Source organism: Perca flavescens, chromosome 12, assembly GCF_004354835.1.
Source record: "Perca flavescens isolate YP-PL-M2 chromosome 12, PFLA_1.0, whole genome shotgun sequence".
NCBI lineage: Eukaryota > Metazoa > Chordata > Actinopteri > Perciformes > Percidae > Perca > Perca flavescens.
The window spans coordinates 13,025,463-13,146,166 of NC_041342.1; the positions used below are offsets into that span (position 1 = coordinate 13,025,463).

Here is a 120,704-nt window from a genome sequence, read left to right on the forward strand (position 1 = left end):
TTCTGTAAAGCACTTTAGATTGCCTTGTTGCTGAAATGTGCTATACAAATAAAGTTGCCTTGCCTTGCTGGCCTCGATGTGTTTCCTTACACAGGAAATAATTTTAGACTTGGTGGTGGGTGGGTGACCTCACCATAAAAACATGATGTCATATAACATGGTAGCATCTTGTAACACCTTGTAAATGAAAGGTATGACAACAACATATTTCACAGTTAACATTGGAATAAAAGGTTAATTTGAGAATGCTGTGTAAATGCTCTCCCACAAGCGTATTGAGAGGACTCTCTGTGACGTCTGCTGACAGACTCTTCACCTTCCCTCATACTGTCGGTACACCTATTTCAACATTTCAACAAATTTCCCTTCATGAGTTTTTTTTTAACATTAACAGTTATATTATAACAGTTCATTTCTGTCTTCAACACTGAAACTTTCCTCACTATCTCTCTCTCTCTCTCGCTCTCTCTCTCTAACATGGGCACAAATCAACACATCTGTTTTTGTATCTGCATGTCTCTCTGTGACGTAACGTTACTGTTTGCCCATTTGTGTAAGCATATCGCTAAAATGAAAACAGTCATACCTAGATTTGCAGTGCTGAAAGGCATACCGTGTGGAGTATAATAGCATATAATTCAGAAAGAATTTAACAATAGAGATTCTCATTTACACCTCTGAGGTAAGTGAACAATTAAAGACGTGAAATCAGCACATTTTGGCCTCAGAGTCACATCAAAGGAGTCTTGTGATTTCTTGCTGCTGCTCCAGTTTCCAGCATGCAATCCGAAAGGGATGTTTGATGATGCTTTTCTCTCTCCCTCCCTAGCTGCCAAGTGAGTCTTGACTATCTTGAGGCTGTTTTCTTTTGTATACACCTTATACAGTCTATGGTATACACACAAACACACTCACACAACGCAGTAAATCAGCTAACAGTGTGGCAGGGAGCCAGGCTGTGTGTGTGTGTGTGTGTGTGTGTGTGTGTGTGCGCATGTGTGATTTCTATGCATTTGTACTGTGTGTATAAGTCAATTTTGTTTATGTTTATGTGCGTTTGCGTCCAAATGCAAAACACATGTTTATGAACACGTGTGAAATCACAGGTCTACAGTATGTCCATATCCATATTTTGGTATTCCAGGTGCTTGTTTTCTCATATTTCAACCTTCTCACTATCCCAAAATTCTGCCTGCAAAGAAAATCAATGATAGGAAGCATTTCTGGTTTGTAATAAAAACCTACAATTGCCTTTTGAAGGTATTCATGTCTATGGAAACTGTTACTGAGAACATAGCAGAAATAAATGTGTCCCTTTCTTGCACAGATAATATCACTTGTTCAACAAGTTTGAAACAGCGACGCAAGACTCTTTGGCTACAGCCACACTACTACTTTTTCCTTTTTGAACCAAAAACAATTTCCATCCACACAAGCGTTAAGGCTCTGCAAACAGGAAGCAGATTGTCCAACTTTACTCTGAAGTTGAAAATCATGGATGTATAAGTTGAAAATACAGAAAATACATTGGAGAAAGAACAATGGTGAAAAGTAAGACCAGGGATTTATTTGCTTGAACCAACAATGAGGTGGAACTGTTACTAAAGGGTATGTAAGCCTAGCTAACCGATAAGACTGACTGACATGGGATGTTGAGTAGATCTAGTACATTATGTTTCATCGCAGTTAAGCGTTAAGTTACTTGCCAAGATGTCCATACTAAAAGCAGGATAGTAGAGGATACAGAAGTTGGGGGGGAGGGGAGGGGATAACTTCAATGCAAACCAGGGACAGATCATGCCAGCTTTCTTAAAACAAAAGAATGTCATCTGCATAGTGTCCTATAACTTTAAACATGGCTGTAGAGCTTTGGATAGCCTGTGCAGTACATCTGTAAACCAAGAAAGGCATATACCACTGACCTATTTTAGGTTCTTAATTAAAAACTAATTTTACCAAATAGGATAACATGCACATCATTGTGATTTTTATCTTGACATAAGATAATTGACACTTGTCACCAACCACAATTTTTTAAAACTGAGATTTAAGAAAAAGAGGTAGTTTGTTTCAAAGAGAAATTGTGCACCAAAGGTTATATAGCAAGAGGGTAGCATGATACAGTATTTGGTGTGCATACTTCAAATCATGATCATCTGGTAAAAGCAAGATGCTAATTTTGAAAAAAAAAAAAAAAAAAAAAAAATAAAATGTTCCTCATCTCCAGTCAACTGAGAAATCAAAGGTTTCAATGAACAAGTGCATAAGATCATTTTTAATAAACTTTATTGTCCCATTTTCCCACCCCAAATATGTTACATACAAAAAGGTGATTGGAATTAAACATCTTGTGTCAAGACCATTACATTTACACAATAAATAAAAAACATGTATAAATAAAAAATAAATAAACAGGACATTAGGTCCCAAAAAAATAAAGACTCTTCTGAATTGGCAGATGGCTTTCACAATGTTGGGTATTTTGAAAAGACTTACATAATACTTGCATTCCAGGTCACAGTTTAGGATACAACTCTGGGTCGAGAAAGCAATGTAAACCAATAAGGATTACAGAACAGAGTACGTTTTTTCCCCCCCCATAGTAGATATTACTGTGATATATACTTATGATACCAGTTGTTCTAAAAGCTTATACCAGGTATTAAGAGTGTAGTGCTATTTGACTTACTTTTAAACTTTGCTCATAGTACAAATGTAAATCCCACCTGTAAAACCCATCTCTCGAATCTTGTTTGTATCCAGCTTGACATTCAATGGTTGTTATTGCACAGACATCCCTCAGAAAGGCACTTTTATCCCCCCTCCCCACCCTAATTCTCCAACCAAACAAACAGTTTACCAGCATGTGTGGCACACTCATTCACCTACTGCATTGTGAATTTAAAACTTTTTTTTGTTTTAAAACTAAAGAAAATGCCTTTTGGTATCTGGTTAAAAACAAATAAAATATGACAAGTTGTGGTAAAAAAGGTTTTTGCTTTCCAGATGAATCCTACTACAAAAAAAAAAAAAAAAAAAAAAAAAAGCAGAGTGCAAAATTGTGTTGCTCCCATAGCCCCTTAATATGCTGTGTACCACATCAGTGAAATTAATTTAACATAAACGACCAAAGTGATGTTGGATCAGAAGAAGCAAATTATCCTTCTCCAAACCTTAGTATCACCATCATCAAATAAGGCCAGGAATGTTATTTGTGCATGTGAGGTCAAAATCGTAGTGTGAGCCAATAGTTGGCTCAACTTTTTCTTTTGTTTTTAAAAAAAAAAAAATAAATAGATGTGCGCACCATAGGCCAAACAGGCCAGAAACCAACCGAGGTTAGGATGGTCTCACCCTCTCCAATCATACCACACTTCTTCCCAAAAGCATCTGTTGCAAGATCATGGTTCCACTGCAAGTCAGCGTAAATTACCTTGCTGCTAAAATACTTCAGAAAACCGAGCCGAAAAGAATTCCAGCGGCAAGATTATCCTTGTTTTGTTGCAAGCAAATGAGACAATTTTAGTGTTAGGATACCTTTGAGAAACCATGCCTGGATTATTGGCCATCAGGGGGAAGCTGAAAGCTGCAGGGTTGGTTGGTGGCTTTGAAAGATCCAGCCAAGAAGCAGTGGGTGAGTGAGGAAAGGTAATTGGGAGTTTAGGAGTTCCATTTAGGCATCTGCCTGTGAGGGATCCATCATTTCAGGACAGGTAGGAGTCTTATTTTAGGCATCAATACCTTCCAGGTGGATACCTTTGAGGCATAAGCTGGACAGGCACAAACCCTTGAGACAGATGCTGCATTTGGGCAACCGCTCGATATTTATCAACGTCAATCTATTTGATAATCAGCTGCCTAAGCACCAGTTTAGACAAGAATATTTACTCTTCTGAGCAGCCTTCCATCTGTCAACTCGTCCCAGCGCTGCCTTGAGAAATTCTATCAACCAGTCAGGTTGCCTTAGAAGAGATGTAAACCAGTCGGGTCACCTCCATCGCATCTGCCAATCAGGCAGCCTGGGAGGCATGGAGCTGTGCTCTCAGGCGTCAGCATGGTGTTGGAGCAGCTGGACCACGTATCGCAGTCGGTGTCTCAGTTCTGAGGTGCAGCCCATCTCATTCAGCATGCTGAGGAGGTAAGTGTACGAGACGCGCTCCCGGCTGATGTAGGTAAGCAGGTAGGAGTCATCTGATGACTTGCACAGGATGATCTTGGTGTGGTCTGCGTAGAAGTTAACCTGGAAGGGATTAAGAACAGCGTGAATTAAGAAGAGGTTCATAATCCCAAAAAAAACAAAGTGTTACCAAAGAGGGTAAATGGATTCTCTTGAAGTGTACACTACTTGTTTTCTAAGTGGGTATCTATGACTCAAAATCTAAAATTAATGAGCTTTTTCAAACCTGTAGAGTGCCATTGTTGAAGAGCATGACAAGAGCATGGTCAGTCTTCACCCACTGGAGCAGAAGAGGAGGACAACCAGATACTTGATCCTCACAATGCAGATCTCCACCCTGAAGAGGACCGACAACATTTAGTTCAGATCACAGGTTGTCACGTTAAAATAGTCCAATTGTTCTTAGACCGCTTTAAACTCCACAAAACTCAAGTTACAAAAAGGGCCTCATCTCCTCTCAGTATATACAAACAACTTGTTATGAAATCTAATGCATAAAGTCATTTAATTATTCAAAATTGAACTAATGCCTTCTTCTAGCTAAAAACTCAAAATAGCTAACTGCTCATACCTCCATAAGGTTCTGCTCCATGTAGTTGGCCATGAGCTCTACAATTTGTTTCTGGCTGCGAAGCTGCTCAGGTAGAGAGTCGGCAGGGAAAGTGAAATGTTTGTTGTCAGGCAAGCAGTAGTGGACTGTCCTGGTAAGAGGGAAAGAATAAAGTAAAAAATAAAAATAAAAGTTAAGTAGTTTAATTTTAATTAATGATCAAAAGAAATTTTATAAGGATGTCTAGTTTGGTTATGTGGACACGCTATGCAAATATAGTTTGAATGCATACTCAACCCAATTCAGTTACTTGAAGTTGTAAGCCCAATGTAAATGTTTACACGACACCTTAACTAAATACTGTGGCTCTTAAGGTACTTACTTGCGTTGGTCACAAAGACTGAGACGTGTTCCTTCGTTGAAGAGCACACCGATGCTTTGGTTCGAGAGCTGGTAGCCAAAACCATATTTGTTTGAGTAGTCGACCCATTTAGTCACCCACAGGAAGGACTGGGGCCTGGACAAACACGGTGGGTTTCTAGTGGCTGGAGAGATAAGGGGAAAAAAAAATAAAAAATCAATGTTAGGGATTATGGAATAATTTCACAGCATATTATCAACAATGAGTAGATTGAGAACACAAATAGTAATGTTTATATTTCCAAAGTCCATAAGTTGGCAATTTCCAAAAAGAGAAAGCTATAAAAACTTTATATAAAAAAAAAAAAAAAAAAAAAAAAGTACTCTGGGCGAGTCAGCAGATATTCAGGATGTGAAGAAATGGCTGAGGCACGGAAAAGATCAAGTTGATTACAACTAAAGTGATTCTGCATTATTTGTTATTTAATGCAACAGAAAGAAAGATTGTCCATGTTGAAGAAAGCAGCCCATTTCTTTGAGGTGCAGTTTTAGTGCCCTTTGGCCAAATCTCACCGACTGCAGGTTTAAAGATGCTACTCAGCATTTCCATTTATTGTCTTGTGATTTGACATGTCATCTGACTTGCTAAACATAAGTCATCATCATTATGCTGTAGGCCAGTCTATAGCTTTGCCTGCTTTGTGCTCCATTACCTGCAGGCATGGTGGCCAGGCAGTTGTTGAGAACTTTCACAGCTGATTCAGACACAGCTGCAGGCGTCAGGGCTTCATCACATGCTGGAGAGAAAACCAAGAATTACATGAAACATTGATCACAGAAGACAGAGGGAATTAAAAATAAAATATATATGCACTTAAAAAAAAAAAAAAAAAAAAAAAAAGAATTGGGGCCTACGTTCAGTGCTGCTGGCCGTGGTGCCCTTGAAGGAGCGAGAGATCGACTTCCTGGACTCCTCCTCAGCTGGAGTCGGTTCCAGAGGCACAGAGCCGACTACCTGACTGATAGGACAGGGCACCTGGGCATGACACAAAAGATATGATTAACCCACAAAAAAAAAAAAAAAAAAAAAAAAAAAGAACAAAATTCTAGTAAGAACAGAGGATGGAAAACATGACATTTCAAAAAGGTGACCACAGAGATAAGAACTGCATGAGACGGTCAACAAGAAAGAGAGAGAGAGAGAGAAAGAGAAAGAGAAAGAAAGATCTATATCTATAGATATATACTTGCGGGTCTAAAATTAATGCTGTTAACAGTGTTAAGGGTTCATTGCTGCTGAACATGTTCATCTTGTGCTTCTTACTGCCATTGCGCTGGGGTGAAACTACTTATAGCACCACAGTTTCCTTATGTGCGCTTTGCAAGCATGCTGCAAGTTTGACATGTAGTTTCTGATGCCATGTTGTTGCAAAAAGGGGTTTTTGAAATAATCTGGTGTCACGTTTGTTAGCATGTCACGTTTTTCTGCGAACATGCGCATTGAAAAACAAAAAAGTAAACCTGTTCTTTTGACGACTACTTTGTGCAGTCAGCGTATGCTTCTCGACTACAACCTGGTTTCTCAGCACATGCTCATTATCAAGCGGACAAAGAAACATAACACCAAAGAGAAGACAATGTTGTTCCTATTGGGCTCTATAAATAGCAACTAGACCAGTCTGCATTAGAGATTGGCCAACAGCTTCCTGCTGTTGCGGTATTTGGTCTCAGCTCTGGTTCTCATCTTTTCAAAATGAATACATCCATAGGGTTAAATGTATGCAGGCGAGACTTTTGCCAAGTAGGTTTTCTCAGATACTAGAAAAAGCTGGCCTCAATACGTCTAATGCACAGTTTCTCACTAAATAAACACATTAAAATTTTCCATGAAAACGACTTCCAGCACAATACAGAATCTTACACACTGCAATGTCATGAAAAAGCTTAATAGCCAAAAAAAAAAAAAAAAATCTAAATCCTTAAGGATGATTCCTTTGAAATGTCTGTATAATCAGAAGCATAACTCGGATTTCTGCCCCATATTCAGTCAGTCTAAGCTGGTCTTTAAAGCTGGTATTTGCAATGCTATATTGAGGGGTAGTCCCCTCATAAAAACATTTACCCAATTTCCAGCAGTGCCATTTATTTGGATGCAAAGCAATCATCTGCCATGGAAATGTGTACTTCTGTACTACTTAGGGACTTTTATCACCGTATTAGTACCTGAATCTATCCTATTTAAGTAAACAAGGCCAACATTTTTCTTCCAGACATGGAAAAAAAAAAAAAAAATACAAAAATAAATAATGAATATGTACCTCATTGGGTCCCACGGTCTTGTAGCTGATCTGCCTGCTGATGGAACATTTAACGATGCCAGACACCAGCTTGGAAATGTCTTTGTCATCTTTTTCCTCGCATGGAATTTTCTCCACTGTAAACAAAAAGGTTTTTGCATTGTAGTCACAACAAATATGTTTAACCACGGGAGTGATACCTACAGAAACTGAATACAGGCCAGTTCTTAAGTTTAAAACATTTTTAAACTTCAGTTCCATGAACCAAACCAGATTAACGAGATGACTTACAAGAGAGATGACCTAGTTTTTATTTGATCAGTTACTTGACTCTTGCTGCCCTACCTTTTGCTTTCTTCTTGCCAAAGAAGCTTTTTGCCATTTTAGTGAAGAATTTCTTGGCAGGGCTGGGGGGGTGGAGCTCTGGCACCATCACACAGCTGCTGGGGGGAAGCTTATCAGGGGTGAAACCCTAGAGGAAGAAAAAAAAAAAAAAAAAAAAAAAAAAAAAAAAAAAGCAGACAGGGTGAGGAGGATGTAAGAGGGACAACATGATACATCAAGCACTGACATGCAAAATGTTCTAGTTCAAAGCACCATTGTCCCCCATCTGCCCCCACCCCCCAAAAGGAAAAAAAAGAAAAAACCAAAAAACCCACACATGACCATTAATGGATGAAAGCATTAAACCCCTTAGTTTCTTTAAACTGACTAAATTAGCAAGACTTTTCCGTACTTTGGTGAAGAATTCGTGGTTGAGGATTTGATCCAGCGCGAGTCTGTCGCTGGGGTTTTTCTGCAGGATGCCTGAGATGAGTTTCTGTGCAGCGGGGGAAAGGGAGGATGGCAAGTTGTACCTAACGTCCTTTATACACTTGTAGGTCTCCTTCAGGTCAAGAGTCTCAAAAGGAGGGTTGCCGCACATCAGTGTGTACCTGAATGGGATTAAGCAAGGCAACCGTTAATCAACTCAAGATACACAAACAAGGATTCAGACTACAAAACACACGATCTTAGTGGTAGGGTACAATGTCCTCACTTCCAATTTGAGATAGGCTTAAGCTAAGATAAACAAAAGATACAAAAGAACATACCAACGTTACTTCACACGACTGGACAAAGCGAATAACTCACATGACACATCCGAGGGACCAAACGTCCGACTCCGTGCCATGGCCCTGTCTGTTAAGCACCTCAGGGGCCAAGTAGTTAGGAGTCCCACAGATTGTTCTGAGAAAAAAAAAAAAAAAAAAAGTACAGGATAAACTACAAACCACTTTCAGTCCTGTAGATGCATCATCGCAGAGAAGGAAGTAGTGGTTGAAGCATATTTTCTTTCTGCTGCCGTCATTCTTCTGGTATTCCACAGGAAGGTGTGAAACTGTATTGAAACTATGCTCTTAGCGCTACATTCAACTGCCACTTGGAAACCGGTTTAGTCAGGTACTTTTATTTTTTTTGGGGGGGGGGGAGAAGAGTAGTGGGAGGAGGAATGTGCTTAGTAACTGACGTGATGTTTTAGGTCATTGTGCATTATGCAAGCCTGGACTGATGTTCAGGTTCTTAGAGGTTATGTTTGTTTATGTACATTAGCCACATCTAGATTAGCCAGGTTTTTATTTTATCAAAAAAGTGTATGCATTTTTAACAAAAACTACTGCTCGCTCAACAAGTATTTAAAAATAGTAAGAAAATTGATTTTTTTTAAAAAGCGTACTTTTTCCTCTGCTCGACCGTCTCCAGCTTGGCAGCGAGGCCAAAGTCTCCCAGCCGCAGCTCCATGTTCTCGTTGACAAAGAAGTTGCCTGAAAGAGACAAAAACATCAGTCCAGTCAGCATTCCACGGATAACATATGCGTGCCCCAGAGTCACAGCAGATTCCTGGGATGCTTGTTGAGTGTGAAAGCCACGTTTCGGTCACATGCTCACATACCTAGTTTGAGATCTCTGTGCAGGATCCCTCTGCTGTGGAGGTATTTGAGGCCAGAAATGATCTGTTTGAGGTAATATCGCACTTCTGGCTCTGTGAGCGTGTGTCTCGCCTTCCAAATGTGTGCCAGGGACTGCAGAGAGAGAGAGAAGAGAGAGAGAGAAGAGAGAGAGAGCAATGACTGAACTGTCAACCCTGCATCCATCACTGGGACAGCACAACACGTATCACACACACAGCCGCATAGAAGTTACATGCTGCTGTAAGTCATGTGGATGCCTCATTATTAATGATGAATGGTGTGTATATTCTCTACTGTACCACTGCGGAGCAATACATGGCAAGCTGCATATAAGCAAGCAAAACACATGCAGACTGTACAAACCGTTCTAGAGATTTCTGAAGTCTCACCTTCCGACTGCAGAGCTCGAGGAATATGTAGATGTTCTCTTGATCTTCAAAATGATGAGAGAATTTCACCACATGCTTGTGGTGAAGGGTTTTGTGGAGCTCGATCTCATTGGTTATCTGTAAAAACAATGTGGCAGTCAATCAGTTTGTGTGCATATTCCAATCCTAACACAATTCAGATGTTGAAATCCAGTTAGGCATGGGCCTCTCTGTGAGACATACTGGGATAATAAACATGCTTGATCATGTACCTTGTCTCTCTGGTGTGGTTTGGACACCCTGCTCTGTGGAATCACCTTCACGGCATACATTTTGTTGCTGGAGAGGTCTGTCATCTCGTAGCATCGAGCAAAGCCACCCTTAGGGGAGACAAACAGGATGATCAGTTATAAAAAAGCAGCAGGTTGAAACCCTACAATGGCCATAAATTATCTTGGGAGAAGAAAAGAAAAAAGGGATTAATAGCTGTACAGCAATCCCAATGATTCAACAGTCATGTTAGGCCAATTCTGAAAGGCTGCCCAAGGTAATCAATTAGAGAGGAAATAACCAATCCAGGATTAAATCTATGTAGATGAATCATTTTATAAATCAAGATAATGACATGAGCATATTTTGTTGCCTCGGATGCTCATGCGTCTAACTACCGACAATCAACCCCTAATATGTCCACTGCTGTTTATTATTCACGCCTGTTTCTAGAGGCTTTAAGGCTACATATGTTCGAGGACATGAAGGCTGAGGCAGACAGAGCTGCTGCATTCATTAACCGTGAATTTGACAGACGTTTCCAGCGCTGCGGCAGGAAGCGGAGGAAAAAAAAAAGAAATTGGCCGGCTTCCCGACGCAGCGTATCGAAGACGAGCAACATGTTGTTACAGCCGCTCCATTCACACATGCACATACGGTGTCAAAAAGCATTCCGCCGGCGATATTGTAAAAAGGAAGGGAGGCATGATGGCATAGTCGGGCAGACAAATCATGGGAGTTAACAGTCATCAGAGGTCATTAAAATCAGAGGATTCTTGTCTAGGCTATAATAATTCTTCAGTTTTCATAAAAAGGTGTTGCCAATCATGTGTGAGCACATGAGCTGGGCACACCTTGCGCCCGATTCATTCAGGGATGACGCGCACAGCAGGGGGGAAATTTGCCACATCCACCACGAGGTCATTCCCTATTCCCGCATAAGTGTCACACGTGGAAAATGGCTAATAATTAATTTTAATCATACACAGCTTCCGTATAGAATTAAAAACAGCAATTCGTAAGCTTCTGTATCCATCTTTCGCCTCAAAAAAAGAAAGATCCCTGTATGTGGTGAAGCGAGACAAGCACATGTAGAGTTAAAAATCTTCGTACCTTTCCCAAAAGCTTCCCTTTACTGTAGGATCTTCCCGTTTTGGAGTCTGTCACCACCTGGGCCAGTTCTGGTTTGATTTGTTCGGGTTTATTCCTGCTGGTTTTCACCGGGGCAGAGGACTGTTGGAGTCCACGCTCCGGAGCAGGCTTAAATAAATCCGCATTCATGGCGTGGCACGAAAGACGCTGCGCCGCGGTGAAACAACCTGTATCCATTTAACGCGGCGGTATAAACATATAATAATAATCAGTTCGTGTAGATAGCCCTTTCGCTCGTTTTCTCAGTAGTTTGTCTAGTGCGTAACGGTGCGTCCGCCTCGTCCAACTGTATCCATCTGGCGTGTCTGAGGACGGCGCTCTCAGCTATATAGCGAGCAGCGACGTCACGGAGCGAGGGGGGGGGGGAAAGTGGTGCACTGGTGGAGGAAGTTCAGACGGTTTGCTCAGACCAAATCTCAATAACGCAACAAAAACACATCTGGAATGTAAGAAAATATGAATCAAACAGCTCATGAAAAAAATAATCGGTTTAAGTCACGTTGGTGTCAGTGCTGCTATGAGGCCAATGCCACGCTGTAACCCAAACCGTTTTTCTTTTTTTCAATGTTTGTCATCTTTACGCTCATTGTTTATGAATGGGTCCGTGGGACTGATGTGATGACGTAGGGCGTGACCCATCTTCTTTCTAATGCTAAATTCTCAGTGATATAGGCCTACTGTTAGGCTTTCAACCTGGGCTCTCTACTGATTGGTCTTTCATTATTTAAGGGAGATTGTAATGAGAAAAAGCGTTCAAGAAATAATATCTTAAAGAGTCCATGAAATGAATTGTGAATGATGAGTTCCAGTTTACCTCATTCACTCATGCATTGGAAGGTGTAGCCTATACATGATGCAAATGAATTAAACATATTAATTAAACAGGTCTAATGTAGACAATGCACAACACGTTCCAATCAGTCATGAGGCCATACTACCATGGAGGGTAGGAATGGTAGGTCCAAAATAATCATATGGCTCATAAATTATTTAGGATCTACAAATCGTAAATATATTTTTCTTCAGAATCCTACATCGTAAAAGCACAATCAAAAAATGTTTAAAAAAAATCTTGGTTCTGTGTGTAGGCTGTGTGAAATCCCCAAAGAAACACATGTGAACTACTCATCACTGCTGCCACCTGGTGGACAAAACGTCACGTTGCTATCTGTAAAAGCAAGATGGGGCCACGAACCATTGAAAGATGTACTGCATCACAAAAACATCTAATTGTTTGGACCACTGATCATTTTACTATGTATACTATTCAGTGTCCTTTAAAAAAAAGGGGGGGGGGGTAAACTCTGAACATAGGAATAAATTCAGGTAAGCATGGTCTTGAAATAAAATACCAACTTTTCTATGAGCATGCAGGCCTCTGTGAAGGCATATCTAAATCATGACTACACAAAAATGTAGCTCTTTAAGACATGACAGCATGCGTAGTGGGGACAGCAAGTCTAATGCATGGCTAGTTAAAACAGTAAAATATTCAGACCTCAAAACCAGACAACAAACACAGGCAAAGCAACATCAGTTCAAGATCTATATTTGTGAGAACTTCATGTTTGAGGGCAGACAACAATACATGTAAGACAATGACAAAAGCCAGGGTAAAAAAAGAAACATAATTAAACATACATTTTAGATATTCCCAAAAGCTGGAGGGAAATGGGCAACTTCAACAGTGCTGTAAATAGAAATTGGAAACTGTCCAACACTATGAAAATCCAACAGTCATATTAAAGAATTACAAAGAAAGTGTTTCAGAGCATTACGCTATGCAACAGGAATGGGTAAAATACATTAAATCTGTCAAACACAGACCTATGCAGTAATGTGAATTATTACACTGGACTGATGTGTGAGCAGTACTGTCTTTGCAGCTATCATTTGAGCTATTTATGGAATGACAAAGAAAAACAAAAACAGCCGATATGAAGACGCCAGAAGAGAAGCCAGAAGATCCCTTTGGTTCTCTTCATTAAAGGAATATGAGCATGACTTTGGCAAATGTACACTTGGAAACAGCTTAAATATCAGCTAAGTTTAGCTGCACTGAATTCTGCAAAGGAACAATATTAACATGTGACTTTACAGAACATGTCTCACATATTTAATTTATCCAGGTCCAATTTGAACTATGAATTACTAACGGACATTAATCTCAAGAAAAAACAACTGCATTGTGGTCCTTTAACCCATCAAATCTGACATTACAAAAAAAGAAAAAAAAAAAAAAAAAAAGGTGATGAAATGTGTATATATTTTGCTGTTAGGTTGCCATCTGCTGGACACTGCCATTATGCTTGTACACATAATTTTCGAGCCTTCATGGTCTATGACCATCAGGACATCGGCAGCCTGATTTTCAAAGCAGGGTCAAAACGAGGCCTTCCGGGGCTTAGACATTAATCCTGAACCTTTATATATGAGCTGTACACTGAATTTATAGATTTTGTGGAAATGTCGACGTAACATTTCATATTCAAGTCATGTCAGGTGGACACGCAGCGAGGGCATTTCAGATGTCCATCATGTCTTCTCCCCCTCCTCGAATTTTCTTCTCTTGGGACTCTGACCAGGCTTTGTTGATGGTTCTCTTCATCTCGTCGTCTCCCTCCGAGTAAATCTTCTTCAGCATGGTCATCAGTCCATCGCTGGGGTCTGCACTCTCATCAATATTGGGCTTACTGTTGAGGTACAAAGAAAACAATTTGTATGAGTTTATCGGCTGAGATTATAGCTGGTATTCTCATTCTGTAGCATGCACCCCGGCTGTATTATATACAGTGACACCTGGCTCACAGATATGGTACTGCACTGCAATGTCTCAGGAGCGTTGTTTGGAGTGATTGGCCAGATGTGTATGAGAAACTGGCAAGACGGTCATTATGGTATTTTTACACAACTGTTCACACCGGTTGTGTCCTTAGCTACTGACAACACATTGGCATCAGTATTAACAATGGTACTAATTATACTTGTCATCATATACATTGCACAATACCTTGTATAAATAAATTCACAGGAAGCATGCAGTGGCCTTATGTCACTTAAAATCCCTGCGTTGTGCAAATTACTTGAATTAAAATGAATGAATGAGTCTTTTGCTTTTAACTTACTCTTTCTCTTTTGACTGCTTTTCCACTGTTGTTAGGCAATCCCACTTCTTTGTTGCCTGTTTCTTGCACATGACCAGGACCATGTCTGTTTTTATCTGTTGAAGGGAGAAAAGACAGTCAAAGGCCTTTGAAAAGTCAACAAGAATCAGTTGCTCTATTTTCTCCCAGAAGTAAGCAGACTGAACCAAGGGTACAATGCAAATCAACACTGAGCCTGAATTCAGCAGTGGGCAAGAAAAGGGACTACGAGATGCTCACATTTCTCGAATTTCACATCTTTGCCTTATTCGTGTAGTGATATTTGCGCCGCTGGCGCAAATTTGCATCTTTGCAATTACTTTGTATGCCGCCGAAATCGCGGGCGGTGTGAATGCGCCTCAAGAAACATTTAGCGATTGTAGTTAGCCATAAGCACTTGATAAATAGATGTAGTAAATCAAGGATTATTACGGCAAGTTTGTTTTGGATTCTACTTTCTGTGTAGTGGTAACAAACTGCTTAATGCACATTTCTGATACAGAAAAAAATAAACAATACCACAACAGGTTCTAGTGTGTGCTCAGGGTTTTCCCTGCCATTATACGACTTATGTGCGCTGCCTAAGCATTTTTTTTGCGCACCACCTAAGCGTATGAACGGAAAAACAATGTGGAGAGCATCTGGATGACAAGCTGACTCACGGGCCGGGCGTCTACTCGTTGTCTTCTGCACATGTGTCGATGACTCGCGCACACAGTGGCACAAACAGTGTCACAGCCACACACAAACACCATGCATGTAGCGCACACACAGTGAAAGCTGCAGCCCATTAGCGAGCGTGCGGTGGAGAGAGAGAGGGAAAAAGACTGTTTGTCACCGAGTATAAAGTTAGCAGTAACGCTATAGCTGTGAATGTACCAATGAATAAATGCTAACACTTCTCAAACCAAAGCCAAGCTCCCATGTCTTGCTTGCTACCTGCTGGTCAAAGTGAAGGGGGTAAGCCATACGGAGCTAGTGACAATTTCAGCACAGGCGCACTAACTTAAGATGGGCTGACTTTTACGATGGACCAACTACACAAAACTGACAAACTGCTCTCTCTCTCTCTCTCTCTCTCTCTCTCTCTCTCTCTCTCTCTCTCTCTCTCTCTCTCTCTCTCTCTCTCTCTCTCTCTCTCTCAAATAATTGCATGATGATGTCACTACAAAATCCTGCTAACAACCTTATTATTTCATTTTATTCATGGCTTAAATATTTTAATTATTCTGGCCCATTTCCTGCTTCCACTTTCTATAAAAAAAAAAAAAAAACTCTCTAGTGTAAACTTTCTAGTCTCAAGTCTATTCCTTTAACTGATGAATAGGCTTTATTCACCTTTTTATAGCTGTCCTTTTCATCGATTGCATATAACAGGTTGAGAATTGTCATCTGATGGTTTTTTCCATCGAGATCCTTCACCAACACAGACAATGACCTGCAAAAGAGAGGATGACCAAATACAATTAATTGTATGGTTTGGTAAATGATGAATAATAAACACTATGTATGTATATGTATATGTATACATATATATATTTTATCACTGTACCTTTCTGTAAAGTTGACCTCCACATTTTCTGATGGAATTTTGTGTACATCCTTCAATGTAAGGTAAATTTTGACAAATTTCTCTGACTGGTCCCACGCTAAAGAGAAGAAGGCAAAAGTGTGAACAATTTTCAAATGCTTTTCAGCTCTTGCACACATCTTAACTGTACTTTCTCACAAATGACAGTGGTTGTCTTACTAAACAACGGCACCATACCATAGCTGTTGATCTTGACTGTGTACGCTGCTTTAGAGGCAAGAGGTCGGTCTGCTTCTTTCATGGCTTGTTTCTCCTTCTGTTGTCGTTTGACTGAAAGCTCCTTCTCCACCTTCTGCTGCTCCTGCTTTAGTACCTCCTGCACTCTTTTCCTCTCTGCCTTCTCCAGGAGTGACCCCAGCTCCAGCAAATCTGCCTCCAACTGGTTGATCTGTATTGGGGAAAGAATTAGACCACTGAGAAATGCAAATTCGACCATTTAAAAGGCAATTGGACAGAACATATTTTTTTAGATAATGTGTCAAAGCCCAAACACATTATTTACTTTATCAGTCTACATTCCAAAACTGAAATTGTTTTGCCATTAGCTGATCAACAAGTCATGTCATATCTCAAGTTAAAAATACTAAGCTTTTGCTTCACAAAGGTTGCACATAGTATTGCATGAATTTCATTTCAGTTACTGGTCAGAGCGATACATTAATTATATGACCCCTGTTTGGGGTAGCCTCTGGAAAGCATTAATTGATAGTTTTTGTATCAGCTAAAAATAATATACCATTTAGCTAGTTAATAAAATAACAGTTAAAAAAAATTTTTTAGTTTCGTCCCCTCTTCTTATAAATTCTATTTTTGTATTTTCCTCTTTCTGCCCAGTCTTATCTAATGCAAATCACCCTGTAACTGGAAATGTAAAAGTATAGCTAGCTACACTCGAGCGTTTTATCACACTGCCATTATTTATAGTGATATTTATGCCTTGTGAAATCAGATTAGCTGAAAGAAGTTCGATTAGCTACATTAACGTTATAACGTTAACTACACAAGAGGGATGCTAAAGTAAATGTTAGTCATAAGATGCCAACTTACTAACTAAACTAGCTAACGTTAACTAACGTGAATAGAGATGGATAGGATATATAGATTGTCCCCTATCCTTAGATAGTTACCCGATGCACTCTGGGCTGTCACTGTATTAAATTTCAGCCAAACATTAGCTAAACGTTAGCTTCTCAGTGAATCTCTCCAAATAATGAGCTTCGACGTTAGCTAACGTTAGTTATGTACGTTACGTTGCTAGAATGTTCTAGAATGCTAGAATCTAGCTACTCCAGTCAATGATAGCTTACTGCTTGCTAACTAACTAGCTAGCTCCTGACACATGCCGCCAGACATGCACTATCTTTGGCAAGTAACGTTACGCGTTTAGGTACGTTCTGATTAAAAATGCGCTATCTTCTTAACGACATAACATTAACATACTTCTTAAAAATAACAGACACCACTTTGTCAGTTTGCGGTTTCTTGCTAATTTGCTAAGTTAACTAACGTTAGCTAACGTAGCACTGCTTAGAGCGTCAGTTGAATCATGTAACATATCGTTAGTTGTAGCTAAATTCAGCCACCTCAACTAACGTTAACATTAGCTAATACCATACAAACCCTAGCTAGTTTTGCCCTGTCGGCGTATAGTAAACTGAATCAAAACATGCTGTGTACCTGTTCGGTAAGATCCATTCAGGCTTTATCAGTTATATTAGCTAGGTTCAGAAATGTGATTATGTCCTCTTCCTGAGTGAGTCTGCACGTAACGTCACTTTCTCCAAAGATGATCTTCCACAGAATAACGTCCTCCTCCTTCTTCTTGTTTTTTTACATGGCGGTTGGCAACCAGCTTTTTGGTGCATTACCGCCACCATCTGGACTGGAGTGTGGATCAAGAGGTCAACCTACACTTTCTTAAATTCTTTTTAATAATCCAGTTATCTTCAAAAAGGAAAACAAAAACAAATTTATATTTAATCCTGTATGTCCTAGCCTCATTCTGGACACCACATCTTCTTCTTGCTTACTTCTGTATGTATTCCTGTTCTTCCCCACTTTTCCTTGAATACTATACAGGTGTCTCCCAAACTGTTCATTATCCCATAAAAACTGCCATTTTCCATTTATTTTAGCTTTAATTATACTTTTGACTTCTTTACAGCTTTACTGTATTTAATATCCACCTCTATATCAGGCTTCTCTGCTGCTTTCTTCGCACATTAATCTGCCAATTCATTACCTCCTACACCTATATGAGCTGGTACCCATATAAATGTAGTACTAATACCAGACTTAATCAGATTGTTAGCTAGTTGCATTATTTCATACACCAGTGTTTTTTTTAGCAGTGGGGGCAGGTCCCCCATGAAACAGAACTGACACTTCGCTGCAACACAAACACATATATTTATTCACCTCTATTCACACACAATGAGGCATATTTTCAGTTGGGATTGAACTGTATTTTTGGAGTTACGATATAGGCCAACTTTGATCTTGACATATAGGCTAAGCATTCTGTAGCAAATAACAATAAACCCACTATTAATTACATTATCTTAATGCGGTGTCACTACTTCAGCATGTAAATAATGCACCTAAAATACAAACGTTCTCCGACTTGCACTCTAACAACGCAGCCCTATTTCTGATACCGTGGGGGGCAGAAATGTTGCCGTGGGGGGGCCGCCACGGTCAAATCAACATAGAGGAAACACTGATACACTATGTCCTGTCTAGACTCAGAGTGGAGATACTTAAAGCTTATCAAAGCTGAGCTGGAGTCTAAAGCAATCACAGCTTGCTTAGGTCTATTGCTCTCTACCCACAGCAAGGCCGTCCATATTGCTATCATTTCTGCTGTGTACAGCTAAATCATCATTAATTCTTTTAGCAGCGTCAATGTTTAATTGTGGGATAATATAAGCAATTCCCATTTTCTTATCTGTCTGCTTAGATGCATCAGTATATAAAAAGACTCCTTCTTTATATTTTCTTGAAATGTAACTCTGAACCCTATAATGATCCACTTCATTAACCTTCTTTTCCTCCAATAAGCCTAAATCAACTGGAACCTCTGACAATAGCCAAGGAGGAACAACTGGATATACCACTGTAGGGCTTATTTTCAGTGCACTGATTCCCATTATTATTACCTTCTGCCTTATTGTCCAACTAAAACTTTTAATTAGGTCATTCTCTCTCTCTTGACATTGCCATAGAAGTGACTGACTCATATGTTTTTCACTATGACCCCTCAAATGTGCCCAGTGCACAAGAGACAGCTGGTCTCTTCTAAGATGGAGAGACATCTCCCCCATCTCTACCTGAACTGCTGCTGATAGCCTCAAACCTTGGTTCTGAATTACATCTGACTTCTTTAATGATTTTTTAGCAGCAGACCCATACACTATACACCCATAATCAAATACCGATCTCATCAGCCCTGTATAAATGGCTTTCAAAGCAGTGTCTACTTTTTCCCCGTTCTACTCCACGCAAACATCTCATCACATTCTACACTTTCTTGCATTTATCTCAAATTTTTTGGAAGTTCATTTTCCAAGTTAATTTTTTGTCAAACCAAATACCCAAATATTCCACTCATTCTAATTCTGTCCCAGATAATTTGAATTTTACATTCAAACCTATTTTCTTCCTACAGAAGAATAAAGTCTTTGTTTTGTCTATAGAGATCCTAAATCCCCATTGAATGGCCCATTCTTGGACTGTGTTTACTGCCTGCTGCATCTTATCCACTACAAAATCTATATTTCTTCCCTTTTTCCACATTGCTCCATCGTCTGCAAACAAGGCTACCCCAACTGAATTTTGTATATCCTTAAAAACATCATCAATCATTATCGTAAATAATAGTGGACTGATAATGCTCCCTTGTGGGACCCCATTTTCCACACTGTAGCTCTTACTTAATTCCCCATTTATTTTAATTTTAATTGTTCTGTCAGATAAAAACCCTTTTATCCACTGGAACATTCTTCCCTTTATTCCCAATATTTTTAGCTTAATCAGCATACCTTTTTTCCACAACATATCGTATACCTTTTCAATATCAAAAAATACTGCCACTACAGATTCTTTATTCACCTGAGCCTTCCTTATTGTGTCTTCTAGGTATACAATGGGATCCATGGTACCTCTACCTTTCCTGAATCCACTTTGATAATTTTGCATTAATCCATTATTTTCTATGCAATATGTAAGCCTGTCATTTATCATCCTCTCCATAGTTTTCCCCATCTGGGACGTTAAAGTAATCGGTGTATAGTTATTCGCTATTTGAGGATGTTTCCCAGGTTTCCTAATAGGAATAATTATAGATTCCTTCCATGTTCTAGGAATGCAACTGTTTACCCATACTTTATTATATAGACTTAACAACACATCCTTCCCCTTATCACTTAAGTTCTCCAACATGGAATAACAGATTTTATCTCTCCCTGGAGATGACTTACCTAATTTCCTCAATGCCTTATTGAGTTCAGACTTAGTAAATAATACATCCAATACACCTCCTTCACTATCCTCATTGTCAAACACATACTGATATTTTTCAACTGTTTTTTCTCTACCTCTCTTTTCTTCATGATTTAAATTTTCTGAGCTGTGCACTTTGGCTAATGGTTTTGCCATAACGTCTGCTTTTTCCTTATTACTAGTGATAATAATTTGCTCCTCAATCCATATTCCCTTCCATTCCCTTTCATTTTTTTAATCATGTTCCAAATTCTCTTCACTGGAGTAGTTCGACCAATAGAGTCACAGAACCTTTTCCAGTGACCTTTTTTAGCTTGCCTTATTGTTTTCCTGACTATTGTCTGAGATCTTTTATATTGAACTAAATTCTGAAAATTATGTGTTCTCTTTAACTCTTTAAATGCTCTATTTCTATCTTGTATTACTTCCTTACATTCTTTCTTGTCTTAGGCTTAGTTTTTGGAATTGCTACTCTGCAACAATTATACCACTGCTCATTTTACAACATAATTTCTCGATATCGTGATTTTTATCAATAGATAGTATTAATTCATCACTAACTTCTCTATACTTATCCCAATCTGCTTTTTCTAAAATCCATCTCTCTTCTCTTACTTCATGTTCATTTCTTAATTCCACTACTATCTTAATTCTAATAGGATAGTGATCACTCCCTACTGTATTTTCCCTCAGTACCTAATATAATATATATAATAGTATCTATTGCTGTCTCTGTACCCCTTGCCACGTCTATTCTGGTACCAGAACCATCATTCAGACATACCAACTCTTTCTCTTTCATAAATTCTTCAATTACATTTCCATTAACATCATCCCTCTCTCCCCATAATGTACTATTTGCATTAAAATTCCCACACCAAATAATTCTCCCTGTCAAATCCTTCCAAATGTCCTCCAAGTGGCCTTATCTCCATTTGTCTGCATGGATTATAAAAGTTTATAATTGTCACCTTATCCTCACTGGACCTTATTTCTGTAACTATGTATTCCAAGTCATTCCCATTCTTTATCTCTCTATACTTTGTATAAAAATTACAACTCCTCCTCCTTTACCTATGTCCCTATCCCTTCTTATAGAATTATACCCCTTTATTACAAAAATCCAACCTAGGCACTAGCCATGTTTCTTGTATACAAATGATATTAGGTTTTTCTTTTAAACTTTCAACATATTTCTTGAATTCTTAACCGTTTGCAATTAAACTCCTAGCATTCCACTGGAGTATAATTAAAACACCCATGTCTGAGATTGTTGTGCTTCATCATTAAGAATGTATCTTACTCTTTCCCAAGGCATTCCCTTTGCATCCAAGTATTTTTCGGCTGACTTAACATTTATTTTAATTCTTTCAGTTCTACTACTGGTCTGTAGAAAACAAATTATTGATTATCTTAGCCATGAATAGCACAAAATCACCTTTACTCACAATCAATGTCTCTTCTTTTAATTTATCACACTTTGCACATTCCCCTACAACATTAGTTCTATCATTTATTGTTTCTACGTCCTCCTCCTCCTCCTCCTCCTCTTCCTCCTCCTCTACTACTACTACTCCTCTACTACTACTACTACTACTACTACTACTACTTCTTCTTCTGTTTCATTGGCGGGCTACAAACATAGATTAAGGTGCATGCATGGATGTATTAAGAGAACACGTCGCCACCTAGTGTACTGTAACATTGTGACATGTTAAACAGTAATACCAAAAACAACATTGTAAATAAGTTATATTCTGGTTATTAAACCTGTTTCAATTAAATAAAATCCCTTTAACCTGTACTTGTTTTCCCCTGTCTCTAAGAGTCCTTTGATGCTCCACTCCCATTCCATAACATGTCCTTCAATCTTCCTCTTTCTACATTGAACTTTCTACAACCTATCAGCACGTTAAACCGTTACAAGTCTCACATTTAGCTGACGCACTTTTTCATCATGTATAAAGTGGCACTGAGTCCTGCATGTCCTTATGTCATTTTTACAGTCTATGGTCCTAATCTTAGCCTAGAAAAACTGCTTCTTCTTTCATACATGTACCTCTACTTCTCACTTTGACAGACTTTTGAATTTTGTAATAATCTCTATCTCTATATTATAGTTATTCATGCATTCATCACCTCTTTAAAGCCTTAAATGGACTACAATATATTATTGACCTGCTCACTGCATATTTTGCCCCCAGGTCACAACAGGTCCTCCTAGTCCTTCACTCACGCTGCAAACCCAAAGGTGACCGACTGGGAACAACCTCCCGTCCCACATTATGGCCTGTTCCACTTTTGAAAAATGTAAATTTAATTTAAAGACCCACTTTTTTTTCACTTACTTTTAGCTGCTTTCTACCGCTTGACTTATCTTTTATTTCTTTATACAGATTTTTCATCTTTTGTTGAATTAATTCCCTCTCCTAACTTCCTTCTTCTCTACTTGACTTTGGTGTCTTAATGTCAGTTGTTTTGTATTACATTCTGTATTGTTGTTTTAATGTACTTTTTTCTATGCAATGTTGTCTATTGGGGCAGATTTCAAACCATCTGCCTTGGTTGCAAAGGACTTTGTGTCAATCTATGTTGTTTTAAATGTGCTATATAAATAAAGTTGACTTGACTTGCCCTTCTGATTATATAGCCTAATGGATACAATTCTTGGAGTCACATTTTGAACACAGTCTTTCCTTTTAGGTGATTCCTTGGTCACTTAACACTTCTAAAGGGGTAACTAACTTCTTTAACCACATTTGTATTAATAAGACTATACAACATAGATAGTCTCTACATTTAACAATAAGTATAATAAATAAATAATAAGACAATTGTAAAAGAAAGGCTCGTAATGTACAATAATATTTATTCATCCATTGACAGTTGCTCCTCTGAGGAGTCCCGTTATCATTGCTCTTTCACTAGTATGTATTATGTTGTTTTTCAGATTTAGAAGAGCCATAACAAAGCAAAAGCAACTTACTTACTGGGACACACATAATCTACAGAACGGATATTTTCATGTCCTTAGCATATACAAAATTCTGAAGATATGCTGCAGTGATCTCAGTGGATTCACTTTACACATTAACACCTTCCTGGCTTTTGAGGGTAGTGGTGGAACTGTTTCATTACAGTCAATACCACTAAAAACTCCAGACAATAAAAGGCCAAAACAAGTCTGTATTGAATGCTGATGTCCTGCTCTTCCCATAATAACCACTGAAACAGCCTGTTTTTCATGATCCAATCCGACTGTAGTGTCCAATGGAGTCCCTGTCACCACCTGGCCCTCAGAATCCCAGACATCTGGTTGTGGTCAGCTAAGTGACGGAAGACAATCCGGCTCAGGCGCCACCTCCGCTTCACTCCCCGAGGTCTGGAAGTCAGAATACACCTGTTGCGTATTCTCACAGGGCAGCTGTCCCTTGGTAACGCTGCAATTTCTTTATCTGCTACCTCCTGCAAAATATTTGTAAACTGTTTAGGAATGCAGTGTTTTTTTAAATATTTGAAATCTTTTGGAATTAGCTTGTTGATGTTGATTTTTTTAATGAAACATCTCCGATAATGATCGCAGAATATTTGACTATGGTGAAATTTAATAAATGATAACATTGCATTTTTTTCTTCAGTTCTACGAACAAAAAAAGGTTGAGTAGAAATTTTGCTTTGTACCAGAAGCTCTTTGGGTAGGATGGTGTTCTTCCGTAGTGCATTGATCCGTAGCCTCTCATCAGCATAGTCAAAAGCCATCTGTCTTCTCTTGACATCCCTCAGCATCCTCCAGTCAACATAGTAACCCCTCACCTGCTCCACCGCCCCCCAGCAGCTCCTCAGGGCCTGCACACAGTGTTATGGCAATTGTTATTGACAGATAATATTAGGCTCCCGGGTACCACACACAGAGTAAATAGCTCGAACTGAGTTTCTTTCAAGATCTGAGCCTAACGTTGCCTGCTATTCTTAAAGCCTTTTAGTATTTAGTAGGCTAGATTGAAATCACTGGCCACTGACAGATATAGATGTAGATTTACATAGAGATAATATGACTGCAGCTGCAACAAACGTACAGGAATACTAAATCCATACCAATGTTTTTCTTGTGATCACAAGGTTAATCATTTGGATTCATTCGCACTGTTGTGCTACGGACAAGTACAAGGTCAGCATGGACTCAACTCTGCATCCCCTCGCTACTCATCCTCATTGTAGCATTAGTTTCATCAAATATACCTTCGTTCACCTTCATAAAACAGACCGACATTACAGAGACTGAGTGGTGTGACGTTAACCTATGGGTGTAACAGAGCAGGAGGTAAGGATGGAGTCAAGAAGAGTCAAGACACCGTTAGCTTCAGAAATGGCTTTAAATAATTTACACTTTTCTGTTTTGTCTGTTGTAAAAAAATTTCCCCTTGCTATTAGTTATTACGCTAAATAGATAATTAAGTTACTTAGCAACGTTTGTCACTAAGTAGGCTAACTAGCATTAGATACTAGATACGAAGCTAACGCCAGAAAGCTAGCTAGACCACTAGCTTAAACTGAAAACGCTGCTTTCTCCATTCTTCTGTCAATGATATGCAATGCAGTCTTAATGAGAAACACTTAAAACACAAAATATCGCGTTATAATAGGTAAAGTACCTGTTTTGGGGCGCAGACAGTGGAATAAAGGGCATTTAACCCTAAACATGCTATCCTGTGGGCTGCCATGTTGAATGATGTTGTGCAAAAGCACCGAAGGAGGGTAATAACACACTGAAACATCGCCACCTATTGACCAGGAGTGTGAAAGGATAAATGGAAACACATCTTCGAGTTTTGTGGATCAATCTATCTATATTTTCCACTCAACGTTGCAATCAGCTTATTATTACGTGATTATGTTTAGCTTTATTGGAGTTTGAAATTTCATATGATGAATAGGCCTAGTCAAGAAACTATAAGCTCCTAATACCTACTGTTGGACAAACTGATTATGTGAGTTCAACACCACTTTTACCGTGCCCTTTTGCAGTTTTGACTGGCAAATGCGAGACTAGTTGACCAGGTGACTGACCAACAGGAGTCCCAGGTTGGGACTTGCAGTTTTAGACCCTTGTAGTGCTACGTAAGAACCAACAGGTGGCAGTGTCGTTGCATGAGTTTAAACTCATACTCTCTCTCTCTCACCAGTCGCCACCCAAAAAGAGTGGGGTCTTTTTGATGCTGAATCTAAACCTTATGTCTGACTGAAATCCTATTCTTCAATCATCTGAAACCCAGACACATCTCTTCTCCCCTGACATCACTACCAATTAAAGTCTTGTGTTTTAAGGAAGTACATATATAAAACAGTACAGGTTGGTCTTCTTTCAACATGTGGTTCAGCGGGGCATTGTCCTAAACAGATTTTATAGAAACAATTTAACAATCGCTACAGACTCCATTAAAGTTTTCTTAAACAATCCCCATTATTTTGGAGCCTTGAGCTGATGCGTTCTTGGCTAAATATTAACATATGACAAACTGCAGGCAGTGTTTCCTCTATAAAGAGCAACATTATTAAGCAGGCTGGAAAATCTGTACAGGCTTAAATTAAATGAAAAATGACAGTAGACAAAGTAGATCTACATAGCATAAATAACAGTGCTGTTTGTAAACCTGATTAAAAAAAAAGAATATATATATATATATATATATATATATATATATATATATATATATATATATATATATATATATATATATATAGCATCAGACTAACACCGCAAAGTATTAAAATACAATTGTTGTTGCATGAAATAACTTCAGAATATTCAACTGTTTTTTATATTCTCAGTTAGTAGGCGACATATATTTTCAAATCCCCTCATTGCGCAACTAGATGGTTGTCAAGCAAAAAAAAAGTTTTTGTTCAGTTTTCGAGCAGCATTGTCATTTGACAGCAGCATATATTTTAACTGCTTTTGGCCCTCAGTTGGTTTTACATTATAGTTCAAACCCCTGGGGTGGCTGTTCCAAGATCACCGGGAAAGCAAAATCATTCCCTCTGTAATTTAATCTACCTCCATAGCAAAGAGATGTCAAAGGCTTGAGAGGTTCTGAAAGGTGACCTTCTACATTTCTATGTATTGTAAAGAAATTATAAATGCCAGGTTGCCAGGTCTTTGTGTTGCTTGGCGGAAATACCTTTCTGCTGGAGGAGTATGTTCAAAACTGACACATTCAGTATGGAGTACCTGTACTTGAGCAAACATATGCATGATAATCATGCTGGTTACCTGCATTAGACAAAACAAAGACAAAATGTGAAAACAATGAGAACATGTGGTTTAAGCAGCTAGCATCAGCAACTGGAACAGTATTTTTAAGTGTCACCAATGCTTCTTTGAACAAGGTATCTATCCCCAGTTAGAAACGATAGAAAAGACACGCACATATCTTGTGTCCACTGGGATTGGTAATCTGCAAGTGCCTTTATCATTTCAAGTGTTACTTGTAAAAAAAAACATTTCTACAGTATAAAAACACAAATAGATACCAGATAGCTCTCATTAGAAGTATTTTAATGCTTTAAAGGTCCCATGGCATGAACATTTCACTTAATGAGGTTTTTTAACATTAATATGCATTCCCCCAGCCTGCCTATGGTCCCCAATTGGCTTAAAATGGTGATAATGGCACATCCTAAGGAAAGCTCATTGTGGGACTGGCTCTAGTGGCTGTAATTCTGCACCAAAGCTGAATTTCGGGAAAGAGACTTCAGATACAGTATTAGGGGAGCACTAAGGTCTATATAAAAGCATCCAAAGAGCACCATGTCATGGGACCTTTAAGTAGTGACATTTTCAAATTCTCGAAGCCTGGTGGCTCTATTTAACTCAATATGAACAGCTCTGCAGTGTTACTTGTTGAGAATGTAAAGAATGTAGTGAGTGAGTGCTTAGTGTTAAGGGACCAATGGAGAAAGAGCATTGCAGGAAATCCTTGATACCCAGACTTTTTACATTTAACGAGTGGATAATACAAATGACAGTAGAACAACTAGTGCAGTCTCGTCAGCTGGCTTTAAAGAAGCAATTGAATATAAAGTTGTCATGTAGACAGGTGTCTTAACAGCAGTGCAGTTTCATACCTTGCAGGGGATCTCAGGCTGGATCATAGCATATACTTGGGAGATTTGGAAACAAAGCCATGCAATAGAAAACTGATCTGATTCTGAGATAGGTTAAGATTACTCAGGGACACAGCAGACAAGACAAGTGGCCTCATCCATAAAAATGACAGCAGTGCAGTGAGCAGTCAAAATGATGTAACTGAGGCTAAGACTATTAAAGAAGAAGACATCCATTATTAATCGGCCAGGGAATTTGAAATGTTTTCACTGTTATTATACAAATTACACACAGGACCTATTCACATTCATCAAATGGAGAGATGTCAAAGCAGTTGGGGGTTCAGTGGCTTGCTCAAGGGCACCTCAGCAGTGCCCATGGACGTGATGTTGCACCTCTCCAGCTACCAGTCCACACTCAACTCTACCTTCTGCTATAATGGTTTAGGCATTCTGGCATCCCATCCTAAACAAGATGAATCCAATACACAAGGGTCTTATGTCTGAACATACCACATGGAGATGAAAATGTGACAGGGCGGTGTGTTTTCTATCCATTTGGTTGTTTGGGAGTGTTTTCAGAGGGAGGGAAAGTGGCATATTTTGATTATTGCTGATGTTCTTATATGACTGCTGCTGAGCAGTGTGAAACAAAGACACACACACATGTCAACAGACTCCAGGGTAAACATGACCGTGTCTGCCACCTCTGTTCAGGATGACATCATTAGAAATACAATTCAACTTGTGAGCAATAAACAAGCTGCTCTGTGGGCTTTCCCTCTCTCGACCTAACGCTGTACAACATGACCATCCTGTGAACATAAATCATGCCCACATAATTACTGTACCAGTCAGGAGCAAAAAAAGTGGTGACATATGTATTAATAAAACTTAACAAAGCTTAACTTTCGCATCTGGGAGGGAATGGGATCTCACTTTTGACGGCTCAAGGCCGGATTATAGCATCACGTCGCAGCATGTATTCCTCATGTATATTTCTATACCATAACATAATATTATATAGGGTCAAAACTTTGGACTACCTCATCTTTGCTGTATAGCCTGGCAACGATCCTGATGTTATAAACTTATATACTCAAGTCATAATTTCTAAGACAAGCAAATGTTTGTATATTTTCATAGGCTAAATGTAAATGGATGACTATCCAGATATCATTCCTACATTAACAAACATGTTTTTCTTACCTTTTTTAATCTGCTGGTTGGGACAAATGAATTAAATGTGTTTTTGTTTAAAGGGTGAACTTCTGACTTGTTGACAGATAAACTATTAAATACTGTAAATGAGCCGATTGTATTCATGTTGGATCAATCTACAAAAACGTGTTTATTCTTTTTCTCACAATATTTCTTTACTTTAGTTCAGCATGTGCCTATTTCTATCTACGCCAAGCATATTACAGTCACTTAATGTCAAGAAAGTGTTATGTCTTGACAGACCAGTCTATACAAATGTGGTGAAGTGATTACAGTCCATTTTAAACATTCCACTCTTTCTATGAGACCATAATCAAATGCATACAGTACCTGGTGCAAAGAGGAAAAAACGTAACAGAGACGTGAGACATTTCCTGTATTTCTCTCGCTGGGTAAAATAAATAACTCTCTCTGTCCTCGAGATGTCGTAAACTTCACAAGCGGAGCCACAGTTTTTCAAGACTTCAACTGGACCATTGTTTTATTACCAACGTTTCTGACAAACTTTTTTGCCAAATGAAAAGAAGCAAGCACATGTTACAGTATTTAAAGGTGATTTAATAAATCATTGACAAAGCAAACCATTCAGACTGGATTTTTTTTAACATGGAAAACTCTTTCAGTAATGCGACCAAATTTAAACCCTGTGTAAGTGTACCTTAAGAGAAACGGAGACAGCAAAATTAGGGGAGAAAAAGATATTGTAGGCACTCCAGCACTTTATAACTAAACACACTATATGCAGTGTTTGACTTTTATGTTACATTTAAATATGTCTTAATGTCTTGATTTTTAAAACTGCATCTTACACATTGACATTAGGTTACAGGCACTGAATGAGCAGCCATTAAGATACCTTAACTGACACGTCAGCATGGGAACTCCTTCTCCTCTTAGTAATCAGTGTCCATTTGAAGCAGATACAGCTCATTTAATGGGAGGCCATGACCTGACTGACTCAGGCGTCTATGCTTTCCAGGCCCGAGGAATGTCTAGCTTCCCAGAGGAGAGAGAGAAAGAAAGGGAAAGAGAGAGCTTGGTCAAATTTATGGCACGCATGCAAGCTCACATCCTTAATGAATTCACACATACATTTTAAGGCAGAGAATCGCACACAAATACAGACCTATCACAGCTTTCAAAGAAAACCCTCTTTAGGTCACTGCATGTTTTTGCAAGTGCAAATGTGCAAAGGTCACAGGGTCTTTCCTAGAGCTAGGACTCTTCTGCCTGATATAAGCAGTTTCCCCGTGAATAAAAATGACATTTGGAATGATATACCAATTGAATAAATGGATACAAATGAATAATATCATCAGGTCAACTGACAATTTGTATTGTGATTTAAGTTAAATAATATGTACTAATTAATACTTAATAATTTTAGAGTAAATTTATTAAATTTAGAACCATAACATATATAATTTCTTAACATGTCATGTCTTAAAATGTACGTTTTATGAGTAAATCATTTACTTACTTATACCAATACATTTACTAATGTCAGGTGGAACTTTAAAGCAGATGAGAAAAACAAAACTGACCATCATGTTTTTTTTTTTTTTTTTTTTTGGTCATGACTAATGCAAAATTTACATATAGTCAAAACTTACAATTACATGTTTCTATTGAGGTTATAAGGGTTTCATACAGCAAAGTTTGTGGGTTGTTTGGATTTAAGAATACCTATTTTCCCAGACTGCAATAATGAAATAATTTGATGAATTAGTCTGACGTTTAAAGCTTTTATTTATGATTTATGACGTTTTCAAAAATGCACAAATACAAACTATATTCATTTTTAACATTTGGGAAATTGTGCCTATCAAACACATTATATTTTAAAGTGAAATAGTGTGGCCATCAGTCGTATGCATGATTGTCTCATAGCATCTGTTTTATCATTTTCTGGCAGATATATATTACCAACATAATGTTATCAATCACAATATTGTAAGACTTGGAACTGAGTCTTTTGGGTCAAGTAAAAATGATGAGTCCCATCTGCAGATATGCTGCATTCACTCATGCCCCACTGAGGGAAGGATTTTATAAAACCAACCACTCTTCCTCCCAGATTCAAGAGCTGCTCCACTTTGTAAATAAAATGTTTGATGCATAACCTCATGAAGAAAAACATTAGCAGGTTTGTGTTTTCACCACCTCTGTTTTTGCCCATTTCAGAGGATATAAAGTATATCAATATAAACATAATGTGTAAAAGCCAAAACGTATTATTCCCTTGATTGTATTGCTAGGTGTTGATGTCATTGTCAAGCAGAAGAACAGAAGTACTTTAAGATGTGATCTGAATTCAAACGAGACCAGTTACTTTGGAGTGTAGCGAAAATAAGAAAGAAACAGAGAGAGAGAGAGAAGGTGGGGGGGGGGGGGGTATAGACACATCTGTGATTATACTTAGTTACAGGACCACCAGTGCTTGAGGAAGTGTAGGCCGCAAGCTTTGAAAACAAATCTCTCCTGACCCAAGAGAATCAGGTGAAGGGTAACTCCTGGTGCCATTTTACAAAGCTGAAATAATTTCCTTTTTGTCAGAGTTTGTGTTAAATCATTTGGCCTCACTTTTTCATATTTGTGTATGAATCATATTAATACAGGAAGAAAATGACTCATTTAAAACTCCCTATAAAAGAACAAGATGAATAGTGTGTTATTTTTCACTGTCACTCTGTCTGTAACCGAGTACCTCGAGTTTCCAGTGGAGACCCTAAAGGTCTTGGCCTATCAGTCAAAGGTTATCTTTGTTTTTACTGTCAGCCGAAATCAGATAGCTCACACAGAGGGGATCATTTTTTGTATGTATTTGTCACAAATGCAGCAGTAATTCTGTGATGAATTATTAGGATTGTGTTTCTTATTTATTTTCATTCGTTTGGAAATCTAAATTCCATGGGTAGTTACTTTTATGGAAGCGGACTATTTGTTCCATTGACGCTGTAAAGCGAGCATCAGCCATAAATTTTGGAAGTGACAGGAAGTTATGCAGCTTTACCTGCCTGAGCTGCTTGTCTCTTTTTAAATTTTCACGTTGTCTCTCTTTTTGGAGGCAAAAATAAACCCTGTTACGTTTCTATGCTTTGTAATTCCATTAATACTATGGTATATTAACCTGACTCCGCCAGATGGATTGCTTCGCATTTGCTCGGCATATCCATCTGGGAACTTTCCGTTGGAGAACTTTTGGGAAGGGGTGGAAATACTGGTTAGCTGATTGGATGAACCATCTGTCTATCACCTATGTTGGTGATAGACGGGCCAAATCAACCAATCAGATCCACGAAGCATATGAAAATACAACCACAAGCCCTCCCCTGCTGCTGCAGGCAAAGCATAGCTCGTTAGCTCAGCAAGCAAGCAACATGTCGGTAAAGGATATTTGCCGTTTGTGTAACAAGAATTTAGGAATAAAAGACACCATTTCAGGTTCCCGGTCCATATTCCAAAAGAAGGATCCAAGAGAAAAAAAGCATTAGCGAGCGGCTAACAGAATTAGGGCTACCGCTGTCTGAAAATACTGGTTAGCTGATTGGATAAACCATCTGTCTATCACCACCTAACCCACCTCAAAACCAACGCTGATTGGCGCGGTCGTTTGGCTAACGGCTCCAAATTTTCTCTGCCTCAAGATGCCAGACTGATCTGCGAGTGGAAAACTGGAGCTCGCGAGATCAGGACGGTCTCACGAGGCTAATGGTATATAGCCCCTAAAATTCAAATAATAAAAAACAAACAAAAAAACATCGGTGAGTCACTGAGATAAAAAAAAAAAAAAAAAAAAAAAAAAAAAAAGCAGTAGGTTTGCTGGGTTATGTAAGCTGGTGGACCGGGGGGGGGTCAGGTCTCCACACGGCGCCAAAGACAGGATGACCCGAGCCTGAGGACTGGTATTCACATCAGCCCAGGCAGGAAGCTCTGTAACAGCTGTTGACACCAGCTCATCCGTCAGACTGCTGCTTGACTTGCCTTGTCTGTTCCAATTAACTCATTTGCTAATTAATGTGCTTGCACAGACTCCATGCACATGAATTGAAGGACTCATTAATTATCATTGTGATGGCAGGTTCATCTCATTTTGTGAATTGTAGTGTATATAAATGCCTAACTAAGTGGCTTAATTCTTCTCTGCAGTTCATTTTTCCGTGTGAAAAATTGAGAGAACAAATGTATATGTACGTTTTTAAAGTTGTGATCTCAAGCAGATGTGTACTGTATTAATGACCCTACAGGTCTGAGTCAAGACCACAGCCGTTGTTTCATATCATTGTCATATTTTTATTTTGGTCTTTACCATATGCTGTCTAACAAAACATAGCCCACATTAAAAGTAATCTTTGGAAGTCTGAAAGCCAGATGTGTTGACTGCTCACAGTAGTTAAACAACATTAGCAGATAATCACGACATAGATGAACAATGTCTGCCTTTTTTTTTATACTGTGTGGTTGACTAACAAACAATGAAAAACTGAACAGTGTTTTGCATTGAACTCAACTGGTGACAGGGCAACAGCGCATAATTTATGAACATGTATATAATCTGTGTGTGTGTGCGTGTGTGTGTGTGTGTGTGTGTGTGTGTGTGTGTGTGTGTGTGTGCGCGAGCGCGCGCTTATGTGGACCCACAACTTTGTTTGTATGTGCACAGTGTAGTAGGCATCAAAGAAAGCCAAACACACACATAAGGGCTTTGAAACACATTCATCAAACCTCCATGTGGCATTAGTTTGTTTTCCCTAAATAACGTAGGCTTTATCTACACTGCAGCCTCTAATCTGATCTGCTTTCCTCCAAGGTCACACACGTTCAGCTTACACCGGTAAAAAATAAAAACAGCCTTCAAGACATTTCACAAGTGTAAACATGCGGAATGTAGCATTGACGGCAGCTTTGGCCCAGTTTCCACTGATCTGATCTTGTCATTTCCTCGTAAACAACGATAAAACACGCTGTCCCTATTTCGAAATGTTTAGACGGGAATGGAAAAAAAATCTACTTTTTACCACAATAATGGAAAAGTGTCAGCTTTGAGTTGTGCTGTGTTAATCTAGCCTAATAACCCCGAGACGAGCCAGACATTTAGTCTTTAAACATATTTCATGTGTTAGATATCTGCGGGTGCTATTTGGATCCGTCTGTCAGTTCCCATTTCGCACAAAGACCCTTATAGTGCAGCTCCCTTTCAAATCACATCAGCCCTCTCAATCAACAGCTTCCAGATCCACAAGGAAACATGCAATCAGTAATGTTCAGTTCCCCTTACCACAGTTAGCCTGAGGGTGATTAAATATACCATATGGTTCAAAGAGTATAGAGTTAATGTGCTTTTTGCATGTTTACTTGAAAGGATTCAATGAAGGTTCGTGTTTAAGTTACTAAAAGTGGTTCTTTGAGAGCACAGGTACTGTAGTCATTCAGTAGTTGCTGTATGTATAGTTGATGCAATCAAAATTGTGTTATAGTACCTTCAAAGAGTTTCCAGTTTTGGTGCTAAGCTAACTGACTGCTGTCCGTAGCTTCTTATCTACCATACAGACATGGGAGACGTATCAATCATCTTATCTAAGCAAAAAAGTGAATGTGTTTTTCTCAAAATGTTGAAGTACTCCTGAGAACTGATACCAGACTCAGAAATATCTCAAAATAGGCTATGACAACACTTTTTTCTAACCCATAATGTCTATTTGAAAATTGTGATAGGTTTTCTAGTTTTCAAATGTATAATTTACATAATAAACTGCAACAATTCAATTTTGTGTGTGACAGATGCTCTACAAATGTAGATATTTGCAAGAAAAAGCTGTAAACTTAATTCTTTAAAGTAGTTTAACAAATGTCTGAAGGAAGGAAACACAATGGTGATTGAGCCTATGGCTCAGTGATCAAAGCCCTTGCATTTGCAGTTTAATGAACTGGGTGTCTGGGGCGGCATTCCCTGGGAAAATCACAAGCGGCGCACAGTTAGTCACGTTTTCCATCACCCAGCAATGGTGGGTCTGCCGAAGAGGGTAGGCGGAGCTAACGCAACAACTCGCAACTAACTGACGTCACACAGACAACATGTTTGGCTCTCTGGCGTAGCTCACCTGGTTGAGCGTGCGCTCCATGTACAAAGGCTCAGCCCTTTGCTGCATGTCTTTACCCTCTCTCTCCCCTTTTAAAAAAAAAGTGAGATCCAAAAACACACCTGCAATTACTGCTTATCGCGATAGGTGCCGCCAAAGAGAACTGAATAGAGAGCTTTGAGATAATGTAACATTAAAGGGGCACTATGCAGTTTTGGCAATTTCGCTTTTTGCTCGCAGGTTTCTCTATAGAGCTCCACCTACAGCTTCGGAATAGATACTTGGCGACACTGTTGTAAAAACTCGTTGGCGACTCTCCCCCCCTCCCATCTTCTCCCTCTGGTCATGTGCATTTGGTTTTCAAAGAAGCCGGCGAACGCACGGAGCCAGGTCCACTGAGGTAGACAGCTAGTAAGCTAGCTAGTAGGCCTGTAACAGACAGTGATCATAATAAAAACCTTTACAGACAATAGCAAACATCCTGAGGTCACAATAACAAGAAATACAAAGATTAAACAAGTGCAACAGCAAGAACGCCAGGTCAGCATCGGATTTGCAGGCTTCTGTTTATCTCAGTTCTCGCCATTCTGAAAACGCAGGTCAGTCTGCCGTTTCCTCTTTCTCTGTTCCTCCGACAATGCTTTCCTAGCTTTCTGCTTCTTTTTTGCTGGCTCAGCCGTGACGATAGTGTGAAAAACTCCATTGCTATCTTGTTCTTATAGCTAGCCGGTTCCTGGATGTGTACAGTGCCGTAAAGTAATTTGTCGCGTGATATCAGGTCTCATCGTGTAATGAATACTTCCTGACGCTGAGGCTGGCAACTCGCCGGCCCAAAGTTGTAAGGGTGGTTTTTCCACTCACAGGCACTAGGGGGAAGTGAGACGACCACCATTCAACCCGAAAAAAAGTCATATAACCATTGCAATGACTCCGAAGCTGTTAAGGTAGGGTGACCAAACCAAATGTCCACTTTTTACCTACTGTCCGGGGCGTCCGGGGGGGTTTTATAAATTCATTAAAATGTCCGGTTTTCACTGTTTTTCATGGGACCATTAAGCGTGTACTTAAATTGACTGGCACTTTGCTCAACACAATACTACGGTAGGCTACTTTGTTGTGTGACGTAATTCCCGAGAGGCTGCCTTGTGAGTAGAGCCCTGCACGGGCCAAAAACTCCAGCCCTAACCCGGCCCTGGCCCGTGGTGTTCAAGCCCTACCCGACTCCAGACCGACAACGCCTGCAATTTTTTCAGCCCGAACCCGGCCCGACCCTAGACCAACATCAATCACTTTAAGCTCTCTCTGACGCGCGCTCTTTGACGCGCTCTCTCTCTCTCTCTCTCTGACGCGCGTTCTCTGATGCGCTCTGTCTCTGCTACACACGCAAACACACACACGTCACACCTTCTCCATAAACAACATGAAATCAAGGAGAGGGACAACTTTTCCTGCTACAGATTCCCCACCGTGGTCAGAAAACACAGGGGAGACACTTTGTTTCTGTCACTATGACTCTAGAGTCACTACTCGCTCCGATCGCCGGCACTCTCTCACTTCTCACTCTACCACACACTCCCCACACACACACACATGCGGCTCGACGCACACACCAGCGCACAAGTATAAACATCAGGCCACTTACATAGGCTACGGCGAGAGCTCTGCGTGGAGCCTCCGCACAACTGTAAAACGGCCTTAAGATGGGCACAATGAGGAGAGAAGCTAAAATAAGAAAAAAAACAAAAAAAAAACGGCCCGAGCCCGGCCCGAATGGGCTTAGCCTGTCGGGCCCCGTCGGGCTTGCAGGGCTCTACTTGTGAGCGGCTCTGCGACGCGCACATACACAGGGACCAGGGCAGACAGACAGGGACCAGGGCAGACAGACAGGGACCAGGGCAGACAGCGGAGCAGCATTACACACAAAATGCCGAAGCGTTTCCTGCTAAAGATTCCCCACCGTGGTCAGAAAACACAGGGGAGACACTTTGTTTCTCTCACTATGACTCTAGAGTCGGTAGGACTCGCTCGCTGTCACTCTCACTTCTCCCCCGCTCTATATCACCCACTCCCCACACACACACACACACACACACACATACACACAGACACACACACACGCCGTCTCGACGCACACACTAGCGCACAAGTATAAACATCAGGCCACTTACAACCATACAACAAGACTAGTGCAGCTTCACAGTTGAACTGCAAAAAAAATGTCCCACATACCGTCCCGGTCGGGACCGGACAAGTGGGAGGCGGAGTGCACCGTGTGCAAAGCTGGCACATATGTTTCAGTGTCTTTATTATTTATGTTATTACATTGAAAAGGTATTAAGAGATATTTTGTTGAAGCTGGATTTTCCAACACAGAAGAGGTCATATTTAGAACATTATTTCATATTATTTATTTATTTTAAAAGAGAGCTATTATTTTGTTACATGTTGTTACAGATTTTCTTTTATTAAATAATAATTATTTTTGCACAATTGAGGCATAATAAAGCATGTTCATTAACCTCTGAGAATCACCACTGTCTGGATTTGTCTCAAGGCCAGGCCGAGTGTCCTCTTTTTTGGAAATCAAAATATGGTCACCCTAGTTAAGGTAAATTAAGCAAAAAAAAACTGCATAGTTCCCCAATAAGGTAAAGTTTGTAATGATAACACACATTTATTATAAATGGCACATAATAAATAATTCAATTTTTAGCTTTGTTAATAACATCTTTGGCGTAGCTGGTAATGCCAAGTACTAAAGTATCATGTTAATAACGGCAGGACATTAGGCAGCTAAAATTCCTTTTGTAAACAATGCTTGCAAGTTCTCACACATGGTTGATCTAACTAGAAATATATGAGCATCAGGAGGGCTGCTATTTATCCTAGCTGGCAGGAAAAACAAGAGGATAGCAACTGCAGCAGGCGAAGAGGAGTGGACAATAAATTACTTCCTTTATTTAGCAAGCATTCAAACTCAAATCCAAAACGTGCTGAAGAAAACATGTCGGGAGGGAAGCTCAAGGTATGTCAGCAATACTCTTCACTTCTATCATAATCACTGCACAGTCATTTGAGAATATTAACATATTAACTTTGTTGAGTTGTTTTTTTTTAAATTAGAACTCATGACAGACAGGAATGCACTGTAAAATGTTATTACACTATTACACTTTTACACAACAAAAATGACAGAGAAGCTATGGAAATAATTTGAAAATAGCATTGCCCTTTTGTAACGAGGTTGTACAGTTAAAGTGAAGCTTTTAGTTATATTGTCACTATTGATGTTGCTCTCCTTGTAGCCTCATAGGAAAGAATGTGGCATGTTGAGGATTTTAACGACGGTTTTCAGCAACCTTGTAACTATTGTTTCCCTACCATAAAGTCTTAACTCAGCGTTGCAGGATGCTTCCTAAACTGTAGCGTAGCAAATGCTATGCAATGCCTGAAGACAACAGCTGTGACAAGCTATCTGCAGTTTACAGGCAACTGAAGGGTTTTGGTGTACATCCAGCATGGCTTTGTATTTACTCAGTTCACTAAAGAACATGAGAAAAATGTAAACCACATGCCACGACCAACCCTGCTAACCAGATCCCAACATAATTGAAAAGTAGACGCTAAAGTGTTGTCTGGGCCAATATTTTCCACTGTCACCAAGAGAACACAAGAACCAATATGTATCATAATAAAGTGTTGTTGTCATTGTCAGCCCACCAGTAATTTTCAGACATTTTCCTGAATTTGTGCATTGCAAATCTGTCAGTATCTATTACCAAAAGTTCTCTTATCGAAAGTGTTACTATGGAGATGTTTTCCATCCAGCATGTAACACCAAGTGCACAATAATAAAATAAGGCAGCCTTACCTTATAGGCTGCTGATGCCAAGTTAAGGTATTTAAAGGTAGAGGAAAGCATCACGGGGGAGAGGAAGCAGATCCAACGCTGTCTCACATGCTGATAGTAATAACTTTGTTTTAATGAGGACTCCAGGCCAGCAAAAGACAGTAAAATAAACTGACAGATGAAGATGGTTGAAATCAACACCCTGCTTATTAGGTACAGGCCAGATCAATGAAAGTAGACCAGATATACAGTAAGTGGGTTGACCTTTAATTAAGTTTGTCATGGTTTGCATTTTCACCTTCTGGTCTGGCAGAAAAAGAACAGCGATAACTTGAAGGAAAATGTAATGTGTGTGGGCACTTCTAATAAGAGTGAGTGAACAGAGTACAGGCATGCATCACTTTAAAGAAATCATAATATAAAATTCAACCGGCTGTGAGTTCTGTGGGAGCTCTGTTACATCTGCTGCTAATGTGGGGTACGTTTCCCGACATGGGCTGAAATCAACAACAATGGGAAACAGTCCCATTTCCCTAAAGGTTTAGTAACATGCATGAGATAGTTTCCCATTGTCCCATGAAGTGCTGTAAATGTCATCACCTCCCACCCAGCATGTTGTTGCAACAGACAAGTGTATGATTGAAGTTCAATGTGCCGATTTGACATTCTGTGTACCCTTTATGTTCACCAAATGATATAATCTTGTTTTTTAGCAATGATCAACACATTTGTTAAGTTGGAATGAGGAAGGAGAGATGAATGGATAGGTATGCCCTAAGCGATGAAGAGGTGGATTGATTTAGCATGAATGAAGTGAGTGAGGATTGAAGACAACCTAAATTCTTAGTTGTATCATTTCATGCAGAGTTACTATTAAACTACAGTCGGTGAAGTTGTAATTCCACAAGAAAGGTGGAAAGAAGGAAGTTGTTCTTTTACAGTTTTTTTCGATCGCTAAACGACAGTGGGCACAACTGGAGTCACATGTGCAAAACTCAAACTCCAGTCTGCACTACCAACAGTCACCTGAGCTAAACAGTTCACATCACCTGCAAAACAGGCTCAGTGCAGCCAAACACTATGCACAAGCCTCACTGAGATAACACACACTGTCACTCAGAACACACTGAGGGTAAAACACTAGCATCAAACACCAATACACAAATTACAAACTTTTTCATCTTTATAGTTTGAACAATTTGAGTGACTTGACACTACTCAATAGTTTATTTAAGGAAAAAATATAGATTGCATAGCATACCAATTTTTACATAAGGTAAAAAAGAAGGAATGGAAATCAGCAGTTTTCTTAGTATTTTGTCTCTAGTAATTTATGGAATTACTGGGGGAAAAAACTAAAGGTACATAACAGTAACAAAGAATAGTGTGACTAATCTTGCCTCTCTCCAGCATCATGTGGCAAGTTTTCTTCATCACATTGGATGTCTGCATCATCTCTAAATAAAAATGAATGTGGTGTTTCTATTGCCTCCATTACTTTCTGAAAAACAGTAAGAACGCAGTTTTACTATTTTAAAGATATAGTTTTTTTATAACTGTGTATATAACCTCAGACATCTTACCTGGACATGTTGGTATCTCTGCTCTTTTACTTGTTTCTCTCAAACGGTATAGTGTATAATTGTTTCATTCTTATTTGGTGTTTGTATACAAAAAAGGCTTTCTGAGCTTTCTCTGTATAAATACCATATATGTTCACTAACTAATCTAAAACAAGACACCTGCTTAGGCTTTCAGCTAAAATTGCAATCAGCAGTGTTTGATAGGCACCAGACTGAAATCTATTCTGTTTTGAATGTGTGGTTAACAGTTTTGACAGCAGTGTGTTAGCATTTGAACAAAGTGCTGTAAATCTACAGTGTTGTGCACGTTGTGGTTAAAGTCATGGGATAAGTGTGTAGAGTTTTGAAAACTGTGTTCAAGCAATGAAAAACCAACTAGAGTTTGGTCCACATGAGCTGCTGCTGTGCAGACTGTAGTTAGAGTTTTGCACATGTGACTCCAGTTGTGCCCACTGTCGTCTAGCAATCGAAAAAAACTGTAAGGTTGTGATTAGTCAATACTTTCTACCAATCCACAAAGGGCCAAAGTAAAAAGATCTTTTGATGTACCTAATGTTCCCAAAATTAGTAAAAACACTTGTGGACAAGTTGTCGGCTGAAATAGAAACGTAATGCTCGTTGACATTTGTGACAAACATGTTGACAACTTTGCTATTTGAGTAATTGGTCTGAGTGTGTGTGTGTGTGTGTGTGTGTGTGTGTGTGTGTGTGTGTGTGTGTGTGTGTGTGCGCGCGTGCGTGCATGTGTGTGTGTGTTATTGCATTCCTCTGTGCTGGTTTGGAATTAGGTTGCCTATGTCCAAATCAAAAAGAGACAGTAATTGGGTCTAAACATTTGAAGCTGATATCAGATAAGCAAGTGACACTCTGCTCACATCTCTACTCTCACACACATACATGAAGGACACAAGTATTGGCAAAAAGACATGCCGACCATGAAACCAACAAACACACATTCCGGACATGCAAACTCTTGCTATCAGTATACCGCCTACTGTTGCATGTAGTGGCATTTATGTAGTAGTAGTAGTAGTAGTAGTAGTAGTAGTAGTAGTAGTAGTAGTAGATGTCATAGTATTGATAAGAAATACTGCATACTGCTGTTAATGTACAATGTGACGCCATTCAAAGTCTCTGTGGGAGGTCTATGGACCTCAGACAGACATGAAAGCAGTTTTCACATAATGCAATGCCATATGACAGTACCCTTCAGTCATTGATTTCCATCCAATTCTGTGAGGGAAAATGTTTTTGAGGCTTAAGCAATGGGGATATCAGATCAGTCGTCTTCCTTTCTTCTTCTCTTTCTTTCATAAAAATCTGATTCCAGGTGATTGTACCCTCCAGTCTGTCAAAGTTAATTAATACAGTTCCACATTCATCTTTCTAATGAGAAAGACCAAAGAGCTTTGTACTTGTTCAAAAGAAGAAGAATCTCTATGAAATGAAAATTCAAGGCAACTTAATTCATCTTTGTAGTCTGTATTCTCTCAGCATAGCATAATTGAAAGTGCCCTAGTTTCATAGCTCTCTGATCATGGACATTTGGATGGGTAGAAAGCTCTGCTGCAGCACCATATCTGAGGCTGAACGTTACATGCACTAATATTCCAAGGTTACATCTTAACTTCTCTAGAGGATGTTTAAACCCTCTGTAATGAGTGTGTCATTATGGAGCATCCGGTGATTCATTCGTATCATTCCTCGGTCCAAGGAGCAGTTTGCTTCTAAAAACACTGCAGACACTTCAGCAGAATGACAGATGTTATCTTTCAGGAGTTATGTTGCCTCTTAGTGCAAACAATATACTCCTTGCTCGTTCTGCTTTTTTTCTAAAATAAACTGGCAAATATACTATTAAAACACAAATGTAATCCATGACTTAACCATCATCACGTCTGCTCAACACCTATAGGCAGACAGACAAAGTTAGCAACTAGTCAAAGTAGTGTAGCATTTAGCTGCTAAGAGGCAATTACTTTGTACTTTCCAAAGGAGTCAAACATTTGGACAGCTTGTTGCCCTGCCTACAAGTGGCCAAAAAATGGATCATTGCAGGTTTAATAACTATCATTGGGAACTGCCATTAGAAAATATCTATCTTACGAGACAGGCAAACAAGAATATTTTCTAAAATGTCCAAGTGCCCCTTGAAGTAAAGCAGTTTGCATTCGTTTGTATTTATGGCCTATTAATTCTGAAAAAAAACACTTTGTCTTCATTGCATGTCCTTTGCTATTATTCTCAAATTGTGTGTCCTTATTATCTGTTATCATTTACAATAACCAGCCTTTCAGCTGCTCTCTGGGTTTTCATGTATTGCTTATTCCCTTCCTGTGCGCTAGTGCCAAGCATCATCATTAGATATTTGGTATAAATGACACATGGACCAACATGTCAAAGTTAAAGCAGCATTTGTTCTGTACATGGCCCCTCAGCTTCAGCTCCAGTTTCACTTCTGTTACCACAGAAATCCGAAACCTTTTATATTTAGAGACAAACAGCCGCTGTCAGCGTAAAGTATTGCCAACCTTGACACCTGGGGTCTTCGGTGATGGTCATGATGGTAGATGCTGATGTGTGTGCTCTGTTTGTATGCACGTAGCCACCTGCATGATTTCAAATTTAAGTGTATAGATGCTTAACAAAAAAAACAAACTGAAACAGAATATTTGTTCTTTGCGTGCTTTAAAGTGACCATAAAATGCAGTCTGAGGGGATTTTTGATCGAGACACATGGAGGTTGGTGGTTTTTCTCTCAGCTTGAAGGACTTAGCCTGCCATGTATCCCCACAGCGGTGGCCTGTACTTTGATATTACGTAAGATAAATTTGGAGAGAATAGTATGCAAATATTAAATCAAATCAAGACTTTTTGGTTTCTCACTGCCATTCATCCGACCAAACAATAAAGGCTTCAAAGGAATCTTATAATTATCACCATTTTCAAAACACCCACACCCCCAGAAGGTTTTAGTCCAGGAAAAAACATGTTGCTAAAGCCATGTCATTTTTATCAAATTTGTCCTTTATTTTAATTTGTGTGTGTTAATGTATTTTGTCAAATATAACTCCCCAATGACTCCCCCTCCAACTCCCCCTTCATCCTAAGCAGACTCTGCGTTTTTCTTGGCTGAAGTCTTGCTCCCATGAATCAAACCTTTATCCAGTGACTGTGTTTAAGACCCTATGCTCCTGCTTAATACATTAATTTCAACCTCCTCTGCTACAGTAACCAAACACAAACAGGGAGGGGAAAACTTGTTATTATTATAAAACAATATTATTAAAAAGTGTTCCAATGAAGAAGCAAGGTAAGAGGCAAAAAGAGTAGTAAATGCTGCTCATTATCTCTCTCCTCCTCTTCTCTAAACTAACCGCCCATTGGCCTATAGGCATTTGGGAGAGAGCAATAGAAGAGGGAGGGAGAGAGCAAAAGTCACTGGCAGTGTGGAAGTCTTTGAATCACTGGCCCGGTCCTGTCAACAGGTGGCAGAAGGAGAGGCTTGGTGACGCTCAGTCCTTCAGAGAAAAGAAAAAGAAAGAGAGCAGAGGAAGAGAATGTTAAAGAAAACCCACAAGGGTAAGGCAACCTTTTCCTTTTGTCTTTCTCAGTAATTTAAGCATGGGACTTCATTTGAACTGTCCTCAATATGTCTTTTAATTGGAGGATTAGTTATTAGTCCAATTAACCTGTTGGTGTGTGACGATTTAAAGTTGTATTGGTAGGTTTTGTTCAGTTTAATGTACAGTTTTAGAGTCATTTATTTGATGACGTTTCTTAACATGCAGTAGACCACATGGAAACAATGACTATGAAGAGAAAATGAAAAAAAAACTTTGCCAACAGTTGTTAATTCAAAGTTGTTCATTTTGTTGTGCTAGGAAAGCGCTCTTGTTTATTTATCCCAAAAGAACCAATCACATTATCACGTTATCTTTTCGGTATTGTTTCTCTCTATTTATCAATTTCTTTCACATTACAAATTCAGTCTCAGCTATTTCTCAGCTTTTCATTCGCTCTCATCTCCATCCATCTATCACTCTCCCGTTTTTTTCTCCATCCCATGTCTCACCTTGTTTTTTTTCATATCTACCGGGCTTTGAACACATGGGCTATAGGACTTGAATGAAACAGTCCACATCTGCAGCCTCTCGCCCCAACTCTGCCGTCAGTTACATGACTAAAGTTGAACTTGACAACTGGAATTTATAAGTGTCCAGGGAAGCAGTTCTTATTCTAGTTTGGGTTGAACTCTTGGTCAATGATAAATATTGATATGTGATGGAGTTTGACACACTGAATGAAATTATGTGAGTGTTACGTTGTGAAGTGTGACATGTTTCTCTGCATTCACAAAATCCATTGAAAGTGCTATATCGTGAGTTTAGAATTATAAGGTTCTATCTCCACTTTTGGCCGAAATTGAGTTTTTGACATAATCTGATCCCTTAGATGTTTATTAATGCTTGTGTGGTGTTATTTTTGTAAAAAAATATTTTCTTAGTTAGTTATTAATAAAATAAAAAGGTTCCATCTCACAAAATAGTTGGGATGTAAAAACTTTGATGCTCAATATCTCAGAACTACCCTAAACGGAGATAGAACCTTATAATTCTAAGCTCACGATATATTGTTCTGCGGTGGATTGGAAAGTAACTAAGTAGATTTACTCAAGTACTGCACTTAAGTATACATTTGAGGTACTTTTACTTGAGATTTTTTGTTTAATGCTACTTTATACTTCTAGTATAACTTCTAATTACTAATTACTTTACAAAACACAAAACTATTTTATAAAATGTTTTGTTGTAGATTAAACAACCCAACAGTGTGAAACACTTTAAATTTGCTCAACCTCAACCAACTACAACAATAAAGCACCACTACCTGTTAATGCATTAGTAATACATTCTACAATAATTAATAATAATAATAATAATAGTTCCTTCACCACTGATGTTGTTTTAATAGTGTGTTTGCTGAATGAGTCATGTAGACTATTCAAATAAGGAAAATACAAATGGGTATTTTAAAAGGTTTCAATTTTATTTAGAAACTCTGAAATGTTTGGAAATTTGGATCAGTTTAAATCTAGTTTGAACTTAATCATAAATGTTCAGGCAATGTTGCGTAAATCAACAGTTATTTTTCCCTTGGGAGCAGCTGTGACAGCTTTTAATTTCTGCAAAAAATGTATTTGAGTTATTTATGATTTGTATATCCAGTTCCACATTGTAGATAATCCTATATTGTCTGTCAACAAAGCTGCCAGCACTAATTTTCCTCTATGATAATAACATAAATATTTATAATAACTATGAGCCGGGGTGATAGATATTCTCACAGGACTGCCGATCCAGTAGATTTACCTTTAATGCTACTGTGCTGGCTCAGGAAATACACAGAAGCCCTTGCAAAATGAGCTACAGATGTGGGCCCTCAGCCATGCAAAATGATAGAGAGAGGGATACAAAGAGAGGGAGAGAGAGAGAGAGAGAGAGAGACTGCTTTCATGGAAATCTCACAACTCCAGTTTTTTCATTTACTTTCACTGATTGAAAATGGCCCCTGGGCACATGAAAGCTACTCTAAACACATTTTTATTATTTCAAAAACATATCTCTGTCTTAGGCTTAGGTTTCATTAATGCTCAGGTTGCGTTGTTTTTCTTTCTTTTATCTGACGGCCCCACTAAGGGGTATGGAGCCGCTATGGTTCTGACGAAGCGAGGGCCTTATCGAGGGCTACTTGTGGTCTGTAAGGCAGCGGGAGGCAGACAGAACTGTGAAGATATGAGCTCTGCTCTCAGACGATAATTGCTTTCAGCTTTGTTTTATTCATTTTAGTTTCCCCGTTCTGTTTGCAAGCTGCTGCAAAGGAAGGAAAAGAGGAAGGGAAAGGAACGTCCACAAGTTTGCAACCGCACATAAAGTCTCGACCTAGCTGCTCCTCATTTTAAAGCCTCCCTTCTTCTCATCCTCAGGCTTGTTGGTTTGGTCCAGTGAGATTTGTCTCGAGTTGAAACCTGGCGAAACAGTCGGCCTTTTGTCTGAGGCTTAATTACTCTCTAGAGAGGATAGGGCAAATGTGACCAGACTGACCAAGTCTTCTTCTTCTGCCTATTTCTCTCTGTGCGTTTCTGTATTCCCAATACACTTCTTTTTTTTCTTTGTTTGACTCATGGTCATCCCCTTCATTCCCTGTTTATCTCAACCTAACGTTAAGTGCATTTACTGTTTCCAGAACTCTGAGAGAATACAGAGATTTTTAGAAACACACACCAACACAATTACAGTTTGTCAAGAAGCCTTCAGTGAAAGGTGTCTGGATCCTGACAGCATTGTCTCTCAGTGATTAAATTGCTGTTGTTACATGTGGAGGCAATCCCCCCTCGTCTGTAAGCTATAAATGACAGGTTTCCCATGAATACTGTACACACATGGGCTTCTTTCTCTCATATAAAATGCTGAACACACATCCTAGGTAGTCAACAAACATTTTACAGGCCCATTGACATAGCTCTGCTTTGACATAGAGGAGTTATTGTCAGGAAGGAATTTTTAAATGTCTTTATGGACATGTTGAATTTTACTTGAGAGGGTTTGGAAGCCAGGTTGAAATGCTATCTGGATGGCCCATGTGCTGAGTGAGAGCATCCTTTGGACTGAAGGAATTCTTTTTTCCTGCTTTAGTCTTTTGCATGTTGACTTGGAGTGACTAATGACAGTCGACTGCTTTTAGATCACGAATGTGCTGGACACTGACGCCAAACCAGAGTTTACCATCTTCATGTTACTGCTCCATCGGAGAACATCCAGTTAATGCCTTCTGTTTTCATAATAATTGAGTGAAAACCCACTGTCCTGCTTTGTCACGACAGCCAATTATTGCTACACAGTGCATACATCCAGTATTTCATTCAGTGGTACCTAATCTTTCATGTCATTTCGCTGTCCAAACACCATCTGCTCCCTTTCATCCTTTAATATATCTCCAAGAAGCCTATAGAATGCATAATATACTAGAGGATATACCTCATTCCATCCACCCATCCACCAGCCATGAACCCATCCATCCATCTTTCCTCTAATCCATCCATCTGTGTCCATCCATCCACCCTTCTGCTAATCCATCAATCCATCAGCCATTAACCCATTGAGCCATGTACCCATCCATACTTCCTCTAATTTATCCATCCATTGATCCCTTAAACTATTAATCCATATATCCATCCCACCATCCATCCATTTATTCATTCAACTCATCCATCTATCTACGTATTCATCAATCAAGCTCTTAATTTATGTATCCATACTGTATATTCATCCATTCAATTAGCCCTCCATTTATCCATCCATTCATTGATTTATTTATCTATCTTTTACACATCATCACTCCATTCATCCATTTATGTATCAATTAATCTATCTATCTATCTATCTATCTATCTATCTATCTATCTATCTATCTATCTATCTATCTATCTATCTATCTATCTATCTATCTATCTATCTATCTATCTATCCACCCACCCACCCATCTATCTATGCATACATTTATCTGCCATCCATTTATCATCCATCATGCCATCATCTATCTCTCTGGCAGCAACTTTCAAATGTGATTGCCCCACTTCCCTCTCTATTCCCCATTTCCTCTCTACATCAATCCCTCCATCTGTCTCTCTTTTCCACACCACGACATACTTAGCACTCAGTAGCGGCCCTTTGCTATGCTTGGAAGGTCACAGTGCTATCGTCTCCAAGAGAAATAAGAAAAGGGCCTGAAAATGGCAAGCATCAAATAAAAACCTTGACAGGGAGCTATAAACATGCTTGTTAAGCATCTCTGTGCGCCAGTGCTCAGTGCCATTTTACATGGCTATAGTATACTGTCTATAATAACTGCTCAACTGTCACTGACTCAAACACAGTCTCTCCATCATTCCCTCTCTCACCTATTCACTCTCTCCCACTTACTTAATCTCTCTCACTTTACAGTTTTTTCATCTCTATTTCCCTTACTTTCCATTTGTCTCTCTCCATCTCCTTCTCTTAATGTCTCTTTTACCTCACACCCACATTAGTTTTGGCCACCACATATAGGGTCAAAAAAGCAATTCCCCAGTGATGTCATAGCTTGGATTTCTTGCACAGGCACCAGTCTCCGACCTCAAGCTTTTGACCAGCAGTAATCAAATAGACAGTTAAAATAACCAAACAAGGTCAGCTGTATTGAGTTTGGACAAGTTAGAAATGGATCATGGTAATTACATGTCTATTTAAAGGACTTAAGACTTTTGAATCACAGAACTACTTCAGTTACAATCTGTGTAATTCATCAGAGAGAGGATTCATAAGCCAAAGATTATTTTACTGAATACAAACTGTGTCCAACTGAGTAAGTGAAGTAGCTTTCCACCTTATGCAGAGAAAAAAACCTTTGCATACTCAAAAGATCAGGTATTTTCACTTCTCTGTTAATCTGATAATGGTATCATTGGAGGATTGGCAGGTTTAGAGCCACTTGTTGACATTTTAATGTTCTGGCAAATGCTACTGTGTCTAGTGGGATTTTGAAAATCTGTGTCTCTCTCTGCACATTACTTTTCCATCTGTTTTAGTCTTTGATGCTCAACGAGCAAATGTTTTGGTTTCCAATTGGTCAATTTCTACTCTTCAAAGTTGCACCTAGGTAGCAAACATCAGAATAATTTTACTTTAATTACAAAACTATTTTATTCAACTTTTGTAGTTCCCACTGAAACATTCTTTGCATACAATAAGAAAGAATGAGCAAATGATTTTGTCTCTCATCACCATGTCATGTTAATAACGTCTGGGATAACACAGTTTCTCTTTCCTGTTTCTGTCTTCTATGGTTATATACAGTGTGTGTGTGATGTATTGTTAGAACTTTGTTGTTTTACAGAGCATGCATACAATTGAATAATCCTGTATGATTTCTAACAAATCCAACATATTTATTTCCGCATGTATGCTACTGTATATTGCTATGCAGTTTCCAGCTGTCAAGCTTAACAACAGGGACCACAACATTTTAGTAGTGAGCTTTCTTCTCAGCCACTCTATTAGGGTTTGTGTTTCCATAGACCACACAAGTTCAGCACACTTAGATCAGAAGTTTTTTCCGCCACAATTCAAACTTTTACACCAGAATGTTAAATTCAGACCAAAGTCCAAAAACAGACCTTCTGAAGGTTTAAAGAGGCCTACTATTTTGAAAGCATGTAATTTAGCTTCTCAGGGAAGCCGCTTACTGCTGAAAGGTTTTAAGTTCACATTACATCACTGTCATTAGACACAATGACATCATCACCGAGGACAAGTTTCTGAAGCTCTGAAACGCCTGACTGAGCACAATTTATGGTTTAGAGAAAAACGATCTCTGGCAAAGTGATGACTGCTCACTTTCTGCTGCCATACTGAGGAATGAGAGTACAACGCGCGCACAGACACACCACAGTGACACAATGGTTCAGGTTTCCTGAGATTAGGTATACAGCAGCGTGCCCCAATGAATGTAATGTAACTTATGCATTGTCCAGACGGTAATTCTGTCCTCAGCGCTAACCCTATAAAACTGACTGGAAAGTACAAACATGACCCTCTTTCAACCCGGAGACTCAGGTCCAGTCAGCCATGACGACAAACATCTACAGTTTCGGTAGTCTGTTACACATAGTTGATGCCAAAGATCCAATCTCTACAAAATGTATGAACTCACATTTAAAAAAACAGATGGGATATTTATTTCATCTCCATATGAGAAGTTGTGAATCTGAAAGTGAATTTGATTTGCCAAACAGTCAGCAGTGAGGAGTTTAGTTTTGTTCCTATTTATGTTTTCTAATGTGTAAGGTAAAAACAACTTTATTTAAATGAATAAGCCTTCTTTTGGGAAATGTGCTTAGGAGGTGAGCAGTTCTTTAGCCAAGCTTAGCTTACCTTCAACCACAATTTTGTTTTCTATCCTGGAATAATAACTGCTGTTGCAACCACAAATTACCCATCTTTCCTTTTTACTATTTAATGGAAACTTATGATACTCTTTTTTTAGTTTGGAAGGGGCCAGTCCCTACTTTCTTTGAGTTATCACAGTTTTAAAAGATTACCTTCCAGTCAGTGCTCTGCATGCTCAGAGATTCTGCCCAAGTAAAAAAAAAAAAAAAAAAAAAAAAAAAAAGACATTACAAAGCGGTTACCTAAATGTTGTTTTTAGACATACATAATTTATTGCATTACATAGTTACACTTGAAAAAAAGCCTTGTGCTTTCTGGTGGCTCAGAAAATAAGTTCGTGTTTTTCAGAAAAATTGACAATTATCTTATCTTTTCCTCTAGCCATGACCACGAGACTCCTGTGGAGGGCCCTGTGCCTGCTGGTCCTACTCTGCACCGTGTCACCCTTCGGCTCCGCCACCAATCACCCGGACGCCTCAGCCCCAGAGCAGGGAGTCACCTTCAGCCACGTCTATAAAATCGACATCCCGGGAAGCTCCAGTTGTAAACTTGAGCGTCTGCCAACCCAGGACGAAACAGGTCAAATACAAAAATGAGAATTTGAGGGAGAGAGAATGCAACTGAGAATAATTAAAGAAGAAAATTGAGTGGTGCATGAGAATGTGTATGCAGAAAGCTCAGAATATTGGATGAAAATCTGAAAAGAACCAGAGTGGCAAAAGTTAACTGTTTTTGTAATTTTCAACACAGAGATATACAATTAAATTTCATGTATTTCATTGGGAAGATTATTATGTTAAATGAATGTAGTTTGGTATTGGCCATACAGTATTTTTACAGGTGCACATTACTGTAAAAGTTATGGTTCACCCTTTTTGTGACCCGTGGCAGTACATCTAGAAATGAAAAGGTTGAATCTTTCTCTAATTTTGTAGGTCTGCAGACAGAGACCACTATGAATGGAGAGAACGACATCATCTTTAGACATAACATCAGGCTGCAGACACCAGTGTGTGACTGTGCGGAATCAGAAAGCTTCAAGTCACTCTTGTACAGAGTCAACGGGCTGGAGGAAGAAGTAAACTACCTAAAGACCCAGTGTACTCAGGGATGCTGTGGAAGTGGTGGGGCTGCAGGTAAGCTGTGCTTAACCCACAATTCATAGGGTAAACAAGTGGAAAGAGGAGTTTGCGGTAGGCTGCAAGCAATCCTATTTTACATCCTGATATCAGCATATTTTATAAGAGTCATTGATGATATCCTGTACTATATAAAATAAATTAGAATTTCCCCTTGCAGGATTAATAAAGTACACCTTATACCTATAAATAGTACCTGCCAACGATTCAAAAAAAACTTTTTCACCCTTCTTTTCCTCAAGGAGTAGACACAAGCTGCAGTGGCCATGGTACCTACCAACCCGACACCTGCAGCTGCCTCTGTAACCCAGGATGGGAAGGCCCAGATTGCTCAGTGTCCTCCTGCCCTGACGAGTGCAATGACAACGGCCGATGTGTGGATGGAAAGTGTGTGTGCCATCAGGGCTACAAAGGAGAGGACTGCAGCCAGCTGATGTGTCCAGACAACTGCAACGACAAGGGACAATGCGTGGATGGAAAATGTGTGTGTTTCCCGCACTTCGCCGGCGAAGATTGCAGCGTCCAGAAGTGTCCCAATGATTGCATTGGTAATGGCCAGTGTGTGGAGGGCCAGTGCATCTGTGAAGAAGGCTTTTATGGCGAAGACTGTTCATTAGGTAAGCTTAATATTAATTATTATATTAATGCTTAATAACACAAACGTCTCTAACTCGTGAAATTTGTGGTTTCGAGGCTTGGTAATGTGTATAGAGTACTGCAGGGCTAGCTAGCTAGCTAGTTGGTGACCAGTTAGGAAGACAGGAACATGCTAACGTTAGCAATAGTCAATCACAATATTTTTAACGTTATCGCTACATCTCCAGTCTGTCAACAACAGTTAGCTTAGCTATATTTTCTCTGTATTGTGCATTTTACTTCCATTTTGTTATCGGGATTGTAAGTAAGTTCACTCAATAAAGAGTTATTAAAGGGGGACAAACAAGTAGGTTAGCTTGCTAACTGAAAGTTAAGTTAGCAAGCGCATTCATGTTAACGTTAGCTTGGTCGCTAATGGGCAATAAGTTCACACTAACTTGGCTATTAACTTAAAAACGTAACATTATGTTTATTATCGAATCCTGTCTTATTACAATCAGCAAAAATTTTTTTGTGGAACAGTTTGGACCCCGACAAAGAGAGTTAGGCAAAATAAAGTGAATGGTGCAACACAGTGAGCTTATTAGATATGATAGCTTGCTCTATTTTGGGCTATATATTCACTCAAAGAACGTGGCGCTTCCAGAAGTTGAACTTGAAATATTCATGCAGATTCACTTCGCCCCTTGTGTGTGAATCAAATTCAAAAAAAAAAAAAAAAAAAGAGGTTTCACCATGCAATTTTGCCGTTTTATATGTTGGTGTGGCCAGGTCTTAAAGTGGACTAAATTTGCATTGCACTTTGGGGAAAAAATCATAAAGAAATAGCATATTTTCTAGCCCATTTGATTGATACATGCAGACATAGTTAGATCAATTAAGATTAATACAGGTTTTGTTCATATCATATCTACCAGCAACATTTATGATGTGTCCCATAGAAAGGAATGGTGTCTGAGTAAGCATATTCCACCATAATCTTTTTATGGGTGGATTATATATCTGGGCTGCAGGCAGCATAATCCTTTTTTTATGACCCATTCTTGCATTTAGTTTGATCTGTGTTTCTCGTGAGAATAAGATTCACATTTCATCGTTTTATTTAGTCACCTCTATGGCTATGCTGACATTAAGCTGTGAATGTTAACTGCCATCTCATGGAAAACACAGATGCTGCAAGGAGCTCTGGGACCATTAACAATATAACACTTGCCCCTAAATTCCAGTTCACCTCCATATGAATATTCTTCCTATATCATTTAGTAAAAACTTTTAGGGAATTAATTCTAAAGACTTACACCAATCAATTCATGCTTGTATCAGCTTATCTGCTATCATTTGTTTGATTCATGCAACAACCTTGGCTCATCAACTGATCGGCAATAGGCTTCTTTTACAGCAGCCATTTACTTTTATAGTAGAAAAGTGTTACTAATAACTTTAATGATGGCTCCGTTCTATTCAAGTGTTCCAGTTAGGCCTGTCGCGATAGTCGATAAATCAATTAATCGCACGATAAAAAAAATGAGCTCGATAATTTTTCCAACCGCGATAATTTCCATTTCCTTTGCATGCTTCTTTGTTTTCCTTGTGTGTGTGTCTCTCTCTCTCTCTCTCTCTCTCTCTCTCTCTCTTTCTCTCTAACAAAGAGACTGGATGACCACTCTCGGTTCCTTAGCGTAACGAGGAGTGAACCCTCTTGTCAGTTGCATGGTCTTTGTGTAGGGAGGCGTGACTCCTGGCGGAGAGAGAGAGAGAGAGAGAGAGACAGAGAAGACGCTAGTTGAGAGTTGGAGCAGGGTTTCCCGCAGCACTTTGCAGTTAGGGCGCTGTCGAAAAAAAAAAAGTTTATGAGCGATATCCGCCGTGTTACTCTGCGTCCTGTTTTCTCCCTTTCATTCCAATGCACACAGTTGACAACCTGCAGGTGGAGGCGGTGGAGACGGGCTCGGACATACACACCGCTGTGGACTTGTCAGTCTCGCAGGCGGCTTCAGGAAAATGGCTGCATTTGTCTGACAATGCACAGAACATTAACCGGTACAAGCCTACAGCTGTCCGCGGACACAGTGTGCGGAAAGTGTGTCAGAGTTGCGCCTGTGTGTGTGTGTGTGTGTGTGTGTGTGTGTGTGTGTGTGTGTGTGTGTGTGTGTGTGTATCTGCCCGCCCCCGTGAAGCTCCGACCTGCAGACAGCAGAGGAGCTGTACCTTCACAAAAATAGACTGAAAAACAGAACTATTTTGGTACAAACATTTATTTGCCATGTGGCAGATAGCCACATAGATATAGATAGATATAATTTATTAATTATATATTATTTAAATTTAATACTTAGTGTTTAAATAATAATAAATAAATAATAATAATAAATAAATGTTAAATTTAGTACAGAGTCTGTAGTCTATCGCACAACACTCAAGGAATGCTGCAAACATTTGACAGCCAGTACGGATTGCCTGGGAGAACATACGTGTCACAAACGGCAATTCCACAACTGTACAACAGCGTGAAAGACGACATACTAAAGGAGATCAAAGACAGATTGTGGATATTTGAAATGTCTTCCAGTTCCGGTGTTAAATATTCTTTAGAAATAAAAGTGTATTGATTTTTGAAAAGGTGTACCTGCATTATTATGCCATTATCATTATATTAGATGACAATGCTCTCTTGGAATGACAATATTATCGTTTATCGCAATAATTTCTGGGACAATTTATCGTCCGGCAAAAAATGTTATTGTGACAGGCCTAGTTCCAGTAAGCCATGACCATGACCCAATGGTCCAGCTTGCGTGATACCATAACCCTGAAACCAAAGCAGCTAACTGAAATTCTATTCAGCTTTTTCCACTTAGGTTTACCTTTTAACATTTGCAAGTATATAAAATATAAATAACTACAATTCTATAATCTGCTTAAACATTACAGTTTTGAGTCTAACAATGGTGTCAACCTGCAACATAAACGAAAGCATAAGATATAAAATGCTAAAACAATGTTTCAGACCTGTATATTGAATTAACAGCTGAAGTCTACTTATTTTTACACCTTAGTTTAATAAGCTATTTGCTCCAAATGCGGGAGGTGCAGCAAAAATGTAAAGAGAAAAACCGAAGATGATAAGCTTAAAATGTTGATATGATTTAGATAAATTAAACTGGGAGTCTCACCTGAAATTGATGTGACACGATCAGCTCGATAATTTCTCTAGAGAAGAGTTGCCCCTCTGTTTGTGTAGTTGAGCTACACTAACTAGCCTAAATGTTTTGTACATTGCTCTTTGCAAGTAAAAAAGATCAAGGAGAGATAAAAGGTTCAATAAAATATCCAAGCTTAGTGGGTATTTTGCCCAGTGGAGCATATTACCAGAATGAACCGCGCTACTGGAACCCTACTGAACCAATAACACTGCTGCTGCTTTCCACCACCCCTATTCTTTCTTATGTTTTGAGGCAAATATATAATGATTATGATAATATAATTACTTTGAGATCTCTCTCAAAGAGCGTTCATAAGTGTCTCTGACTAAACCTAAAGTTATGGCAGTTATGATGGCTATAGTGACCTACTTCTGGGGCATTCAAAGAATCTCTCCAACAGTTATTTCAGATAGAGCAGCTGATGGGGCCTTTTCAGTGGGCGGACCATGACTGCTGACTGCTATGGTCTCTGGGCAACATATGACATCAGGTCACATACAGTAATAGCACAGGAATACAAAAACACCCATTAGTCTTTTGGGGCTCCATCTTGCTTTGAACCCCTAGAAGAATCATCACCTTTCCTGCTAAATGCACTGCTCACCAAACTGCTATTACAGTACTGCCTCAGGAGCAGAGTAGAAAATTGCATTTTATGGCAATTTAAGGCCACGCAAGCAGAAAGGTGAGCAGCAGCAGCCAGGCATGGGCAGTTTAATTCACTGAGTTCATACTGTGACAGTTATTTCTAAGCATATCTTGAAGATTCAGTACAGGTGAATGGCACAAAATTTTACTTTTTCAAAGTGTTTGTCTCTTGGACTGTAGAAGAAACTTTAAAATAATAATCTATATATGGCAACCTCTGGCTATACGTCTATGGCATTTCTTCCTCTACAGTTAACCCAGAGTACAGAGCACATTTTTAAAGCAGGGATTTTTAAACTAAAAAAAGCTGCACAACCAATTTCAGGTCCTTCACAGTAGCAGGTCAGCTATGTCAAACCCTCGATTGTGATTTAGTTTCTTCAAGCTGTGTTTTGCTCTGTACAGGCAGAGCATAGCTGGAGACAGGTCTGTAGCTTTGTGTGTAGGGGCTGTTGAATGGAGTCCAACATCAACAGTGGCACCAAGTCAGAGGAAAAGTCAGGGAGGAAGGAAAAGTGGGAGGTAAGAAAAAAAAATACATAGTGTTGTTTTTAGGTGTTAGTAATAGTAGTGGTAATAAACACCGGGAGAAGAATAGACATTTTTTTGTTTTATGTGGCTACTTGCCATTTTAGCACCTTGATGATGGATGTCAATCTGCTCCCTGGGTGATGACATGACTGTTGAAGTATGGCTTTAGATATACTGTATGTCTAGTGAAGTTTCATTCCATGCCATCAATGTTGAGATAGCTTCAATATTATTTGTATCTCTACTATCAAAGGCAGACGCCACATAGTTGAGAGAATCAGTGAGGCTTTAACAATGAAAATATTGTTATAGCCTGAACTCTAAAAGAAGAAAGTAGAAGCAGAAACGGCATCTAATGAGATAATCTTCATATACAGTGGGTGGGATTAAAATAAGTTTAACTTCTTTAGAGCTCTATCAAGCTCCTTTGACTGTCTCAAAAACCATATTTGGCTCTGTTTTCAAGTTCTGTGTGTAAGTGAATTTTCTCAGAGACTTGATTCACATGTCTAACATTTACAAATGGATGGGATAAATAATAGGACACAGAGGAACAACAAAAATGTTGACTGAATTACTATTCCATCTGTCCATATTAACATTGATACATTCATTGTGCCTACTCACTGCAGATTCAAGAAGTCCAAACATTTTGTTTCAGTCATATTTTTCTCAGAGAAGACACAAATCACTATTAGTTTCTACTTTTTCCAATCTTAATATGTTAATTTATTCACCCCAGCTGTTCTGAGATATTATTTGAGGGTAAAGATTGTTATGTTATAGTTATGCCTAGAGTAGTAACAGGGGGATGTTAACTGCTACTGGATGGAAAGGGATTGCTACATGTAAGAAAAAACATTAAGCTTCCTGACTTTGCCTTGTGGAACGGCATCTTAACCTGATGTGAATTCCTTCCCTGCCAAAGTTATGGTGGCCCCCCCTCACCACCCAGCTCACATTTTCCCCTTGAAATTTGCTTACATTTGTTAGTACTTCTCGAAATTTACCACCATCTACCATTTATTTCCCTTCATAGTACCCACAGAAAGCTCTTCTTGTTTGTGGAAAGCCTCCCTCCCCAACACTGCTGACTTGCTGTCTTCTGTCTTTTGGCTGCTGTTTTGTTATTGTACTCCACCATAGTTTTATACCTTTCGATTTGCCCCCCTGCCATATTTTTTCCATGGTCTCCATTGAAGCCCTTTGGCCTTTTATAACCACTAAAAAGCAATATTATTTTTCCCAAAAGTCTGCACTGCCTTGCCAAATAAAATAACAATATTGATCCAACTGTGACCAGAAACTTAAAGATTGTTTATTAAGATGTATTACCTACAGTATCTCAAGCAGGTTTCAAGTCTATACAAGCTGATTTCCACTAAATTGAAATGAAAAACAGACAAAACAGCATCACCGATCTGTTTTAACTGAATATTTTCTGGTCTAGCTCAGCTAAAATCACCAAATCCGTCAGCGCTGTGGAGATAGGTCTTGCAATGCAAGACGACCGGTGTTATCTTCACTTCACCTGTTCATCTGACTTCAGCAGTTTAGATAACACACTTGACTGTCCGGCTGTTACAGACTAGAACTAACCACAGTTGCCTCATTCAGTGACTCACAGCAGTGCTGTCTCCCCTATTTGTCTTGAATAATCAGTATCTAAACATGTAATAAATTATGTATAGTATGTACATTTCTTATAAAGACTGAGGTTTGTTGTCGTGTAGCTTATCAGGAGAGTTTACAAATTCATCCACAAAAAGAAAAGTTAGCAGGACTTTACCAGTTGACTTCTTATCGTTGAGTTTACAGCAATCAACCCTTTTGAAATTGAAGAATGATATACAATTATGATTTAGAGAACAAGAAAATCTAGATAACTGGTATGTCAGCCTTTGTAAATTGATTAAAGAAGATATAGAGTCTGATATTAAAGATGGAGACAACTATAAGGTTACAAAAAAGCCATTCAATACGAAACCTTATTGGAACAAAGAGTTAAATGAATTGTGTCAATCTATGTGTAAAATAGAAAAAACAAATCTGAAGTGTTTAAATAATAATATAGAAAGGAAATATAGTCTGGAGCCCTGGTATGTGTATATGTATTTGTATTCATGTATTTCTCCGAATGATTTGTATATGCGACAGGAAGATGTTTGTTAAATAAGTAAATTTGTGGTGTCCAAAATGTTTGACATGACACAGAAATAAAACATAACTAACTAACTAACTATAGTAACTATATTGTACCTCTTATTATTGTAATAGTATGTTACTTTACATACTCATCCGTATTTTTTTGTTGTTCTTGTACTGCTACAACAGCCACATTTCCCTGCTGGGGATCAATACAGTTTTACCTTATCTTATAATGTAGTTGCAAGTGGAGCTAAGTGTTTATTGATATATTTGTTAGCAACTCTAACTCCTTCTACGCATGACAGTATAATAAAACAAAGTTGTAATAATATAAAATATAAGATAAGATAGACTTGTATTTATCCTGAGGGGAATTGTAGCCATTTATTACATGTTTACATACTGATTATACATGATTAATAGGGGGACTTAAAGTGTTACAGAGAACATAGGTTGTCTGGGTCTTTAAGTAAATGTATTAAGTGAAAGACATAAAGACTTAGAGAGAAAATGACAGACGGAAGCAGTCAAGAAAGCAATTTAAAATGTCTCTCTGTCCCTTTCTCTGTCTGTGACTACCTCTCTTTCTATCTCAGTCCTCGGCCCTCAGGATCTGCGGTTGGTCCAGCTAACCGACGTCTCTCTTCTGGTTGAGTGGGAGTCAGTCCGTGGGGCAGAGTATTACATTTTGACATATCATCCCAAAGATGATAAGAGTGCCCTGGAGCAGGTAGGTTTTTGTTTTTCCTTTTTATTATATCTGTAGGTGTATTGAATAACGGAAGTAGCATAGAACCATATTTTTCATTTTGAAACACCTTTGTTTCAACCCACTGTATCCTAGGTCCGGGTTCCCAACACAGAGAACTCCTACCTCATCACAGGACTCACTCCTGGGGTCACCTACATTGTCCAGGTGTATGCCGTCATCAAAGAAATTCAAAGTGAAGCAGACATGATCGAAGCTACCACAGGTGAGCACAGACCGCTGTGGGCAGGACTAAAAAACAACAATAAGGCCTTAAAATGTGGACCTCTTTTGACTAAATGAGTATGACGCAGATTAAGATCCATTACTGGTAAAGTGTAATGGGGCTGGGTGCAGCATGTTGCCTTTAAACGTGTCGGTGGGGTCGTTTCAAAAGCAGATGTGGGGGATTTAGTTTGATTATCTGTGGATTAAACAGTCAAATTTGACTGGGCTCGGGGCTCCGCGGAGCTGGCCAGCTGCTGGCATAACTATAGTATATTTACAGTTCGAATTTCGTCACGCCACTTATATTACAGTTACCCCCAAGGTCTTACAAAGCTAACACTTGTGTCTGATTTCAATTTAATGCATATTTGTGAATTTGAGGGGTTTCGTTAGCTGCTAGCGTCTAGAGGTGTGAATCTTCACTGATCTCCCGATTCGATTTGATTACGATTATCATGTCAGCAATTCAATTCGATTTGTTATCTCAATGCATCACGATGCGTCAAATACATTTTTCTATTAAAGCCATGTAGGATATTTAATTCATAGCTTCTCAAGCTTCAAAAACAAAACCTTCTGCAGTGCTCTAATACTAAATAAATTGGATACATCAAACTATACCACTGAGCACATGGCACTTCCTGAATGTGCAAAACATAACAGAATATATAAATATAAATGTTGTTAGGCCTACATTAAATTGTAAACAGAAATAATCGATTATGAGCCTGCCGATTATCGATGCAGCATCGTCCATGTCCACGATTCGATGCATCGATTATTTGATTCGTTTCACACTTCTACTAGTGTCCCTTCAATCCTATGGGTAAAAATTGTGGCTAGCTACTACACTTTTGGCATAACTATATTTACAGTTTGAATTTTGTCATGCCACTTATCTGTTCCACTTATGCTAAATAACTTGCTGTGACTTGTGCAAGATGAAGAGTTTCTTTTCTGTATTTAAATCCACGGTAAATATTTTTTTTACATAAATACAATGCTAAAAAACAAAGAACAAACGGAAGCCCGTCATTACTACTAAGTGTTTCATTAAGTGCTGGTTTGTTAACCATTACATTTAAAGGTAATTGCAAGGAAATGACTTCACAGATGTGGTAGCGGCAGATGTGAAGAGCAAGAGATTAATAGACATCATTGCTGGGCGTGAGCGAGACAGACTGACAGAGGGAGAGATTGAGTTTGACTCTAATGTGTGGTTAGCCTGGTGAGCCATGGAAAACCTCACAGAGCATGGCATTCCCATATGGGCATGAGAAAACACGCCATCATCTGGCTTTTGGTTGTGTGAGTAGTACACAGCATGATGCAGACTGTTACATAGTTAAACTTCAAAAGATGATCTACTTCAAAAGAGGGTTTAAGTGAATGTTTTTCTTTTTCCCTTGGAAAACCCCAATAGCTGGCATAAAACATTGCTAACCCTTTTCATTTGGTACCAATTGCTTTGTTTGATGGTTCTGGTTTTTTTTTCACCATGTACTGAAATTAATCCCTCCTGGCTATGCTATCCTAAATGGTACCTATCTGTTCACACAGTTACATGTATTTCATCAATATTTATCAAATGGCATATGTGTGAAAAAGCCTTTAGTGCGTCTAATCTTTAGAAAAATACCCCAGTATGGTATGGTACAGTATGTATAATAACTCTGACTCACAGTGTCATAGAGATTAGAGGTTAAACCAGTGGTAATGTGTTATACCACATAACTTGTGCTTAGATTATGTGCATATTTTTCACTTCTTTGACTTTAATTTTAGTAACATGGGCCAAAACATGGCAGAAAAACAATAATACAAGTGCATTATTTACACTGTCTATGCTATTAAATTATTTAACAATTTTATTAAACGAGATGGAGTATTTTTAAAATCATGTAAGATGAGCAATTAGAGGTGTGATGAGATCTCGTTCCACGAGCTGCAATATAGTATAATAGCGAAATCACCGTGCAGATTGTTTAACTTTTGAGACAGACAGGTATTCTCTATTGCCTTGGGGACTGTCTGACAGGCACAAGACTAAAGTGTTCATATTGCCCTGGTGACAGACTGACAGGCTGAGGTTGTAGGGCAAGGCAACTTTATTTCTATAGCACCTTTCAGGAACAAGGCAATGTAAAGTGCTTTACATAAAACATTAAACAGCAAATAAAAATGGTCATGAAAATAAAACAGGCTAAAAAAGAATAAGAAACAGAAGAAGATTCATATTTGTTTTGATTAATAGGTTGTAATAGGTTTGGGAGAAGAGAGAGAGGCTGCAGTTATTAGGTCTGAAGAGGTTAGTTATACAGGAGAGAAGCCATTTGAGTTTGTGGCAAAAACTTCCATAGTGTTAATTTTTTCATTTTGTGACTTTCGATTGAATAAAAGAGTATTTGTCATATTTCTTCATTTAACTTTGCTTCAAAATAGTGGTAAAATCTTGTCTCGTTCTTGTGAACCCAATCTCGTGTCTCGTGAGCTGAGTCTCTCCTCACATCCTTACGTGCATTGCTTACATAATTATTCTATATCACAGTGTCTCCGTTACCCTAACATGTTAATAATTGAGAGTCGTTCTGTGCTGGCATTTGTTTTACATACATGCATAAACTTCAGTGTGCAGTTTTCCTGACATTCAAGTAAAGACGTTATCCACAGTATGAGGTAGGACAAGGTGTGATTTATTTATGTTTTACAATTTTCTATAATCACGTTTGGTTATGATATTCTCTTGATGGCCAAAAGGGAAATTCTGTATGATCTCCTCCCCCGGAAGGTCACATTTCAGGGTTAAAGGGAATCATTGTCTAGCCCAAGGACATAGTAGCATAGCAGGGAAGATGCTTGTGATTACAGGGGCTTTAATGCAGGCTTTCCAGTTTAAGGGTCCCGTCTGTAGGTTACTCTCATTTCCACCTTGCTGTCCAACACTTGCATCCTTCCCAGATGTCTCCGCTATTGATGGTATCCAAGTTCTTGGCCAGACAGAAGTCTCTATCGAGGTGGACTGGAAGAACCCATCAACTGAGGTGGATCACTTCAGGCTCAAACATACTGACCCGGAAGGACAGGAGGAGGAGCTGAATGTACAGAGGAGCCAAGAGGCGCGCACCAAACACACTATTGTTGGTAAGTGTTATAATAGACAGAACACAAGTTTGCACAGAAGGGGTTTTAAATACATGCAAAAACCCTGAAGCCCCTGAGTATACTTCTGAATTGTTGCTTATTTTAAAGTCTCTCTCGTTGGCTAACCAATGGCTAGCACTGGATGTTAGAGCTAGGCTTAAAAGTAAGGCAGACTGTGCAAATTCTCTGTTTTTCCCCGTAAATATGCATGATAATAATATAATGCAAATGCATGAACAAGTGGAATACATCTTAATATATTTATGTCACATCATTATATCACAATGCCCAATAAACATTTAAATATAGATGATTGAAGATAACATTCATGTAATAGTATAGTGGTTTCCCACTATTTTCTTGTTAGCCCTTAAAACAAAGCAATGTCTATTGAGAATCTTCATCATAGATTATGTCCTCCGTGTGGACACAAGTTATGATCAGGTTAACCAACAAGTGAATTTCCTTCTCAGATAGTACATTTGATGGATTTTTAGCCCTGACCACATAAAAGTATCCAGTTTTCGCAAAGGAAGAAAAGTAAGGAATGTAAACGTGGCATAATGGTGTAACAGAAATATATATTGGAGATTAAAAATGTGTCTTCCTGCAGGTCTGTTTCCAGGAACAGAGTACCAAATCTCAGTGCAGGCTATCAAAGGAACAACTGAGGGAAAACCTTCGTCTGTCACTGGTGCCACAGGTCAGTGTCAACACATCAGTGTCCATGAACCATTTAACCTAATGTGTTACTCAGTGCATATTCTGTATATTATCAGTAAGCACAAAATTGGCCCAATTTTCCTCAAATGGACTACCGCCGGACAGAAATTGCAGAGACTTGAGTTTGTGCTACCACTGACTGTGTCTGAATTGGACGACACTTAAAATGATCGATTAGCGACTTGTGCAAGTGAAACACTTTAAAGAAACAGCAACGATATTCATATTCCATTTATTTTTGAATTGGGTGCAGCATCAAAGACAGCTCTTAGCTCTTGTCAAGCCACCAGTAATTAACCAGTGGTCAGAAACCTAATAGGAAAAACACATAATCTGTCATACACAATACTGACATGGTATGATACAACCTGGTATTACCTTCCACACACAGCCAATGATAATAGCATAATGAATACAGCCAGCAAGGAGCACGATTATGAGTTAATGATGGAGTGCTTAATGGCTGTAGTGAGCCGGTTCACCAAGAGGAAACATGATATGAATGGTGTAACGACTACAAGATGCTCACTGATGGTTGAGGTGAGAAGGTCCGTGATTTACAGAGTCCATCTGGTAACGTTGGATTTTAGCGGTGTGTCATTGAGTTTGAAGCGTTTGGTCTAACATTTGGTTTTATGATGTGAGGAGGAATTAATTTTACAGTTTCACTTCAACAGCTGGTCATGACATTCTGACAAATGGTCCAAATTGGCACGGCAGGTCTTCCATTTAGTCAGTTTCTTCCATTATTCTCCTCATTTATGCTTTGTTATATATATTTTTTACTTTTCTGCCTTTCATCTCTCTTCCTTTCCTCCTTCATCTTAGCTCTCATCCACCCTCAGCACTTACTCAGCTCAAAAGCAGCCTCCAGGTTGATGGCTCTTCGTTTTTAGACCCTGAGGCAGCCAATATAATGGTTTTTAGTCATCAATGTTAGCTTGGTTTTTTCAAAAGTCACCTCTCTTCTTTTGCAGCCAGTCAGGTATTCAAGGGCCCCTGTCACAGCTTTCTGTGTGTGAGTGTGCCATCTACTTGTGTAGTAATTTTGTGTGTGTGTGTGTGTGTGTGTGTGTGCGTGCGCGCACACGCTAATCTACACCAGACAGACAGTGGGTTGTCTCCACTCCTGTAGCTACAATCCTTAATTTTAGGTAGCAAGCAAAGATGTACTGGATTCATGATGTATGGCATGGCGCAACAGAGACCACCACACACTCCCCTATTATCTCCCCAAACGTGTTTGCATTGGGCAGGAGTGGTTATACGCAATGAGAGATAAAGAAACAGTAAGTGCTATGGTTGCAGCGAGAAATGAGGGCCAAACTAGATGGCAGAAGGGTACTTTAAAACAACATTGAATGCACCATGAGCTTACGAGGTGCAATTGAACACATCAGTAAATTCCATCAGTGATATTTTCAGTGATGTTTGAGTTTTTGAGTTTTTACAACTCGGGACTACGGTAGTATCCATGGTGCAGCTAGTCTGATCTGTGTCTTAAGCTGCAGACTGTCCCAGTGTTGAAATCCTTTTGAGTGAATATTAGCCACACATTAGACCTTTTAGCTGTCAGAATGTCGCTGCAGGATGCTGTGGTAGCCATGCTGGTTCAGTATGCCTTCAATTTTGAATAAATCCCCAACAGTGTCACCAGCAAAGCACCCCCACACCATCACACCTCCTCCTCCATGCTTCACGGTGGGAACCAGGCATGTAGAATCCATCCGTTCACCTTTTCTTCGTCGCACCAAGACACGCCGGTAGGAACCAAAGATCTCAAATTTGGACTCATCAGACCAAAGCACAGATTTCCACTGGTCTAATGTCCATTCCTTGTGTTTCTTGGCCCAAACAAATCTCTTCTGCTTGTTGCCTCTCCTTAGCAGTGGTTTCCTAGCAGTTACTTGACCATGAAGGCCTCGCACAGTCTCCTCTTAACAGTTGTTCTAGAGATGTGTCTGCTGCTAGAACTCTGTGTGGCATTCATCTGGTCTCTAATCTGAGCTGCTGTTAACTTGCGATTTCTGAGGCTGATGAACTTATCCTCAGCAGCAGAGGTGACTCTTGGTCTTCCTTTGCTGGGGCGGTCCTCATGTGAGCCAGTTTCGTTGTAGCGCTTGATGGTTTTTGCGACTGCACTTGGGGACACATTCAAAGTTTTCGCAATTTTCCGGACTGACTGACCTTCATTTGTTAAAGTCATGATGGCCACTCGTTTCTCTTTACTTAGCTGATTGGTTATATGATGATAAAATGAATTCTAACAGTTGTCCAATAGGGCTGTCGGCTGTGTATCAACCTGACTTCTGCACGACACAACTGATGGTCCCAACCCCATTAATAAGGGAAAAAAATTCCACTAATTAACCCTGACAATGCACACCTTTTGAAGTGAAAACCATTTCAGGTGACTACCTCATGAAGCTCATTGAGAGAACACCAAGGGTTTGCAGCGCTATCAAAAAAGCAAAGGGTGGCTACTTTGAGGAATCTAAAATATAATATATAATATAATATAATATATATATATATATATATATATATATATATATATATATATACACTACCGGTCAAAAGTTTGGGGTCACTTAGAAATTTCCATTCCACTCCATTCCATTGTTTTTTTTAACCAGGGCAGCAGTTTTCAGATTACATTATTTGCTTACATAATTGCAAAAGGGTTCTCGACTGTTGCAGAAAGAAGTGGCTGAAGAAACACTTGAAATTCATGCTTTTTGGTCTAAACGTCATACCCAAATTAAAAGTGGTACAGTCCCATATACTTTGACACTCAGGGGTGTGCCTGATATCATTGGAAAGGTGATTGATGTGGGTTTGTTTGTGTATTTGAGAAGTGTTGTATTTTGTAGTTTTTTGGCTTTTTTATTTGCACTTTTCAAATAGAAATAAAAAAACGCACAGACATATTTGTAGAAAAGAATTCATATAAAATCCATTTTTGAGTCTTTTAGCTTCTGAATTTTTTTCTGTAGTAAGCTGAGACGTGGCTAATGCTGTGTTGTCTGTCACCTGTCAGATGTGTTTACAGCAGTGTATTTTAATAATTTTACAGATTTATAACTTGGACAGAAATAAAAATCTCCATTCTAGCCTCTGTAACTCTGTGTCAGTTAGGCCTAGAATCACCCTGACACAACTTGAGTGTTTCCTTTCCAATGATATCAGGCACACCCCTAAGTGTCAAAGTATATGGGAGCTGTACCACTTTTAATTTGGGTATGACGTTTAGACCAAAAAGCATGGAATTTCAAGCATTTCTTCAGCCACTTCTGTCTACAACAGTCGAGAACCATTTTGCAATTATGTAAGCACATAATGTAATCTGAAAACTGCTGCCCTGATTAAAAAAAAACAATGCAACTGATCTCTGCTGGTATTCTGTCTGGAATGGAAATTTCTAAGTGACCCCAAACTTTTGACCGGTAGTGTATATATATATATATATATATATATATATATATATATATATATATATATATATATATATATATATATGTGTGTGTGTGTGTGTATGTATATGTTTGTATGTGTATATATATGTGTGTGTGTGTGTGTGTGTGTGTGTGTGTGTGTGTGTGTGTGTGTGTGTGTGAGATTCTGTGGGTGGCTGGATGGTGTCCTTTAACTGCCAAAGTAAAATGATTTAATGACAGCTAACATTTAGAAAAACAGTCAAATGGATCTTTACTTGGAACAGATGTTTCACAGTCACTCACCTGCCAAAAGATTATAAGGCGTATAAACACAACATACCATAGCTTGCTACTGCTGATTCAGATTCAATAAAGTCACCACCAAGGCCTCTATAACCAAAAGCAGATGGACTTGTCTTTGGTTTTGGAGTTGAATGTTTAGTCTTTATGTTATCTGGACAGACCTTAGCACCTCATGTGGCCCAGTGGGAGTACCCTGTCTGCTCAGATTTGTCCATCAGGGTTTTCCGAGACTAGGTGCCAGAAAGAAATAACAAGTGAAAATTTGAGTAGGGACTTTAAAAAAAAACTAATGATGAGAACTCTAACCCTTCTTTGTCTGTTCATTATATTGGTGTGGTAAGAGACAGCTCTATTGTCCTGTTCTTATGTAGATAGGTACATCCATGTGTATGTAGCAAGGTTCAGGTACAGGAGAGATTATGTTCTCATGTGTGGCATTTGGAGGAGGCTCTGCCATTTTTGCCCTTTTTTATGGATACATGCTGTAACAGCTCTGTCTCATCAAAAGTTAGTTTTTTGAATTGGTTATTTTCAGAGGTAATAATATATTGATTAGGGCTGGGTCTGGCTTATAACCTCAAGATATACAGAGGCCACGATACGTCTCGCAATACACATGAATTTTTTGAAATTACCATGTCCTCCACAGAATTTACTACAATAGCTGTTCGTTATTATTCTCTTAAAATTAAGGCCAACAAAGATTTTAAAAGTACTGTTAAAACAGTTTCTAATCTCAGTTATTAATAACAATAAAATGCAATAAAATATACTTACATTTCTTAAACTTAACATGCTTCAATGAATGTTTGATTTGTGAAAAATTGTGTTTGTGTAATGTGGATTGGCCTTTGTGATTTGACAGCATTACTATGGTTTGATTTGAAGAAAACAAAAAAACTCTGGTCTAATGGTTTGAAATTTGCATGCCTGATAGTACAGTGAATGGATAATGAGCAGATAATTTATGATGGCAACGGGGGCCTTTCATATCATCCATATTGTATGTTACTTCTACTTGTAGATGTGGCAAAATAGACATGTCAGTTGTGTCATAAAGAATTATGAGCTGCTTACGGTACAAATAGATTGTTGGATAAACATAACCAAAAGCCTGTGGCAGCCAGAGGACTCTACAACAAAACATATGTCACACCTGACATAATGGCGTCCATTGACACATATTTTCCTTCGGCTCCATCCACAGACATACTGATTGGCTTCCACTTTACAGTGAGGCTGTAAATGATGAAAGATGGCATGTTGCTGTGCGCCTTGTGGTCAATGCCTCTGCTGAACATGCCACCCATAATGGATAAGCTGTTTTCCAAACGACCAAAGCCACAGCTCGTGTTCTGTAGAACGGTAGCCACTGTCGCTATGCAGCTAGTGGGGTAGAACATTTCGAGAAACTCAATCCATCACACACTGTAACTTCAGAGCAAATGCAAGGCGCCCTCAGAAAGTAGTAGTGCTTGGAAAAAACATCTAATATATAGAATATAACATATAGAATATATCAGACAGCCAAGACAGCAGCTATACTGCCTATAAGAGCCAAAGGAACTGCAGAGGGTAACAACGTAGCACCAAATAAGGAGAGGGAAACAAGGCATACAAGCTTTATTCTGATGGTTATTAACCAAATTTAAAGGTGCCCTGCCATACAAAATCGTTTCTACTTGCATTTTTTGAAATATGTTAGTTCCATATGTGTTTGTTTTATGTCGTGAATGTGAAAATGAACTGCTACCTTCTCTGTCAGCTCTAGCCACTGAAAAAAAAATAAGCAGAAAAATCAGGCCAATTACAAAAGCTGATCAGTCTGACATCATATTGCCTGAACTCATTACTATTCATTAGCTCGCCCAGTTGGGCTGGGTAAAGGATTCTGACAGCTAGGCTCTCATTGGCTAGCTGTTAGCCAATCAGATTCAAACAGCTTAGCTTGTTGAATATTAATGACAACTGGCAGAAATCGAGCTGAGTCTTCCTGTAGGCTTTGTATACGACAATAGAATGGCTTGAAACAAGGTAACCAAGGCATTTCTTCCACAAAAAATGTTAGAACTTCAGACATTACACAACGTAATGAAATATGTGTAGCAGGGCACCTTTAACTTAATTTGCAGTGAGTGATAAAAAGCATTAGCAGACTGTCCTTGAAACTGTCAAAAGGTTTTAACTTTTATAGTTCATTTGGGCTGTCTGACTGTTGCAAATCAATTTACAGCCCACTAATTGAATTTACTTTTATTAAATTAAGAGTAGCCAACATTGCTTTGGGTATAAAATAAAAAAGCAGGGATCATTATCTTCAGACTGACTGTAGCAAAGCAGTATTTGTAGTAAAATGTTAAGATTTATCAATGGTTGTTAAAATGGTCAAGCGTTGCCTTCACTGGGGAGATACAGACGGAAAGCACTGCTGGATGTACTATTTCTGGCTGTATAGAAAAAACAATACCACTTTTGACTGTTATACCATGAAGTGGGCAAGTTTTGCCTTGGCAGCCTTGGCTATTGCACTATTACATGTGCAAGTTTTAAATATAATTTCAAAGCCACTGAAATGAAATACTAGCATGTGTGACAACCACTTCCCAGTTACTGCCAAATTACAAGATGAAAACACAATCAGCCTGGTGGCCAATGCTGCCTGTGTGTCAAGTCATACTCACACAATTCTGGTGTGAAACAATGAAATTATTAGATAGTAAAAAGTAGACCGTCTGTGTGAACAATCAGCATGCCACTAAATATATTAAAACAAAGGTGGCAAAAAAATCGAGTGTGTTATGAACAGACCAAACATAGTACAATGATGTTAGATTGATTTGGTACACATGATATAAACTGCTGTTGATTTTTTGTAAATTGAGAGGTAATGTTGTGTAGATGTCTGACCGATATGGGTTTTCTCAGGCCGATGCCGATGCCGATCTTTTGAAATCAGGGTCGGCCGATGGCCGATATATGCTGCCGATTATTCTTGGCCGATATTTGCTTGTTTTTAACCTCTATTTGAAAGATAAAATTGAACACTAATAAGTACTTAAGATACACAAAATTTCTCAACAAAAACATTTATTGAACACTTGAACACCAGTCTGCACTTGTATACTTACATTAAACATGTATAATGTAAAAACATATATTGTATAAATAAACAGAACGGGTAAGAAGAAAGAAAGAAAGAAAATAAACTTAACTTTGTCAAATAAACTTTTCAATGAAAAGATAAAGTTTAGTGCACTTAGCAGCATTTATCAAACATCTGAGAACAATAAATAAATTAACCATTTTAACAATAGTAGTGCTGACACACAGTAGCAACCAGCACCATTTCTTTGTTTTGGTGTTGGCTGGGTGAAGCGCTGCCATAAGGGGGTGGTTTTCTTTTCAGCCATTAGACTTAATGACTAAAAAAGGGGGAAAATACAAGGTTAAGTTAGTATTTTTGTATAGTATCTTCTTCAAGTCATTTTATAGATAGGTATAGATATTAAATCTAACATTTGTTTTATAAATCAGCTAATAATTCAGTGCATTGTAAGTGATACAAGGCTAAAAATGTTTCTATCATCTTCCCAAAAACTGTCCTGAAACATGTATTTTTGTTTTGTTTTGTTTGTTGACAGACAAAGCCAAATGGACAAAACCTAATTATCGCAAAAGGGGGGAAAACAACTTTAGGCCATATGGTCAAAATTAAATGATTTAATAATAATGTAATAACTATAACTTATAACAATAATGTATTTCACTAGTAAATTGGTGTTGAACGACAAAAACAACCACCATGGCAAAAGGGTATTTTACAACAACTTTGAATGCACCGCGACGCACCGTAGGGCTGGGCGATATATCGATATTAAAAATATATCGATATATTTTTAAATGAGATATGGAATTAGACCATATCGCATATATCGATATAGTTCAAATGTGATCCTTGCTCCCATAGATATATACACAGATGTCGCCTTGAGGTTCTAAACATACGTCAAAACCGCCGCCATCTTGGAACAGGGGTGCGAAGCATTCAGATCAACGCTAAAGATGCCGGACTTTTGTACTGCTTAATTATGTTCGATAGAGGAAATGAAAAGAACAAACAGCAATGAATAACATTTAACAGGTGACAATGTGTTTTATGATTATGTATGCCGCCCGACCAGCATCCTGAGCTCCGGCGGCAGCGGAGGCGGAGAGCTCCGTGGCGGGCCGCAGCGTCTCTTCCCCGGAAAACACAGCTTTGCCTCGCTGCTGCGCGGGTCCCCGCTGATCCAAATCGGACCAGCCAAAGACAGAGTGGTGATCGGTAGGATCTTACACGTAGTCCAGGACGACCTGTATGTCGATATCGGGCGGAAAGTTCCACTAAGTTTGCCGGCGGCAGGCGGACGGAGAGAAGCTACAGCGGGCAGCAGAGACCGCTCTGCGGCTGCAGGATCTGGAGCTCAGTGCCCGTTAAAATGACATGTAACGCATAAATACATACAGAAATAAATAGTGGAGGAATGAGCCTGGACATTTCAGTCTGTTTTAAACTTCACCTTGAAGCAGAAACTCTTAGTTCAGAAGGCTGAAGTTTCCGTTTGGACTCAGATCTGTGAACCGATCATAATAAATATTCTTTGTATTAACACATTAATTAGATTCTTTGTTTTGTAGTCGATAGTTCATCTTTTAGTTTACTTAAGTGGAAGCAGTATCAAGTGGAAGAATGGGACTATAAACCTAGGCTTACAGGCATGAGGCATTACATTTTGAACAAAGTAGATTATATTAATATCAAAAGCTTAATTGACCTTTGGAACGAATCACAAATATGGAGCTTTGATTTCAAAAAAGGTACTCCTGTTATACAGTATTTAGGTTTACATTTTATTGTTATTTGAACAGCTGAGAATTTAATCATGAACCAGGTGAAGAAACCGGTTTATTATTTATTTGATTTTGCAACTGTCTCTATGAAACTACTTGTGACATGTCATATTTGATTTTGGCTTTGACTGAACATTTGCTCTCACTTTGCGGAAAAAAATATCGGGATATATATCGTATATCGATATTCAGCCAAAATATATCGGGATATGACTTTTGGTCCATATCGCCCAGCCCTAACGCACCGTCTGTGTTGTTCTTCAGACAAGTAGACAACGGCAGCTGCACACTGCTTAACATGCTGCTGCAGCATTTTAATTGTGTTTAATCCATCTGCTAGCTAACGGTAGGCTAACATTAGCTGCTGACGAGTGTAATGTTAACTTGCGTCACATGCTGCAATGTTTCTGTTATTCTAACATTTGTTTTCGAGCATCAGAGAGCAACGCAGGCATATCAGTGGCGCCGAAATGACTCACAGAAATCCGCGCTGCTATTCGGTCCGGTAGGTACGGGTCGTTAAGGCACAGGTGCCATATTAGCAGCGGGTCTACTCTGTACCAACCCTAGCAACGACGCTAGCAAAGCAAAGCCAGTCCTTCACTAGCCTATGGTGCGGTGGTCTCTTTTAACTACAACTTCTTTCTCTGCATTGAGTTGACAACCCTCTCAAATATAGACACACAAACAGAACAAATAATAAAAGTCTCAGATCCACTGTCTGTGATTGCAAAATTCTAGCTTAATTATTGTGACATGACAGCATGACATGACAGCTATTAATATCCAAAGTAGCCGAACGTCATGTCGCCTATTCATGTTTTTTTCTCGAAGTTGGCAGTAACATGTCATACGTTTTTCATTAAATATATAGGACTTTAAGAATTTAATCCTTACCGTTTTCTCCGAGGAACAGCTCCTTCCTTAGGCACTGGGTGAGGTCTGCTCACTCTGCTGGTATCTGACTCTAGGGGCAGCATGCGTTGAACACATGTTCCACAACAACAACAACACCAGGCTGCCCGTAGATGTGCTTGCCTATTAATCGGCTTGATATTGGCCGATGCCAATTATGTAAAAAATGCCAAAAAATCGGCCAATTAATCGGCCTACCGATTAATCGGTCGACCTCTAATGTTGTGTTTTATAGTCTCCAGTATAGTATTCAAAGAAACCAAACCTATAGATGGATGATATACAGTATGCTGTGTCATTGTGTATGTGTAGTGATAGACACTTTCTGGGCTCCCTAGTAGCGCTCACTTAAAGGTCCAATGTGTAGGAATTTCTCCCATCTAGCGTTGAGATCATATATCGCAATCAACTCTCTCGCACCACGCAGTTCAAAGTACGTATTAAAGCTACGGTAGCCTTCACGCTTAAAAAATCCGGTCTCTTGGTCTTTTCAATATCCTGTTTCTTTTTCTGGGTGAAGAAGAAGACTCCTGTTCCTGAAATTTGGATTTTGAATACGTGTGGTCCTCCATGTTTCCTTCTTCAGACTTGCCGGGGCTGGGAAGCTACGATACCCATTAGCAGCATTAGCAGCAACTGTGACAGCGAAAACGCGAAAGGCGGAGCAGTATGTCTTGTGTGTCCCTTACCGGCTAACGTATTTCAAGATGGCGCATGAATATGGAGTGTCTGCCCCAGTTCATGCAAATGCAAATGTAAAATTTCAAGCCTATAGGAATGCTTGGAATTGATGGTGGTGGTAAATATTCATGAAAAAGGACAAATTTGTGGAGCGGCGACACAGATTTTGATAATGAACAACTAAACACGTTACACACTGGACCTTTAAGGTACTTAGACCACTGATTGACCTCTCATTTTTAGTCTTCGGAAGAAACACTCAACCGTAATAAAATGCGGCTATTATAAATTCTTTCTGTGGTTTAGCTCATGACAGGCTGTCAAGCTGTGCAACCACAAGGACAGAAAAGTGACAACAGGAAAAGAGAAGAGAGACAGAGAGGGGGTATAGAGTTAGACAGCTGCATGGTTCCTTTCTTCTCCTGGATGCATCATCAATCAGTTTTCATGATGCAGACTGCGCACTGACACAAGACTGACCTCCACTGAACCGCTGCCACAGAGGAATAATCCTAAATGATGATTGCTTTTACATTGCTCCTCACTTCCTCTGTGTATTTTGTACTATGCTTCTGTGACTCTTTTATTTTCTCTCCCTTCCTCTCTTTGTTGCTCTCTCTCTTCGCTTTCATTGAGATTCCCTCGACAAAGACTAACACCCATCCCATGCACATGCACCACCCACTGTTCCGCCTGTGTTCCATATGTCTCCTGTGATTCTTTAAACCCACTGTCTGTACAACATACCTCCAAACTTGTCGCTTTTCGGCGAAAATCGCCGTTTTGAATGGGAAAATGTCATCCACGTGAATCGTGTAGATCCAAAGAGTTTTTATTTTGGGGGAGGGGGGAGCGTCTGAGACCTGGTGCTAATACGGCACCAGTGCCTTAAAGGAACACGCCGACTTATTGGGAATTTAACTTATTCACCGTAACCCCCAGAGTAAGACAAGTCGATACATACCCTTCTCATCTCCGTGCGTGCTGTAACGCTGTCTGACGGTTCCAGCATTAGCTTAGCCTAGCACAGATCCTGCAGGTAACTGGTTCCAACTAGCCTACTGCTCCGAATTGTGACAAAAGTGACAAAATAACGCCAACATGTTCCTATTTACATGTTGTGATTTGTATAGTCACAGCATGTACAAAAAACAACGTAAAATGAGACACAGCCGTCTTCTGACAGTAAACAAACCGGGAACTATATTCTCAGACAGGCTTGCTGCGAGCATATCACTCCGCCCAAGTACTATATTCTTCCGCCTGAGAATATAGTTCCCGGTTTGTTTACAGTTAGAAGACGGCTGTGTCTCATGTTACGTTGTTTTTGTACACGCCAGACTCTATAAATCACAACATGTAAATAGGAACATGTTGGCGTTATTTTGTCACTTATTCGGAGCAGTAGGATTGCTGGAACCATTCACCTGCATGTTCTGTCCTGACCTGATGCCGCTGGAGCCGTCAGACAGCCTTACAGCACGCACGGAGATGAGAAGGGTATGTATCGACTTGTCTAACTCTGGGGGTTACGGTGAATAAGCTAAATTCCCAATAAGTCGGCGTGTTCCTTTAACGACGTTATCTACCAGACCGAATAGCAACTCAGATTTCGGTGCCTTATTTAGATGCCTCCGCTTATCTCTGATGCTCCGAAAAATGACGTTAGAGTCAACTGAAACATCGCTCCACGGGACGCTAGTTACGGTAACACTACACTCGACAGCAGGTAACGTTAGCCTACCTTTAGCTAGCAGCTGGAGTAAACACGGTTAAAATGCTGACAGCGAAACGGTGTAAAAGTGTGTCTGTATTTAACTGTAGAGGATTCCAACAATAGCTGCCGTTGTCTGAAAAACAACACAGATGTTGCGTTGACTTGAAATTCGCCTCGCCAGCCTTGTGCTGCCCTTTTCCCATCCAGTGGTTGTTTTTGTCGTTTAACATGAATTTACTGGTGAAATAAGTTATTGTTATAAGTTATTGTTATTACATTTTTAATAAATCATTTAATTTTGAGCCGACTGTTGTTTTGGGCTCCTTTTTTATTCTTTAGATCAATTATCATATATATATATATATCTCGGCAAACTCAGCCCTTCTGAGTTTGCAGGTATGGTACAAACAGGGGCTCTGTGTTCTCTGCTGTGCTCCTGTGTTCTTGTCCCACTGTCCCACAGCTCATTGACCAGGACCAGACCATGGGTTGGGTGCTAGGGGTGGGAATCACCAGAGGCCTCACGATACGATATTATCCCGATACTTATGTCCCGATACGATATTATTGCGATTTTAAAGATATTGCAATATTCTGCAATATATTGCAATATTTTACCTTTTTTACAACTTCAGATTTTTCCTAATTTCAAATGATGTCCCGAAAGGACAATTTTGTCAACATCTGTTGTATCTAAAAATATACATTTCTCTGTTTGTTCATCACACTTCAGTTTTATTGGTGCAAAATGTGATTGTCAAGCAGACAAACTGACCAACACATATATCATAAAAGATTGATACTTGGCGTCTGTGTATCGATACAGTATTGCCACGAAAAATATCGCGATACTATGCTGTATCGATTTTTTCCCCCACCCCTATTGGGTGCTGGTGATGTTCTTTTGAAGAGCTTCACAGAACTCTTCCTTTGAGATATTGGTTCATTTGTCATCTTCAGTGTCCATACAAAGAAAAATATGGATAATTAACTTGACGCATATGCACTCTGACAGCTGATTGAAAAAAAACAAAACAATCGGTGACATTTCTTCAAAGTTCTCCATAGTTCCTTCATGCCAAACACTGCTGCAGACTACTGCCTACTCTCAACTGCGGTTCTGGTTTTTACTCACCTCACTTGCCTCTTCCAAACACACAAATTCAGTGATGTTGTGTAAGCGAGAGTCCACTCTATCCACACTTTACATTAAACTATTGCTATACTGTGCTCATCCTGCCCTATGCAAACACATTCCTGTTTTGTTGAGACTGTCCTCCCAAGAGAAACAACTGCATCAGTCTTTTTAGCTAACAATGTATGTTTATGTTCAAGTGGCAAAGCCCACGAGTGGCCTTAGTATTATGATGGGAGAAGGGAGTCAGGTGATGGAGGGAGGACGAATGGGTCAACAAATGGTCAGACTTTAACAAGGGAGAGCGCTGTTTTTTATTTTTTTCAAACAATGTTTTTATTTATTTTCCATTGCACTCACAAACCGCACACCCCAACCCAACCCATGATCTTTTCCCAACATTATTAGAAGGATATGTTTCCTAGTTTCTGTTTTCTGTACCGTGGGTGCTGTTAGATTGTGCTTCTTGCTCAACTGAGTTTCTAAAGTCCTCGTTTTTTATTTGTCTGCTTGTCTCATATTCCTTTTTTGATTTCTTCTTCTTCAGACATTGATGCTCCTACCAACCTGGTCACCACTGAAGTAACAGAGGACACTGCCACAGTTTCGTGGGATCGTGTCCAGGCAGAAATAGAGGGCTACATGTTGAGCTACACTTCTGCTGAGGGCTCCAGCACCGACATCCCCGTAGGACGTGACAGCACCTCGTACAGGCTGGTTGGCTTGAAGCCTGGAGTTCTCCACACTGTCTACATCTGGGCCTTCAAGGGAGACAAAGTCAGCAGGAAGAGTTCAACAGAAGCTGAAACAGGTGAACTTTGAATGGGACCCTGAATGGGAATTGTGTGTCTATAATTAAATAAGATAAAGAGATAAATTACACTTTTGTTTAAACACAGTTGTAGATGTAAAAACATTTTAACCTGTGATTATCAGATATCTCAAGTGTTCCTAGGCAGTGTGTTTCTTCTTTACAACCTTAGAGCAAAGGGAAAGACATTTTAAGTGGCTCTTTTTCTTATGCTCCTTTGTGCAAACGCTCTTATGTCAAATAGCCCCTGTGTACAATGCAATCAATCATTTCCCTTTGATATTCTGTGCGTTGGTTTTCTGCACAATTTCTTGGTCTGTTTTGCAGTAGCAAAAAGTAAAATCCACATTTTACACTTAGGCAAAGAGGGGTAAGTGTGCTATCTACCAACATGGAAACTTGAACTCTCACAGAAAAGGCTATTTAACATAATTAGGCACCTCATTTCAAGGTATTTAATTTAGCCTGGGGCTGAATGTCTTAAAGAGGTTTGAGATAAGCCATTTTTGCTGCCAGCGATTTTGCTTCTCCTGTCTCTTTATCTTTGCTGTTGCGAAGGGTAGCAGCTGTTGCTGTCTGCTTGCCTTTATGTCTCTAAAGAGAGGCAGCAGAAGAACACTTTTGAGGACCAACTGGCGCATATCCAAATAGCTTTAGAAACCAAAACCTTTGAGACATTTATATATCAGCAGTAAAAGAAGTGATAGTTCTCACATTTGTATGGATGTGAATGTTAAATACCAATAGTATAAATGTTTGTGTGTGTGTGTGTGTGTGTGTGTGTGTGTGTGTGTGTGTGAGAGAGAGAGAGAGAGAGATGGGTAAAAATGGTTTACTGCTTTGAGTTTCTGTTTGATGAATATACCTGATGTCTTTTTCCATTTTTTTCTTCATGTTTATACACATTTTAAATTAGTTTTTCATTGTTCCTGGTTTCTTTGATGAGGGAAGCAGACATATTAGCTCCAATAACCTCACTCATACATCAACCAGCAGGAGTGCTCCCTGATGCAAATATCTGAAGTGGCTTGAAACTCACTTTGCTAGCTGGTGATGTTAGCAATTGTGATCTCAATTACCTATAACATGAGTGATATGAGGAAGAGTAACTATTGTTGTTAATATTATTATTTTGTCATGATGAGGGACGGATGTGTCAAATTATTGGCTGTATACATGTTGAAATTTTTCATTTTCAGTGTTGAATGGGTTGCACTTTTTTAAGTGGACACTACCTTACCTGTTTTGGGAGAATACAAACATGCAGAGCAGCAAAGACACAAGATACATAGGGGATTCATCTAGTATTTTACAACATCAATGGTTCTGATTTTCCTTGTGTGGTGTCCTGTCACAATCTATTGTTTGCAATAGTAGTTTGCATGTTCTTTAATTACCATAGCTCATAGTATACTCATACTGTAGTAGCCCTGCTTACATAACAGTGTGTTTGATGAGACATCAAACTTGGATTTGTTGGACTTCAACAGGAATAAAAATATCACATAGTAAAAAATTTCAACAGAAAGGGAGAGAAAATTACTCATTTTGATTAAAGGACAAAAAAAAAAAACGTCAAACCCCTCCAACACCTTGATCCAAGTTTGACGTTTCTACCCTCTTACACATTGACCAAAGGTTATGTGTAAGTGGTAACCACATTTTATTGAATTAGATCAGCTGTGTGTAGTTGTTTTTTTGTTTGCACTGGATGTAGTAATGTTCTTTAGTAGTCTATACTAATCATAACTCCCCTGCAGAGCTGGACGCTCCTACTAACCTCTTAGCCCAAGATGAAACAGAGTCCAGCTTCAGTGTGTCCTGGGATCCCACCCAGGCTAAAATTGATGGCTACGCCCTAACCTACAGCTCCTCTGAGGGCTCAAGTGAGGAAATCCCAGTCGGGTCTGACAGTACTTCATACATGCTGACTGGCCTGAGGCCTGGTGTCCCCTACACTGTCTACATGTGGGCCATCAAGGGGAGCAAAGTCAGCAGGAAGATCTCAACAAAAGCTGAGACAGGTCTCAAATCTATGACATTCTGTTCAAATCCAAAGCACTTAATTATCTGACCAGCTAATGCCAAAGATTGGGGTTAAATGCTCATCTACATGCACTAGTATGTTTAGGCACCTTAAAACTATTTTAAAGGAAGGATATGTTTCAATACCTTTTTATTTTCTTAGATGGTAACATGACCAACACCTGGTTATATGTAGCTTTCAACCATTCCAGTCTATTACAAACACCACGCCTCTATATATTTATCCTTGGAATAAGTTGATGGACTGGTCTGTAGTGTGTAGTTTGCATCATTAATGTATTAATATCCTCTACTAACATTTCCCTCTAGACCTGGATGCTCCCGCTAACCTCTTAGCCCGAGACGTGAAAGAGACCAGCTTCAGTGTGTCATGGGATCCAGCCCAGGCCGAAATAGATGGCTACATCGTAACCTACAGCTCCTCTGAGGGCTATAGTGGGGAGATACCAGTAGGGCCTGACAGCACCTCTTTCATGCTGACTAGTTTGAGGCCTGGGGTCCTCTACACTGTCTACATGTGGGCCATCAAAGGAAACAAAGCCAGCGGGAAGATCTCAACGCAAGCTCAGACAGGTCTCAAATCTACCATTGTCTGTTAAACCCAATTGAAGCCATGCCTCGATTGAAATACGCATCTCACATATTCTTTTGTTTGGCAATGTTTATGTTTAGCATCATATCTTGTAGTTATTTTGACAAGACAACTCTTTTGTAAACGCCAAAAGAAAAATGTGTTATTCACTTGTTAGACCAATCAGCTTGTTTGTTTAAAGTAGTTTTCCAATGTATTCATCCCCCACCTCATCCACCTTCTTGCCAACTTCTTATGCGGGTCACAGCGAGCAAAGCAGCCCATCCTTTTCCCCCCAATAGCCCATTTCCAGCTCTTCCCGAGCAGTCCCATGCCAGCTTCGAGGTTTAATCCCTCCGGCAGGTCCTGCGACCTCCATGCAGTCTCCCGTCAGCCTCTTAATAAAATAAAATAAAAATAAGTTGTGCATAAGGAGACACTCAGGGCCATTCTTTCCAAGTCATCAAAACACCTCTACCTGCTACTCTGGAAGAGCAGCTGCTGTATTCATATTTCTCTCAGATCAATAGAGTCTTCACTCTGTCATGCAGACTGAGATCAGCCAACATGTCGGGGAACCTCATCTCAGCCTCTTGTATCCAACAATATGATCAGTTCAGTTTCTTGTTTTTTACCATCCAACCAACGTTTGTAGGCACAGATGAAAGATGGCTTGAAGATTGACTCTTTGGCTCAGCTGTCTGTTCATGAGCTGATATATTGTCTGCATTGCTGCACTCAATTCCCCTAATGTTTTGTTGTTTCCCTACAATCTAACTTGTGTGTAAAATCCCAATTTACCTGGATCCTTAGAGCAACTTCCCAATTATCTGAATATAACAAGACACCTTTTACCAGAAGAGGACAAGTGAAGACTCTTTCCTCATTTTGACAGCCTTCTTCACTCATGCTGTCCACTTCCAGGTTTCTTGGGGTGAGCACTCTTCACCTTGTAACCACAGCTCCTTGCAGCTGCATCCATGATAGGGATTTTACACAGAGTTCATTATGTATAGAACCTATTCATGGATAAAAGAAATTTTGGCTTGGATTTGAGAGTTAAAATTATGCTGGACGGAGATACCAGGCCTTTTTTGCAAACTCAGAATGCCAAGTGTTCTGACCAATTTTAATTTTCCTCCCTGCAACATTCAAGTGCACCAGACTCCATCCACCAGTGGAAACCAGGATAAATAAGATTAGATTTAGCATTAGATTAGGCTCTTTTCGCTCTCTCAGAGTGCACATTATTATTATATATATATTATATTATTATTCACAATGTGCTTAGACCGTAACTGTTGGCCTAACAGGTATTACCCCCAACTTCCAGCATTTCTGGCTGAGTTGCAAGGTTCCCCTGGCCGCAGGGGCTGTCATTCCAGACAGAGTTTTTTTGGCTCTTGCTATAACCGTGACTGCTTATGCAGAACTTGGCGCTCCAAATAAACACTTGGCCCATCATCAGCGTGTCGTGAGACAAAGTGCAGTCAAAAATTAATGGACATAAATTTAGCTACAGTTCTGATGAGAGTTCAAGCACAGAGACATTGGATCCCATGCTGTCTCTTACAAGCTTAATGTCTGAGTCCTTGTGTCCTTTACATCATCTACATTTGGGCAGTGAGGGTGGGCAAGGCTAGTGGGAAGATTTAAACATATTGCATCTCATATACAGTATATATAAGCAGGGTATCTCATTTTTTATGATGTGATATATGAGGGTAAACATCATTCTTCTCCTTGTAATTACCATCATGTTACGAATGTTTTCAGCCAATGCATGCCAAAAGATTTCATTTGTTCGCCTTTAGGTGAGAAATGAAAAAATACATTTTGTAGTTTTCATCAGTAGTTCCTATAGTTTGCATGTGTAGTATATTAACCACCTCCACTAACCTCTTCCTCTAGAACTGGATGCTCCTGCTAACCTCTTAGCCCGAGATGAAACAGAGTCCACCTTCAGCTTATCATGGGATCCAGTCCAGGCAGAAATTGATGGCTACATCCTAACCTACAGCTCCTCTGAGGGCTTTAGTGAGGAAATCCCAGTCGGGTCTGACAGCAGGTCTTACATGCTGACTGGCCTGAGGCCTGGTGTCCTCTACACTGTCTACATCTGGGCCATCAAGGGGAGCAAAGCCAGCAGGAAGATCTCAACAAAAGCTGAGACAGGTCAATACACAACAAATTCAAAACAAACAGGATTCTCTTTCGGTAAAAAATAAAGCTCTCCTCTCTCTGGAAATGGCAATCTAACATCATATAAAAAGGTATTTTTTGACAGTAGCAGTCTAGATGAAATCTTATATAGCATACATACCAAACATAAGTAACAAAAAAGCCATTTGGAAAGATTTTGAATTCATCTTTTTTATTAGGCATCAAAATGCTGTGCATGGCCCATAGGCACCACCATTGTGTTTTAAAAATGCCTTTATCTTAGCCCAAAGCTGTCTGTCAGTAACTAGTTCCAAGATTCTTAATGCTGATAAGAATTTTCTGTCAGTCATGGTCTCATACTGTACATGCGGCCGTAGTTTGGGGGACTATTGGTTCTATAACAGCAGTAACAGGTCACTATCTGGAGCAGTGTTATGTACAGATATAGAAAGGTTGTAGCCTTTCAGATAAAGAAGACAAGAATACAGTTATTTCATCCCTATAGAGTTGTTAAAGAATTCCATTATTTCAGTTAATGCTGATAAACAGCATTGAATTGGGTTGTGGATTTCTGCAATTGTGGGTGTATATTAGCCTACTTTAATATTGTTTCATGTGACAATACTGGATACACTGGTATTCACATAGGTCGAGGGTTAAGTATTAGAGGCCAGGGAATACATCTGGTTTGTTTCGTTGGGACAGAGAGTTACATGTGGTTCTTTTTAATATATCAATATAACCTCCAAAACGGCTGATAGTAATTCAGTCAAATTTAAATAATCTATCACATTTTGTAGACACCTGCTTACTAAGTAAACTTGGAAATTGCTTTTTTTTATTCACTTCATTTATAAATGTTTGCACACAAAACAGCAATCCATTAATTCTTACGTCATATGACCTTTGATTTATTAAACCGTAAATGTCTTACAAAGTCAAAATGAGTTTACTCTGAACTTCAAAAGCACCAAAACTCCTGCTCTGGCAGGAAATGTTACCGGGTATATCTGTTAACTTAGTGTGGGGTAAAAATAGCAGTGTCAGCACATGTTGAACGGGTTACAACAGGGTATCTTTGTGTGAGCCAGATGATCTGTAAAATCACCTGGGAGCTTTAAGTGAAAGCTGGATCTTTTTTAATTAGGCAGCAAATGGCCGAGTTTTGATTTATAAACTTGTCTTGTCGTAACTCATTACAAACGGTGGTAGCTACAGACCAACATGGTGCTCGGTTCACATAGGAAAGCCATTGTGTCAAAAGATATCATCTGGGACACATAAAAGTATGTATTATTACATTTGAAATTTTATTGGACCTAGTAACAAGCACCATTAATGCGTCAGTTAAAACTGTTTACATTAAACATCAGTGTGCTTCACAGACTTTTTCAGCTGCATTGCTTTTCACTAATGATAGCACGATATGCACTAATGTGTCACTGTTCACACTTTACTCCCATTACCTTGTAATTACCAGATAAAGAGGTTTCATTTTTTCAGGCATAGTAAAACTGACAATTGGACGATTCCTGAATATAAACAGAAGGCAGTGTTTTTACCAGAAGTAGACTGAAAGTATGAGTCTGGACTTTAATAAATAGTAAATTGCTTGGGCTGATTTTGTACATCATGGTGACATATGCTTTCTTTAATTTCTTGAGCCATGGGAGGTTAAGGCTCCCACTGTTACAGCAGCCGTCTTTGTGTCAGACAAATTATTTCAGCATGTGTCTCAGGTCAAACCTCTAAAGCATTTAAATATGGCAGAGGAATAACTGCCAGTTTATCTGCAAAGGCAAATTGTAACTTTGCAGGCGGCTGGAAGGTGAAGAGGCTGAAAAGCTAGTGTCAGATACATGAATGTTGGCCTTGTCATTGAGGTAGAGAAAGGGAATAAAGATGGATGAATACTGCACCGCAAAGTTATGTCTGAGAAACACTGCTTTTTCATGTGAGTATGACAACGGTTTGTACTGAAGCACAAATAGTGTTTGATTAAAATGATTTAACAAAAAAATTAAAACATGTTTAATTTAAGAGAATATATTCACTCACAATTGATTATTTGCCGCAGTTTTTGTGAACAAACTCAAGTAAGAGCAGCACCAAAAATTCTCTGCTTACCCAATCTGACCCAAGTTAATAAGATGGATTAATGAACATACAGTATACAACATGTTCTCAAGTAATCTACTTGATTTACACTCCAATCCATAGATATTGATGCCCCTAAGGACCTGAAGGCGACAGATGTGACGCTGGAGTCTGCTTTCTTGACTTGGGTTCCTCCTCTCGCTGACATTGAGGGGTACACCCTCAGCTACAGAGATGAGGATGGGAACATGGAGGTAACTTAGCCATATTTTCTTACCCAAATGTATTCACATATGCCACAACTGAAGTATTAAGCTCTTTGTCTTACAATTTGTTAATACAGAGATAAGCTTTCTGTATCTGGGTATATTTGCATTTATGTTTTATACAACTGTTACATTAAATTATGAAGAACACCATCATATGGAAAACTGAGTTTGACTGTGTAGGAGCAAAACCCTTTTATTCTGTATTGGGTAGAACTGCAGTTCCTTGGAGTATTATATTATTGGAATATTGAACTACACAGTGCAGGATTTTAAGTCCTGTCTTTGTCTTTATAAGCATACAGATATAGATTTTTTAAAATAGATTGAGGTGACAGTAAAGGTGTATGTTCAATTCAAGCTCTGTAGAACAATGACCTCTTGTGGTCAGAATTAAAATGAATCTACTGGAAGTATTTTAAGTACATGGATGATGTGATTGATCTTTTACTGGAAACCTTTTTTTTTAAAGATTTTATAAATAATGAGGAGCACACTTAATGCCTGTCTCTAATTGAAGCTCAAGACGATGTCATCCCTCATGCAGTGTAATTAACTAAAATTGATGTTTATTGGGTTCAGGTGGTTGAAAAGCAGCTTGGAGCCAGCGAGAACAGTTTAACTGTGTCCGGTTTGGAGATGGGGAAGAGATATATTGTCACCATCATCGCTTACAAGGAGAACAAGAGGAGCAAGGTGGTAGAGACTATCTTCAGAACAGGTCTGTGCACTACTCTGCTCTTTCCTGATATGGTCTTTTCTTTTTTTATCATTATTGTGTCACTTTGTCTGACATTTATTAGGTTATGTTATTCTACGCTGTAACATTGCATCAAATGAGTATTCAACAATAATAATGCCGTCACACCTCTTTCTTAGTTGGCCTGATGTACCCCTTCCCCATGGACTGTGTTCAGATCATGAAGAATGGCAATAAGAAGAGTGCTATCTACACCGTCTATATTAACAATGACCGCTCCAAACCAATTGAGGTTTACTGTGACATGGAGACTGATGGAGGCGGCTGGCTGGTACAAATTACTGATAAACTGCACAGACCAAAATATGGAAAACTATCTTTTAAATAAGGTTTCAGGATATTATAAATACTGTTTGTTTTTGTATTATTATTTACAGTAATGTTTATTATGTGGGCAGAATTTATATCAGTTAATAATGAAGGAGCAGTCCACCTGTGAAAACCGTTATTATATAATGTCTTCTTTGGCTTTTCAAAGTCTAAAAGTTTATCCTGATGATGTCCATATACTGTTGGGTTGCTTTATGCTTAATGTAGGATCCAGTTTTGTTTTTGGAGCTAAGAACTAAAAGTCAAGATAACTGGACCTCTGATGCTTCGATTTTGACAATTTTTAAGTCGGAGTCCCCCAACTGTATGGCAATGCAGTGTAATTGCTGGATTATCCAGTTAGTGAAAGTACAAACCCCAATTCCAATGAAGTTGGGACATTGTGTAAAATGTAAATAAAAACAGAATACAGTGATTTGGAAATCCTTTTCAACCTATATTTAATTGAATACACTACAAAGACAAGATGTAATGTTCAAACTGATGAACTTTTTTTTTCTCATTTTGAATTTGATGCCTGCAACACATTCCAAAAAAGCTGGGACAGGGGCATGTTTACCACTGTGTTACATCACCTTTTCATTTAACAACACTCAATAAGCATTTGGGAACTGAGGGCACTTTTGTAGCTTTGTAGGTGGAATTCTTTCCCATTCTTGCTTGATGTACGACTTCAGTTGCTCAACAGTCCGGGATCTCCGTTGTTGTATTTTGCGCTTCATAATGCGCCACACATTTTCAATGGGAGACAGGTCTAGACTGCAGACAGGCCAGTCTTAGCCAAGAAATCTAGTTGCTCCTAGTGGCAGCAAATGTAATTTGCAGCCAGGGTCATCTAGCTTGGCTTGCGAGCTGGAAAAACCAAACTCTAGTCAGGCCAATCACATTGTGTATAGTCTGTCTATGTGTATAGTCGGTGGGCGGGCTTAACATAATGACGGCAGAGTTGCGACGGTTCCATGTGAATTCCTACTACTTGAAAACAAAGAAGATGGCTGCTGCTGCTGGAGACTTGGTTAAGCTTTTCTTTGAGAAAAGAACAAAGAATGGTACTGAAGTCATTCTTAAAAAAAGGAAGATGTGTTCGGAGTTTTGCCGACTGGATACAGCAAAAGTTGAATCTATCAACTAGCGTTGCTCTAGTTGGTCGTAGCGCTATCCTATTGCGGGATTTGAATGACAACCGTTTATCCCGCCCCTCAGATTGAGCCCTGCCAATGGGGAGTTCCCAGACCCAACATCTTGATGTGGGTCTGGCTTGTCAGGCTAGGCCAGTCTAGTACCTGCACTCTTTTACTACGAAGCCACGCTGTTGTAACACGTGCAGAATGTGGCTTAGCATTGTCTTGCTGAAATTAGCAGGGACATCCCTGAAAAAGACAGATGGCAGCATATGTTGCTCCAAAACTTGTATGTACCTTTCAGCATTAATGGTGGTGTGTTAGAAGTTAGCCGTGACATGGGCATTAACAACCCCCCATACCATCACAGATGCTGGCTTTTGAACTTGCGCAATCTGGATGGTCCTTTTCCTCTTTGGCTCGGAGGACATGATCTCCATGATTTCCAAAAACAATTTGAAATGTGGACTCGTCAAACCACAGCACACTTTTCCGCTTTGCGTCAGTCCATCTTAAATGAGCTCTGGCCCAGAGATGCAGGCAGCATTTCTGGGTGTTGTTGATATATGGCTTTCGCTTTGCATGGTAGAGTTTTAACGTGCACTTGTAGATGTAGCAATTAACTGTTAACTGACGATGGTTTTCCTGAAGTGTTCCTGAGCCCACGTGGTAATATCCTTCACATAATGATGTCGGTTTTGAATGCAGTGCCGCCTCAGGGATCGAAGGTCACAGCATTCAATGTTGGTTTTTGGCCTTGCCGCTTACGTGCAGAGATTCTCTGGATCTTTTGATGATATTATGGACTGTAGATGACAAAATCCCTAAATTCCTTGCAATTGTACGTTGAGAACAACAAAGTGGTGAAACACGCCCCATCCTTGCTTGTGAACGACTGAGCCTTTGGGGGAAGCTCCTTTTCATACCCAATCATGACCAATTAACCTCTTCACCTGTGGAATGTTCCAAACAGGTGTTTTTTGAGCATTGCACAACTTTCCCTGTCCTTTGTTGCTCCTTTCCCAGCTTTTTTGGAACGTGTTGCAGGCATCAAATTCAAAATGAGTGAATATTTGCAAAAAACAATACAAGTTTATCAGTTTTAACATTTAATATATTGTCTTTGTAGTGTCTTCAATTGAATATAGGTTGGAAAGGATTTGCAAAGCACTGTTCACTTCTGTTTTTATTTAAGTTTTACATAACGTCCCAACTTCATTGGAATTGGGGTTTGTAGTTGACTGTTATTGCCACTGGAATTTTAGTGATGTAGATGATAACCAACATCCCAAAGCAGCAACATGGCATCATGAATTTGCGTAAACATACACGCCACTTTCCTAAGGCCAAATGGCGTGTTATCTGTACGTATTTTCAGCTATCCGTGTGTATGTCTACGCTGTATACAGCAGATGTAAACATACCCACCACGTGGCGTCGCCACGTTGTGTGTTATCGCGAGAACAACGTCATGCGTGTAAAATTTAAAAGAACATTGCGGATGGCTTAAAAATAAATAACAAAAAAAAAAAAAAAAAGGCAGAAAATCGCCACACGCAAAACGCAATCCCCGCTCTCCTGGGTGAAGTCCTGTGTTTTACCCATCCGCCACCCAAACCAACCTCCTTATGCGGACCTACGTCCCTTTTTGCTACAGCGAAAATTCACTCGTAATGTATGTCAATGGCGGGCGAATTGCGTTGATAAACACGCTAAAAAGCAATTATGCGTCTTGATAACACGCCAAAATGGCATACGAATTGGCGTGTTGTACATACGCCACTTTATGAGATCAGTCTGCAAAGCAGATAGTATGAAACATTTGAGTAACAGCTGTCAGTGAACATCCTGTGTTCGATGCTTGCAGGTGCTCCAGCGACGTACCGCTGGCAAGCTGGACTTTATGAAACGCTGGAAACAGTACATAGTCGGTTTTGGCAACATGACAGACGAGTTCTGGATTGGTGAGCACTGTTTCTCTGCAGACATTGAAACATCCACATATGAACAGTACTAAAGTATTTCTTATTGCTTTTACATTCTCTGTCTGGCTGTTCCCTCAGGTCTGGATAAGATATATGAGCTCACCAACACTCCTACTCAGTATGAGCTGAGGTTTGACCTGGGACTTGGCGCAGAGAGAGCCTATGCTGTATATGACAACTTTAAGATTGCACCGGTCAAGCAGAAGTTCAAACTCACTATCGGCAAATACAGTGGGACAGCAGGTAGGCCTTTTGCCCCTAATATCTTTCCAAACTACCAGCAATACAATAGACAGCATGTGTAGCTTTCATAACTTAAATTTTCTTTACTCAAATAGAAGATGGTATAGAGACAAAAAAAGAGGGCAAGGAGACAGGCTGGGAGTGGGAATGGAGGGGTTTTAAGCACCCAACCCAAAATTCTCAAGGGTGCTGAGAAAGCTAATACACACCAACAGTAAGTGGGATATTTGTTTCAGAAACTTCTGTTCAGTCAGTTATAGACAGGAGCTATATAAGGAAGGTGGTATCTGAAGAAGGCAGGGCTTTAGTTTGCTTTTGAGCCAGATAGATACAGACGCAAAGCAAGTGGGGCGCTGCGTCTACATATACCATGTGCTGTACAACATATACTGTATCTCTCTATTTTTGTTAAATTCCTTCCATCTGGGAACACATGGAAGAAAAAGAAGTGATCAGCAAAATCTAAGAATATATTGTTGATAGAGGAAGGTTGAATTGCATACAGATTATTTAACAGTTAAAGTTCCCATATTGTAAAAAGTTAGATTTCCATGTTTTTTTAAATGATAAAGCAAGTGTAGTTGCCTATAAAGCATGGGTGTCAGAACCATTGTATGTGGGTGGGACAAGACCCATCCACTTTTTGGGACCAATGATATCGGACCCACTCACTTTTCAGCGCATCTGTCCATTATACTTTTCAGAGCGCCATCAGTCAAATCCATTCCACTTGAATGCCCAAATTCATCAAACTCCATTCTGCGTTTTAGCTACAGCCTTGACTTCCACACTACTGCTTCCTCAAATCTATTCCACTTGGCTCATTCAGAGTCCATATAAACTCCATTCCGTGTTTTCACTACTTGCGCCTTCTGCTCTCCCACGACAGAGCAAGGTAAACAAATCATCTTATCATGTCTGCTGCCCAGGTGTCTCTCGCTGTTAGCTTACAAACTAAATCAGGGTTTTTCCTGCATAGAGAAAGTTTTGGTGCCCCCCTTAAAGAGGTTTTAGCCAGCGCCAAAGGAAAATCACCAGCGCCAAAACGTCTGATTTTCAGCAGCCAGCCTCCCTGTCACCCACAGCCACTACTGTATCTACACGTGCGGCTGGCACTTATTTGACTGGATCTGAACGCTACGCTGTATAGAGCTAATGGTATCTCCGTGACCCTGGGTTCATATGCATGCTGAACCTTAGGGGCGGTCCATTACACTACCGTAGGCCTACAGGCTATTCAACATCACTGACAATTTTTTTATCAATATTTCAAAAGAGAAAACATTACACTTCATTATTTTTGTAATCATAACACTATTGTATTATTGTACTAATTAGCAGTAAGAGCAGTTACCTTACCTAAGTCACTCCTAATCTTTTCAACTAAGAAGCAAAACGTGCTGCTTGGGAAAAACATATGGTTATGCCCTGTTCATACTAATCAAAGGAACTGGATATTGTGGTCAATTGTAGAGGTAAAGGTACTTTTATTGTCACATACATGTAGCGAAATACATTCTCTGCATTTAACCCATCCCTCAAGGGAGCAGTGGGTAGCCATTTACAGCGCCCGGGGACCAACTGCAGATCTGAGCCAGTGCCTTGATCAAGGGCACTGACTGGAGAACCTAGTACATGTTTTTTGATGGGGGAAACCCACGCAATCATGGGGAGAACATACAAACTCCACACAGAAAGGCCCGGAACGACCTGGATTCAAACCCAGAACCTTGTTGCTGTGAGGCCACAGTGCTAACCATTGGGCCACCATGCTGTAGTCAAATGCGAAGGCCCCTTCCCTTAATGCATTATATTCCATTAAATATAAAAATTTTAATTGTTACCTGCAGAATTTTTTGTTGTTGTTTTTACATAAATTAAGAAGTTTTCCCCATAAATTTGTGACTGAAAATGTATCAGTCTTTGACGCTCAAAATTTCATGTGGGAGGGCCCCCAGACCTCCCACTTCATTCTGTCTCCCCTAGAGGCCCATTCTGAGCCAGTAAAAACCCTGTAAACATGCTGGTATTTAGGTGAAGGTTCATTATATGTTCGCCTGTTGATTTTAAAGGCATCATATAGTCTTAGGTGCTGAATTGAATTACAGTACACATGTTGTTATTAAAGCTAAAAGTTATCTGACATTTTTCCTATGTACAGTAATGTTAACATCAATCAACCAGTGTCAGCAGCTCTTTGAATCCTGTTCAGTGAGAGAAGCTAGTTGTTGTACCAGTGCTATGTGTTGATTTTAAAGCCAAGATGCTACTGTATGGTAATCTTCACTGACTAGCAAGGGAGGACCCACCCACTTTGTAGGGACTGAAAGTATCAAAAATCCACAGAGAAATTCCACAGCCGCATTCAGAAACTGTGCCTTTAAATGATCTGTCGGGTCTTCCATACGGTTGTGATGTGATGTGATCAGCAGTGATAAGAAAACACACCATATATAGGTAGAAAGTGCCGCTACAGTGGCGTTACAGTCATTCCCCGGCTGCAATGATGGTGCAGAGACGGAAGACCTGGAAACATAAAGAGACCAATCAGAGCAGACTACTGCAGGCTTTTCAAGAGGGGGGCTTAAATAGACAGGCGCTAAAACGGGGCATTTTCAGGGTGAATATAGGGTATATTCAGACAAATATTATAAGAACAATAATGTGCTTTTTGAACAACAAAGCATATAAACATGTTCTAGTAGAAACCAAAAATACAAGTATGAACCTGAAAATGAGAATGATTATTGCTTGTTAATTATTGTTAATGATCCCCAGGTGATGCTATGACCTACCACCAAGGCCGACCCTGGACTACTATTGATAATGATAATGACATCGCCCTGGGTAACTGTGCCCTGACCCACCGCGGTGCCTGGTGGTACAAAAACTGTCACCTGGCCAACCCCAACGGAAAATGGGGAGACAACAGGCACAGTTTGGTGAGTGAGCAGGAAGGCAGTCCTACACTGGATCATACATGATGGTCGTAGGGTGCTATCCTGCCATTATTGTGGATCTGCCAATGTGTTTTTAAAAAAGGGCAGCTAGTAGAGTGGTTCATCCAGTACACAATGAATTATAAGTATTTAAAGTTTAGTATATTTAGTATATAAAGTATTAAGTCATACTGTTCTGTCATTCACAGTAATACTCTTCCTTGGTCTTGATGGTTTAACATCAAGTTAAGTCTTCTGGTGTAGTGTGCCTTCTCACCAATAGGTGGCACTGACAGTATTATGTGATGTCAGATTTATACTAACCCAAGTTACCAGTTAACAGTCTTTGAATCCTTGAGATGGCGATAGGCTGTCAAACATCATGCCTTCACTCCATCATTGCCAGTAAAGGATTTTATTTATTTAATTATTGATTTATTGAATTAATTTAAGGTTTAAATCTGCTTCATTAAGTTTTGCTACCGTGTACTGGAGACTTTGTGTCCGTGAATAATAAGTGGATCCCCTGTGTTTGCCATGCTGAGTCCCCTTCAGCTCAAAATGTCAATGTGGCAAATGAAATTTTCAGTGTTCTTGATTAATTCAGCAGTCATCAGGGGTTTCAAGAAGGAGTTCTGCTGTGTTTTTTCTATTCATTTTTCACTGTGCATACCTCTAGCTGCTAAAGGAAATATAGATGTAGAAATATATAAATACCACTGACAACACATTGCTTCTCCTGTATTCATTTGAAACTGCTAAAATTATCACAGTCAAATAATAATATTCATTATTCTTATTTCTTACAAAACAATAAAAAAAAGAGTGCTGTCCGGGAGACTGTTCCCTGGTCAGCAATCAAAGACAACTTCACCCCAGCCCACTCTTAGTTTTGTTTTGGATTGTTGAGATGGTCGCAGAAATCGCCTGAATCCATCAGCAGTGATAAGAAAACACATTTCTCACACCAGCTATAAACCATAAGTGTTTTTTACCAGGCTGATAGGGTAACAACAACAGTTATTATGTCTGAGAGTGTGATACTAAAGAAAATGCCAGGGGATTTCGCTGCTCTTGTTGAGATTTCATCCATAATATTGCCGCTGCAGATGTCTCCCGCACTGTTTGGTGGCGAAATGCAATAACAGTCAAAACAAGTTTGTACTCGCATGAAATGAAGCCAGAGGCTGGTGTTTATTAGTGTTTGTCATTCTGCCTGTCTGTCATTGCCGCCTGCCTCTTCTGTGACTCTGTCCCTCACCCTTTTCTTGTCTTTCTCATTTCCCCTCTCCCTCCTCTTTCATCACTCCAACGTCTCCTTCTAACCATACTTTGCTTTCCTCTCTTCAATCTCTTTCTCGCTCAATCTGCTGTCCTGCTCTCAGGGAGTGAACTGGGAACCGTGGAAGGGCCACCTGGTGTCCCTCGACTTCACCGAGATGAAGATCCGTCCTGTGGGAGCCTTGTCCAGCAGGAAGAGGCGATCTTTGATGGCCAGAGAGAAGAGCAGAACCACAAACCTCCAAAAGAAATAATGGAGCACCTCCCACAACAGTCGTCATAAGTCCCATTAACCTGCCATCACGCTAGATTTTGGTGTTTCTGTACATATGTATATGTCCCCACTGGTCTACATGCCTCTGTGTCTCAACTCTTGGACAGTATGTACACTTCTTTGGGCAAGGAGAGAAATACTCATAAGCAATGGTAACTTATTATCTGTTTGTATTGTATACAATGAGATTTATCAGAAATTCCTAAGTTTAGTGTGATTGTGGGGAAGTGATGGATAGAAAACTGCCTTGGAGTTGTTTTGAATTGAACATTAACAAGTTTAGTCTTATCAGTTATAATGCAAATATTATTTTTTTAATTCCTGTTTCACTGATTCTGGTAGTAACCTCAATTATTAATTTAGGAAACAGTAGATTTAAGTTCAATTGGAAACCTGCATTCATTTTAACTTTCTTTTTTAAACCTCAGGGCAGCAGCCCAGGTTATTTGTATTATATTTGTTTATTTTATGTCCTATGAAGAATTTGAGTAGCAGCTTTTCTTGTGTATAGTAGTATTGTCATAACAATATAAATGTAAAAATGTCTTGTGTGTTTTGTTTTAAGATCAGTTAGTGTGAGTTTATTGACTATGAAGTTATCTGGCTGTCTCATTCAGCTGTCGCTGCCGCAAACACTGTCACATCAAATTAGTGTGTCAGACAAGCCAGAGAATAACAATGGATGGCCATACTGCTCCTGCTTTACATTCATATTATAGGCACAGCGCATATCAATCAATGTGATGTGCCTATATAACGTCAATAAGGATGAAGTTTACCCCATTCCCAGGGATCTAATGACCAAACTCTTGTTTTCAGTATGGAAAGCTGAAAAAGGTTATTAATACTGCTTGACTTTGACTTTGATTAAATTTTTCTACACTTTTATTACAAACTGCTGGTTTATGAGACAAGTATGGAGCACATCAATCAACATTTCTGCTTATCTGCCAGAATCGATTGGCCCCGCTGCTCATAAATTTTGCGTTCACTAAAATGTCTATTTAAACCTTCATAGCCCATAAGGTTTTATTCCAACAAATCCTCAAAGAGTTTCACAGTCAGAAATGAGGACTGTTGCTAAGGAATTTAAAAACCTGTATATGAGACTTTTGTTTTACTAATTGTATTGTCCTAACATTATAGGTGGTCATTCATATTCGTGCCACACATTTCACACAATAAGAAAATAAAGGTTTTGTTATATGAAGACATTGTCATTTTCTAGAGCCTTAAGGGATGAACAAAATAATTAATAAGCAAATATATTTTTGCAGAGGTGGAAGTTAAACGTTTACCATGGGAATGTCTGGAAGAGGGGGGTTTATATGTGAACTCCAACTGTAGTGCTATATTACTGTATCGCCACATTGATCAATCTTGAGATAACACAAGACTAAGTATATACAGACATGCTAGCAGGTCTGTGAGGCTGCACTAGGCAATCTGAGCTAAAGGCTAACATCCTTTTATTATGACAGCTCTCTTAAAGAATAGAATCACATTTTTCCTTCCTTAAGCAATTTTTATGTAATTGTAGATTGTCGAAAGCCTCACATTAGCTTCCATTGTACTTGACCTGAATTTTGTCCCCAATCATTTACATTGAAACTGCTTTAAGAAGGGATCTCTTTACAGCCAGTCAGGGCCGGAGAACCAATTACAGCGGCCAGCAACCCTTTTGATGTACTGTACATATAAGTCCATCTTTTAATACATCCATGGATGACAATGACAATTATACCATGCTGATTGCAGGCAATGTTTACCATGTTTAGTTTTAGCATCAGCTAAGGCAGATGGATGTCATTAGTTTGCAAGTATTTAATATTATTTGGACTAACTGAAATTTGGACCTGATGATGGCACTAGGTAAAGAGATAAGGGTTCCTCAAAGTTATTCAAGTTATTGTGGGAAGAAACCTGTACCAAATTGCATTGCAATCCGTCAAATAGTTAACAAATTAATTAGAATTCATTCTCTGGGGACCATGATGACATTTGCTGTATATCTGTGTTTGTCCAACTATTTCAGTTTTGACACCAGTGGTAGACTAACAGACTATGCATATCTTAAGTCCAATGATCTAGATGTCAAAGTCTTCTCACAAATTTCAGTTGCATTACTAATTTGACAAAATCATCAATTTATTAGCTTTTTGCCTGAGTTTTCAACAGCATCCCAGTATCTATCAGCAGTTTGCTCAGTTTGAGTTCACATTAATAATCTCTTATGAAACTTGGATGACACCTTACAATAAAACTGCTCGGTGGGTGCTGATTTTCACTATGTAGAACTGCAGTGTCCCCACAGTGCAACACTTTCATTATACTGAATTGAGCAACTGTACTTGCAGGGACTGTTCATCTGATCTCACAACAGTTTCCCAATTCTGTATCTCATAATCTGTAGATGAGCTCACTTGCTGTCTGGACGGGAACCATTTTTAGCTGCTAAAAGTGTATGAAAAAGCAAATTACACAATTTTAACAAAATAAGTTACAAATATAAGATATTATCTATTCAAACACTGCACCACTTCTGAAATTGCCTTCCTTTCTCAAGGGCCAAATAAGGAAGTAAAAATATATATATATTTTTGGAGTGTTTATTCATCAATATCAAGTGAGAGTGTGAGGAGGTTCCACACCTAAAATTTGGCAGCAAATATGTCTAGGATAGCATTTAATTTCAACTTTGAAATGAAATGTTTCACAAAAAGCTAATTAATGCAATGGGCCTTTTTTAGCCACAGTGATGGCACCAGCATAAACAGAGAGGCCACAAAGAGCCTCTCTCTCTTTCTTACTACAGTATACAGGAGTATAAGCTTGCAGACTTACACATCTGTCTGCCAGTGTCACTTTGGTGGACTCTTAGCCTTGGGTTCAGGGTGATGTGTTGTTTCCATGAGAGAACTTGGTAATGTTGTAACAAGGGAGTGTTTGTTTTAAGTGGTGGAGTGTGAGCTGTTCATGGAAAGAGAGAAGTACAGACCAGACAGAAGAGAATAGACTTTAGAATGAACTTCTGTTTGTTAAAGCTACAGTATAGTGCTTAGTTTCTGCCATCCCCATGAAGAATTCTAAGTAATGACAACAAAACTGTCGGCGCGTGCACATGATACAAGCCTTCCGTTATCGGTTATCTAATCGATGTAGCTTAATGATGCTTGTCGCACCCGCCGTGGTGTCCTTAGACTTTTTATTTATTGTTACACATTTTTGTTTAACTGTTTGACTTTTGTCCTCTCTTATGGTTAATTCTAGTGAGTCTATACAGAGGAAGTTGGTTGTGTATTTATAACAGAGATGGGAAGTAACAAAGTACTAATACTTTGTTACTGTACTCAAGTAGATTTTTCAGATATTTTTACTTTACTATTTATTTTTGTGCTGACTTTTTACATTTACTCCTTACATTTTTAACACGAATATTGGTTCTTTCTACTCCTTACATTTTACAAGAATGGCTTGTTACATTAGTTTCAAATAATTTCAGTGGAGTCCATTATTATTTTTCGCATCATCAATACCAAATTCAGTCTAATTGGATGGGAATATACGTTGCACTTCCGCACCACTACAAGACGACTCAAGAGATTTGGAGGCATTCATTCACGGCAAATCATTGCGGCTTGATGGCGGTAACGTTAGCACATAGTAGTATGGACGCCAACACGATTGAAAATGAAGAAAACGGCGATCCCAGAGATTCGGCAGACAAGCAACAAGACATTCCCAATTAATTCCCGGAAGTTCGTCTAGGTTTTCCCAGGCTAAGATGTTTTAGGCCTATTGGCAGACATCCATTTAAAATGGAGCCAATGGCATGTCCACTGAAGTTTATCAGCTTGCACTCTAGAAACATTTCTATGGTCCAGGTAGCTTGTCATTCGCGAGGCTACTTTTACTTTTATACTTTAAGTAAATTTCCAAGCCTGTACTTTGTTACTTTTACTTGAGTAAAGAAGTTAAATCAGTACTTACTACTTTTACTAGAGTATTTTTTAACACAAGTATCTGTACTTAGTTAGTTCTCCTTCCATCCCTTGCAAGTAGCACATCTTCAAGCAGCCTATGCAGTAGCGAAGCAGCCGCATTCGGGGTGTTTTGTTCATGTTTGTGTAGGCCTCTTACCAAGTTGTGCTCTTTCAGCAAATATCAAGAGCCACAGGTGATTGGTCTGCTTAGTAATATTCCATTCAACTGCTGTGTGACTTGAGTGTGGCTATTTATGTACATCATTTATATATGTATAAATGCGGATACTAGTTGATGCCAGCAGAACCATCAGAGGTTGAGTACTCAACAATGGTTGAGAAGCACTCAACTTAAAGTGTTAAAAATGCAGTCAACACATTGATTGTTGTTTACAATTTATCACACCTGGCCTAAGCACATCAGGTCAAGGAGGAGGATACACTTCCTATCGAATGCGAGATGCCATACTCTTCTTTTTTTTTTTTCACGTCAGAGTGAAAAGATGACAAGTTGTGAAAGAACATTTTCCCACCGCAGGCCTTAAAGAATTAAAGAAACACATTTACATGCTGAGATTTAAGTTATGCTAATACTTTGACAAATATCTCACGCAGGTTAAGAATCAGGATCCGTGAGACAAAACCATTTCCCAAAGTACATGTGTGAGCCTTAAAATTGTCAAAGATGAATTGCTCCCCCAGCCAAACTGATTACTTGCATCAAATATTGCTCGGCTACGGTCATCAAAGCGATGATGAAAATGACATGTTCATGAAAATCACTAGAGGCTTATTAATTGCATTGCCTCTGCAGCTTTCAGTTTTGTTTATTAAAACAGTTTATACCATAAGAAACCTTCCTCTGCCTCTTTTATCTACCGGTACTAATTTTCCATAATTCACTGCAGTAAAAGTGGATGTTAGTGAAATAGATTTTTTTTTCATGCTGTATGTGAATGCCCCACAAACAATTGTGTCTCTTTGTTGTTTTTTTCTCTCACATTTCATTGTCAGTCACAGTCCCTGTGGTCTGAATAAGCACAGTGTGTTAGCATTCTGCAAAAATGACTCCTATGTGCATTGGCTGTATAAATTGCATTTTTGTCAGCATGTTGTCTGAGTCTTAGCAGCCACACTGGATGAAGACGCCTGTGCAATAGTATATGGATGATATATTCATACACAAAGATAATAACTTTATGTCAGAAACAGAAAGATGAAATTTCACAACTCTAAAAAAATACTTTATTTCTCTGCCTTTCATCTTCCACATTGTGCTGTTCTTCATCATCCATCCATCCATCCATCTTCGTCCGCTTATCCGGTGTCGGGTCGCGGGGGGAGCAGCTCCAGCAGGGGACCCCAAACTTCCCTTTCCCGAGCAACATTAACCAGCTCCGACTGGGGGATCCCGAGGCGTTCCCAGGCCAGGTTGGAGATATAATCCCTCCACCTAGTCCTGGGTCTTCCCCGAGGCCTCCTCCCAGCTGGACGTGCCTGGAACACCTCCCTAGGGAGGCGCCCAGGGGGCATCCTTACCAGATGCCCGAACCACCTCAACTGGCTCCTTTCGACGCAAAGGAGCAGCGGCTCTACTCCGAGCTCCTCACGGATGACTGAGCTTCTCACCCTATCTCTAAGGGAGACGCCAGCCACCCTCCTGAGGAAACCCATTTCAGCCGCTTGTACCCTGGATCTCGTTCTTTCGGTCATGACCCAGCCTTCATGACTATAGGTGAGGGTAGGAAGCGAAAACTGACCGGTAGATCGAGAGCTTTGCCTTCTGGCTAAGCTCTCTTTTCGCCGTCAACGGTGCGATAGATTGAATGCAATACCGCACCAGCTGCGCCCGATTCTCCGACCAATCTCCCGCTCCATTGTCCCCTCACTCGCGAACACAACCCCAAGGTACTTGAACTCCTTCACTTGGGGTAAGGACTCATTCCCTACCTGGAGAAGGCATTCCATCGGTTTCCTGCTGAGAACCATGGCCTCAGATTTAGAGGTGCTGATCCTCATTCCAACCGCTTCACACTCGGTTGCGAACCGATCCGGTGAGTGCTGAAGGTCGCAGGCCGATGATGCCATCAGGACCACATCATCTGCAAAGAGCAGCGATGAGATCCCCAGCCCACCAAACTGCAACCCCTCCCCACCCCGACTACGCCTCGATATCCTGTCCATAAATACTACAAACAGGATTGGTGACAAAGCGCAGCCCTGGCGGAGGCCAACCCTCACCTGAAACGAGTCCGACTTACTACCGAGAACCCGGACACAGCTCTCGCTTTGGTTGTACAGAGATTGGATGGCCCTGAGAAGAGACCCCCTCACCCCATACTCCCGCCGAACCCTCCTTTCCAGCACCTTGGAGTAGACTTTACCAGGGAGGCTGAGAAGTGTGATACCCCTATAATTGGCACACACCCTCTGGTCCCCCTTTTTAAAAAGGGGAACCACCACCCCAGTCTGCCACTCCTTTGGCACCGTCCCAGACTTCCACGCAATGTTGAAAAGGCGTGTCAACCAGGACAGCCCCTCCACACCCAGAGCCTTGAGCATTTCTGGACGGATCTCATCAATCCCCGGGGCTTTGCCACTGTGTAGTTGTTTGACTACATCAGTGACTTCCGCCTGGGAAATCGACGACAATCCCCCATTATCCTCCAGCTCTGCCTCTAACATAGAAGGCGTATTAGTCGGATTCAGGAGTTCCTCAAAGTGCTCCTTCCACCGCCCTATTACCTCCTCAGTTGAGGTCAACAGTGTCCCATCCTTACTGTACACAGCTTGGATGGTTCCCCCCCCCTCCTGAGGTGGCGAACAGTTTTCCAGAAGCACTTTGGTGCCGACCGAAAGTCCTTCTCCATGTCTTCTCCAAACTTCTCCCACACCCGCTGCTTTGCCTCTTTCACGGCAGAGGCTGCAGCCCTTGGCCCTTCGGTACCCTGCAACTGCCTCCGAGTCCTCCGGGATAACATATCCCGGAAAGACTCCTTCTTCAGTCGGACGGCTTCCCTGACCACCGGTGTCCACCACGGTGTTCGTGGGTTACCGCCCCTTGAGGCACCTAAGACCCTAAGACCACAGCTCCTCGCCGCAGCTTCAGCAATGGAAACTTTGAACATTGTCCACTCGGGTTCAATGCCCCCAGCCTCCACAGGGATGCACGAAAAGCTCCGCCGGAGGTGTGAGTTGAAAGTCTGTTGGACAGGGGCCTCCTCCAGACGTTCCCAATTTACCCGCACTACACGTTTGGGCTTACCAGGTCTGTCCAGAGTCTTCCCCACCCTCTGACCCAACTCACCACCAGATGGTGATCGGTTGACAGCTCTGCCCCTCTCTTCACCCGAGTGTCCAAAACATACGGCCTCAGATCAGATGAAATGACCTTCGGCCTAGGGTGCTCTGGTACCAGGTACACTTATGAGCATCCCTATGTTCGAACATGGTGTTCGTTATAGACAATCCATGACTAGCACAGAAGTCCAACAACAAACAACCACTCTGGTTTAGATCAGGGAGGCCGTTCCTCCCAATCACGCCTCTCCAGGTGTCTCCATCATTGCCCACGTGTGCGTTGAAGTCCCCCAGCAGAACAATGGAGTCCCCCACTGGAGCCCCATGCAGGACTCCAGTCAAGGTCTCCAAGAAGGCCGAATACTCCGAACTCCTGTTTGGTGCATATGCACAAACAACAGTCAGAGTTTTCCCCCACAACCCGCAGGCGTGGGAGGCGACCCTCTCGTCCACGGGGTAAACTCCAACACAGCGGTGCTCAGCCGGGGCTTGTGAGTATCCCCACACCCGCCCGGCGCCGCCACACCCTGGGCAACTCCGGAGAAGAAAAGAGTCCAACCCCTATCCAGGAGTATGGTTCCAGAACCAAGACTGTGCGTAGAGGTAAGCCCCACCAGATCTAACCGGTAGCGCTCCACCTCCCGCACCAGTTCCGGCTCCTTCCCCACAGAGAGGTGGCGTTCCACGCCCCCAGAGCCAGCGTCTGCTGCCCGGGTCTGGTCCGTCGAGGCCCCTGACCTTCACTGCCACCCATGTGGCATCGCACCCGACCCCAACGGTTCCTCCCACAGGTGGTGGGCCCATGGGATGGAGAGGGAGTTGCCACGTAGCTTGTTCGGGCTGTGCCCGGCCGGGCTCCGTGGCAAACCCGGCCACCAGGCGCTCGCCGGACGAGCCCACCGTCGGGCCTGGGCCCAGACGGGGGCCCCGGGCTTCCTCCGGGCAGGGTCACTCCATCTCTGCTTAGCTTTTTCATTGGGGTTTTTGAACCATTCTTTGTCTGGCCCCTCACCTGAGACCACTTTGCCTTGGGAGACCCTACCAGGAGCACAAAGCTCCAGACAACACAGCCCTCAGGTTCACAGAGACACACAAACCTCTCCACCACGATAAGGTGATGGTTCTTCATCATTGTTTATCTATATGTCAGGATAAATTATGCATGCAGAACAAGGCCCAGCCAGGCAGATAATAAAAAAAAAAGAATCAACCTCCGCATTTTTTCAACTTTGGAACAACAGACAACATGCCTAAATATACAATGTCATGCATAATTGGATGGGATCAAAAAAGGGCGGCACATTTGCTGTTCAAACAGATGACAAATCCTCCCACCTCCATTCCCTCTGATCACAGCAAACTGATAAAGGGAAAAAGCAAAACATGTTTTTTTTCATATTCTCTACCCTTTGACCCCTGCAGCGGCTTTACATACTTCCTCTAGAAAATATAAAATAATCTGTTCTAAGTGAGAGAAGTCGAAACATAGCGAGGCTCAACATGTCGAATACTGCCAAACAGGTGTTAAGAGAAAAGTGTGGACGGTGTGAATGTGATTTCTTTAATGCAACCAGCACTTTAGCAGGATACACATTAATAGCACAGGGCTAATGAGTGTCAGTAACTCATGGTCGGCTGGTAAATGATTGCAGCAGGGAGGCAACTGAGATTGAATGAATTAAAAAAATATAAGCAATAGTAATAGCAATAGCAATATTAGTTGAATGTATTTAGTAAAAACAGAAAATCCCATAATCCCATAATCCCATAATATATAATTTAGATTTTCGATTTTCTACGGACTAAACCAGTGGTTCGGGACCCCCAAGGGGGTCGCAAAATAATTTCTGGGGGTCGCCAGATGGTTAGGGAGAAAAAAATGAAATACCATATTCTAGACTGGAGAATAATTTTTTTTTTTTTACATTACTGTGTGAGCTTGGTACATTTCATGTAGAGCTTCACTTGTAAATCAGGAGGTGGAACACAGAAAGTAGTCTAAGGGCGGGTCAGGGGGAGAGTAAAGTCACAAACGCATAAAAAATTGACAGAGCCTGAAGCAGATTGGACAAGGCTTGGTGCTAGCTGCTAAAACTAAACTGTCATTAAACCAAAGCATTATTTGTTTACATCAGAGCATTCACAAAAATCACTCAAAATCAGCAGGGGGGAGGCGTGTAGAAACAGCTATTTGCACCAGATTGCAGCGCTCTTTCTCTCATTGAGGGGGGTGAGGGGGTCGTGAACTCCAGAGAACCACTGGACTAAACAAACAAAAGATGTTACATGGTAATTAATTAAGCTATTCATTATTATTTTGCTTTGGACAGAGCCAGGCAGCTTTTTCTTCCCGTTTCCAGTCTTTGTGCTAAACAAAGCTAACCAATTATATTTACCATACAGACTATGGCGAAGCAATATGTAGAAAATCAAATATAATATTTTTTGACCAAATACCTCAATATCAATATCGTGGGTTGAGTATTGGTGCTTTCGCAAAATATTTACCCAATGAGATTTATGACAAATAATCATCAGTATTATGTGGATATAATGACTGGGTAAAGGCAAATAATAGAACAGCTAGAACAGTTACTGTCACTTTACTGTAATGCAGCCTTTAAAACCAGGAAAAAAACCCACTTTTGTCATATTCCAATATCTAGTCTCATATCACAATTTCGATATAGTATCGATATATTCCCCACACCTAATACAGACACAAGAGTGGTATTAAGCTTCTCATGTGACTCTCGGCAAGAAAGCAAAGAAGAGTATTTCCTAATCTTTCATCTACTCCTTATTTTTATCATTATTGTTATGCTGTTAATAAAGCCTGTCACCGTTGGTAATGATGAATAGAAACTCAAATTTCTCTCTGACACATACAAACCACATTGACATGTTCAGCCAACCCCTGAACATGTTGATGATGTCATTTCTTGGCAAACCTTTCAGCGTGGGTGATACCACTTATTGGTGATACATTGCTACATAAGCTTTTATTTTGCTAGGGAAGCTTTTTCAAAATGAAGCTCAGCAAATACAGTTTCTCTCTCTGAACACGAAGCAGAAGAGACAGACATCAATTTCCACATGGGAATGCATCTGTCTTAGCAGTAATGAAATGTCTTGCAAGCCTGTTTTCCCAGCAGCACTTGAGCAACAAAATCAACTTAGTGCCAGTGTAAGCTGCCTGAATGCCTGAACACGAAGAGGCTTTGAGATGTCACGCACTTAAACACAAAATATGAGCCTTCAGACACAATAATCACAACAATCCACTTGAAGCCCAGTCTTTGATTATTTCAAGGTTTCTCTTTGAATATTTTGAAAATGTTTAGTTGAATAATTGCTTTAAATACTCTATAAATCTATTTTTTTTTGGACCACATAACTTTGAGGAATATTCATTAATAGTTTGATTTAGAGATCAAATTATCATTGTGTTTTTTTTCTCAAATGAACGTAATTACTGTAAATGCTGTTTGTAAAAACATTATTGATATAAACAAACCTGGACCCGTATTAATCAGACTTCTAAAAATTTGCTTAAAAAACGCTCTAGAGACAAGGTAACTCAAGAACTCAAAGACAAGGATCTGTCGAATTGCTTATTCTTTGTTTAAAAAGATCTTTACATTTTACTCAGTGATATGATATATTTAACATCCTTAATATCTCTATTAACAATAAACATGTGGAATGAACAACTCAACAACAATCTTATGATGTATAGGGATGAAATAATAGGCAATGTACATCAGACAATATAGGACCACACTGACACACACACAATGTTAAGAGCATTTAAGTTGTAAGAAATCTGATAATAGCTTTTAATCTTAAGTTTGTTAAAAGTAAAGTGGCAATTATTGCACTTAAATCTAAAACTTTAATAAATACGGGCCCAGAAAACATGACTGACTTCGATATGGTTGCTGTCTAGTGCTAATCAGCGCATTAAAAGTTATGTCAATCAATGTGGGAAGAATAACATATTCCAAGTTTATTTATATTTTGGGGTTTTCCTTCCATTTAGATTAATGCACACTTGACCTGAATAGGCCTACTGCAACACTAGTCCTGTGGCCTAGACTGTATTATATTAAGCAAATAAAGTAAGAAAAGAGGAAAGAAATCAAACTTATAGTTTTCTTTTTAAATGTTTTTTTAGAAAGTGAGAGTGAATCATGAGTCTAGATTGCAACCTGAATGTAAAAAGTGTGTGCAGTTTTACAGCAATCAGAACACTGGGCAGACCTTACATTGGCTCTTTCTCCCAAATACAGACGCAATAAATTTCACATGGGAGCTCTAACACACACACACACACACACACACACACACACACACACACACACACTCTCTCTCTCTCTCTCTCTCTCTCTCTCTCTCTCTCTCTCTCTCTCTCTCTCTCTCTCTCTCTCTCTCTCTCTCTCTCTCTCTCTCTCTCTCTCTCTTTCTCTCTAACGCACTCATCAACAAACACATTTCAGTTAGGTATATATATGCCTCTGCATATTCTTCCTTTATGTACCACACACTAAAAAGCTCATACAAAATGTTGTAAACATTCTCCAGACATAACATCATATGGACACAAAATGACAAGAACACTGAGTGTACACTGTTAATATGTTTCAACCATATCTGTGCCGTCCCATTGGTTTGAACCATAGACTGTATATAAAAACGGTCCATGCATCTCCACTTACTCCACAAAGTGCCTTCTTGTTATTTTGGAGCCAGAATTTGCGCACTAGTTATCCGGCGGTGGAGCCGTGGTATCAAAGTCCCGCCCATAATGTAGCCGGCCACCAGGTGACAATTGAAATGTTGTGGCTTCACTTATACAGTCTATGCATCAACCCCTGGTTTGAACTATGTCTTTTGAGTCCAAGCTGGTTTGAGTTGTACACTCTTGAGACGCTCCATCAGCTCCACTGCACCAACTGACCCAGGATCAGAAATAAAAAAATAAAAATAAAAATAAAAACTACTCCTCCTACTCCATGGCCAGGGCGACCCTGTCAGGTGTCAACGGCCCCGTCTTGACAGAGATCCACAAGTCTTCAGTGGAATTCTTTTTCTTCTTTGTTTCTGACCTTGCGGTTGCCATGGCGTCTTTGCCACAGCAGCAACAGCAGCTGTTGGCATGGCGACAGCAGCAGCAGTGGCAGCACACCACCAAAGTGGTGAGGAGGACCAGCAGGGGAAGAGTTAGGAGGACCACCAGGCAGACTGTGTTGTACGCCCCCTGGTTGTGTTTTTCTGTAGCAAAGCTCCAAAGTTGGTTGAAAAAATCCTGGATGCTGTCTGTTCTTCCATCCATGGCTTTCGGATACGGAGCCGTGAATCCTTTCAGTTGAGTCTGTCTGGCAGTTGTAAAGTTTTAATAAATCCTTCAGAGGGTTGTGAAGTTCGCAAGTCAGTTAATGTGCCTGTTAGGCAGCTGCAGCTAATTAAGATATGGTGTTCATTTAAGTAATTTTACGGAATCTGGTTCCAGCTTTAAAGTTGTAAGTTATGAAGTTTTACTCTTTACGAAAACCTCAAACATCCACGGAGCCAACAGCAGTCCCACGTCAGATATTTTTAGCGACTTGACATTGAACTTTCATGTGCTTCTGTTTTCTACTTCTAAAGATCAGAGTTTACGGCACTATCTGATGAGGCATGTGTATGCGCTCAGGCTTGTGTTGTTTATGTTAAATGGAAACACTGGAAGCATGGAGGGTGACTTCATGCATGCCTCCTTCCTTGAAATGCCCTGTGAGGTGGTTACAAAGCCAAAGCGTTCTTTGAACAAATCCGAAAGACCAAAAGCTTATTTGTTTATAACAAGGTTTTCTTTGAAATCGCCCAGTTGTGATGATCTTGATGCAAGATGAAAAAGCCAAAATCTGCACTCAGCCAAGTTTGTTTATGCTGCTTGGCATTCCTTTAACTCTTTTCTTTCTGGTTGTCTACTTCACTCTTCTCTTGTCCTCTTGCCCTTTGGCTTTCAGTATGATTTTGTAGAGACGTAGTTCAATTTGGGTGTGTCTGTGGAACAAAAGAAAGAGAAAGTGAACATTGGTTTCCAGCAGACAGCTCTTCCTCCCTCCCTCTCTGCTTCCCCTGCCTCCAATCCATCTTTCTGTCTCTGTCTTTAACATCTCTACTCCTGCTCTCTCTCCCTCTTGTCAGTGTCAGCTTCAGATTTTCAGCTTTCCCCTCATTAATATTACATAGGAGTCATTCAGGATTCAGGGCAGATCATTCTAAGAGTCCCCCTGAGGAAGAAAGGGGCAGTGAGAGAGAGAAGAAGAAGAAGAAGAAGAGGAGGAGAGCGAGATTGTGTCTGAGGGAAGGCCAGACCAAGATAGAGGTAACCAATCTTTCTAAAAGTCCCGCTGAGACGGAGAGTGTCAGGAAAAAAAGAGACACGGGAGAGAGGTAGGCTGGGGACAGACCTGCTGTAGGAGATTGATCTGAATATACCTGGCTAATGGCTCCCATTGGAGGAGATATATAGGGTCTGGCTAAAGTTTTCATAAATGTCTGATTGTAACATTTTCCTCTGGCCTTGGATGAAATCTCTTCCTAATAGCTCTCCAGGAGAAGAATACACAAGGCGAGGTGCTTCAATGGGAGAAGTAGGTCTGCAAAAGAAAATTAAGTCATATTGTTCCCTTTTTCTCTGAGACTGTTTGATTAAGTCTGAGCGCTTGAGGCGCCGTCTTTATTTAAACGGTGTTAAACATCTGCAGTTTTTCAAATGATTTCAAACATCATTTGACTCAAGTATGTCCCCTAGATTCTCTGTAGTCACGGCTACAGCTTCTTTGTATTCTAGATGCAGGAGGGAGAAAAGATTTTCATCTCACATTTGGCTGCTTCTTAGGCAGAGAGAGGGGAGAGAGAGAGAGAGAGAGAGAGAGAGAGAGAGAGAGAGAGAGAGAGGAAGATGCACCTGCAAGTGGAGAGCAAATAGATTTGGTGTGGCTGTCGGCGTGCGTTGCGTCTCATGTGTGAAATTGGTTTACCCGCAGACAGCCTGCTAACTCCCCCTCCCCTTCCCCCCCATTCATTTGCTCAACAGGAAGCTGAACGCTTAAAGCTAAGAAGGCAAGAGTCATCTGAAACGTCAGATGCACTTTTAATGCACTCAAATTGAACAGTCGTAGGCATAACAGTAGTGGATGGAAACGGGCATTAATTCATTATCTTTTGCAGGTTTCCGTTAAAATTTGCGCCACATCAGAATCTCTATAATGAAGACTGTGTACGTTGTTGGGAGCCATAATGGCCCTGCCACGTTATTGTTGGTAATTTCCTTTGCTGTAGGTACATCTTGTCGTGATGAGCTTGGCTGAGCAGCAGCGCCTACGTGTACGCTCTGATCTCCCTCACATTAAGGAAACAATGTCAACACGACAAACCACAGCCTCTGAACAGTAAGTCTGTAGGAGAGAGGCAAAGGCCAGGGGCAGCAAAGAGGTGCGATATGACAGAGATGACTAACAATGAATCAGTGGTAAAGTCATTGAATGGAATGGATAACTAACCAAGTGTTGTGATAATTTTAGTCTCTGGCCAGAAAGAATGATCACTGTGAGTTATGTCTAAAACGTTTTCACGCTCACCGGCAGAGAAAATGTGAAACAGGATGTTAGATCATCAATGTCATAATCTCATTTTATCTTTGCTATGTGCTCACATACAAAAGCAAGAAAAAGTTTTTTTATTGTATTAAAATAAAATATGTTCTGGCTCAGGGGGTTTCAAACTATGTTCAAACCTTTCTTCAGGTAAATACTTTGATTGCCAGCCAAGAGTCTCTTTCGCAGCAGGCCTTTTGCAGTAATGTTAGAGTAAAAGAGGGTGTTCACCCCATACACGTTGATGGCAGTCAATATAGCCATGTTAATGCAAGAACATTGACTCTAAATACATTTAAATATTTCCTTGGTTCATATTATCTCACTGAGATGCCATTCTAAGACTCTGACGGGGTACTTCACTTTCTCATGACATTGTGCTGTCCTGGAGCGATCAATATACAGGAAAAGGCCACTCCTGGGGCACACAAAGCCAGGAAGGGGCTGAGAAAAATGTTATGATTGCACTCAGTTAGCCCCTGCTGCTTTTTAAGGAACATGTGCGACCTAAAAGACAATGTTGTGACAGAAGGCAAGGCAGCAATCTTTAATGACTTGCCCCGAGCACACGGTCAGAGCAGACCCTGCTTCATCAGTCAATGTTAATACACAACGCTTGGACACATTCAGCCACCAACAAACTTAAAGCCATACTCGTCTGTTTGTTTTTTGCTGTAAATGTCTTGGATCCTAAGTGCAGCTGTTTTGCTTGAGTAGCTACAGGCCTGCTGATAGTCTGGAGGAGTGCAGTTCTCCACAGTGAGCAAGTGCAAGTGCACAAGCCCATTACAGTTCAGACTTGTGTCAACTCGATCCTGACTTAGTTGAATGAGCAAAGTTGAGGACATTCTTACAGTAAAGAGCATGAGGAGCAAATGTTTAAGGCAAACAAGATCCACGGAACGGAGCAACGGAAAGTTATCCTAAGTGATTGATGCAACAAATGTAGAGATTATGACAAGTGAGAAACTTGTTTGACTTAAAAAAAATTCAAATGGTTTATTTTAAAAAGTCAAGAAAATAACTAGAAGAGTACGTTTTAGTGACACTCTTCAGCATTCACAGGCAGGAAGAAAGTTATTTCCATATCTTTTTAACTTGTCAAACATCCTGTCAAATCAAATCACTGTCAAAACAACACATTTTTAATAGGAGTCTGTCACAGTAGTAGCACCTTTTGCTTCTCTTTTTTCAACTTGTCACACAGCAATAAGCATCAATAGCCTATATGAACCACTCACAACAGTTTCTGAGTATTTCAAGTTACTGGCACTCAAGATCTCTTAACCTATCTTACCTTACTGTGTAGTGGCAGGTCAGCTCGCCCCTCCTGTTTAATCCAGTCGGCTGCTCAAACTTCTGCTGTTTCTGTTTTGACTTCTGGCTTCTGCTCTGATCTGGTCCCCCTCACCCAGACATCTTGACAAGTCTTCACTTTCTGTTCCTGTTTCCCTCTCTACCCTTGTTTCCCCTCCTCCTCTTCTCTCTGAGTGAGTGTGTGTGTGTTTTGGTCACAGCGTCACTGCACCCTGCCCACTTCTGTGTAAGAATGGGCCCTCTGTCTCTGCTTATGTGTTTCCTGCATGGGAAACTGGATTCTTGTGGTTGCTTTACCTCACTCACACAAGCACTGAATGATGTCAGAGAGCGAGGGAACTGGTAAACTGAATATGAAATGAAATCATAAGAAGCCTTTATGAACTGCGTCTCAAAACAAACTCTTTGGCTAGGATATTAATAGAAAGGCTCCTCTAACAGTAGATGCACAGATCTGAAAACCCGGCTGCAACAACAGCCTAAGTTGCAGGCAAGGTTGCAGCATTTTACATAATAACACTAAATTACAGCAAACAACTACTCCACCCATCTCAGAGTCCCAAAATGGGGATAAAAAGGGGAAATGAAAGCTGTTAAAGTGTGTGTGTGTGTGTGTGTGTGTGTGTGTGTGTGTGTGTGTGTGTGTGTGTGTGTGTGTGTGTGTGTGTGTGTGTGTGTGTGTTGAGTACCACCAGGTGTGAGAGTCTAAGATGCAATTGAGATATGAAAGAGTGATGTCATGTAAACTGCACACACACACACACACACACACACACACACACACACACACACACACACACACACACACACACACACACTTACCATGCCTGTGGCAATGTGGTCAGTGTCCTTTCAGTTCAGTCAAGCAAAAGAGGATTTTTATTCAAGTAAGAAAAAAAGAAAAAAAGTGTTCTACTGACATTAAGTAGCAGTCTATTTATTCCCCTCTTCTGAAAAGGGGAAGTTATGAGTGCACTGGCTTGAATACTGTACTCACAAACAATAGGATGTGTCCTTGTGAACATACAGTAATTTAAAAAGTGGTTAATGTGGGCATGCATAACCAGGTCACATAACCACTATGAATTTCCTTCTCTGATGTTTCTTTTAAATCTATTTTGTGCCACCACCACATGATGCTGTGTTAAGCGGTCATGATCATTTGTATTTCTAGGAGGTCAGGTTTTTTCTTTTACAGAGTTGGCCTCCAAATTCAACTATTCAAAAATGTAGTTAGGTTTTTTTTTCATAATAATGAAATTTTATACCCGTTAAGGTATGTATGTATCCTTCATCTGAAATATTATCAGATCACCACTTCTTATTTTATATGAATCTACCGCTACATTTTGTCTGATAATCTTGAAAACATTCCTCAACATCTGACTGGCTGAACATGCAGCGTGTCCTTTCACTGCTACGGGGCACAGTTACATGAAAATTTATGAGACAAGCCTCGCCATGTATGCAGGTGTGTCTGTGCCATCTTAGACACCCACCTACACACACACACACACACACACACACACACACACACACACACACACACACACAAACACAGACAGACTGGCAGGGCGCGTAGTGCTACACGGTGAAGCTATATCACAGCTGCTGTTGAGGCACTACGATGTCCAGTCACCTCGAGCAAGTGTTGATTAATGACCTCAGTGTAGCACCACTTTCCTTGATGGAAATCCTTCTTTACAGTAGTTTATATGAAAATGATTTCACTATGTATTTCACCTGCTGATTTTGATTGGTACTGCAGATGCACCTGCATGTAGATACTTCTATGCCATGCCGGGGTCATTAAAAAATCTTAGATTTTCAACTATGAGAAGCTGTCGGATTTCATGCGACAATGTGCCTTTTCAGGTCTGACTTTATTTTGTTCTTACATTATAAGGACCCCATTATACCTCCCCTTTCCTCTAAGTATGCTTTGTGTTCAATTTACACTCCAGTGACCCTCGTGTGCGTCTCATTTCCTCCATGGAAACCTTACTCAATACATACTTAGTTGTACTGTAATGGGTGTAGCTCAGCCTCCCATCTGGTTTATAAGAACCTTATTCTCAGTTGAGCTCACCTATGAAGGAAAGCTCAAACAATATATCCATTTATCCAGCTCGGTGTGTAGCTGAACAAATTGTAGGAAAGACCAGTGAGCTCACAGTGGATCACTGATGATAGCAAAAGAAGTGACTGTGACATTACCAGTAGCATTAAAGAAAGCCTCGTGGAATTACTGAACTGCGCAAAAGGGCATTACAAATCACTACGACCTACTGGTTCTGCCAACACACACTGAAATATGAGTGGGTATGATTCTAACACAGTATACTCTGTGACTTCTTGAATGTGAGCGCTAATGAAAAGTGACTAAAGGGTTGCTGTAGTGGAATCTGACAAGTGTCCAGAAATAGTCTGCTAATAAAACCAGTCCCCCACCCCAGAGGCAACCCTTAGCTGTGATTCAGTCCTGTGAAATATTTGGGCCCAGTGCCGTGAAAATAGGCAGAGAGCAAGACGGGCGAAGACTTGATTAGTCTATATAAGGAATTGCCTCTTGCATTCAAGAAACGCCATCATTGAAGAGCTATTGGTTGGCATGTAAACTTAAAGCTTTTACAAGAGCACCATTCCAGCTACGAGGTCAGTCTGAGCTATTTTAACATTTGATTACGTAATAATCTCAGCATAGTTATCATATGACGCAGGCTGTATTCTGGGACAAGACATTTATATCAAACATTTCTTTCTCGGCTTGTGAAGAACAGAACTTATCTTAAATTATTCTGCTGCATAAATAAATAAAGGGTGTCACTGTAAGCTTGCAGTAAATTAGGTATTTTCCGAAGTGCTTAAATTTAAAGAGTGGGGACTTTTAAGTTCCTCTTTGCTCTCCAGAAGCAAAATGAGACACCGTGGGAATAAATAGTCACTCAAGCTAGCTAACATTTAGAAGAAGAAAAAAACAGGAAGAAATACAGAGGACAAAATAGATGACTCATAAAGAAACTGATAGAATCAGCTGACACAGACAATTGAGTGTTAAAGCAATACTGGGAAATACACATACTCACTTAGAGTGGTATCAATCTCATCATCTAACTCTGTAAAAAAACATATTTCCCAAAATGTGGAATTTAAAAAAAAAAGAGTGAGTGACATACATGATAGTGCAAGATAGATAGATAGATAGATAGATATATAGATAGATAGATAGATAGATAGATAGATAGATAGATAGATAGATAGAAGTCTCTGAGTTCAGACAGGACTTGCACAGTTGCGTGTAAAGGCAGATTAATGCTACATAATATTTGCTATCGCATTATGTTTTACAAACAGACTTTGACTGCTGTTTCCTCCTAACAGAAATGTCTAATAATCTTACAATACAGACAGTGGCATGTGGTCATGGGGTTACCAAGAAGTACAATAGTGCACGTTCCCGTTTCTGTTGTTGAGAGTTTTTGAAATGACTTATATGCAGTGTCATAGCCGTTTAATTAAAAACGATAACAGAAATGATTCTGTCTGAAGCATATTATTGACACAGCAAACAAGCCTAATTAGTTCACCCTGCTGTGAGAACAAAAAGAAAACTTTTCTTTTAAGACTTTGCTCAACCTCAATTCATATCATCATGGCAGTAATTAAAATCTTCTGCTTGCATTATTCTCCTCACTATGTTACAATTTGTCATCTCTGTGTTTTCTCAGTATCCCCCAGGTAATAGCTGTTAATCAATGTCCCCTGATAACAAAACCGACTGGTGCCTGACTTCAGCTGGAGCACTGGGCTTCAGTTTGTATGAGTGGCTCCAGTAAGGAAGAAAACCTGACTTTTTACTCACTGAGCTAAACCGAAACATTAAAACAAAGTTGCTTTTAAATTTTTTTCCCCTTATAGTTATGAAAAAGGTTTCCTAAGCCACAAGGAAGAAATTTCTCAACCCAAACCTTGTGACACTTTAACTTGCATAAGATAGCCATGATTATGCACATGGTTTGTGTAACCATGACACTTTTTTTAGCGTTGCAGTTTCTGTTAAGATGATGAGATAAATCTTTTTTTGGCAAGAGTTTTTCCCTTTCAGACTGACATTCCTGCCATTCTTGTTTATTCCAGGTTCCAAAAACAAATAAAGTTGACAGTCTTACACACATGCCATTACAGCATGATTTCCATTCAGTTACATTCAATTCAAACTGTGCATCAATGCGTGTTTGTGCATTGAATTAAGGCTGTGATGCACTCTCAAACAGCGAATGTGATCTTACGCTCTCAAAAACACACACATTTAAACACACACTCCTGCACTGTGGCTTCTGCAAAAAAAAAAAAAAAAAAAAAAAAAAAAAAAAAAAAAAAAAAAAAAGTCTTGAGCATGTAACATGTGATGTGATGAAGTACAGACTCTCTGCTGAGCTCAACCCTCAGGTCACTGCAGCCCTCAGAGACACTGTCATATGTGTGTCAGCTCTCATATCTGAATGGCTTCTGAGGACTTGGGTGTAGTTCAGCTGATGCAGACGGGGGCCATTAAGGAGCGCTGCTGGCACACTGCAAAAATCAAACTCCATTTTCCATTTGGCCTCAAATCATGAATAGAAAATGGCAACACATTTCTTTAGAGCAGAAAAAAACAAATAGAGACAAACTCTCACAACAAAGTCCAGAAGGTGAACACAGTTAGCTAAGCACACATGGTGGTTATAAAAGCAGGAGATAGTTGGACATTATGTTAGTCTATGTCGACGACGTTCCATTTATGGGATAGTTCTGGTGCTGCCGAAGGATCTGCCGGATGTCCCTCATTTTCAGCCGGATGTTCCTCACCTTCCTTTCTTTGTGTTGGCATTCTAAACTCCGGTAGATTTATGAGGACTATTTATGAGATGTCTTGCAGGGTATATAGAGACAATATCAATACCAATCCTGAGTTTTCTGTTGCAAGACTAGAACAACCTTTGAATGTACACGTTCCACCAAAACAAGTTCCTTCCCGAGGCTATTTTGCAGAGGCATCGTTGCTCCATCCGGCGATAACAGCTGCCCAAGACGATTGCGATTGGTTTAAAGAAACGCCAATAAACCAGAGTACGTTTTTCTCCTATCCCGTAATGTTGTGTGGTTTATCCAGACCTTCCTCCGCTGCGCTGGCAATGCAAGACTAACATTATGTAAATCAGTGAGACCAGAGGGTATTTCTGCAGTAACCAAGGAGTTAACAGTAACATTGTGGAGACTTAGACATTTTGATTTGATCATATACAATCACATATTTGTGTTTTGGAGGAAAGTGAGCACACAAATAGGATTACAAAAGTATTCACAATAACTTATCAACTAAGGTAATCTGACTGCACAAGAAAAACTTCAGTTTTGCCCCAACATGAGTCAGTTGCAAGCTGATTAAAACAACAAAGACTAGAGAAAAGTAAGAGAGAAAAGACAACACAAAGCTAGAAAAGTAATAGATGCTGTAAATTGTGGGAATATCCAGTTGTGATGCACAAATGCACACTTTACCTAAAGTAAAAAGAGAGATCAAGCCTCATCAACAATACCAGGATGTCTAGCCCTGGATTCACATACGGCTGACTTTTATCTTTGGGGAAATACTATCAAACTATTTACGGAAGCTATACCATAGCTCAAAGGCTATGATACTTGGGCCCATTTGATAGGGCATGGGGGTATGTTGGACAAAAAGGTTGGAAACCCCTATTGTAAATTAAAAATCAAATATAACAACATACCAAATGTAAGAAGAAGGTTAACAATGTTTACAACCACATCTAAGCTTCTAAAATCAGCTTAAAATAACATTAACTGTATAACCAGTTTTTTCTTTATCTTTTGGTTCATTTCTATCCCCCCAGCTGTCAGTCTGACTGATTTTCTAGTCATAAACTTACGTCTGAGCCATGTCAACTCACATCAATAGTTACAGGCCAGCCCATTCAAGAGGTAGAGTCATGAGTGTGATGCATTTAGTGGTTGCTGTACTGGTTGGGTTGGTGGATGGATAAAGCCTGAGCATCTGCAGAAGACTTATTTAGAGGGAGATTAAATCTAAAATATATGCAAGTGTACGGGATAGTTGGTCGATCAGTATTAGTCGAGAAAAACAAAGAACAGTCTCATTAAGCAGTATTACGGCTACAGAGTCTCCATCATTCATGCATTCATTCATCAGTTACAAATGTTCTAGAAGGCTGAAAACCATAATAAATGGTTGGACAGATTATTACAACAGGCGTTTTCCTCTTCACTTGTGATCCTCTAATTACAATAAACAAAAAACAAAAAAACTGGCTTTAGTTTTAGAATGTGATGCTCAACCAGCACATCAAGTCTTACCTCACATTTGACTCTGCTGGGGTTGTGAATAGTTAAGTCTTTGTGCCTCTATGAGGCCCTGTGCAGGCTCTCTCACTCCGACTCACGGAGCTTTGAGCATCAATAAATGGCTGATGAAAATCAAGCTGCTCACCGACCGGTTTCCCTATTAAGCCCCGGTGTTTACAACCCCGTCACAGAGAGAGTGTAACTGGGAGATCTGGGTTGCACCTCCCTCTTATTCAGATGCCTGCCAGGGCCGGTTAACTTTCTGGGTTCAGTGAGATGTAAAGAGGCTCTAGGAGCGCATGGGAGGATGGGGATGGCTCACAACGCCGCTTTTCATCAGCTTCACCCCGTCACCAGCTCGGTGCTTAATCCTGTAGAGAGATGTATGGGGGTTCTCAGACATATGGGGTCAACGTCTGTCCATCTTTGGTTTTAGACATAGACATTTCTCTTGCTGGGAAGCTTTTGTTGCACAGTACAAAGATTACAGTAACGTAACGAGTCGAGTGATATTTTCTTCACTTCACCTGTCTTCTCTGCCTCGCTGTGTGTGTGTGTGTGTGTGTGTGTGTGTGTGTGTGTGTGTGTGTGTGTGTGTGTGTGTGTGTTTGTGTGTTTGTATGTGAGTAGAGGGGCTAAGCCCCGCCCTCAGTGAGAGCAGAGAAGATGAGAGAAACTAGTGTGACCCTAATGAGCAAAACCCAGTAATGCTTCCCCACTGAGGTGAGATTAAAGGAATGCACATAAATTAGGTAAATAACATAAATAAAATATTATGATTCTTTCAAGGAGGAATGCAACAGAAAGGGAAACACTGATGTTTAGCTGCACTAAATCACATTTTCTGACATTTGTGCAGCATTTTCAATGTTGTCATTACAATGTAAGGAATCTTACTTTATCTTTGGGGAAACAAATTATTTTGCATGGGTTTATAGTTTTGGATGTACCTTTGTCACAATAAAAAAAGTAGTTTTTGTACTTAGTTTGCTCATGGAAAATGCTACAATTGGGGGATATTCCATTTGTAGTTTTTGCAGCTTGGGAGACTTACAACAAAGCCCTAAAGCACTTTTGGAGAGACGATTCAGGCGATTTTGTAGAGAAACCACCATAAGCCTCGGTGGACTTAACTCGAATGCACCAAAAAAAACATGAAGCAGAGAAAGGTAACACTGCATTTAGCAGAGTTAGAAAGCTGACTTACTGGAGTCAACTAATCATCTTATAGATTTGGACGGTAAAAGCATAGTAGCTTCAGTCCATTGTAGCTCTAGTTCCTCTGGACTACAGTTGCTGCCAATGTTCCCACTAATGTTTGCATAATGATACTAAAATATAAAATTTGCATGCTTTCTTACAAAACAATTGTTGCATATCTCACTCTATATTATTTAAGAGACTACATTACTGCTGCTAATGTACAAGCACTGTATGACAATGGTCAGATTTGAATAGCATGCAGATTAAACCTCAGTCTAACCTCAACTTTATTCTTAACCAAACTGTTATAGTTGTCTTCAATGTAGGTCAAGATTTTCATATGATGAACCATAGAAAATACAGTGTTGAAATCATGTTGTTATTAAGATACTTCTGTCACTGTCATCTGTGTCGAGCTACACTTTCTCTTTGAAAAATCTTCTTTTAAACACATGTAGCCCCACTGTAGAAATAAGGGATTACTGTATTTCCAAATAGCCTAAAAGTAGTAATTGCTACAATGGAAATAAGTAAAGTAAAGTTTTAAATAGTGTGAAATGTAAATAGTTAAAGGACTCAAATTAATAAAAATTCTGCTCTTAATAATATCAGATGTGAATAGTTAGAGTTAACAGAATAAAAACACAGAATAAACCTTTAGTTTCAACTCTGTTTAATTGGTCAGTGACTGAGAGCCGTTGTACTGTAAATGGCAGTAGGTGACAGTCATACTGTATCATGCTAGATTAATTACACAAAATAAATATGTAAACTAATATAATGTAATTAATGAAAATCAACATGTAAGAGTTATCTTTTTATGTAGTTTGTGGGATAACATATTGTTATCACGTTCAAATAAACTTCTCCTAATTAGTTCGAGATGAGATTACAGGTTCAAGTCATTTTTGCCCCTCAAGCAGGTTCAGTTGACTGTGTTCTGTGGATTTGTTTCAAAATCTATGTCCTTCCTGCTGTCTGAGCTCTAATTACTGGCAGCTGCAATGTGGAATATCACTACAGCAAGTTGCATGCTCAGTCACCACAAAAACACTTTTGAACAGAATTCATCTAATGCTGCCCCAGGTCTCATCTGGCTTATAACGTGATGAATAATACAATAAAATGAAACAAACAACTAGATTTCACTGGATCAACATTCTAAATTTCGTTCGCGTTCAGGCTACAGCAAGTGAGAAGAAAGGAGGAAAGTGTCAATTTACTCCATCTGCTGGTTGGAATATAAGGCAATATTCTTACTGTATTCCATGTGTACTAATTTAGGATAACTGCATGAAGAAAATAAAATAAAGAATATCTTCTATGGAAAAACTTGAACAGCACTCTTTATGCAACGGCAAGGCTGTGAGATATATGTCATGAACACAGCCTTCCCTGCACTGTATGAACCCAGCAGACCGTGGCAGCATAAACACAGCAGGGTTTGTAGTCTCAGAAATGAATTATACAGTAATCATGTTGTGTCTTTTCAGTTGTGCATCTTGATAAATCTGGCCAGTTTTAAATTCAAGCCACTGCTCCCGATGCTGCTCTGCCATTGGTTAAAGGATGAATTAGGCATTTGTGTTTAGCAGAATGTGGGGTAAATTATTAAAAAGTTTTATAAAATTGCATGGAAAGAGGGAAAAAAACATCACCTTCTGATGGGGTAAAGCAGGGACAAGTTGCTGTAAAACCGGCTACTGAAGCCACTGACGGTTCCTCCACATGCCTGATGGAGAACATCAAACGGCAAACTGTGAACATTGTTTTCATGACGCAGCCGTTCATGGGAAGTGTTTTGTTTTGATAAAGGCTGAACATGAGCTTATCTCTCTGACCTTTACTACACTGGTAGTGCTGTGTTGCTCATTAGGGTCTGACTCTAATATATTCACAAACTTCATGCAGGCTCATTATTTACCAAGTTCTTTCTGCTGAGCAGACATTTGAATGGGTAATTAATGGATAATTAGAACATGCAGTAATTAAACAATGAATCTCAAAACTGCTGAATTGTCTTCTGTTTTTTGTGATCATATCTGCTGCTGCTATAATGCATGTGTGCTATTGCACACAAAATGCTATTTTTTTTTATTATTAATACATATTAATGCTATTTTTTTATTATTAATACATATTATTATAATTATTCAAGCTTGATTAACAATTGGTAGTTTAAACTGGTGCACTGTTGTCTTAAAATCAAATGTGTTCAACTTTCTTAGTAAAGGCCTACATTTGACAACTGAAGTTTAGCCAAACACAACCTATGCAGTTGAAGCTAGGGCTGCTTGGTTGTGGAAAAAATCATAATCACAATTATTTTGGTCAATATTGAAATCACGATTATTTAACTACTCATTGACTTTTGGAAATGTTGTTGAACTTCAAAAACAGTGAAACAGTTAAACAAATCAACAGTGAAAACACCTGGACCTGTGAGATTTCCCTTAATACTTTTCCCGTTAAACTTCTTCTGCAAAATGATAGTTTTTCTCGATTAAATTACAAAAAAATACTAATAAAAAAGACAGTTAAACGACAAAATAAAACTCCATAATTTCCAGTACTTAAATACATCTATTTACACATGCAAAAAGGAGTAGGAAGAAGTGAAACGTATGTACTTCTACCCCTTTATACCCTTTCTACCCTATTAGTATATACTAAACTAAGACATTTTTCAACATTCTAAAATGACTTTTTTCAACATACTAAACTCTGACTTTTTAACCCTTTTTTTCAACATACTTTGACTTATTTTTCAAAGTACTATACTATGACTTTTTTATCACTTCTTTCAACATAATATACTATTACTTTTTCACTTTTGTCGACATATTATACTATGACTGTTTTGTCAAATGATACTATCATGTTTTACGAAAACAGACTTTGTGTCAGCTCAGATAGTTGAGGGTTATAAGATGCTCATTGGTCCACGGAAGGTTGAGTGTTCAAATCTCATGTGTTTCAAGAAGTTTTGAAGTCCAATATAGGCTACTAAGCAAAAAAGACAAATTTGCCAAAATCATAAACTCTAGTGTTAGGTTGTATAGCTGAGAGTGAGGAGAAAATGATTGGAGGACAGAAGGTTCATTTATGAGGTCCAATGTGACAAATGTGCTATGAGACAAATATGACAAACACATAAAAGATCCTTTATGTTTTGAGGGCCATATACTAAGTAATAAAAGAGACAAATATGACAAAAACTTGACCATGAGTGTCAGGTCAGATATCTTAGGGTGATAAGAGAAGTCTTGTAAGAGAGAAGGTTGTGTGTTCAAATCCTACAGGCTCCAATTAGTTTCAAGGCCTGCATTACATTGATGAAGAATAAAAGTAAAGGAGAATTGTGTTCCTGCCAGTCTCTCTTTTTTTGACATTCTGTACTATGACTTCTTTCAACATACTATACTATGACTTTTTTATCACTTTTTTCGACATACTATGCTAAGACTTTTTTCGATATACTATACTATGATTTATTTATCACTTTTTTTCGACATACTACACTATGACTTTTTTTTATCACTTTTTTCGACATACTATATACTATCACTTTTTTCAACCTGCTACACTTTTTATCACTTTCTATCCCTTTTTTCGACATGCCATACTATGATTTATT

General features: G+C 39.6%; 5 protein-coding genes across 6 annotated transcripts; 1 reads left to right on the forward strand and 4 right to left on the reverse strand.

Annotated features, from left to right (window-relative positions):
- Positions 1-2,269: 2,269 nt before the first annotated feature.
- plk3 (polo-like kinase 3 (Drosophila)) lies at positions 2,270-11,430 on the reverse strand. The gene is made up of 15 exons (XM_028592933.1): positions 11,088-11,430; positions 9,977-10,084; positions 9,726-9,842; positions 9,318-9,447; positions 9,102-9,189; positions 8,519-8,614; positions 8,121-8,319; positions 7,730-7,856; positions 7,406-7,521; positions 6,003-6,123; positions 5,801-5,884; positions 5,110-5,272; positions 4,749-4,878; positions 4,404-4,514; positions 2,270-4,240 (listed from the first exon to the last, which is right to left on the reverse strand). The coding sequence occupies exons 1-15, from the start codon at positions 11,301-11,303 to the stop codon at positions 4,043-4,045; spliced, it is 2,004 nt and encodes a 667-aa protein (XP_028448734.1). The 5' UTR covers positions 11,304-11,430; the 3' UTR covers positions 2,270-4,042.
- Positions 11,431-12,659: 1,229 nt separating this feature from the next.
- cacybp (calcyclin binding protein) lies at positions 12,660-17,748 on the reverse strand. Its single transcript, XM_028593201.1, has 6 exons — positions 17,538-17,748; positions 16,038-16,248; positions 15,822-15,918; positions 15,608-15,707; positions 14,252-14,346; positions 12,660-13,819 (listed from the first exon to the last, which is right to left on the reverse strand). The coding sequence occupies exons 1-6, from the start codon at positions 17,553-17,555 to the stop codon at positions 13,651-13,653; spliced, it is 690 nt and encodes a 229-aa protein (XP_028449002.1). The 5' UTR covers positions 17,556-17,748; the 3' UTR covers positions 12,660-13,650.
- Positions 17,749-23,209: 5,461 nt separating this feature from the next.
- On the reverse strand, positions 23,210-25,145 carry mrps14 (mitochondrial ribosomal protein S14). Its single transcript, XM_028593836.1, has 3 exons — positions 25,013-25,145; positions 24,042-24,206; positions 23,210-23,825 (listed from the first exon to the last, which is right to left on the reverse strand). The coding sequence occupies exons 1-3, from the start codon at positions 25,133-25,135 to the stop codon at positions 23,643-23,645; spliced, it is 471 nt and encodes a 156-aa protein (XP_028449637.1). The 5' UTR covers positions 25,136-25,145; the 3' UTR covers positions 23,210-23,642.
- Positions 25,146-37,762: 12,617 nt separating this feature from the next.
- tnn (tenascin N) lies at positions 37,763-93,799 on the forward strand. 2 transcript variants are annotated; one of them, XM_028592956.1, is made up of 19 exons: positions 37,763-37,790; positions 50,566-50,763; positions 51,120-51,320; positions 51,566-51,940; positions 59,047-59,180; positions 59,295-59,424; positions 62,385-62,567; positions 63,181-63,270; positions 76,916-77,179; positions 78,940-79,203; positions 79,535-79,798; positions 81,708-81,971; positions 84,180-84,310; positions 84,905-85,043; positions 85,202-85,353; positions 88,401-88,497; positions 88,597-88,761; positions 91,540-91,703; positions 93,086-93,799. In XM_028592956.1, exons 2-19 carry the CDS (start codon positions 50,568-50,570, stop codon positions 93,233-93,235), a joined length of 3,363 nt encoding a protein of 1,120 aa, XP_028448757.1. In that variant the 5' UTR covers positions 37,763-37,790; positions 50,566-50,567; the 3' UTR covers positions 93,236-93,799. The 2 variants fall into 2 exon arrangements, with proteins under 2 accessions (XP_028448757.1, XP_028448756.1); XM_028592955.1 differs by lacking the exon at positions 37,763-37,790 and adding an exon at positions 43,685-43,780.
- Positions 93,800-104,976: 11,177 nt separating this feature from the next.
- kiaa0040 (KIAA0040 ortholog) lies at positions 104,977-109,650 on the reverse strand. Its single transcript, XM_028593845.1, has 2 exons — positions 109,482-109,650; positions 104,977-106,586 (listed from the first exon to the last, which is right to left on the reverse strand). Exon 2 carries the CDS (start codon positions 105,871-105,873, stop codon positions 105,547-105,549), a length of 327 nt encoding a protein of 108 aa, XP_028449646.1. The 5' UTR covers positions 105,874-106,586; positions 109,482-109,650; the 3' UTR covers positions 104,977-105,546.
- Positions 109,651-120,704: the final 11,054 nt, after the last annotated feature.

What these genes read in the sequence shown, in the direction of transcription:
- kiaa0040 (XM_028593845.1), bottom strand. Translation starts at nt 105,873, where the DNA reads ATGGATGGAAGAACAGACAGCATCCAGGATTTTTTCAACCAACTTTGG.
- plk3 (XM_028592933.1), bottom strand. Translation starts at nt 11,303, where the DNA reads ATGGATACAGGTTGTTTCACCGCGGCGCAGCGTCTTTCGTGCCACGCC. An exon ending in ACGGTCGAGCAGAGGAAAAA is followed by an intron (nt 8,615 to 9,101) that starts GTACGCTTTTTA and finishes TTTTTTTCTCAG; the next exon opens with AACAATCTGTGGGACTCCTA. An exon ending in CCTGGCCACCATGCCTGCAG is followed by an intron (nt 5,273 to 5,800) that starts GTAATGGAGCAC and finishes TTATCTCTCCAG; the next exon opens with CCACTAGAAACCCACCGTGT.
- cacybp (XM_028593201.1), bottom strand. An exon ending in AGTCAAGATCAACAGCTATG is followed by an intron (nt 15,919 to 16,037) that starts GTATGGTGCCGT and finishes TCTTCTCTTTAG; the next exon opens with CGTGGGACCAGTCAGAGAAA. An exon ending in AAAAGGACAGCTATAAAAAG is followed by an intron (nt 14,347 to 15,607) that starts GTGAATAAAGCC and finishes TCCCTTCAACAG; the next exon opens with ATAAAAACAGACATGGTCCT.
- mrps14 (XM_028593836.1), bottom strand. Translation starts at nt 25,135, where the DNA reads ATGTTTCAGTGTGTTATTACCCTCCTTCGGTGCTTTTGCACAACATCA. An exon ending in CTGTCTGCGCCCCAAAACAG is followed by an intron (nt 24,207 to 25,012) that starts GTACTTTACCTA and finishes CACTGTGTGCAG; the next exon opens with GCCCTGAGGAGCTGCTGGGG. An exon ending in TCCTACCCAAAGAGCTTCTG is followed by an intron (nt 23,826 to 24,041) that starts GTACAAAGCAAA and finishes AATATTTTGCAG; the next exon opens with GAGGTAGCAGATAAAGAAAT.
- tnn (XM_028592955.1), top strand. Translation starts at nt 43,759, where the DNA reads ATGTTAAAGAAAACCCACAAGG. An exon ending in CTCAACAAAAGCTGAGACAG is followed by an intron (nt 81,972 to 84,179) that starts GTCAATACACAA and finishes TCCAATCCATAG; the next exon opens with ATATTGATGCCCCTAAGGAC. An exon ending in GAGACAACAGGCACAGTTTG is followed by an intron (nt 91,704 to 93,085) that starts GTGAGTGAGCAG and finishes TCCTGCTCTCAG; the next exon opens with GGAGTGAACTGGGAACCGTG.